The sequence below is a fragment of a genome, unplaced genomic scaffold (assembly GCF_019419815.1).
Source record: "Pyrus x bretschneideri cultivar Hongxiangsu unplaced genomic scaffold, Pyrus_bretschneideri_v1 Contig4, whole genome shotgun sequence".
Lineage (NCBI taxonomy): Eukaryota > Viridiplantae > Streptophyta > Magnoliopsida > Rosales > Rosaceae > Pyrus > Pyrus x bretschneideri.
The window spans coordinates 4,076,475-4,208,901 of record NW_025999723.1 but is presented as its reverse complement, the minus strand read 5'-3'; the positions used below and the strand labels follow the sequence as shown (position 1 = coordinate 4,208,901).

Genomic DNA, 132,427 nt, shown 5'->3' with positions numbered 1-132,427 from the left:
ATATTCCGTCAACTTTGACGGAATATACTGACGGTGTCAGGTAACTCCGTTAGGATTTAATAGAATATTCTACTATTTTAACGGAATATTCCCTAACGCCGTTAGGGATTCCATCAATGTGCCAGGCACGTGCCTACGTGTGGCCGGCACATGTGACGTCCAAAAATTATTCTAAAAATATAGGGGTGTTCGTGTTGTCGAGCAGATCATTTTGGTATATTCAAACACCCCATTTAAGCAACGGATGAGAAGTTATTCCCCGGGTTTATGTATGTGCTTTAAAATTAACGAAAAATTAGTTATTTCGTATATAGGTGAAACGTACCCCGAGGACGAGCGTGGGCAAGCGAGATTAGGGGGGCTACGATCCTGCTACTTATCAGTGAGTGGGCATTTGCTTTCTATATATATATACACATCGTGGTTTCCAGAACATTTTTAAAATGATTTATGCTTTAAGTGCCATGTCGAAAATGAGTTACATTTTAAATATTGCATTATTATAAATCGTGAATTATATTGTTTGATGATGTGGAGGCTTAGGTAAGCTTCATGTGAGTATATTGTGATGGTATTGGTTGCATTACACATTGTTATGCATAGATGCATTTAGAGCTCATCATTGCTGCACCTCGGTGTTAGTGTTCCCGCCTGAGGTTGAGGCACAGTCCTTCACGTGATGTTCACCTCCCGCACTACACGCTCACCTTAGATCTAAGTTTGGTGCCAGCCCTGTCGTACAGACCACAATAGGTGGTTCCAACTCGTAGGTGACTCGCGATTATTCACACAGCCTTCACGTGATCGTAGCACTTGAACATACATATTTACACCCAACCTTGTCGTACAGACCATAATAGGTGGTTCCAACTCGTGTGTTAGCATATACTGATGAGCTATGGGTCCAGTCGTACAGGTCACATTAGGTGACTCCGACTGGCATGCTACTTTATATTGATTTCACCTAGCTTACATCTTTTAGTGCGAAAATGTTATGACATGGCATACTTCGTTTTTTTTTTCAGGCCCTATGCATTGGTATTTGTATGTATATATGTAGTATTATTTTCTGGAAACTATACGAGTTTTACAGTGAGGGGTTATTATGTTCAGAAAAGATAAATGTGTTTTCAAACATTTTGTTTTTGCCCACTCACCCTTCTGTATTGCGCCCCTCTAGGTCCTAGGTAGCTATACATCTTGGTGGCTCACAAGGACTTCTCGGCGGTTCTGATGATCTACTAAATAAGCGTAGGAATCTTCTCCTTGTTTTGTATAATTAGCACTTAGTTGTTTCACTGCACTGTGGATTGCCTCTCTGAATACTTGTATTTGGTACTTGATCACTTTCACGGACTTATTTATTATCACTAGTTAAATTAGCTTAGGTTGGTTTTTATTTATTCACATTTACCTATTACCATCATCACTTCTGTTGCGCACTTGGCTACGTCACCCTCACATGACGACCAGCACGTCTAGACTTCGGTCGAGGTGTGTCATTTATGATCATAACCGTTCATGTTATAAATTACTCTATAACGATCACCTCCGCAAAAAATAATTAAAACTAAGATCGTTTAGTAATCTAATTGTATAAAAACAAAAGAACGAAATTGGTAAAAACATTACGAATTGTTTATATATTTGCTACAATAGATCGACTAAAAGATCTTACTGTTATTTTATTTTTTGTAGAGATGATCTTTACAACGTGATTCATAATATGAAGGGTTCTGATCAGAAGCACAAATCTCTATGATTCGAACTAGAAGAGTTTTGAGTAAGAGTTCCTACTCATTCTTAAGTAGCCAAGCATTGTACTTAATAAAATAGAAAATTTCGAACCCTAATAAAATGGAAAATTCCACGGCAATCACTAAATACATATCCACATTGTCTTTTGTCTTAACATATCACTTTTACGTGCAATATATATTAAGGCTCTAAAATGCGCTAAGCGCTAGCTGGACAGGAGTACAAGCTTAGCGCTTAGGGAGACCAATGGGGGCCTAGGATATTTTTTTTCAATTTTTACTAAATTTAATATATAACATATAAATAAATGACTTATACTTAAAAAATATACATAATTGTATTCTAATATATTAAATTGCAAAATAAATTGATATATAAATTATAAAGTACTAGAGCATATTGAAAACATTGGGAACAAACATATAATGAGTGTTCATTCAAGTATCCAACAAGTTTCTTAAAACTTAAAGTAAAATTCAAAATGAAAGTTATCTTTTTTTTTTTTTATGTGAGAGTCGCGATCTAAGTTGGTACCTAAGTAAGTCTAGACATCCTTTATTACTTTTTAAATGTCTGAGAATTAATCGTGGCACCTAACGCCTAAGCAAGCCCTTAAGAACAATAGAATTTGATAATTTCGCGGCGTTTGATAATTTCGTTTTTTAGTTTTTTGAAAACTGAAATCTTGTATGGTAACTATCTTCAATTTTCAAAAAAAAAAAAAAAAAAAAATTGAAAACTAAAAACCACTTCCTTGAGTTTTTACTTTTGGTTTTCAGTTTTCATTTTTCTAGAAAACTGAAAGTAGCTACTAAATAAGAATTCTGTTTTTAAAAAATAAAAAAAAATTAAAACCTAAAACAAAATAATTATGAAACGACTTTTATAAGTAATACATTCCGTCCCACTCTCTATTACATAAACATGGGTACGTTACATGCCTTCATAATTTAAATTGCATGTAAATTAATTCATCATTTAGCTAGCAAGAAAGCTAGCTAATAAAAAGGGACGTTTTATTCTTTAAGATTACTTGTTCTTGTGGGATTGACGCTCATGGCGGGGTGGTGATGCCTGCAAATGAAAACAAAGGAGAAAGATTTATTAAGCACATAAAATAATTAATGTAGTTTAAATTAATTATCTAATATGGATCAGATAGAGATTAGATGTGGAGAGAACTCACTCCCACACTTAAAGTTGCGAGGGACACTTCTTCCACAACCTTCAATCTGCTTAATTGTACGTCCAACGGGGATCAAATTGGCCACCTTGGGGGTGACATAAGGGCAGACACACTCAACATGAGCAGCCCTAACAATTTGGCAGCAGAGCGCAGAAGGATTGCGTCCTGGAGCTATAGCGCTCCTGCATTCATCACGGAGACGGCCCACCTCCTGCTTACACTGGCTCGGCGACGTGTCCGCCTTTGCCATCGGAGCCACCTCCCAAACACCACACCATAACAAGCATATGATCACGGCCAATGAGCCTGCTGCCCTCATGATTTACCCTGATATTTTTCCTTTATTGTTTGAGTTCCTTCTTTGTTGCTCTTGTGCATTTTAGCAGTGGAGACTACCCCTTTTTATAGATGGGGTCATAAAGAGTTCTTTCAATTATCCAATAAGTTGCTTACAACTTATTGAAAAAATAAAATGTAAAATGGAAGTTATCTATTTCCTGCTTATGTAAAAGTTGCGATCTAGACAGGCTAAGTAGGTGCCTAGGTAAGTCTAGGCACCCTTTATTATTTTTTAAACGTCAAAGAATTAATCGTGGCAGTGGCCATTCACCTCTCACCTAGGCTGTCCTTGGCAGGAATTGACAAGTGCCTACTAGGTGTTCGACGAAATTGCCCAATAAAACTTTTTGGGTTGATATTATGACACCGTAATGATCGTTTTTAAATCTCAAATGTTAAAATTAATTGTTATATTGTCGATATTTGAATATTTAATCATTGTATCGGCGATATTTTATATTAATCAAAACTTAATTTCGAATCATTTTAGCTAACCATTATTCCATAAATCTTTTGGCCGGCAATGAGTGTACTGTGTACGCAAGACTATGATCTGTTCAATTGTTGTATTCATGTGGAAGAGAAAATGTGCGAGATGACTTCTTGTTCCTCTCTTAGTCGCACATTCAGCAATGTGGAAAAAGGAAATTATTAATGTAACATGCTGTAGAAAAAAATGACAGGTAATAAGCTCCAAATTAAAATTGACGCGTCGTACACAAAATTGACGTGCAATGCGCTAAAGCATTGAAGGCTTTGAACACTATATATGTTTGTGAATATTTAATCACTGTAAGTCGATATTTTAGCTAGCTAGTTTTCCAAAAATCTTTCGGCCGGCTGCTAGTAATGGCACAAGTCAATGAGAACTTAATGGAGTGTATTGAATTGTTGTATTAGATGACTTGATGTTCCTTTTTTAGTGGTGGAGAAATTCTTCAGTGGTTTAGAACATGGTCTAGTATACTAAATCGTGTCATTGACGCACTGAAAAATCTTTTTCAATCGGACATCATTACTTAGGTAAATCAGAAAATATAGGAGAAAAAACAAGCAATGTGGAAAAAGAGAATTAGTAATGTGACGTGTTGTAGACAAAATTAATGGGTCATAGACTCCATATTAAAATTGACTCGTTGTAGACAAAATTGACGTTTAATGGGCTAAAAAATTGAAGGCTTTTTAATATTCACATGGGTTCTTCCAGAGAGTCAAACTGGTGAGACTTGACTTGCCATTGACTTCGGATGGCCACCCTAAAGAAATTATTTATTAAAAAATGGCTTAAATGTCAATTTAGTTTCTATATTTTCAATTTGATCAAATTGATCATTGGGTTTATATTCATTAATCAATTCAAGACGTTAAAATTGACATGTGCCAAGTATGTGAGAAGACAAAAACATGATTTCACGTACATCAACTAAACATATACGATGTTTATCTTTAGAAATTGACGCTTTAATCAATTCACTTGTATACTATGCGATTTAGGTCATGTCAATTTTAAGTATCTTGTAACGGATTGTCTTAAATTGGTTAACTGATGTAAACACAGATACCAATTTGAACATATTGAAAACACAGTGACTAAATTGATCATTAGACTAAAACACAAGGACCAAATTGACATTGAAACCTTAAAAAATAATCAAACTATGAATACACTTATTTTGTAGCTCTACAATTTTTTAGGAGAAATCACGAGGGTATAAGGGTTACAAGCGTAAATTTCAAGGAACAACAATTTTTGGAATTCACTAGAGATAGGGACACAATCGAAAATGTTATTTGATTAATGATTGCAAGATGATTAAGAGCTAGCCAATAGCTTAAATAACATGATCACAACACCCTAAGATAACTCAAAGGTCGTAAGAAATTAATTAACAATTACCCAATTAAATAGGGATAAAATAGTAATATGGAACAATTAGAAATACAAACGTGGAAGAGAAAAATCCCACCACATTTGATGCAAATCAGTTTTTCTCAATGATAATGTTAGGGAGACAAAATTTACATATTAAATTATGTGTTACCAATACGAATAAGCACGTTTATTAACGCCTAAGTAACGAATCAATCATCATCTTCCATATTTTTTAGTTTTCAAAATTTTGTCTACAAATTTAGTCTGCGCATTAGCCTTTTCTCAAACTGCAAACTCAGATATCCTGCGGATGAGGAATAGGTGGAGGCCATTCCGTCTGACCATTGGGTCTCCGCCATTCGGTTAGGGGCTGATAGGGATTGGGTAGGAATTCAAAGGACGTCTAATTTTGGCTTTTACGGTTTTGGTGGTTGCTAGATCGTGAAAGGGAGCATGGACGGAGGGAGGTAAGGCCCAGTGGGGGCACATGCCCCCTCTCATCCTATTTTGTTTGCATTACAAATTATTCAATTAATCATATTAAAATAATGAAAATCCCCTTTTAGTTTTTAAATGCCCCTCCTTCCTTCTTGTATATTTTGCTCATGCACTAATGTCTAAACCTTATTGAGTTGCATGCATTTGATTAGTTAGTACAAATGAGCATTGGATTGTCAATACAACAATTAAAGACAAAACTAAACAATAGAGTAATAAAATTAGGCATTTTGTAACTAATTTTTTCAGCAATTGTAAAAGAACTAGCTTTATTTGTCTGAAAAATGAGCTCAAGTTTTTTAAGGTGCCCCTCTTAGTTAAAATTCTGGCTTCGTCTCTGAAAGGAGGTGCATCGAGAGAGATGTTTCTGATTTATTAGCTGCGTCGTCATCGCTGTCGAACGACAACGATGCTGTGGTAGCCATTGTTCAGGTGAGGAAGATAGAGATAGAGTTGGCGATGAGAAGTTCAGACTGAGGGTGTGATTTTCGTCTTTCGATTACTCAGGGCAAGGGTTGTCTTTTAATCATAGCCATCTGACCCGATTCTCATCGGAGGGCTGAAAAAAAAAAAAAAAAAAAAAAAAAACTGATTTACCATGAAACCACAAGGTATTTTTGTAAACAAATCAGGAAAAAAAGAAAACCCGAAAAAAAAACTGATTCGTCATCCTTTTTCTCCGTCAACCGCAGCCTTGGCACACGCTAGTTTCCCACGCAGTCATTAACTGCACACCGGCAGTTTGTTTGTAGTTGTGCAGAAATCAAGGAGAAGAGAACCAGGGCGAGGCCGAGGGAGAAACGGAGAGACAGATCAACAAAGAGTCTTCCTTGGTACAACTTCTTAATTTTCAATCTTAATCTTTTATTCTCAATTCTCAATCTCAAAAGTACGGCTGTGTGAAAAATGGAGGGGAATTAAATGGCACCGCTTGTAATATAAATGTGAACGTGTTCACCTCGTTGTAGAATTTTGCAATGTTATTCAAACCCTAATAAGATGGAAAATTTCAAACCCCAATAAAATGGAAAATTTCACGGTAATCACTAATGACAAAAATCCACAATGTCTTTTGTATTAAGACATCAATTTTACGTGAAATATATATTAAGGCTCTAAAATGCGTTAGGCGTTAATCGGACGGTGAGTAGGAGCTCTTTACGTATACTTATTCTTGTGGGATTGATGCTCATGGCAGGGCTGTGATGCCTGCAAAAGAAAAAAAGGAAAAATATTTATTAAGGGCATAAAATAATTAATGTGATTTATAAATTAATTGGCTAATATGGATCAGATAGAGATTAGATGTGGAGAACTCACTCCCACACTTAAAAGTTGCGAGGGACACTTCTTCCACAACCTTCAATCTGCCTAATTGTACGTCGGACAGGGATAAAATTGGCCACCTTGGGGGTGACATAAGGGCACACACACTCAACATGAGCAGCCCTAACAATTTGGCAGCAGAGTGCAGAAGGATTACGTCCTGGAAGTTTCGCGCTCCTGCATTCATCACGAACATGGCCCACCTCCTGCTTACACTGGCTCGGCGACGTGTCTGCCTTCGCCATCGGAACCACCTCCCAGACACCACACCATAACAAGCATATGATCACGGCCAGTGAGCCTGTTGCCCTCATGATTTTCCCTGATATTTTTCCTTTTTTGTTTGAGTTCCTTCTTTGTTGCTCTTGTTGCATTTTAGCAGTAGAGACTACCTTAACACAACTCTTTTATTTTATTATTGAGAAGTTTACAAAATGTAGTATATTATCCATGGATAATGCTAGGAAAACCAAATTCTTTAAATAGAAACCTAGATTTTAATCCTTAAATAAAATGAAGTTTAGAAAAATGTACGTATACCATGAGCTAGCACAATGTATAGAACAAATATAGTCTTACTTTTCAAAGAATCTTCCACCTATGTTCCACTTTGTAAAGAGGATAATGCTCATCACCTGACATGGAAAACTTATTTGCCTCCTACTTACGATTAACGTATCTTTATTGTATGAACATCATAATCAAGACCATTCATTCTATTTATAATCAAGTAAAGATCATACATGTACAAAATATTCAATTTAAAGATCTTTTAGTCATTCATATGATAAAGAAAATTAACTTTCTTCCATGAGGGGAACAAAAAGAATATCCTTTTAAAGAATCCGCTAATTAGCATTCTTAACTGCCATTTTAATTTGCAGAAAAATAAACTTTTCTTGCATTTTCAAAGAGATGGTATACTTACGTCCCCTCGTAGAAGAATGAACTCATTCCCTTACTTGCAAATAACATATCTTCACCACTGAAATTTTATAATTAAAATTATTCAATTTTTTAGTTAAATTGAAAAAATGTCTAGACCCCCACCTAGATGCTTAAGCACTAGAAGTTCCTACCCGCCTAATCTCCGCTAGACGCTTGAGCTCAAGCTGTGACATTTCATCTGGAATCCTAAACGCCACCCCCAGTACCTCCTTTTCCCTCAAGAATTTGTAGAGCTACAAAATAGAAGTGTATTCTTAGTTTGATTGTTTTGTAAAATTAATCAATAATTTTCTTTAGGGCGGCAGCTCAAGTCAATGGCAAGTCTCTCCACGTTAACTTCATCACAGAAGGACCCATGACATGCATGAATATTAAAATAAAAGCCTTCAGTTTTGTCTTGTACAAGATTAAAAATTAATTTTAGCCTCTAGACTCTATTTAATGTCAGCATATTAAATATTTCTTTCTTTTATTTATAATTTTAGGGTGTTCATAAATTAAAGGCCAAATCGGATAAATGATCACTGTGGTCATAAGGTATTCGGAAAATAGCCCCTGTGCTAAAAAAACTCAGATTTAAACCCCTGTGATGTACTCCGTTAGCCAATTTAGTCCAAAAATGATTTTTCCGTTAACTATCTGTTAATACATGGGTAAAATTGTACTTTGATTTAGCCTTCTGGGATTTAACCTACTGGGATTTCTGTGTTTCTATCAAGACTTCACCTTTTTAGAGAGAGGATCGAGAAAATGGCGAATGGGGTAGAGAGAGAAAGTGGGTTGGTGCTATTTAGCGACGATGAGCTGAGAGAGATGAGCGGGGTGAATAGAGGGTCGGACCATATAGAGGTCACATGCGGCTGCACCAGCCACAGATACGGTGATGCAGTCGGGAGGTTTAGGGTTTTCGTCAATGGTGACCTGGAAGTCACCTGCGAGTGCACCCCTGGCTGTCAGGAAGGTCTTTCTCTCTACCGTTTTGATCTCTCTCACTTTGTTGCTTTTTGGGAAAAAGGGTTTTTATTTTTAATGCATGTTGTTTGCGTTTTGAGCTTCTTTGAGTTCATCGTGGACTGGGTTTTGACGTTGATGGCTGCAGTCTGTCAGTCCCTTTCCGGTCTGCCTAATCTATTGGGTTTGTATTTGATGACGACGAGCGTTTGCTTTTGCTTTTGCAAGCTGTTCACTGTATTTTTGTTGGGCATACAGTTGAGGTGTATGTTGTTTTGTCTCACTAAATGTCTTTTCCTTGCTGAGTGTACAGTAGTTATATGTTTACCTACTCTTCATATGGTGGAGTCCAGATGGTTTCTGGCTTGTTTGTGGAGTAAAGAGCTTTTCTTTAAGTTGGTGTATTGAGAATGAAACCTACATTGCCAGTTTTGTGGCTAAACAGCACCAACCCACTTTCTCTCTCTACCCCATTCGCCATTTTCTCGATTTTCTCTCTAAGACCATCTCCAATGGTGATCTAAAACCTAAAAATATTTAGCCCATAAAATTTAGGTTTTAGCCCAGAAACAACTTTTCTGCTCCAACCCTTCTAGCGTAAAATTTTAGCCCGAGATTATCAAAGAATGAATTATGGCTAATTTTTTTAAATTAACTTTTAAAAAAAAATTATGTAGACTATCCTAAATTAATTATATGAACATTTTAACATAAAAATATTTAAATTCCGATAAATTTTGAAAAATCACTAAATCAATATATGAAAATCATGATAAACCACATAAACTTAATACAAACGACATTAATAAACCACATAAACTTAATACAAATGACAATTAATAAACCACATAAACTTAAAAAAAAAAAAAAAAAAAAAGACAATTAATAAACCATATAAACTTAATAATGATATCCACTATCTTGACTTGGTGATGGACTTGGGTGATAGTCTTGAGATGAATCGTCATCTTGAAATATACTCTTTGTGGCATCCCTTCGTAAAATGTTCTTTTGCTTACCACGTAAGTATTTCTTCTTCTCTGGAGTGTATTTGTCAAGGTCCTCCATCATCAAATTAATTTTGAACCTTTCTTGCTCCTTATCCCCTTGTTCCTTCATGGCCAAACGCATTTTGGTCAATTCTTCTTGCCGAGAGATATGGTTTTCATTCATTCTTACCATTTTGCTAGCAAATTGTGCACGTATTGGATCTTGGGACTTCCCTTTTCTCTTTTCTTCCTTTTGCTTATCTCGACCCAGGGGCCTTGCAAAAGAAGTTGGGGTCATTTGTTGGACACCTTCATTGTCGGCAAAATTCACACCTTCGTTGACATCATTTGGGGGTGGGGATTCACTATGAAATAATCTTCCCCATTGTTGGTCCACATCGGTTCCCCATCTCGGACAATCTTTGAGGATGTTCCAAGCATGATATGCAACTTAAAAGCTTGATTTTTTTATGTAGTTCTTGTCTTGTAAATTGACATTGCTTTGTCACCCTATGCAACGAATACATAAAAACAATTAGTTGCAAAATACTATTATGTATATGACAAATAAAATATCAACAAAGAAACTCATAATTTTTTAGGCGCCCCTTCCACTAGGCATGTCAACCATGGCTCTCTCCAAGCTTCCCTTTCAAAAAGTGCACTCTTTGTTGATAATCTTCCACCGATCATAAACACCACCAACTTCCCTTTGGCCGCCATTGGAGTTTTCATGGAACTTATAAACGATTTTACCCCACAAAACCTTTCTATTTTGATTTGTGCCGACGGCACCATCTTCGCTAATAGAAATCCATGCCAAACATAAAGCAATATCTTCGTCAAAGGTCCAATTACGACCTCTAACATGCTCTTTTGCCATCTTGAAAATTTTGGAAATGAAAAGAAATGGTAGAAAGAAAAATTGGAAGAATTGTAGGAGAAAAGTGAGTTTTGTGTGGATGTTTGAACAAATACATAGGTATTTATAGAGTTTTTGGTTGAATTTTAAGTTAAATAATTTTTTTAAAATTATTTTAACCATTGGATTTAAATTTGGACCGTTAGATCTTTTTTTTTTTACCGTTAGATTTGATTATATTCGATCTAAGCTGTTGGATTCAATAAATATATAAATATAAAACAAAAAAATAATAACTTGAACCTGGACCGTTGGATGAAGAAAAGTAGTTGTTGGGCTACTTATGGATCTGACACCGGGGGAATAACCCTACGTGGGTATGTTTTTCTGGTGGGAAAGGTCTAGCGCGTGGGCACGTAGGCGAGTCAAGAATTGGGCAGTGGGCTTCGCAGCCCGGTTTCAATCTCATTTGTTGGGGTCCACTTTGCTTTGTGGCCTAAATTTGGGCTGGTATTTAGGTTAGTTTTGGGTTTTAGGTTTTGAGGTTAGTTTTAGGTTTTAGATTTTAGGTTAGTTTTAGGTCATGGGTTGGAGTGGGTCTTGGGGGGATAAAAAGGGAAATTTTAGGTTATAAGCCATTGTTGGAGTTGGTCCAAAAAGGTAAAGTCTTGATAGAAACCCAGAAATCCCAGGAGGTTAAACCAAAGTACAATTTTACCTATGTATTAACAGATAGTTAACGGAAAAATCACTTTTAGACTAGATTTCCTAACGGAGTACACCACAAGGGTTTAAATCCAAGTTTTTTTTAGCACAGAAGCTATTTTCCGAATACCTTATAACCACAGGGATCATTTATCCAATTTGGCCTAAATTAAATTTTATGAAAATATTATAAATTTTAATTATCATTATGGTAAGTATCTTATATAAAAAAATATTTTCGTAAAGATTTGGTACACATGTTTTTGCTTATTTTCATATGTGCCATTAATTCATTATAATATATTTAGGTACGAACATTTCGATGCACTAGGTTAGTATAATATGTTTATGTACGAACATTTCAGTACTCTAGTTTATTATAATATATTTAGGTACCGACATTTTTGTCACATCTCGGCCTGGGGTCCATCACATCTCGGGCTCGCTCCACTACCGTAGCACGATATTGTTTGTTTTAGGCCCCGACCACGCCATCACGGTTTTGTTTCTGGGAACTCACACGAGAACTTCCCAGTGGGTCACCCATCACGGGAGTGCTCTCGCGCGCTACTCGCTTAACTTCGGAGTTCCCATGAAACCCGAAGCCAGTGAGCTCCCAAAAAACCTCGTGCTAGGTAGGGATGGGAATATATATATATATATATATAAGGATCACTCCCATGGACGATGTGGGATCTTACAATTTTGGTACACTAGTTTAATATCATATATTTAGGTACAGAATTTTTCGGTACACTTATGTTTTTGTATATTTTCTTATGTGCTACTAATTCACTACAATATATTTAGGTACGGACATTTCGGTACACTAATTTAGTAAAATATATTATGATACGAACGCTTAGGTACACTAATTACAGGAAGTAAAATAAATATAATGAACTAAAATGTGTATAATAATAATTTTAATGTAATGTAATGACATTAAGATATCTATTAAATATTAAAAAAATATATAAATTTGAATTAAGTACACATTAAAGGACTAAAATTAATATCCAATCTAACACCAGGTTTTTATTGAATTTTAATCTTCATCAAGGATTAAAGTTCAAAAACCCCTTTTTTAAAACAAATTTGTAAATCAAATGATATGGTTGTAAAAATTTGGTTTACAATCATCTACAACCACATCATTTAATTTACAAATTTGTTTTAAATTTCAATTGTTGAAATTAATCGATGTGTTGTCTTTGAGTGTTACATATGTTATTAATGTTTAAGGATAATGCTAGAAAAACCAAAATTTTAAACCAAATTTACAAACCAAATAATGTGTCACCAATAAAAAAACAAACACGTTAATCGACAATTAATAATCCGATCATCTACAACCACATCATTTGGTTTGAAATTTAGTTTGAAATTTTGATTTTCCTAGCATTATCCATATCGTCGATATTTTATATTAATCAATTCAACAATTTGAAACTTAATTTATATCCATTTTAGTTAGGCAGTTTTCAAAAAATCTTTGGGCCTGCAGGTTGTGAGGGCACAAGCCAATGATAAAATCATATTGGAGTGTCTTCACTTGTATTCATGTGGAAGAGAAAATGTGGTGAGATGACTTGGTGTTCCTCTTTTAGTCGTGGAAAACTTTTTTAGTATACCGAGAATATAATTCGATACATCAAAGGTAATAATATAATTAGTTAAAAAATTTTAAAAAAAAATCAATCAATTGAATTATTCGACTATCGGGTTATGTTTTATGCACATTGAAATTTTTCTCTTAGTCGTGCACTGTTGGTTGAGTAAAATCGAATAAAATAAATAAAAAAATTTAAAAAAACCAGCAATGTGGAAAAAGAAAATTAGTAATGTGACATGCTGTGAACAAAATCGATGGGTAATACTAATAGGCTCCGAATTAAAATTGACGCGTCGTATACAAAACTGAAGGCTTTAATTTTAATATTCATGCACGTCATGGGTCCTTCTGTGATGAAGTTGACGTGGAGAGACTTGCCATTGACTTGAGCTGCCGGCCTAAAGAAAATTAGTGATTAATTTTACAAAACAATCAAACTAAGAATACATTTCTATTTTGTAGCTTTACAAATTCTTGAGGGAAAAGGAGGTACCGGGGGTGGGGTTTAGGAATCCAGATGAAATGTCACAGCTTGAGCTCAAGCGTCTAGGCGGAGATTAGGCGGGTAGGAATTTTTAGTGCTTAAGCATCTAGGGGGGGTCTAGACATTTTTTTCAATTTAACTAAAAAATTGAATAATTTTGATTATAAAATTTCAATGGTGAAGATACGTTATCTGCAAGTAAGGGAATGAGTTCATTCTTCTATGAGGGAATGTAAGTATATACTATCTCTTTGGAAATGCAAGAAAAGTTTATTTTTCTGCAAATTAAAATGGTAGTTAAGAATGCTAATTAGCGGATTCTTTAAAAGGATATTGTTTGTGTTCCCCTCATGGAAGAAACGTTCATTTTCTTTATCATATGAATGATTAAAAGATCTTTAAATTGAATATTTTGTACACGTATGATCTTTACCTGATAATAAAAAATAAATCGTCTCGATTATGATGTTCATACAATAAAGATACGTTAATCGTATGTAGGAGACAAATAAGTTTTCCATGTCAGGTGAGGCATTATCCTCTTTACAAAGTGGAACATATGTGGAAGATTCTTAAAAAAGTAAGACCCTATATTTGTTCTATACATTGTGCTAGCTCATGGTATACGTTGATTTTGCACGAGGCATGCATGTGTGTGGCTTGCTCAATCACACCCATATATATACATAGAAAAATCAACTATTTCCCTAGTTCTAACGGTATTCTTTTAAATATTAAAAAAAAACAAAAAAAGAGAGAGATTAGTTGGTGACTTCACCAAGGCAGTCCACTTTTTTGGAAGTCGAGATGACTTACAAAGTCATTTCAGCTTCCTCTGGTCACCATGATTGATTCACCAGTGTCAGAAATTGAACACAAGACGTGTCGTGTGGCATACGGGTTTGAAATTCTTCTCCAACCATTTAACCACTCTGTGATAATTCTAATCCTAATAGTATCAATAGTGTATGTAGAGGCTGTTGGATAAATATCAACAATTAATGATAATTTTATGTATGCTAATAAATAATAAATGCGAATAAATAAATAACAGAGTATTAACAATGCGAAATAATATTGAACTGACAAATTAAAGATCAAGGCTTGTGTACCGCAATGTCCTTGAAACATATATTTCGTCCCTACTCAGTGCTTGTAGCTCTACGGATATCTAACTCACCAAGATTCACCAAGATTCAACGATCTAAGTTAGAATTTCAACACCGAAAAACTGACTTCTGGCAAATTTCTATGTTGTTCTCTTAGTAATAAGGTTTAGGATTGTAGAAGAATAATTTGATATTTTCTGTGTTCTAAATGTCATGCAGATGAATGTATATATAATAGGTTTATACATGTTCACAACAGATATGAGAATGTGGTGCGTCTGTTGAAGGTCATCTTTCACAGAGGGGTGCTTTGCTCTGCGTTCTTTCATCTCAATAGACTTCATCTAAAAGGATGAGTCTGTTGATAAAAAATTAATTAATTAATTAAAGAATTTAATTTTGATAATTAATTATATATTAATTATCAATTAATTAATACATCTCAAAACCCAACCTCAAGGTTGAACCCAATTTCATTCTCCATGGTCCATTACTTTAATTACTATCTATAAGGGACAAAGCCTTATAAAGTGAAGAAACCTTTTGGTAATGATCAATGTCAAACAATGAAATTTCTACTCAAAATTTTCAATAATACCCTGCATTTGATTTGAAATTTCATTCAAACTCCAACATAAACAAAGCTACAGAGGGGCATGGAGGATCGGCCACCCTCCCCTCCTCGGAAATGAAGCCCAGAAGTGATGGTCTTGAAGTCCTTCCCTACTGCTGCGCCTCTGGATTGTTTTTAATGAAATTGAAAAGAATGTAAAGGGAAGACGGTGGGAAGCTTACAGGTGGAGTTGGAGCGTTCTGGAATTTTTGGAGGGAAGGGTTGGTTCGGGAAGGTAGGCTTGAATTATACAGAATTTACATGGGTGCCATCGCTTTTGTTAGGTGAGATTGGTGAGTAAGTGGGTGGCATTTTGGGAATTTGAGAATGTTTTGGGCATAACGGTGGAATGAAGTGGGCAATATTAAAGGGTGGCTTAGTGATGCGTTGGCCAGTTGGCTTCCGTGTTTGGTTAAGAGCAACTCTATGTAACTTATTGTTTTGAGGATAGGCAATCCAATCCTCTCTCTCTTTTCCTTAAAACATTCTAACCCACTCAGACATTTGGACACAAGGCGAGCCTGATGGAGAAGTCAGGCAATAATCATCTAGTTCAGTACCTTGCTTATGTGACGAAGGCTGATGATAACGTCAGACACGATTTAAATTATTAAAAAATTATAGAAATTATACAAAAATTATAAAAAAAAAAACTAATTAAAAATATAAAAGATTATAATTTTTTCTATAAATTTGTAATCATGTTCTTTCACTTTATAGTACATTTTAATATTTTCGAATACTTTCAACTAATCCTTTATTATTATCCGAAATTAAAAATAAAGTTATCTTTTATTATTTTATAAAATAAAAAATACTAATATTTTAATACGAATTGCTTGAACTATTCAATTAGGATGGAGATACACTTGAGCAGTTATTGTTCATTGCAAGCAGTTACAATTCATTTAAGTAGATTGAGTTACCTATTACTTAGGTGCTCTAACACGTTGCGCCGGTGATTAGTTTTTAGGTTTTGCGTTTAGCAAACGTATGTCGTTTGTGCTTTTGGATTTGTTGTATTGGGCTGGTCAGACCTTGTAGAGTTGTAGGCATGAGCTAATGTTTTTTCATTAGCCTCAAACAAATTTGAATTGGAAAGATGCAACTGATGTTGAATTAGGTTAGAGAATAAAATGGAAATTGGTACTTTCAAAATTTCATTTTGCTTTATAAATTTTCTGTAATTAGAAAGAAAAATACATTTATGAAAAGTATAAAATGAGATTTTTGTTGTGCTAATACAGTTTCCAATAAAATAAGCGTTTAATTATTTTTAATGGTGAACTGCCAATTTAGTCTCTGAATTTTCATCTAAGTGAAAATTAGGTCTTTAAACTATTTTTCAAAAAAATCATTCCTTAAACGATAAAAATCTGCCAGTTACATCCCTAATATTAGATTCAAAGCTACTATATTCAATTTTCTGTCAATTTAAGTCATGTTACTTGCATGTGATACACATTGGAGGGTAGATTGGTAATTTTTCATAAAGAAATAGTGTATGAAGTTAACTTTGGATGGTAAATTAAACATTAGATTCGCAACCTATATGAAATGTTAAGGGCTTATAAGCAAACAAAAATGACGGTATTACACTCTAAAGTATGTCAAGTGACTTAAATTGACGAAAAATTGCTTTGAATATAATAATAGGGATGAAATTAGCAATTTTTATGAATTTAGGGACTAATTTTACTGAAAAAATAATTTAGGGACCTAATTTTGACTGAGGTGATAATTCAAGAACTAAATCAGCACTTCACCCTATTTTTAATTCTATTATTTTGCCTTATATTTTGATTTATATATGCGATTAATGCAATTGAAATAGACTTTATATATAATTTTGTGAACAAAAATATTCAGCTGGCGGTTTGGCCATTATTTCAAAAATCTCTATCCATGACTGAGAAATCGTTCTACGGTGTTCTTGGTCAACAGTACCCCTTTTCACCCCTCTCCACGACAATTCATGATTTCGCCACTGAATGCATATATATATATACACACACACACGTACTATGTGTATATATGTATATATATAACTACACTTTTGGATTTGGAGGAGGAAGCAGCCATTTGGAACCCTGAATATATCCAAGGCTAATGAAAGGCTTGACTTGTTCGTCTGTCAGCTCTTTGCTCAAATTTCTTTTATTATATGTACTTGAACCTGGACCCATGCACTTGTACTCTCCGTAGGACACAGTGCTGCAATTTCAAATTATATTATTAACTCTCGAAACTAATTATATGAAAATGCTTAATCCTGTACTAATTAACATAATTTGCTTACTTGTCACGTTCGGGGTGGTTATCATTGCTCCAACCGGCAGGGTTAACCACCTCAGTCATGCTGGTGTAAGCATACACCACCTGGGGTCTGACTCTCCAAGCCCTGCCCAAATATGTGCCACTGCCTATCCCAGTTACGTTGCAATGAACAAATGAGTATCCAGTGTCCTCCGAAGCTGAGTCCCTTGCTTGTGCTGTTATCACTGTTATTCCTGTATCTCCCAGCACATGCAACTCAGTGTTCTGCACCCCTCATTTATATGTTATATTATTAGTCACCGACCATCAAGAGTTCAAAACCAATATGACTTGTATAGACAAACAAAAAGATTAACTATATATATCTTCTTGTTAATCCACCCAAATTATGTTTGAGAGGGGGAAGGGGAACAATCTGGAATGATCCACTGTTGGTGAGATTCACACAACCCACTTCACCAATGTTGTTCTTATATATGACCTAAATTTATACATAATTTTTTTTACGAAGAAAAAGATAATTGTATGAGTCAACCATATTTAGCTTTTTTTTTCTCACAACATGTACGTAAAATACACCATTATGGTGAGACTCGTCCATGTAAGGTTAAAATCACCGGCTTTATTTGGGAATTATAATGTTAGATAGGGATGCATTACCAAATAGAGAGACTTTCCACTTCCCCAAATGAAATCCACAGTGCCTTCAATGTAGCAGTCCTTGAACAAATGATTGCCCCTGTCATCACAAAGGGTGTCCTGAAATCCAACCAGCTTGCAATTGTACAAGGCTGAATTGTTGCCCGACACCCTCAATGCCACTGCCTGCGCTCCCACTCTTTTCCCATCTGGCCTTGGCGAAGAGTTCTACACAAACCAATCCACCAAGAGAACGTTAATGAAAAATAATTGTATGATGATAATATCACGTGATATGACATAGTTAGTACTTACTTTAATAAGAAGGTTAATGGCAATAAAGTAGTCAGATTCTGCAATCACTGTAGCACTGTTTACAGTTCCATACTTTTGGGCCGTACCATCAAATGTCAAATTTGGCATGTTTGTTGGAGAACCATATAATGTGACAAATGGTTTATTTCGTGGAATCGTAATTTTTTCGTTGTACTCTCCTCCGCCAATGTGCACAATGACACGTTTGGTGTTCCCGGCCGGAATGCTATTAATAGCGTCAGTAATGGTCTTAAAGTCTCCTTTTCCATCTTGCATGACCTTGATGACTGTTTGACCAGCCTCGGCCGTCACAATGGCAGGGTCAAGCGTGCTCTGCCGTTCTGTGTATGGCTTCACATTGTTATTGAACCATGTGTTGATTTGGGAATGGTCGGATGGTATCGGTGCATTGTCGTCCGCTGTGGCAACGGTGGCGGTGAGGAGAATTGTCATAATTAGAGCTGCATGGACGCCCATGCATGTGTTTTTTCCGGCCATTTTATTTTTTGGGGTGCTATTGATTAAAATGGTGAGTAGAAGGTTTTGATTTTATAGTCCACAAAGCATTAGGTGCTTTAAGGTAAAGTGCATGATTAGAGGGGTTATTAACCCAAAATATGTGAGACTTGGAGAGCTTTTCGGATAGTTTGGATGTCGTCTATGTTTGGGATTTCATATCCACCCTTTGTGTTAACTAAACAAAAAAAACCACTATCTATGGAAGATACAGCTTAATTTGAGAAAGAACATGGATAATTATGGTTTTATGATTGATATATTTATCGCAACACTCTTAAAACTCGAACGCCATCTAATATCTCTTTTAGAATTCTTTTTTCTCACACTTAATTCTCTAGAAGTATACTTCATCTCTCACTATTTCTCATTCCGTCAAAGGAACATTAGAATAGCGCTATAAATGTCGTTTATATTATAGAAGACTAAAATAAATTAATTAAGATAACTGCTATTGTCACTCCAAAAATCTAATCATGCACTCTTTATAAGAGTATTTTTTTTCTAAATATAAAAAGTTATGTTTTTTTCTAAATATAAAAAGTTTAGAGTGCACAATTAAATATTTAGTCCTAATGGTGGTGTGCTGAAAACGGAGAGATGGAGGAAATTGGTGGGTCTTTAATTAAGAAAGCCCCATAGACTTTAATAATTTTTGGAAAACCAGTGGGAGGTTGGGACTCCTGCCACCGGCTGATAGAGCGGCAAACAACCAAGTTAGGGCCTTCATACTTACCGTTCCACAGAAGCTCATTCCTTCCCCTCCAATTAAAACATAGGAGCATAAGGAAGCACTCGAAATCACAATTGGACGAGCTACTTGAGGCGAAGGAGACCCAATCCATACGGACACGTCAATCTAGTGCCGTATCCCGTATCCAATGCAGTATTGGTTGCACGTATCAAATTAACACAATAATTATTAGATTAAACAGAAAAAGATGTTTAAAAAAAAATTATTTTGAAAAAAAACTCTCTATCCATACAAAAACTGAAGAGTTCAAGAGAGCAATATTTGTGATTCATATATTAGGCGTATTGTTGGGATATATTAACTGTTGTATATTTTAAAATCCAAAACGATATTATTGTGAAGATAAATACAAAACACTTGAGTCGCCTAAAATTTATCAAACACAAGGTATATAATCCTACTTAAATTATGTGTTTTTTTATAACAAACGATATTATCTACACTAAAAGAGGGGATGAGCTTTGCCTCACAACGGACTAACAATATTGTGGTTCGGCAAAAATCGAACCTAAGATATTTCACTTACAAGTGAAAAGAAAAATCACTAGACCGTAGTGCTAAGTAGCTTAAACTATGTGTTACTAGAAGTCAATCAAAACTAGCTAGCCCAAGGTCACATTGAAATCTTTCCAGGAACCCTCACAGTTCACATGGTTAGTCCATTTCAAACTCGATGTCTGGTTCGAATTCGATAAGCTCTCGAACTTCTTCCAATCATGAATGACCGCCGTCAGATCAGCCACCTTGGCGCTTATAGTTCGGCAGCAATTGGCATGAACCGTCGTGACAGCTTTGAAGTCCTTGCTGACTTCACAGAAGCCACTGAAATAAAGCGTGTCTAAAAATTTCACACTGAGGCCTAATTCTATGAAAACACCTTCATGCATCATGCTGTCTAAAACATCCTGCTCTTTCACTCCGGTGGAGTTATTCTTCCTGTTGTACCACTTTTCAAATAACGAAATTGTTCGGTTGTTGGATCTGACCATGTAAAAGCCTGTGTTGATCGGGTTGGATTCAGACCATTGATCCCCATTGAACTTATCAGCACTGATTTGAAGATCCATGCTCTCATTGAAGCTATTTAGCCTTGGAAATGGATTCCTTAGCCACATCACATCTATGTCCTGGAATTGGAAATTGGATATATATATATATATATATATATATATATATATATATATATGTATTTAAGCTAATTATAAGTCCAATTTAGAACTATTAACACAAAAATAAGGTATCATTTAAATTACAACATAATACTAATTGAATTTTTACAAGGATATGGCATGTTATGATGTCAAACAATTCACAATACGATGATGATCAAATTAATTATGTTGAGAAAGCTTACCGTGAATACGAAACTGTAGCCCCGCTTGAGCAAATCTTTGAGGAAGAGAGTTCTCCTCCACATCATCTTAATAAATTCCTGTGACATGTAGAGTTTCTCAGCCTCAAAATTGGCGTGATCATCTGCTTCGAGTTTGTAGCAGTGAAGGTGGAGAAACCTACAACGTTCGAAAGATGTTTGGTCGACCGCAACAAGAAGTAGGTGAGAAATCAAGCCTCTTGTGTCTTCTCCAAGCCAGAAACCATCTAAAAACAAATCAAGCATTGGCTTATCTCCTTCTACATAGGCCTTATTTACAATTGCAATTATCACAGTCTTGTTTGCCATGGAAACCTCGGATAAAGCTGATTCAAGCGCATCTGTATAATTTCTTGTGTTGCTCTTCAAATTTAATATGAACAGATTAATCACCACAAAATTATAGATTAAGCAAAATAAAAACAACAAAACAAAAGTAGAAAAAGATGGTTGATATTACCTGGGTAGAGGAATTACAGTATTGGCTAGACTGGAAGACAAACAGTGGTATCGATCCATATGAGGTCTGGTTGAATATAAAAACCAGTACCAAACCAGCAAGGAGCAGGCATAATATTGTAGCATGTCTACTTTCCATGTCTCAGAACCTTTGACTAGCTAATTAAGGTGTGATTAGGGGCTTCTTGTATTATATGATGGCTTAATTTCTAAACAGTATCACGGAATATTGTAGTCTTCCATCCATAAAACTGAAGAATTTCACGAAACCACCGAGTCACGCATTTTGTTTTAAATTCTGAATACGATATCTCTGAATTTGAAAACGGTTTAGCTATTAATTATACGAATATATATATATATATCAACACATAAAAAGATAAAAAGAAGGGCATTACCTAACTTCTGGTTTTTGGTCCTGGAAGTTGGGCCTTTTGCCCAACTAATCTTATCCCAACTTTAACACTACCAAACATAGTGTAAAATTCTCTGCATGCCAACTTTCTCAAAGGTCAAACACCTAGTGTTAGAGTTCAAATCTTCTGCACCCGTTTTGTGTGTGATATCTTTGTGGCATCTATCGTTGATTGACATGTCTTAAAAAACTTACCACTGTTTAACTTTGTTGTCATAAACTTACACACGTATCAACAAATAATAGAGGCCAAAAGAAATCACACACAAAATGGTGCACAAGATTTGATCCCATACTGCTTCACATGGGCATGATGTGGATTGGACCTCTTGATGCTCAATTAATTAAAAGTCTAGTGTGATTTACAGAACTCTTTTTACCTTCCAAATATTCTTTTTATTTCGAGCATCGGATAGAATAAATTAAAAAAAAAATGAGATGGTAGAAATTAACATGGAGTGAAAATGGGTGTGTGGATGACGTCACCCAATTAAAATTGAGTATATAAAGTCAAAGGCCATTATAAATTTTTAAAATCCCAATTCATAAATAGTAGAGAAAAAAATATTTATCAAACATAGGTAAAATAATAAACTAACCAAATTAAAATAGAAACAAAAAAAAAATCTATGTTTCTCTAACTCCTAGAGTTCTAAACTATTACCACACTTGGAAGAAATATAAAGAATAGAAAAGTAAAAACAAATTATATAACTAGGAACTTAGCAGTTAGCATAACCAACCATAAAATGAGATAGTTCATATCAATATTCATCTCCATGTTTATATATAAAATCATTACTTGATAAATCTGATATGATCTAATGACATTGAGTCTATACTTTATTGGAGGACGTTATGAGTTCAAAGGAATACAAAACAAAAATTGTTACTTAAAAATACAACAATCATTTAATTATAATTAAATGGCTTAGTGACAAACAATATTATCCTTAGTGGGTTTATCAAGTATTGCATAAATAATTTTAAAACAAAGTTATTTAGAAATTAAAATAGTATTTTTTTTATTATTATTCTAAACGTTTTCATTGTCCCTAAAACCAAAAAAAAGAGATCGAGTATTTCATCAAATAAAAAATAAAAATTATTTTCCCCTTCGATTGCCACTTCCAGATCCAAATGTACGTTGAAATCGCCGTCGATACAGAAACCGGAACTGTACATTGCTGCAAGGTCCAGACAGATCAAGGGAGAGACTGAGTAATTACTATGCCTAAAGATCAGAGAGGTGTAATTAGATCACGTTCTGAACCGGCTTTGAACCCTAATCGACTCAGAGACAAATCTTTGGCTCCTGCTACGTCACTTGCTGCCAATCCCGATGATACTGATACATTCTATGATCAGGGTAAGTTTCAGTTCCACAAACATTATTCAACGTTCATGCATGCATGCATAATCCCACATTAAACGTTCATCGTCGAATGGTTAACGAAAGTTTACATGTCATGGCATTTTTGTTTTCGATCATGGGAAGGGAAATTTGGACTCAGAGAACTTCCAACATTAATTGTGGAACAGAAATACAACCATATCAACATGTCGCGGCATTTGCTTTCATGAATTTGCGTTAGTATCATTTGAATGGATCGAGTAGTTCATGTTAGAGAGTTTCTAAATTTGGTTTAAGCTATATATGTTTGGCGTTAGTATCATTTGTCTTTTTCCATCCACGTTTGAAATCCATGTACAACAATAATAAAGCCTTATCCCACTAAGTCTTAGAACGCCACTACCTATGTGTTTGGCGATACTTTTTATTGAGTGAATCGGAATGAACAATTAGGAACAAACTTCTTCCAAACACCACGATAGCTAGCCGTGGCTACTGAGTGAAAAAAGCCATGGTTTGGTGACCCATGCCATGAAACCGTGGCTGCTGCCGCTTTATGTAGTAGTATCTCTAGTTCATTTCTGTTCAACAATTTTGGTTCTAATTTAATTCCATAACTCCAGGTTGCATTCTTTCTGATGTGTTTACAATTAATCTTTCGAATTTATGTTTTCTCCACAACAATTGTGCAGCGGAATCAGCTGATACAAGTTGCAAAGATTCAGATGTTAGATGCTATGGTGATGAAGATGCATCTTGGATATCATGGTTCTGCAATCAGAAAGGGAATGAATTCTTCTGTGAAGTCGACGATGATTACATCCTCGATGATTTCAACCGTTCAGGTTTAAGAAACCACGTACCATTCTATGATTATGCACTGGATTTAATGTTGGACATTGAGTCTTCCAATGGTAAGAATCAGATAAGTCCATCAGCCAAAATTGCTTTGATGAAGATTTCAGCTTTCATTGCAATACGAAGTTATTAAATTCTTATGTAAATTTCAATGGGATCAACAGATGGCTTAACTGATGAGGAACAGAACAATCTGATCGAATCCGCGACGGAGATGCTCTACGGTTTAATTCATGCCAGATACATAGCAACTAACAAGGGATTGTCTGCAATGGTAAGGTGTTTACAATGTACATATTAATATTGCTTTATTTTCTTTCAAAATATTAGATGTCACACCCCGAAACTCCGGTCGTGTTTCAAACTGTGGCATTATATTTGAGGCTTCCTAATTTAACAGTGTGCAATTCAGTTGGAGAAGTACAGGAACTATGATTTTGGCAGATGTCCAAGAGTGAACTGCAGTAAACAACGTTGTCTGCCTGTTGGTGAGTCAGACATCCCAAGATTAAGCACTGTAAAAATCTATTGTCCCAAGTGTGAAGACATTTATTCCCCACAATCCAGACACCAAGAAGGTATCCTTATGTATCGCTTCGTAATTGACATGACGAGTGCCTTCTATACATCTATGAATGTCTCATAATTATACAATGTCTTTTAAGTGGCTCAGATTCACCCGTTAAATTTCATGGGATACATGGTGACTAGAATTTTTTACAACTACAATTATGTTTTGAGTTCAGTTTTTCAATGTTTGCCTTGACAACAATCTCAGAAATTGATGGAGCATACTTTGGAACCACATTTCCTCATCTTTTCTTCTTGACCTACGGGCATCTTAAGCCGCAGAAGGCGATTCAGAACAATGTTCCAAGAATATACGGCTTCAAAGTCCGCAACGAACAATGAATCTTGCCCTTCTTGGTGAAGAAAATATAAAGGGGTCCAAGCAAGCAGTGTTGTTGCCTTGTAAGAAAAGAAACAGCGGCAGTTCCCTGTAAGGCCCATTTCGTTGTACTTACTGAGTTTTGTTCATTGAAGTTTTTGTTTTACTTGCCCTTAGGTTGTGGATCAATGACTCCTGCAATTCTGTGTGTAAAAGTTCTTGTTCTTTAGTTTTAACTAGACAGACAAGGTCACGGTATTCCAAACTAATCACGCGTTATCATGTTAAAAAGGTAAAATACATAACTGAACATGGTTGGCTTGGATACCGTCACCGTGACGTCGCAGTTGTGCAAGTTTCTCTCCATCAATCAAGGGTAGCAAGAAAGCTCGAATTTTTTTTTTTGGTAAAGGAGAAAGCTCAAATTTTGCTGAAAGGAAACCAGAGGCTAAAGATTTACCGGAAAAAGGTGAAAATAAAATTTTACAGGAAACCAACAGAAAGTGATGTGGGGGTTGAACCCGGTCTATAAATATATGCTAATACTGGCCGATGACATTGCAGTACAGATACCTGGTGCCAGAGTTTCTAGGGCTAATAGCTGTTACAAAAACTACAGATTAGCTTGGTATCACTTTCAACATTCAGTTTCCGTAGACAAAGCGGTAATCAAAAGAATGCTTTCACAAGGATCACCATGCTTCAGCCAGTGTGTCATACGGCGGATGCTCTGAATGCTTTCAGTGATAGCGTCTGCTTCGGATTGCAACCTGCTAATTTCAGAACCTTTGGCAGCGTCCTCTGACATCAGCACCACGAGTTGATCCTGCAAGTCCTTAATCTGCTTAGCAACCCCACAGATTATTTCATTATGTTTCTTTCTGTCTTGAGTTTGCTCCGCGATCTTGATTTGAACTTCCTTTGACTTATCCTGAAGGTGCCCCAACTGAACTTTAATTTCTAGCAAAGAGTTCAGTCGATCGCGTACTGCCTTGACATCAAATCCAAACGTTTCCAAATCACCTAGTTCTTCAAAGATGCTATCAAAGAAGTCACCAGGATCCTCAATGTTCAACTTGGAGGTCTTCTCTACCAAAGAGGCAAAGGTTAACATCTTTGCAACCGCTAATGATTCACGACTTAGCTCTCCACACTTAACTAAAGGGTAAAAATGTGGTTTTTGCGGATATCTTTTAAATGCATCCATAGATTCAACTTTCTCCCAAATTTCCGGATAAGATTTCACAAATGGCAAATCTGGACTGTCTTGTTGCTCAATGTTAACAGTGACACCAGTTTCAACTTGTGTTCCTGTAACCTCATTTTGTTGGTTGGCAGTCTCAGCAGGGTTACCTAAAACAAGCTTGATGTAAGTCAAATAACTAGAGTCAAAGGAAACTATTGAAAATGTTCACATTTGCTTACTTGAGCTCTCTATAGGTTTTACAGCAGCCAACTTAAGTTCTCTTGTCGAGCAATCTACTGGAGAATCAACAGTTTCCACCTGTCTCACTGCATCTTGAGAACTTGAAATTTTAGACAACACAAGATAAAAATAAATAGGATAAATAAGTACTACCAAATGAGGGCAAAAGGAAAACCATAAATAAGTACTGTTATTTTGCTCCGCATCCACCTCACCTGTGACAACAGTTTCAACTTGTCTTCCGTTAACCTCGTTTTGTTGGTTGGGTGTCCCCGCAGGGTTACCTAGAACACAATCTTGAAATTAGTCAAACTTGCTACAGGCAAAGGAATCCATGGATTCAATTTTTTTTCCATGAACCAAATGTGTATTGTCATGTTGCTCCACCTCACCTGTGACACCAGTTTCAACCTGTCTTCCATTATCCTCATTTTGTTGGTTGGCAGTCCCAGCAGGGTTAGCTAGGACACAAACTTGACGTTAGTCAAACTAAGTACAGGCAAAGGAATACATTAAAGAAAGTATTGCTTGATTGCGTGGACATATATCGTGTATATGACTGTTTATGAGGGCGATCGATATTTTTACAATGCAATTTCAGTGGTCTGCCCCTCCTATCATGTCCTACTCTAGGTCATGGGATATCAATTTGAGATTTTTGTGGTTTACCTTTTCTTTTAGAATGAGTTAATGCTTGATCATCCAGTCCTCCAACCTTCGCTTTCTCAATCTTCTGCAAGAGCAATGAACGCATTTTAATCAGGACCATTAGGAAACAATGCAGATGAAAACATTTGATCCCAATTATCCTTGAATGGACCTAAAAGAAGGCAAGCCGCTTGGACTGCTTACTCAAGCAAAGAGGCCTCCGAGAATATGAACCTAACCTTAATCTCAGAACATTTCCATCAGGCATTATCATGCCATGCAAACCAAAGAGGCAACAGATGCCTAGTTTTTGTTGTTTTCCCTTTAAATATCATGCAGACATTTCCCCAGTAATGAGCACTAGTTAACCTTGCTCTTGGAATCACTTGAGTTGGTGAGTGTTGTCAGAATAGTTTAAGTAGTGCTGATAAAACTCACCAACTCAAGTACGATGACCAATACTGAGTGAACCAACACGCTTCTCTGTGATTACAGGGTTTCTTGAGTAAAATGCATAGAATATAGCAAGTTAATGAGGTTTAGAACGGGAAGACTCTGGAATCATGATTTTGTTTACCACAATGGAACACTCAGCAATAGGAGAATAAATAATTTAATACCAACAACATTTTTCTGAGAGTTCACTTACCACGACATCAGTTACTGGGGATTCTTTGTTTTGAGTTTTAGCGGGCGTTCTCCTTGCATTTGATTTTTCAAACGATAAGGAGTCTTCTGAGTGTCCACCTTTTAACTTCTTGGAAGGACTTGCAATTGTTTCATCATCTTTAGGTTGCTGAGACTTTTTCGATTTCTTTTTCGTCATTACATAAGGTAATTTATCCATGCAAGGACTCAAGTGCTTCGATTGATTTTTCAATGAAATCCTAGAACAAGGTGTTTTCTTTCGAAGTGGTGTAGCTACCTCAGAGTTTCCAAAACTCTTGCATGATTGTAATTCGTAATCACTTCTGGAACTCTGACATGAATGTTTTGTTGGTACTTGAGAATCCCTTCTAAAGTGAGATTCCTGGAAATAACTGCCAAAATTTTAGTCACACAAGACACAGAATGTTTCAAACATGTTTACCATCATACCCATAAGAAACATGTAAGGACCCCCCACCCTTCCCTTTATAAAACAAGAGGAAAATGCACATACCCGAAATTCATTACTCCATCTTTCATCATGCCAAACTAAGTGAGTCCTCAATTCTGAAACGCTGAATTCCATCTCCTGCCTTGTGCAGCTTAAGGTGACCGCGTACTTGTTTCCTTCAAGAACTTTCGTAATCTCTCCGACCCACCAACCCATGTCATGGAATGCATCCACTTTATCCAACAAGCTAAAATCTCTTTCATCTGACAGTGGAGGCTGAGGTCGAATCTGATGGCGACATACTACAGTTTTAACATCCCGGTTATTTGATATCTTATATTGAAGCAAGAAAGAGTCGATCCCCAGCTGCCCAAGATAAATTGCTGGAAACCAAGCATAAAAAGGTATTACTTTGCTGGGATTCACTTCAACTGCTGTCCCAGGAATGAAATTTGGTCCCGTCATTGTCTATGAACCAATAGTGAAAAATATCAGTTTTCTGTCAATGACTATCATATATAGTATATACAAAATGTCTATCCTCTCCCAAAATTAGAATAAAGTCAGATTATTGCAAAAGAGATCAACATACGAGTTGAAAGGTTTGAATTGGCAAAAATTACGTACAGGACTGGATAAATCAAAACTTTAAACTCTAAAAAACCAAAAATGAAAGAAAGATCATAGAGATAAATAATTACATTAAAAAGAAAACTGCAGCAGATTTAAATGCTGCGGCTATCGCATCCTTGGCCATGTATAGCACGGACTTATTATTAAAAGGGATCACACGCTTATAATCATTCAAGTTTTAATGTGCGTATTATTTTCTTCAAAAATAAATTGTTAGCAAGCTCGGAACCCCGGATCTTTCTATAAGTAAGTGACACTAATAAGCAGATTACTAATTTTTTCTGTTTATTGTAAAACTTCATAAGAATCAAAGATTCCAAGGTAACAGATTCGATTCACAATAAAATCGTATAACTTAGCAAGCCCAAATGCTCCTTGAAATACAATTTTAGTTAAGCCACAGATACTATGAACTTGGGGATTAAAACGAGCATTCAAGGTGGAGAAAACTTATTTAAGAAACACAAAATTATCAGAGTAATCCCAGAAGAAATTACAAATCACAAACAGTATCAACTACTGGTCTGCATCACACATTATCAAATCCGCAAAAACAACACCACCACGAACAAAGCCTTATCCCACTAATTGGGTCGGCTATACGAGCCCCAGAACGTCACTGCGCTCGTCTTCCATTAGCTCCGAGTACTCCATGCCTTTTCTTAGAGTCTATTATCAAATCCGCAAGAAATAAAAATAACAACTTTGGTTGGTAAATCATCAACAGAGTGGTCAAGAGAACCGATGAACTCATGAGAAGTATACAATACTACAACATTTGGATTATTAAAACATGAACAGCCAATTTAGCAAGCTCCTCTTAAAAAATTGCAATAAAAGAAGAAAAAAAGGGAATTTTAAAGCAAAACAACAAAAGGCAGAGCCAAATATGTACAATAAACAACATGCATGTTCTTAATCATGAAAACCCCTGGTAAAAATCTTCAAAAAAATTCATAAATAAACACACAAAAAACCATGCAAGCAAAAACCCTGAAAAATCATGTATCAGAAAACGAAACCCACATGCATTACCAAAAAAACAGAACCAGTACCTCCTTCTTAGCTCCGACCCAAACGCCGTCTGTCAAATCCCAGTGCGACCGCAAATCGGACCGCCGCAGCACAAGCAGATCAGGCGGGTCCAGAAACCCCACCGTGTACTCATCCTCCTCGAGCTTGATCACAACCCCGGGCCACCACGCGTCGAGGTGAAAGGCGTCGACTTTGTCACCGGGCTCGAAGGGCCTGTCGTCAATGCTGGACGGAGGCACGGGCCGGATGAGACCCACCTCGACGAGCTCCGTCAGGGGCTTGTCCGGGTCGTTGTCGGAGAGCAGAGTCTCGTACTGGATCAGAGCCTTGGTGGCGGAGGAGGAGCTTCTGCTGCTGCAGCCGGAAAGGCTCTTCCTTTTCTTCCTCGTGGCCGGAATCGGGGGGTCCGGGTCGATGATTTTGGCGGGGAACCATGCACCCTTGTAGCCATCTTCATTGCTGCAAACCTCCACCTTTGAATCCTTGCTCAAATGGGTTGATGGTTGACTTCTCTTGACCACCATTTTCTTTTGTTTTCTGTCACTTTCCCGAGAAAATAATCACTGTGTGGGAGAGAGTGGTAGGGTATCAATCAGTCAAGGGTCGTATATTTTTTATTTTGTTGCGCGTGGGGGGAGGGAAAAAGTTGTCATCCTTTCGTCGTAAAATACTATCTGCTCGCTGAAACGACGGGTCGTATATGTTTGAAGACCAAATTTCACATTTGCAAACCCCCAAAATTTTGTTTGAGTTCGGTTTTTGCCCTCGTGGTTCGAATTATGTCTATTTTGTTTTTTTTTTTTTTTTTGAAAAAATTATAGCAATAGTTCTTTAATTTTAATCCAATTTGATCAATGGTCCCTTAATTTTAACTTAATTATAGCAGTAATTCTTTCAACATAACTCATTTTGACAGAGTTGACGAAAACGACCAAAGCTTCATATTTTGAGGAGTTAAGGGACTAAGGACCATATTGAGTCAAAATTGAAAGACCATTGCTACAATTTCGTCTTCTATTTTAGTGGTTGTAACTTGTAATTGTTGTCAATTTTTGTGAGACCCTCACATGAAGGGGTATTTTGAGTTTGTGAGGAGAGAAAAAGTTTTGATCTTTTTGTCATTTTTGTTGTGGATTTTTTCATCACTATCTGAACCGAATGAGTGAATGTTAGCTCTGTAATGATTAGTCTTAACTTCTAAGGTCCAAATTTCATTCTTAGGTCTCGTGGTTTTGTTGAGTTTCGTTTTTAACCATTATAAATTAAATGGTGTAAATTTTGTCTTTGTAGTTTAGTAGTCAATGCAATGCTACTTACCAAAAAAAAATGAACACAAATAGAATAAAATAAAAGCAAAGTTTTATGTCCCAATCTCCAACTAACCCAACTCCATCCAAACCACTCGATCATCCAATCATGGAAGATTCTACACAATTTCATCATGCATATATAATTCAAAAATTGGACATGTTATCTTGAATTTTGAATTTAACTTCCATCTCACTCTCTTATAAAAACGTGTCACCTTTGTCTCTTACTCTTTGTTCATTGCGTGGGATTTTATAATTGAGATTCTAAATGAAAAATATCTTTTTTCTACGAAAAATGGGATAAACGAATACTAAATTCATCTAAATATGTAGAAAGATTCCAATTTGGTTATGTAAAATTGATGATACTATTTTAGTTAATTTGACTAACTTTGTATCTGCTTTATGAAAATTATTTATTTTGAAAAGTGGAAGACATAAAAAGAAAAATATTGCAGAAGACTCTAGTATAAGCAATTGTTTCAATCATCTTTTATAATAAGTTGGTATTAAACTCGTCATCCACATAAGTCAAATATAAAACTACACTTACAAACTGAAAAAAAAAAAAAAAAAACATTAAATTTTAATATTCAATTCCCATCTTTTAAATTAAAATGGAGAAAAGACAAATTGCAAAATATACATGAAAAATGCAACCTAACTTTTTTTTATTTTTATTAAGTAATTTTGTAAAGAAAGATTATGTGAGACTAGCTCTTCGTCAACCGTCGTGGACGAGATACCAACCCTTTTTTGAAAGAAAAAAGACAGTTGTACCTAGAAACCCCTCGATCCCTCTCTACCGAAAGTTACCTTCCCCGATATACATATATTTTTAGGGATATGCTATCCACACACCTCATTTTACTTCTCACATACCCTTTGATAATTTTTGTCTGTTGATCTTTTTCAATTCATCCGATCCAACGCCCGAAAATTCAAAAGGTGTGTGAGAAGTAAAATAGGATGTGTGGATATCACACCCCTATTTCTAATATCATTTTGGTTATTGAGAGTATAATATATCATAAAACCAAATTAAGAACATAATATTAGTTTCGAATCTTTTTCCTCCTCTCAATAATAATAATTAAAAAAAAAACATAATATTAGTTGGCATTTGGCAAATTGTGATTGGTGTAATTGAAAATTACAAGCTAACTCAAATTTGTCAAGTTCCTCTTCCCCTGTTCTCTTCTCTTTCTCTTCCCATCGACTTTCTCGCCACCTTCCTCCCAAAGTCCCTACCGACTCCACAACCATTCCACCAAGTCAATAAAATCCCTCTCTCCCTCATCTTTCTCTCTCACCATTCTCCCTGCGATACAACAATCCTCCCCATTCAATCCAATTCAATTTCCACCATGTTGTTGTTGGTAGACTGTTCCAGCTGCCACACGCCGCTGCAACTGCCGCCCGGCGCTCGGACGATCCGCTGCGCCCTGTGCCACGCCGTCACTCGAATCGACGACTCCCGCGCTCTTCCTCCTCCCCCTTATTCCTCCTCCTCCTCCTCATCTTACCACCACGCACCTCCTCCATCCCCTTCTCCCTACAACCAGGCGCCGCCGGTGCCTCCGCCGTCGGCGCACGGGCGGAAGCGGGCCGTGATATGCGCCGTGTCGTATAAGCGGACCCGGCACGAGCTCAAGGGCTGCATTAACGACGCCAAGTGTATGAAGTACTTGCTGGTCAACAAGTTCAATTTTCCCGAGTACTCCATTCTCATGCTCACCGGTAATCTCTTGAGCTTCCCATTTCTTCGATTCTTCAAGATTAAAACTTTTTTGATGTTGCGTATGAGTTGAATTATATGGGTATTTATCTGTCCAATTTTAGTTAAATTTCAGCTTATGGTTCAGCAAAGACTAGTTCTTGTGTTCTTATCTTCCATAGATTAGAGTTGCAAATCATTGAATTATTCTAAATTTGCTTTAAAGCATCGATCTTTTTTGTCAAGTGGGTATTTTTTCTACAGTATGAACAGTTGTGCAATTACCATTTATGTGGTTAGGTACGATTAAGCTTGAGCGGATGTGCTCCCCTTAAGCACCCAAGCTCGAATTCCCGTCCACATTTTAGATTAGTTTGAGTTTAATATCGCTCGTATAAAAACAATAACAATTGAGAATTCAAAATCATTACTTGGTGTTTCGTATCTAAATCGTGTATCTGTGAAATGGTAGTAAAAACTTGCTTTGATAATGCACTATGGTTTCTTTAGAATGTAATTGATACAATGCTCCTAAAACCGTAATGTAGAAACTTCTGACCTTAATCTAAATCTCTATGTGGAGTGTTTCTTGCAGAAGAAGAAGTTGATCCTTATAGGCGCCCGACCAAGCAAAATATGAGAATGGCGATGTATTGGCTTATGCAAGGTTGTCAAGCAGGGGATTCTTTGGTGTTTCATTATTCTGGTCATGGATCACAACAGAGGAACTACACTGGGGATGAGGTGGATGGATTTGATGAAACGCTTTGTCCTTTGGATTTCGAGACTCAAGGGATGATTGTTGATGATGAGATCAATGCGACAATTGTCAGACCTCTACCTGCTGGGGCAAGGCTTCATGCAATTGTAGACGCTTGTCATAGCGGTACTGTGCTAGATTTACCATATCTCTGTAGGATGGACAGGTAACTACTGCTCGATCTTCTGTTATGTTTATGTGCATAATGTTACTCCTGCAATCTGTTTTGGCTTATCATCGCTCTATGTATTATTTGTTTATTCGTTCTGGTGTGTGGATCTAGAAACGGGAACTATGTATGGGAGGATCATCGCCCTAGATCAGGTGTTTGGAAGGGAACAAACGGTGGAGAGGCCATTTCCTTTAGTGGTTGTGATGATGATCAAACCTCGGCCGATACCTCAGTAAAGTCTTGGACAAAATCTTAAACTGTTATTTATGCTAGATTAGCAATGTCTCGTTTTCTAACATAAGGCTGTTAAAAGAAACAAAGCTAATGCTTCACGTGTGCAGGCTTTGTCCAAGATTACTTCGACTGGTGCCATGACTTATGCTTTCATCCAAGCCATCGAGCGTGGACATGGAACCACGTATGGGAACATGTTGAATGCAATGCGATCTACCATCCGTAACACAGATAACGGTGTTGGAGGTGGTATTGTGACGTCTCTTATCTCCATGCTTTTGACAGGAGGGAGTCTTGGCGGGCTAAGACAGGTATGATTATCGCACAGAATCTGATGTTTGTTGGCAGTATTTTGATTCGAAATGACATGCCAAATTGTGTGAGCAGTTAAATGATCCCAAATTAGATGTTTGATAAACTTGATGTTATGTCAACTAAGCTGGTTTCGGTTAGCATCTTTAACTCTCCTTTGAACCGTCTTTGCTGCAGGAACCACAGCTAACTGCCAATCAAGCATTTGATGTGTATAAAAAGCCTTTCTTCTTGTAGCTATTGGTGCAGGATCTCCAATTTATTGCGCATAATCATTTATTAATCGTGCCCAAGCCTACTATTCGTGTGTACAATTATCGGAGAAACCCAATTTTGTATCGGCTTGTGTTCAACGTTTTGTTTACCAATCCTATGTTCTCCTTGTTCTTGGATGATGATCGATGGGTGTTAGGATTCCAAACAAAACCCTAACCGATAAAATCTGTATCTGAAACTTCCTTGCACTGGAACATGTAAAAGCTGCACCAAGTAAACAATGTAAGCAGGCTCCCCGACGGATAGTTCAAACCTCATTAGTCTTTTTCCCTGTCAAGATTTGAAACCCTATGTTAAGCTGAGGCATCTCAAATAATTCGACATGTCAATAGTTTTGAATCAACGTATGCTCGAACGGAACGGAATAGAATCAAAGAACAAGATGCAAAAGTATTGTAGCAAAAAGCATCTTAAAAAGATTGGAAATTTGAAGAACGTGATACTTCGAGGCATAAGAAATGTTTTCATTGGTTTCCAATATTTTGCTTGAACTTTCCTTGGTGATTCGCTTTGCTGCAGGAACCACAGCTAACAGGAAGTAAAAAGTTTTAAGCTGAAGAAGAAATTCTTCCTCTGATTTCGTCATCGGTTTTCGCTCTCCTGTTTTGTATACGAAAATGCACAATTTCCACAACACCAGAAAATCAAAGGCTTAATTTACAAGGAAAATGTAGTGCATAAATTTTGTTACATCATCATTAGAAACCGGAAATGTAACAAAAATATAATAATAACCAACAAAATAATAAATCATCGAGAAGCTCTTCTTGATTCTACATGTTCTGTTATCCTCATCTGCTGCCTTTGGGCACTGCTCCGAGCGGCTTTCCTATCAACAGGCTGCATTGCCTCTTGTACCTTGCGTTGTCCTTCATCGCCATCTTCTCGTACAACTGCAAAATTACATTTGTATTAATTAGAAGAAAACCGAATTGTTGGTGATTGAAAATGATCGCATAGCGAGAGAAATCACAAACCTTTTTCTCGTTTCGAGGGAGTTGGCACCACATTCGACCCAGTTGCTTACTCCTTTCACCAAACGAAGAGGACTGCGCAGAACCCCAAGCGGCCATCACAAAAAAAGCATATGAAGTACATGGCCTTATAGGGCAACTATGCCTTCTAAGCACTCTCTCAAACACGTCACACTTTTTCTTCTTTGGCCTCTCCTTCCCACAACGCCTAATCAAACTCCTACCCGAGGACAATGGTATCCGAGGAAAATGGGTCACTGGCCGCGATATCACCCCACTTCTCAGCCTGGTCACAATGTGACTCTCTCCACTCTTTCTTGTCTCACAAGACTGAGTTACTTCATTGCCATGATCTTGCACTTCTTGAACATCGTTTGGTGTCTTGTACGAAGAAAAACTTGAACTCGCACCAGAATGGTTTTCGGGGAAACATGCATTTGCATCGAGAGAGTTGAGGATGCTGCAATTCTCGTGATCAGGAGTTTGTTTTTCCTGGACACTGAACTGTACTGAGAACTTCAGATTTCCGGTGTCGCCTCTGACTTTGATGGTGTCTCCGGTGAGAAAACCGGACAGTTGGAGAGGTGTGGAAGGCATCAGAGTGTTTGGTGATTGAAAAGATTGGTCGGAGTTCATGTCTGCCATTGAAGAACCAAATCCAAGGTTGTAGGAAATGAGAGAAGAAGACGAAGATGGAAGTGAATTAATGGTTGTAGATTTTATTGATGGAGTGTCTAAGTTTTGTTGCGTGGATGTGAAATGTTGCGCCTTTTGGCAATTTTGGCACCTTCTTGCGTTGCATGATTGATGCAAATGATGTCGTTTCGTCCCATGGCATTTCGGTTTGTCGTCTTGGATGTGCGAAATTAATCGTGGTTTTATGTTCATCTATTGTTTGTTTATTCTCCATTAAATTTCAATTTTTATTTAAAAGTTGGGGTACTTATGATATATTTACAATAAGGGACGAGTGTAAATTAATTACCAACTCATCATCTATGAGATTTGAATTTAAGATTTCTCACATAAATAAAGAGAAACATCACTAGACCGTATTACTAATATCAACAATCAAGTCTTATCTCACTAAATAGGGATCGACTTAATAAGCGATTTGATGTGAAAAACATAATGCCGACTATCGACTTTCTGACACACTCTCCTCCTCTTTTATCCGCGCTAGGGACCAATAACGTAAAATAAACATACACAAGTGGAGTTTATCTTTCACTAGACTAAAATTTATACCACTAGACGAATTAATAAGTGATAAAAAAAAAAATTACGGTACTTGCTTGTTTGTGAGTATTCCCCTTGCCAAGAAGTTGCCGAATCTAAATGGAGTTGTTTATTGCATACCCAGGTTCAGTGAGCTTCCATCTGTATCTAAGTGCAAATGTTCCTCCTCGTTTGATAAATTTAAATGTGTAAAGTTCGAATTTTTCCATATAATTTAGATTAATTTAATGTATTAATGTCTATTTTAATAAATAAATAAACATTATTCATACTACACATTTTGTTATTGGCTTTTTTTTTTGTTTATATATAAGTAATGCTAGGGAAATTAAATTTGGGGGTAAAATTTGTAAACTAAATAATGTATCATTAATAGGATTGAGCACGTTTATCAACGTTTAAGTAATAAACTAATTCGAGATATAAAAAAAAAAGTAATAAACTAATCATCAATTTTCATGTCATTTAATTTCTAAAATTTAGTCTCATAAAATTACCCTTACATAATACATACATACGTTAGTTGATTCTTGATTAACTTGTGATGCATAATCACAGTTTAGAATTTTTTTTCATGATAAGTGAGTTGGTAGATGCGGATTTGGAAGTACCTTCTTCGGCGGAGGTGGAGATGGGAAATCCAGTCTTAAAAATAATGATTACAAATGCGTTTATGAGAAGATAAAAAAAAGTCACCAAAAAGAGTGGCTGGTGACATTCGAGCTCAGATTGCTCATCGTTTTTGGAATTTGGAGAAATGAGAACATAACTTGGGTTTTGAAAACACTGAAGTTTGATTTTTTTTTTTCACAAATATCATCTGAACTTGAAGTATGTGTGCAAATACCATCTATACTTTCAATTTTGTATTTTTACCACCTAAACTTTGTTAGAATCTACCACCAACCGTTATTTTCCATTCATTTTGTTGTTAAAGCATATAACTTGTGGGGGCATTTTCGTCAATCAACTTTCTAAATTTCCTCAAATCATTTTACATGAAAGAATATGATAAACTAGCATCCGGAGGAAGGGTCTTTGTTGTAGCAGGATACGAAGGGTTTCCTGGAGAGAAAGGAAAACAACTATGTTTGATGAAGCACAAGTTTTGGTATTTATTACATGCCTAATTCCCATAACTTATTTGTTATAGTTGATGAAGCACAAGTTTACCATGGATGATTTATGTTGTTTCTAAACTTTATGGAATTACAAAAAGCATGAATCTATCATTATGACGAAAATACGTTTTTACATGTCACGAAAAATACCGGATAGTCATCATTTTCCCCACCACACCAAATATTTTACCCCCAAGAAAAGCAGCAACCAGAATTTTGGTTCACAAGTTGTCCCCTAATCTGCACAGTTGGAGGCTTGATGTTGTTCATCAGTTGGCTTGCCATCCCGCAGATAAAATGTTTTTAGGACTATGCAATCATAACTATAGCATACTCAACTAATTTATGCAAAAATCTAGTAATTTTTTTATAAATTTGGGGGTTTGACTTATGCGTCCACTTTTGGTGCCATATTAACTTGGATAGTTTTATTTGAGAGCTATTTTATTCTAACCATCCCTATGAAGTCAATTGATGAAAATACCCCCACAAGTGACATGCTTTGATGGCAAAATGGATGGAAAATAACCGTAGATAGTAGATTCTAACAACTAAGAGAATTCAGGTAGTAAAAAACTACAATTGAAAGTTTATATGGTATTAACGCACATGCTTTTAAGTTCATATGGTACTTGCGCAAAATTTCCTTTATTTTTTCTGGCGAAGAAGAATTGAGTGAGAGAGAGTTGTGATGGAGAGTGATGTAAACGGCGGAGAAGAAGACAGTGAATCCGGAAACGGAGAAAAGGATGGTGGATGACATTCTTTGCCAGCAAAAGAAGAAATTAATTAATTAATTAATAAATTAAACAAAATTAAACATAAATAAAACATATGTAGTACAAGCGTACTCACACAGGAGAAACACAAATGTAGTACTAGTACTAGTCTACTACCCAGATACAAATTTTATTTTATTTTTTATTTTTGAACAAATGAAAGTATTTACATTAAGGAAGAGAGAAGAGGTTCAGTCTCAATTAGCAATAATATGGTCCAGATTCATCTTTAACAAGAATCGACATAAAATCTATCACTTGTAAGAGTTAAAATTGAGAGAAACGGATCTAGCTGATGCCCGTTTCCTTTAACTTTTGGACCCACTCCAACCCGTTAATTTTGTGAACCCGTTCCACCCTATTTTGTCTTCACAAATTTTCAAATCCAACCCGTATCCGCCACAAACCACATGAACCCGGCCGCCCCGCGAGCCTAAGCCCTGTTTGCCCAGCCCTAGTACACTCGTACTGGTACTACATAGGGGTGGTTCGGTATGGGATACCATACCGAAACTAGTATCCCGAATCCCAAACCGAAATTTTTCGGGACGGTAATTTGAAGACCAATCCCAAACCAAATTTTCGGGAATCCCAAATTTCGGGAATCCCGAAATATTTTCGGGATTTTGGGACAATTCGGGAATCCCAAATTGAAATATGAAATTATGAATTGTTCTTCAAATATATAATTCAAGAACACATTTATGAACTAGGAATTTCATTTCATTCACACTACCATTTAATTGAACACTGGCATGCTTGACTCTTTTTATCATAGTCAAAATTCAAATTAATTAAACTCTTTTTGCAATCTGTTGAGAGACAAAAGAATCAAGCCTTTTGAAATCATCAGCCATGGCAGTAGCAATAATAAAATCCACATGAATATCAAACAGAACATGAAAAATATGCAAGGTGTAGGGCATTCTAGGTTGCTGAGCATGAATTAGAAACTACTAGCATCAATTATAAAAGAATAATATATATATGTATAAATATATATAATAATTAATATTATATATTTTCGGTTTGGTATGGGATTCCCGAAATATCGAGAAGTCAATCCCGAATCCCATACCGAAATTTTGGGATTGGTTCGGGATAGCATCCCGAAAATTTCGGAAATTTCGGTTTGGGAAATTTTTGGTTTGGGATCGGGATTTTTTCGGTTCGGTTCGGGATTTTCGGGATTTTTTTCCACCCCTAGTACTACATTGGTTACCTAATTTGACGACATCACGTCGACACAATGACATATAAATACCCCTATAAATAATGACGAAGCAGAAGATAGGCCCAATAAAGTTGCCCTCCGGAAATAAATATTACTGTTCAGTCTTATCCCCTGTTAAAATTCTTAATCTTTATCAAGAGTTTTCAACTTTTTGGACATGTTAGCACCGGTTGCAGTTGCAGCGGCAGTAACAACAGCGCTAGCCACGCCTAGTTCGCTAACCTGCGCACTGGGTCCGTCATGGCAAGGTCATTACCCTCTTCCCCGCTCCATCTCTTCCTCTGTGTGCAGATGGGTTTCCACTAAGTTTAACGGTTAATCTAAATTTACAGGGCTCCATGGAAGTCTGGGACCAGCTCGAAGATTGCAATGGCCAAAGAAACAGGTTTGCCTATTTCGATTTTAATCATTTGAACTGTCTATCTTTTAAAACATCGTTCGGGATAATTCTTACATAAATTAGACAAATCCAAAATTATTAAGATATTTATTTGTATTGTAGCGAAGAAAATGGACAATACATTGATGAATACGATTCTATATAAATCCTAAACCCTTAATCCAACGGTCAAATTTTTTAAGTTGGCTTACTTTTAATAGACATAATCTTTAAAAAAAGAGCTAAAACATAAACGTAGAAAAAATTGTGTAGAAAAAGTTGTATCGCGAATCCGCCACTATATTGTTTATTATTTGTATTTAATTTGGAATTTTAATGCTGTCAAAGCAGAGACAATGCAGAAGGAAAGTCTACGCCATTGATATTAGGGCACAATTTGAGCTGAAGCCTCCTCCGTATCCACTGGTAAGTAGGATTTTTCTTCGCATATGAAATTAGAATCAAAAGCTCATTTCAGTAGCTAATTACTGTTTTACCGTTGCCTTTTGATCCATTTTCCATGAAGTTTCAGCATTTCATGAAAATTCAGGTGCTTGTATAAGAAACTATACATTGAGTGAGCTATATGTTGAGAATTCTACCTAGTTTTGCTGGAAATGAACCATAAAATTCGGGTGCTTGTTCGCTTTGTATGAAAATGCCGAGCCAATGTTTAAAACTCGACACTTTGTTTGATTGTCAATTTGAGCAGGATGCATTGGAGCCACATATGAGCAAGGAGACGTTAGAATACCACTGGGGGAAGCACCATAGAGGTTATGTGGATAACCTAAACAAGATGATAGCGGGAACTGAACTAGATGAATTGTCGTTGGAGGATATCATACTTGCTACATACAACAGGGGGGATCTGCTCCCCCCTTTCAACCAGGCAGCGCAGGTATGCTGGCCGTGAGATGATTTTTTATCACGATTTTGATTTGTTTGAGTTGATAATATTCTGGGGTGCGTGGGGAAGTGTATCTCAATCTGAAATTATACATTTGTGTTGAAATTAAGCTCATGTTCGACATTGGTGAATTTACGGCTACTTAATGTTAAAGTAAATACTGATTACATCCACCTGATGTGTCTTTGAAATTTTTTTCAAGCGTATAATGTTTACTTTTGTATCAATACCATTATGTTAATTACCTACTCCTTTTTTACCTGTTTGCAGACCTGGAACCATGACTTCTTCTGGGAATCCATGAAACCAGGTGGCGGGGGAAAACCTTCCGGGGAACTTCTAGAACTAATTAATAGAGACTTTGGTTCTTTTGAGAGATTGATTGACGACTTAAGGTCAGCGGCAAGTACACAGTTTGGCTCTGGCTGGGCTTGGCTTGCATGTTAGTAGTTGCCTACCCACAACACTTCATATTATTTGCTTGAAGATTGATATTCCTCTGATGCCGAATTTTGCATGCCAGATAAAGCGAATAGACTTGATGTTGGAAACGCAGTAAATCCTAAGCCATCTGATGAAGACAAGAAGCTTGTAGTGGTGAAGAGTCCTAATGCCGTTAACCCCCTTATTTGGGATTATTCCGTGAGTATTATGACTGGCCCAGTTCTTCCTGTATCATTTTTCATGTAAAGATAGTATAAACGAAATCATACCAATCACATTAAGCTTTTTCTTTCTCATGTGTAATGAGTTTTCTTATCGATTTTATGCAGCCGCTCCTTACTATCGATGTTTGGGAGGTATTTAACATCTACCATGTTTCTTCCTATTTGAAAATAGTTATATTGATCAGTTCTTTTGGGAAAAGCCATTACTAACGGATTTGAATTTGCTTTTGTTTCAACAGCATGCTTACTACCTCGATTTTCAGGTGAGTCTCTGTTTATTGAACATTTGAACTTACATCTTATGATTCGGGCCTATGCATTCTGTCTAATACCAATGCATCTAACAACCACATCTTTGATTCTTCCCTCAGAACCGGCGAGCAGATTACATATCAGTCTTCCTGGAGAAACTCGTATCATGGGAAGCAGTCAGTTCTAGGCTTGAAATAGCAAAGGCTCGAGCTACTGAAAGAGAGGAAGAAGAAGAGAGGAAGAAAAGAGAGGAGGAGGAGAAGACATCAGACGGCGAAGTTCCAGAGATTTATGTGGACAACAAGAGCGATGACTCAGAGACCGAATGAGTTCAGTTTATTTGCAGTTAAGACAATCCGGAAGCAATTTTGGCTCGTTGCCTTCTATGTTGCACCGAATGTGATAGAGGTCATTTGAGTTTAGGCGGTGCCATGTACTAAATTTTGCGGTATCCATAAGTAATGAGCAGATAGAACTTAGGCATATGACATGTATATTTCTCTGTGGTTTCCAACAATATATAGAGCTGTTCATGTACATTTTCTTCTCTCTATAAACTAACTACATCTTGTATCCACCTTGACGTATAAGAGAGTATCCGGAGGAGAGATTTTGTCAATGCTTGGTGGTCCGAAGATCTCCCATAATCGAAGTGTCTCCTGTCCGACGGCTGATACCGCAGTTAACCCATCGGGGCTCTGCACCGAAAATCAATCAAAAGAAACCAAGTTAGATGCTTTTGAAGATATATATGTTACTTCAACATTCAAATTTAAGTAAAACTAAACCCCCCAGAAAGCAATGTAAATTCGTACATTGAAATTCAAATTCCGGGTCGGTGTTGTTCTGTTGGCCAACACACAATGACAATAATCCAACGTGAAACAAAGTCTAATTTTTATTACAGAAATTAAATTGCTTTTTGGGAAACCTAAATGACCTCGAATGGCTAAAACATGTTGTACATCAAGTCAAAGTTGTAAATTTGAACCGGGCAGTCGTTCTTTTTCTGGAAAGGTATCATGAGCCCAAATTTGAGCTCTAACGCCAAATTTGAAAATTTCCATTGCGTCCCTTAGTTTTCTTTTGCTTGATTTTGTCTTTAATTCATTCAGCCATTTGTTCTACATGAGGTAATGATATTGTTTTGGGGGCGAGTGGGGAGCACCAATCCGATTGGAGTTCCTGCATTTTTTGATAATTTGTGTTGCTTGCGAATTGGTAATGCAGAAAATAAACACACTCCTTTTACTTGGCAATGAATAACAAGCTGAAGATGAAGAAGGAAGAAGATACAAAAGAAAATACCTTAAATTACAGAAACGACATCTCCCGCCAAATAGATTTATATAAGGGAGGAAATCCAGCCGTTGCTTCTGTTGACAAGAATGGGGCCCACCTGGCTTTAATGGGGTCTCCGACTTTCTGGCGTAGGCGTGTCAATCACCCCTGTAAGGTGTGTTAATCATCACACTTGTTATTGTCCACATGCAGATCATAACAAGCTTTATCGGAACTTCTAACAATTAATTTAATAAAAGTATGAATATGAGAGAAAAACGTAATTTTAGGTATGTAAGTGAGACGAAAAAAAATTTCGGTACGAAAGTGAATTTCATAATACTTGATGAAAGTAAAGTGAAAGTAATGCACCCACATTTTTAGGACTAATTCTTCTTCCATGGTACGTATATTGAGTGGTCTGAAAAATCAACGGTTAGAACTTGTATGTAAAGATTTAATAGATCTTTGCAACAATTAGATCTTGCATAAAATATGAACCACTGAGTGGTACGTACTAGTACAACCGAACCCGTTTCTTACCGTCCACTTATATCTCGTGACTTGCTCGAAATTTCACTTTTGTCTCTAAATTTTTTTCTTGCATTTCCGTTGTTATAGTTTCGTTTTGTTTTCACTTTAGTTCCATTTGCAACTGAGTTAATTTTTTCATTCATTTTTGTGCACATCTTCTCATTAGAAACTACATTATTTCAAGGACAAAAATAAAAGAAAAAGCGCATAACTTTAGCCAAATTAAAAAGCTCACACCTTTTTTTATGAGAGAGTCCTAATTTCCCCAATTTTGGCCTGGCATGAGGAAGAAGTGCCGGTCAACTTAGCCAGGAAGCCTGCCTAGCCAAACTGGAGTTTCCTCACTCAGAACACAGATTGGAATTCGTCTCTCTAGGTAGAGCAGGCAAGTCATCCTTGGCTACCAAACAAGGCTCTTACTCTCATGTGAGACCTCTCTCCCTCTTCTTACTTCCCACGCCATGGTCGACTGTTAACTAACCGTTCGTAGGCTCAAATCTCGTGGAGATTTCGTAAACCTGCTAAAATGCTGAGATGGGGATATAAAGATTAGATTTTGAACTCGCTATTTATAACCTATAAAAAGAACAAAAATAATTTCAGTGCCAAAATTTATTTTTGTTATATCCTTTATGTGTGTGTTTGCACAATTTGGCTGACACCAAGGAATATATTCTTCGGAGAAAAAGGGAGGAACATGGAGGTCAATCTGCCAGCCAACTCGATCCTGTAAGAAAAGCAATTTGTTCTTGCCTAAATGAGGCTCATTGCCGGTTGCCATTTTATTAAGGCCAAGGGAGTGTTATGGTGCTTTTGGCTTTTGGCGTTTTGACAGCAAAAAGCATCTTTGAGGTGCTTTTGGGATTGAGATATGATTCCACGTATTAGGCAATTTGAAATCCCACATGTTGAGAAAAATTCAATGCCTTGGCCACTAACCAAGATTTGTTCTTGTTGACAGGCTGTTTAGGCCTCATCACTTCATCCATTTGGTTAAAGGGTTTTTGCTTTGATGGATATATATATATAATTGCTTTTAGGGTTTGTGTATAAACACTTTCTATATTTGGAAGTGCTTTCAGAATAATTAAAAACGATTTTGATGAAAGTTTTTTAGTTCGAAAAACAGCTCTTGTAAGACGCATGTACGCTGTGGAATCCACGCCCTGCAACTACGTTAGCAATTATCTGGGACTATTGGGGCAACCGCGCGTGTGCTGGAAGTACCTGAAGAGCTGCACATAAGTTTTCACGTGGATGGACCTCATTTCCCACTCAAACCCCAACTGGTTTCACCGTGGTAATGCTATATTGTTGGAAAAATTTTTAGGGCCTCGGGCAATCCCTCTACTACAGGAACTGGCTCTCTGCCCCATTGAAGGCCACCAAGTCTTTAAACTTAATGACATATGGTGGTGGTAGGGATAATTTTTAGGACACCATTGACGATGCTTGTTACTTGTCCATTTTGTACATCAACAATATTTACATGTTGGTTAACTATAATAATTATTGATAACGTTGCATTGCTCTTCACTTCCCCTGAATGATTTTTCAGGTTAGAATCTTTCAATTTTTTTAAATGATTTGTTTTGAAAAAAAAAAAAAAGCAACATTAAATTATCAAGACAATTTTAGTGCATGAGCTCGACTTGAAAACCTAATGTTTTGAATCATAAAATAAAATGAAAACTAACGAAAAGTAAAAAAAATAAATAAATAAAAAAAAAATAATAATAAAAACTTTAGTTTTAATGAAAAAATGACAAATAAAGGTATAGTAAATAGTACCGGAAAAAGTTAAAAATGTGATTTTTTGTTAAAAATGAATAGTACCGAGAATGTTTCGTTAAAGCTCCCTAAAATTAATTGAGAGAGGAGGGGGATATGAATTCAAAACCTCGGCCTCTTCTAGTAATCTCAATATTTACCTTAACTTTCATGACTCTCGTTGCCACCACCAGTTTTGCAATCTCATAGTCATAGGTCATAATCATCATTCCAAATAAGAGAAATGCTAGGAGGATATTTTTAAAAGTGAGATTTTCTATGGATTTTCTATCATTTTACAGTTTAACGTCAACTTCCATGCTAATATTATAAACATTTAAAATTTGAAAATGGTAACGATTATTAATAAATTAGCCATTAAAAGGTCCACACTAACCATAAAATTCTATTAAAATTCATGATAAAAGTTTTAAAAGGTTCATAAAATCTACATAGAAGCCACTTATAACTACACTTTAATGGTATTTCCCTTCATTGGTAAGTCAGAGGTCTTAGGTTCAATTTTCGCTAAAGGCGAATTTGAATAACATTATTGCTTGCCCATTGTGAGTCTTAGCTTGCTCTCCCACTCCTTTAGTGTGGATAATATCGTTTGTTCAAAAATAAAATAAAATCTATGTAAATTCACTTAAAATCCACATTTTTATGAAAGTCAATTAAGCTCTACAAGCGGCCCTTTACCACCATGGTGGAAATAAGTTGAGCTCTTGAGTGACGGCGTGAGTTCGAATTCCGTTTGTAGCTAATCTAACAAAATCTATCTTTTGACACACACACACTCAAAAAAAAAAACTTTCTGAAATTCATGTATTGATAACTTTTTCCTCTCTTCCCATACCTCATATAATTTGTATGTATTGTTTTAGGTCATGTCCAATTTCTGGGGTAGCTGTTCTTAAAACGTGCCAATCGTCGCAATGACGCCGTTTAGAACACCTACAGTAAAACGAAATAGAAGAAGCAAACTGCAGCCGTAGGATTTTCTTTCAACCACGTGGTTCAATCTCGGACGTTCATGATCAGCCGTAAAAGCCGGAATCTAACGAACTAATCAAACTATCAAAGACAAGCGGATAAACACGTCAAAACCCCAAAATACCCCCACAAATTTCCTAAAATTTCAAATTTGAGCCGCATTCTTCCTCAGTCCCAAACCCCCAAGCAGGCCGACCGCCCGATCCCAAATATATAATATCCCCAAAACCAAAAACCTCAAAAAGCAGACGCACGCGCGCGCTCGGAATCACACTGAATCCGACAATCACCGGGGGAGAGAGCTATGGAGGAGCAACATGAGCACGAGGTTTACGGCGCCGAGATCCCCAATGACGACGGCGAAGACGTCGACATGTCGTCCAGGGCCGACGGGGCCGACGACGAAGACTACAACGACGACCCTAACTCCAAGGTACTCCCTCAATCGATTAGACATCGAAAATCTGGTGGCCTAGCTTCTTGTTTGACCATGTTGGGCTGATTCGGGTCGGGTTCTGGTTTCAATGTGGTGTAGGAGCTGGAGGACATGAAGAAGCGGCTGAAAGAGATAGAGGAGGAAGCCGGCGCTCTCCGCGACATGCAGGCCAAGGTCGAGAAGGAGATGGGCGCTGTACAAGGTATCCAATTTTACTTTTCGTTTTTGTAATTTAATTTCTTTTGGGTGTTTTGGGCATTATATTTTTTATCTAGGGTTAGTCTGCATTGGGTTTTTTGGTGGGTTCGAATTGGAACTTAATGATGACTGTGTGGGTGATGCTGCTAGGTCATAATCCGCTATGTTGTCCCTTTGTGATGTGTGCTGGGGATATGCTGATTCACAAGAGCTTAAACGAATGGAAATATTTAATTGTTTTGAATTTTGATGCGTCTAACTGTCCCACGTAGTTAGTTATCGCTGATTGAAAGGATAGTGTACCCTAACTGGAAGGTTATTGATTTTGTACAATTGGGTTTTTGTAGTTTTGTTCTGAGTACATGTTCGCATGGTGAGACCCATGTTGTTAGTTGTTGCCGGTTGAATCAATGGGGTTCCTGAATTGGGAGGTTATTGGTTTTCTACAATTGGGTTTTGGTAATTTTGTTCTGGGTACATCCACACGTGCCGTTTTGAATGGTTTACTAGGATTGTTTGTCATTGTCCTTTTATGTAAGCCAGCTTAAAGAACAGGAAAGTTTTAATGATACGCGTTAACCGACCATGGTTGTCCGTTGTTAAATGTATAAACTTCCTGATTCCGATGGTTATTCATTTTAATTTATTGGGTTTGTAGATTTTGTTCTGCATTTGTGTATGCGTGTCGTTCTGAATGGTTTTACTAGTAGTTATTGCCCTGTTATGTAAGCTAGATTAATCCTTCTGTGTAACTATGTGCCCTTAATATGATAAATAACTGAACTCTCTTAGCTTCTGTCTAATTTAACATCTTTGGTCTTTCTCTGTTGGTCACACAGTAGGCTGACATAATGAACTGCTCATGTTTGTAATTGATGAGACATGATATCCCCTATCTAATTTTACTCTAAGGTTTAATGCTTCAAGTAATGATATCTATCAGTACAGCTAATAGTTTTTGTTTTATGTGTTTTGATTGTGAATGAAGATCCCTCGAGTGGTTCTGCGTCTCAGGCTGAGAAGGAGGAGGTGGATTCTAGATCCATCTATGTTGGTAATGTGAGGCTCAAAAACCCTCTCTTTTTCATTAAGTTTGGACTTTATTATATAGTGCATATGTGTTTTCATGATCTGCTTTCTGTCTCTATCTATTTCCATCCTGTCAAATTTATTTTGGAGGGACTCAAATCTTTCAGAATTTAAAGATATCGTAGTTTAGGATATGACTGAGTTTATCCTGGGAGAGACTTTAATTTTTACTTTTGGCGTTCCCTAGGACAGGGTGCCATCCGCGGAGTTTGTTTGCTGTCCTTTTCTTGCACTTGCTAGGTGACTGTATGTTTATATAGACTTTTTATTTTCCTTTTTTTTTTTTCCGGTAGGCTACACATTATTGAAGGTTTCTGAGTGTGATTAAGTTTTTATTTGAGATTTAAATTTCAAGTAGCCACCTACTGTCCACAATCTAACTAGTTTGGATAATTTCTGGTACAGATATAGTTGTGTCAGTTGACTTAAACTGAAACAAGTACTTAGTATTAGTTAATGTATAGTTCAATGTACTTATACAATGCAGTCTCAAATTTTAGTATGCTTTCCTAAGTCTTTGACTAAGTTCATCTGCACTGGGGAAAAATTTCTTTCTAAATTGTTACCTTGCGATATTTGCTATCCTCTCTGTAAGCATTAAGACCAAGAGTGAGAACCTATTGTTTGATTTCACCTTCAGGTTGATTATGCATGTACTCCTGAGGAAGTCCAGCAGCATTTTCAGTCTTGTGGAACTGTTAACAGAGTTACAATTTTGACCGACAAGTTTGGTCAACCAAAAGGATTTGCTTATGTTGAGTTTGTTGAAGTTGAGGCTGTTCAGAATGCTCTACTGTTAAATGAATCAGAATTGCATGGCCGTCAATTGAAGGTACTTCATATTTTGTTTCTTTTCTTATTTTATGTAGATAGGTCGCTCTACTTGAATATTGATTTTTTAGCGATCAATTGGGTAACAGTGATAGGTTTTGGTATATTAACAGGTCTCCGCTAAGCGGACAAACGTTCCTGGACTGAAACAGTATCGAGGAAGGCGTCCCAACCCTTTTTTTCGATCTCGGAGGCCTTTCATACCTGCTGCACCCTTCTATCCTGCGTTTGGTTATGGGTTAGTACAATGATCTCCTTTTCTACTTGTTTGCCTTGTAAGGAAGTCAAAAGAGGCATAGAATTTTGGAAAATTATATGTTGTCTCCATTAATGGCCAGCCTATATTTGTAACCATTTAGTTCGTTTGAGTGTAGATTTTAGGTTGTTGATAGGATACAAGTAATACATGTGAAAGAATGTATACTACCAAATGCGTGCGGCTGTTTAATTTATGATACTTACAGCTACATCATAACATGTGCTGCTACATTTTGGTCGTATGATATGACTTAAAGGTACTATTGTTCTTTGTATGCCTCACGCACTTTCCAAAAGAAAAAACAAATTAAAAAAGAGGAAAAAAGCCGAAAATACTGAAATGTCAAAACTGGAAATTAGAATGACCTTAAGCGGCTAGGCCATTTCTCCTAGGCTGCTCTATGTCCTTTTAACAAGTTGTCAGTATTGCAGCTTGTTCAAGTTTATTGAAAATTTGTTTCAGTTATTTCATTAGCTGCACAGCTCGAAAGTTGTAGCTTTGTTATGCTTTCTCTCGCTCACTCAGAAGCTTTGCATGAAACTCCTCATATTATGACATGCCGTTGATTTGAATTTTCTTGTCTGCAGGAGGGTTCCAAGGTTCAGGCGGCCCATGAGGTATCGACCATACTAATGATGAGATACATCACTAGCAGGTGGCCACATTGTGCGAAAGGCCATGTATGACGAAGTTAAATTGCTAGGTGGCTACACTGTGTGAGGGTCATTTATGTTTTATTACAGTCGTATCTATAGTTTTGGGAACAGGAGAAAAGAAGTTGAACAAACCATTTGCATGGCAGAGGCCGACTTGATTCTTTCTCGAATTTGTAGTGCACGAAAAGAGTTTAGTTTATGTGTGGGGGGGGATGAGAGAAGGCAGATGTGCAAATGCTGTATCAGAGAGGATTCCTTTTTACACATTTCTGTGCTTAGATTTGTAGTTTCAAGACCAGCGTCGATGTTTCATAACATTGAAGGATCCCCTATTCCAAGAACTGTTTCTGCATTCGATTTTATGATTTGAATAGTGAAATAGAACTATGAACTGTCTTCCTTTTGGGTCAAAATATAAGTTTGTATTGTTCTAGTGAATCGATTCGAGGGCTGTTCAACTCGGGCTGACCACGAGAATGTCTAACTTAACCAGTTAAGTTATATGTCTCGTGCAGGTTCAAAGTTGGGGAGGGAGTTCACACTCGTGCATAGGGGGTAGTATGGTAGCTCTAGCTCGGGTCAATTTGGGCTCAAAAACTAGGGAAAGAGATCATCTTCAGATTTCTCGTACCGAACTCCACCAATCAATTAATTCGAGTTCTTGAAAATTTGATTCAACGGTTAAAATTATTATAATTTTTAAAGAAACTTCCTGTTTGTAACTGTTGAATCAAATTTCAAGAACCTGAATTAATTGATTTGTGGGATTTTGTGGAAAATATCCGGAGATCATCTGTTTACAAAAATTAGGATCTCAAATTTGAAGAATTGTTTAATTTTACTTGATGAAACTGAGATTCTACTCAATATCAACAATATGTGAGCTCAAAAAATGGGATAAGGATCCTCTCCGGATCAAGTTATGTTGGCCGTTTGATTCAAAGCCTGCGATCAAAAATCTTTCTTCTCCTTCCTCTTTCCTTGGGAAATTGAAGACGAAAAAGAGCTCCTGGGTCTCACACAATGGGAATTCTTCGACGTCTCCGACGCCGACTCAGAGGAGAACCACCACCACTGCTCCGGCTCCGAACAAACAGATAAAGACAACCTTATTGTGGCCGATCCGATCCCCGCCCACTGTCATCGTCGGTGGCAGGGAGAGGAAGACGGGCATGCTGGTCGCAAGGGCGAGGGTTACAAAGTCCCCGCTGATTGTTAGTAGAAATGATCCTTACCCGATGATTAGGAGGATCTAGAGTGAATTGATCCGGAGAGAATCCTTACCCGAAAATTGGACAATGGACATACTATTCATACGATCTTTTTATACCATAACTCTATATTAGCTATAGATAGCCACATCATTTGAATAATTTGTAAAATAAAAAATAATGAAAGAGAAAGACTCTTCGTATACCACAATCATTATTTAATTAACTAGTTTTTCTTAATTATTAATTTATTAAATAATAAATTAAATTTAAAAATCTAATTAATTCATATTAAATGTAACTTAAGATGGTATGAAAATATGATTCAAAAACATGGTATGAATAACATTACTCAAAACATAATGATTTCTTCTTTCTTTCTTTCATTTTTTTTTTCTTCTGAGAAGTACACACAATGGTTTTTTGGAGCTCGTTTTGATGTGATTTTAAAATGATTGAAAGCGCTTTTAGAGAAAATATTTTTAGGTTTCAAAAACACTTAAAGTGGTTTCTACAAGAAATACCAGTTAGGTGTTTTTTCCAGGATGCACTTTAAATACTTTTTCCAAGATTTACTTGCATCTTTACTAATAATTGGTTCTAAAATTATTTTTACTAAAAGTGCTTTAAGTTATTTCAAAAGTATATTCAAACGACATCTCTTAATTGTTTAGGGAAGACAAGGGCCCCAATGGGCTAAGTAGTCACTTTTGGATTGAGCTCTGTATTGGTTTACCGCACCCAGCCCATATTATTCGTTGCTTTAGTTGTTACGAACTGTTACAGAAGAAGCTAGAAAAATGGGGGACGACTCAGTCGTTAAAAATCGAGTACAATCAAAACAGCAGAAAATTGCTCCCCAAATCTGAGTGCTAAGCGTTTGGAAGTGTTGATATTTAATGGCGTCCGGCACAGAGAGTGATGACACAGCCGATACCCCACCGCCGTAAGCAAACTCACCTTCTTCCTTTTCCCTTTCACTTCAATTCATCGCCAAAATTTCTGCCTTTTCTCTTTGATTCCTGCACTTTCTCGGCTGCCGAACACATCTTAGGTCATTTCCTAAATTTTACCCGTTTGATTGCAACAGAGAAGGAACTCGCTCAATTGATTGATTTGTGCTTGTAATTGCAGGACAAGCAGTATTTACAAGGACCCAGATGACGGGCGGCAGCGATTCTTGCTCGAATTGGAGTTCGTCCAGTGCCTCGCAAATCCCACTTACATTCACTGTATGTATACATCTCTTAGTATTTGGATTTGGATTTTTTCCCTAGAAATGTTTAGTGGGTCTTTCCCTTTGAGTCGGAGCAGCTTATATTTTGTATATGCAATGCAGATTTGGCTCAGAATCGTTACTTTGAGGATGAGGCTTTCATTGGGTACTTGAAGTATCTTCAGTATTGGCAGCGTCCTGAGTATACGAGATTTATAATGTGAGCGAAAACCCGTCTCGTGTGATAGCTTTGTGGTCACTTTGAGCCGATTGAATAGTCTAAGCATTCTTTTCTGAGGTTTTGTTTTTTTGACCCTCGAAGCATTTTCTTGTAATTGTTCAGGTATCCTCATTGCCTGTTTTTTCTTGAGCAACTTCAAAATGCGAACTTTCGCGCTGCAATGGCACATCCCGGAAACAAGGTCAGTTTCTGATGCATTTTCTTTCTCGAATATTAATGGTTTGGAACTATATGTTGGAGCCAGCAGAATGTTCATCTGGTTTTTTGTGATTTCTAGGAATTAGCACATAGGCAGCAATTCTATTTCTGGAAGAACTATAGGAACAACCGTCTGAAACATATTTTGCCGAGACCCCTTCCTGAACCTGTTCCCGCACTTCCTCCACCTGCTCCACCTCAGCAAGTTGTGCCTCCCGTTCCACCCGTTCCAGCTACAACTGTTTCTGTTACAGCTACTGCTCCAGCCCCTTCTCCTATGCAGTATTCTATGCCCCCCGGGTCTGCTCCAAAAGTTGAACCAAGGAATACTGGGGTTGATCGAAGAAAGAGGAAGTATGTTAATTAACTTTATTTATTTTATGCCAAGTGTATTTTGGAAGCACAAGTTTTCCGCAATTTTTAACCAAAAAGACCAAACTAGATCAGTTTCCTGATTTATGCGTGTGGTTATTACTATAGGAAAGACGGTTAACTTGACAATATCATACATAATAACAGCAATGGAAAATAAATCAGGCGAGGTGAGTTTTAATTTCTTGGTCTTCAGACTTTTGAGAATAGCATTATGACAATCTATGGTATCCACCGCTTCTGCATTTTTCTCTTGTTTCTTTGATAGTGATTAGCTAATTCACGAAATATTTTTGCTCTATGAAATTATTGGTTAGCAGATTAAGTTGGTATTACTTTATTGTGGCTTTCGGGGTTTCCGGGGATCCTCACTACATGTTCGGTGGTCCCCTTTCTACATTCAATCATTTATTGAGCCTGGTGTGGAATCACCATCATTAAACATTCATTGTTAGTCTGGCTGCTGGTCTAGCGATCCCTCCGGGGTCCGATCAGATCAACCAGCTATCGGTTTACGGCAAGACTCTTTCTCAAAGGTTTTTTCATGCTAACCCCAGAGAGTCAAGTCACTTGTTCACGAAATCTTTGTGCTCTATGAAATTATTGGTTAGCAGTAGTGTTCAGTGACTTGTGTATTTCAATCTGCACATTCCATCAGATTATATAATTTTCACTGCCAGCGGAAAAATGGGGAGGAGAACGGAAAAGAATCAAAGAAGTTTTCTTTTTCTTTTCTTTCATACTTCTGTTTTGTCTTTTTTCTTCGGGAGGGGATGGGTGTTAGAATACCACAGGGGAGTGGGAATAGTTCCTGGGGCAACTTCGAATTCCAACCAGGTCTTGTGAATGTCACTCACTCCCAACTGTTCATGGTTTTTGTTGTAGTCTTTGTCCCCCCTCCCACCTATATATGGCAATGATGATATGTGCTCTTGTTAAACTACACCTCTCAGGATGAGAACAGCTACTCTGCAGTTGTTCGTTGAGCAGATCTAATTAAAATCTGAGCCATCTGGTGGGAGTGAGTTAAAAGATTTTTATTTCATTGATGTCAAAGTTGTACTAGTTTGATGTTTTCAAGTAGATGGAGCTACTCTATTGCATCCTGGTAATCTTGCCAGGTATCATGCATATTTTTGGGCTGGCTTTTTTCTCATTTTCTGTTTCGGTTGGGAAGGATTGGTGTAGGGCACCTTAATTCTACCATCATAAGTTTCATTTAAATTAAAGTATATTCACAACTATTCTGTCACTGTATTTAAGTGCAATGGTATGTTTACCCTATTGGCTGACCATTTGAGATTATGGATGGTCTGCGGTTTTCTTTACCCAGTGGCCGAATCTGGCACTTTTAATATTTACAGTATTATGAAATCATGGGAAGAATGGCCTTTGGCTGGGACATATAAGTTATGACAGTTAATTTTTTTGTCCATTATATTTCAGGCATTTAGTATGCGTTTTGAAAGTTGTCTTTGATTGTAGGAAAATGGTCAAGAACTGAAGGTGCAGGACCATACATCTTTCGGGGAGATTCTGACATTATGATGGTAGAATCTTGCGCACTTATTATGAACACGCGCGGGAGTTTGATGAGATCGTGACATTATATCACAAAGCTTTGAGAAGATCATTCGGTATTTTCTTTTTTAGCTTGGAATACGGTTTTGTTTATGCACTCTAGTAGTTTCGATTGAGTTGAAGATCCGATGAGGTGCCTTGCTAAGGGCCTAACTCAAAACTGTCCTTCGATCAGGTTGTCTATCTTTACTAGTAGTGTAAAATGTACTTTGCTTTGGTTGAGTTGAATGATTTTTCTTCGAATTCGAACTCAAGGATGATATAAAAGTGTGTGGCTAATTACAAGGAAATCTGTTTTCATGAGTCTATACAGGTGCTCTTGGTTTTTGGATAGTGCGATTCACATGCATTTTTATCTTCCACACACTATTGTTAATTTTTTGTCATTGGTCTTCAATTCATTCGATCTGACAGCCGAAAGTTGAGAGGTGCGCGTGAAGTAAAAATAAGTGTGGATAGCCGATAAAAAAAAAGGGTGTGGATAGCACTTATTGGCAACAAACTTGATTAGTAACTAAGGCAAACAACCAAAGCATATTTTGTTTCTGTTGCAGCCTCCAAGCCGACGCACCAAATGCCGTAACATTCTAAAAATAGATGTCCCTTGAAGGGACTTGTAAATAAGTTAGTTACGAGGGTTAACCATTATACCAGAGATCTTGAGTTTGATTTCTCCTCTTTAATACCGAGTGTCCAAAACGATAGACGTTCTCTAGGTGCTAGCCAAGCAAACAAAGTATCAAGAAGAAGAAATCGTATGTTTCATGAATCTTATTGACGGTGCCAATTTTGTAAAGAGAATCATCAAATCTTGAACCTCTCTGGTCTCCACTTATTTACCAAGTGGTTTTGCGTTGAATTTTTACAGTCTCACGTTGTAACGTTAGAGCATATTATCTTCATGTTTAGGTCACTAAGTACGTTCTCATTTCAAATTCTGTCTCGCTGAGACCAAGCTCTCGTGATCGACACCTCATTAAAGCAAGCTTATTCCAGTACTACATAACAAAATCAAGATCAAGCATGCTTAGTCTACTAAATAATCCAGTGTTGGGAAAATTAATTATTCAGAAGCATTGCATATCACCTCTTAAATTGGAAGCAAATAAAAATGATAAAATCAAGCATCTCTGTCCACGTCATAACCAATACGCGGCGAAACGTCGGTCCAATTTAGTAACCTTGCGTGGGATTTGGATCCCATTCTAATCCAAATTGTAAAGATTAGGGAACTTCACATCTTAATCATTTATCATGTATCGTGCGCTTAGAAATTATTTGACTTTTTTATTTAAAATAAAAGATAAATAGTACCTGACGAAAATTGATCACACCATATAAAATGAACTACTAGGAATCTCCACAAAGGGGGAAAATTTTTAGGTGTACCGGGTACACCAAAAAAATTTGGTGTACCCTCACTCATTAGAATTTTTTTGGTGTACAAAAAGTGAGGGTGCACCAAATTTTTTTGGTGCACCCTCACCATTATGAGTGAGGGTACACCAAATTTTTTTGGTGTACCGGGTACACCGAAAAATTACTCTACAAAGGGGATCTAGAAAAGATCCTCTTCCCCTGGCGCGTGGACGCCGCAGTTGGTTTCCACCTGGCAAAATTTCATTGGCTGTCGCCCATCTCCCTCCCAATCAACTCTGAGTTGTCGTGACGGGGAATTAACGGATTGGGATGCCAAATGCGCAGGTGACAACTGACAAATATATATTCAAAATAAAATTGTAATTAAAAAATAAAAAATAAATCTAATTATTTAATTAATTAATTTTGTTGATGCCATGCACTTAAATTTCACGTCAAGATCTTGCAACCCTTAAAATCTGCTAAATTAAGCTGGCTGCGCTTGACTGCTCACTCTACTGACCATTATGCCCTTGCACCTCACGACTCGAGAAAGAACTGATTCAAGTGGCGATTTCGTAAATTCATAACTGTTAATACTAGCTAATTGCTTGACCGAGCTCTTTAAGCTTATCCCTATAATCCTGATTAGTGCATCCATCTAAGCACACAAACAGCACAAATCTGTCCCTCTCTCTACTTTCTCTCTCTAAAATCAGTGGCAGCCTTCGTTTTCCACCACCCCTCTCCCTATATAAGCTCACCAGCCACTTCACCCTTTGCCCAACTCTGTGTCTCCGTTTTTGACTGCCTCACTTACCCCATTTCACCATTGTTACCACAGCCCATAAGTTACTTCTTATAAATTTGGAGTTTTTATGGTGCTTTGAGTATTCCCATAGCATCATTTTTTTCTTGTTTCGAGTTTGATCAGCAGCCATGAACGCCCTCGCCGCAACGAGCCGCAATTTCAAAAACGCTGCGCGTATTCTCGGGCTCGATGCTAAGATTGAGAGGAGTCTCTTGATCCCCTTCAGAGAGATCAAGGTTGTTCATCGGCTATTTTTTGTGTCTTTTTTTTTTTTTTTTGTTTAAATCTCAAATTTTGATTAAGTTGTGTTTGTTTCTCGAGAAAGTTTTGAACCTTTTTTCTTTCCTCTGTGTGTTGTGTTGGATTAAGGTGGAGTGCACGATTCCCAAGGACGATGGAAGCCTGGTGTCGTACGTTGGATTCAGAGTGCAGCATGATAATGCACGTGGACCAATGAAGGGAGGGATCAGATATCATCCTGAGGTGATGATGATGTCTTGATTTGGTTTTTGTTTTCGTTTTGTTAGTCTTATGTTTTTGTTCTTTTTCATGATCTGGTTGTTGAAATATCATTCAGGAGGGAAGAGTAATGGTTAAAGATATTAGCTTTTCGAACCCAAGTGTCGAGGGAGGGGATGGAGTAACGTGTTAGGATTATGATATGTTCAGGGTTTGATTCCCTTCAGTAACGGAAAAAAAAGATATGAACTTTGATTCTGAACTTTTAGGAACTAATCGAAAGTGTAAGATGCATGCATTTGCGTAACCTGTGATTGTGTTTTTGGCTTCTAATTGGTTTGGCTAAACCGTTCATATGTAATCACACAAGAAAACATCGGCATAGATTAGCTAAATGTATGTCTTTCTGTTGGTGGATTCTGTATCGAATTTGTTGTTGGTTTGTTTCTTAAAGGTTGATCCGGATGAAGTGAATGCCCTGGCTCAACTCATGACCTGGAAGACTGCCGTGGCCGACATTCCATATGGTGGAGCCAAGGGTGGAATCGGATGCACCCCCGGGGACTTAAGTTTGAGCGAGTTGGAGCGTCTGACTCGCGTCTTCGCTCAGAAAATCCACGATCTCATTGGAACTCATACTGATGTTCCCGCACCCGATATGGGCACCAATGCTCAGACCATGGCATGGATGTTGGATGAGTACTCCAAATTTCATGGTCACTCACCAGCTGTTGTCACTGGAAAGCCCATCGTAAGTATTCGACACTCAGAAAATTAAGCCAAAAATCGGTTTCCTACAGTTGGATCAAATATTTGTCGCTGGAACTGTCTAAGTTTTCTCTTGTATTTGGGTTTTTAGGATCTTGGGGGATCACTAGGTAGGGAGGCTGCAACTGGACGCGGTGTCGTTTTTGGAACAGAAGCTTTACTTGCAGAATATGGGAAGTCATGCAAAGGCTTGACTTTTGTTATTCAGGTATGTATGCACATTTGATGTTGTCGTGTCTGTTAACAAGTGAAGTTTCGGTAAGCATGTAAAAATTTTGAGTTTTGGGTGAACTTTTGTAGGGTTTCGGAAACGTAGGATCCTGGGCAGCGAGGCTTATACACGAGAGAGGTGGTAAGGTCATTGCTGTGAGTGACATTACTGGTGCAGTTAAGAACCCTAATGGACTCGATATTGATGAGTTGGTTAAGCACAAGGAAAGCACTGGGAGTTTGTTAAATTTCAACGGTGGAGATAACATGGACCCTAATGAGGTACTGATACACGAATGCGATGTTCTCATCCCTTCTGCTTTAGGTGGAGTACTGAACAGGTTTGAGCTTTTTTTCCGACAAAATCGCTGCTTTCATTGTTTCTTGTACAATGTTGCATAGATTGGAGGCATAATCACTGTCATAGATTAATCTGTTCTAATCGTCTTATTGTAAAGGGAAAATGCTTCATCCGTGAGGGCGAAATTCATCGTCGAGGCAGCAAATCATCCTACCGATCCAGAAGCTGATGAGGTACTCTTACATATTAATTCTTCCGCGATTTTAAATACGAAAAAAGATGGTTGCAATTCTGAGATGATCTTTTATTGGTGCAGATTTTATTGAAGAAAGGAGTTATAATACTCCCAGACATATATGCAAATGCTGGTGGTGTGACTGTTAGCTACTTTGAGTGGGTTCAGGTGACCGATAGGAGAAACTTTAGCTCGATTTTTCTGAGTAGCATTCGACGATTAGAGACATAATTTTAACATACTGAAATTCGGTTGATTTTGTCGCAGAACATTCAAGGGTTTATGTGGGATGAAGAGAAGGTGAATAACGAGCTTCAAAGGTACATGACTCAGGCGTTTCATAACATCAAGAGCATGTGCAAGACCTATGATTGTAATCTCAGAATGGGTGCCTTCACATTGGGTGTAAACCGGGTTGCACGCGCCACCAACTTACGGGGTTATGAAGCATAAAGAGCTTCTTCTGTTGGCCCGTTGCATTTTTTTCCCCATAGTCATAGCTGAAGAAGGCAGATTTGAAGCCATTCTTAGTTTACCTCCAAAATTCTCGGTTCTCTTTTTCCGCAGTTGACTGTTTGCTTTCTTTTAGCAGAATCTGTATTTGATTAGAGGGATTGATTTATTAAGGAAATCAAAATCTGTTTTTCTTGCTCCAAACGTGTCTTAAATGATAAAATTGGTAGTTGCTGTTCTTATACTCCTATCAGTATTGCTTATGCTAAATAGTTCCATGTGAGAAGACTCTCATAGGTGTGACTTGCGTGCCTTTTTCTTCCCACGCACCCCTTTGTTTATATTTGGATTTCGATTGAATAAATCAAAGGAGACTCGAGGGACAAAAATGAGAAAATGGGTGTGCGGAAATCACGGAAATCATTTCCCATTCCCGAGAAGTGATTTCTTTGGCACTGTCATTTCTGGCAAAGTTCTCCAAAGTGTTGGTTAAAGCAGATGCAGTAAAACTGCCTGCCCATAACTTCACCGATGAAAACAGGGGGAAGATAAGCTTTCAAATTCCCAAGCATAGGCCTTCCTCCCCACTTTCTGAAATTCTATCTACAAACTTGAAGGGAAGAAATCTAGAAGCTGAAGAACCAAATTACGAAAAACAACGCAAAATAATCTGTCTCAGATAAGGCTATGGCTTCCATTGCCATTCTGCTTCACTGCAAACAGTTTGCAGCTCACATCAAGTCACAAAACAACCCCAACCGAAACCGGCAGCTCGCTCCTTGGGGACGAAAGAAGCAACCCGTATTGTTGCTCTGAATGCGGAAGCAAATGGTTTAAACGTATCTGCACAAGAGAAATCTTCTTTACGCGTTTAAAAACACGAGGTGGAGGATGCTGCTGACTCCAAATCAAAGGATGGTCTCGGGGCGCAGAGTCGTCAGTCGTGAAATTCAGCGATGAGAGGTGGAAGAATGGGACATGGGATCTGAATATGTTTTCCAAAAACGGCAAGATGGATTGGGATGGCATCATTCTAGCAGGTCTGCAATTTAATCCAAAAATGTTTACAAATTCGTTTACAACATCGTTGATTTTATGTGTGCTGGCATTGCAGAAGCAAAAAGGAGGAAGTTTCTTGAGCTTCACCCGGAAGCATCAACGAACGAAGACCCGGTAGTGTTCAGGAGCTCCATCATACCATGGTGGGCATGGATGATGAGATCTTATCTCCCGGAGGCCGAGTTGATCAACGGTTGGTTCCAATCACCCATCACTTCACATACACACACTTTCTTAGAACTACGTATCTCTTGCTGCGCGCATTGCATGGTTACTTGAACTTATACACCAGATTCAATTTTTCGCCTTGTCTCTTTAAGGTCGAGCGGCAATGGTGGGGTTCTTCATGGCATATGTTGTAGACGCTTCGACAGGGCTCGGCGTTGTAGGACAAACTGGAAACTTGATATGCAAGGCAGGAGTTTTTGTGACAGTCATTGCTATTGTACTCATTAGGCGAACCCAAGATCTCGAAAACCTTAAGAAGCTTGCGGATGAAGCTACCTTCTACGACAAGCAATGGCAAGCTTCGTGGCAAGATCGAATCGATCAAAGTGGGAAGAAGATTTAAATCTCCCTTCCAAAAGAAAGTTTGTATGATTATAACACAATCTAATCATTTTGCTTTTATGTTGAGGGTGGGATTTGTCCTACGTGACATTTATCGACACCATGATATAGCATTTTGGCACGCTTTATTTTTTAATTGGGCATATACTTTATTCGATATAAAAGAAATATCATAAGAGTAACACGACGAAGTACCAAAATGGTTCATCCAATTTCAGAAATAAAAATGTTATCTTAAAAAGAAGCATAGCCTGAAACCTTAACAAAGATAAAACAAAAAATAATACAAAATATACAGGACCTTTCAGTAAACATTGCAAATCAGGCCAAGTTAGGTTCAAATTTAGTGGAACCGGACCGTACCTCTTCAAAAATAAAACGAGACGGGACATTTAAAAAATGAAACGGGACCTAACCTGGCTCATTTGAAACGGGTCGGCTCCAACAGGTCTACGGGTCCATTTCCTGATCCAACCTGAAAAACTTGATGCAAAACCCAAATCAGAACCAATTCAAGTAAAACTCGACAGATCTCTTTGTAAGCTCTCGTGAAAGATCTCAAAAGATGGTGGTCAAGTCGAGGGCCATGTCTTCACATGTTTGAACCCACTCCTGCCCTGTTTTCTGTATAAAAATATATAGACTCATCTTGATTCTGCCCCGACCTGCAAGTCCAGGGTCCGTTTGCCCACCCCTTATTACATTGCACTAGGACTCTAATTAATAAAAAGGATTGAGATATTTTACGATCTCACATTCCGTAGTCTACAGATTAAGAAATTTGGGTCGTAAGATTTAAATTGAACAATTCAGATTTCTCGATCCGTGTAAGGTGAGCCAATAAAATAAATTAATGTAGACCGTAAAATTTAAATTGAACGGTCCAAAATTTATCGTTTCATGAACTCTGAAGTGTGAGATCCATATTGCATCTCAATCTAATAAATAGGAGGGAAATGATCTGATGACACGAGAAATTTTTCAATATGATCGGAATACGAGATGATATATCTCATATCATTATACAAATAGCGGCATATGTGTGTTAAAAACTTAATAACTTTAAAAATATAATTTTCCACTAATTATATAAAAACATATGATTTACCATCCATGTTCCGAATGAAAAATTTCTGCGATGACACCAATAAAACCCGCCATGACGATCCGGATAAACCATTTTCCCGACTTTATGACTTCTTTTTCGAAAATAGCAAATCGAATCGACACCATTTCCACTATAAAATAGTAACTGTAAACGCTCCAAACCAAATCGAATCCTCCTCCCCCTTCCCTCCTCCACCGCCGCGTCTGCGTCCTCGCAGATGCTAAACCCCCTAAACCCAACCTCTCCTCTCCGCCACGGCAATGTCTTCCTCTCTCCCCAAACCCCCTTCTTCCTCTCCCCCCTCTCCGCCTCCCCTAGACAGCTCCGATGCTGAGCGACGCCTCCGCGAGGCCGAGGACCGCCTCCGCGATGCCATCGAGGAGCTCCAGCGCCGCCAGCGCTCCGCCGCTGCCACTGGATCTCAGCACCACCCGCCTTGCGACCACGCCGCCGACGAGTCCTGCGTCGCCCACGCCATTGGTAATCTCTGCCAGAGCTTTCTCTTGTCGTATGGCGTTCGAGTCGGAATTGGCATCCTTCTTCGCGCTTTTAAGCTCGCGCGCCGGCAGTCCTACTCTTCTCTCCTCGATCTTAAGGTATGGACTGGTATAATCAGTAAAAAGATTGTGTTTTCGAATGATGATCTGAAGAATTGGAGAAATTATACGATTGAAATGATAAATTGCTCAATTAGTGATAGTGAATTTGAATTTCTCTTGCAAATTTGAGAGAGGAATAGGATACTTGTGAAGAATCGAAATTGGAAGCTTTTTTTATGCCTCTAGGGTTTTATCGTGCACAATCGAAGCTTTCAACAAAATGTTGTTATCCAGCAGCTGTTGAACTTTTCTAGATTGTTAAAATGGGCAATGAATTGAATTTTTTTTCGATTTTATTGCTTTGCAGCAACTTGTCTCGGAAAAAGATCTCATTGTAAGAGAAGAAGCGTGCCGGATCGGTTTATTTTTTGGTGGCTTTAGTGGTTCATATCATGCTCTTAGATGTTTGTTGAGAAAATTGAGAAAGAAAGAGACACCAATGAATGCGTGAGTTTTCTTCTGTGTCTGTGTGTATGTATGTGTTTGTGTATATGATTTGAAATGTTTTGAAGCAGTTATTCCATATATATGACTTTGTTTCGGGGGATGATGGAGCAGAATTTTAGCAGGTTCAGTTGCTGGTTTGTCTATTTTAGCATTGAATGACTCAAACCGAAGGCGCACACTTTCTCTGTACTTGCTGGCCAGGCTAGGCCAGGTAAATGAATGCATATTGTAATTGTATATTTATAGCTGTTCTTCAACAGTATGTGAAATGATTGAGTTTTTGTCGGTGGTTCCAACCTTTTGACCTTTCTTTTCTTTCATCAGTGTGCTTATAATTCTGCGAAGTCGAAGAATAAGTTTCACTTTTGGGGAAGCCATTGGAAGCATGGAGATTCATTACTTTTCTCTCTTGCATGTGCGCAGGTAGCACCTCTCTTTGTTGATTTGTTTTGCTAGTAATTTGTCACCTTTCCCAAAAAATTTTAAATCTTTCTTGTTTTCTTTCTACTTCTCCCTCCTTATTGTCCAAAATTCTAATTATTTGAAAATTATTTTTCAGGTTATGTATGCCTTTGTAATGCGGCCTGAGAGCTTGCCAAAATCTTATCAAGAATTTATTCAGAAGACTGGGCCAGTTGCCCAACCTGTATACAAGGCTGTAAGGGATGGCTGTAGAGGCCACCCTGTGGATATTGCCTCTCTATCTGATTATTTGTTTGAGAGAACAAAATCCAACTCTATACAGTTGGAAGAGTATCCATCCATACTTCCTTGTACAGTTATTCATCCAGACACGAATTCTTGTTTAGCTCATAATGCACGGGCAACATCAGCTACATTTAGGAAAACATTTCCGCTTTACTTTTCTTTGACGTTTGTACCATTTGTTGTTCTCCGCCTACAGAAGGTAAATTCTTCAAACTCAGCCTTTTCTTTTTCATTTTTCACTAGGATAATCCTTCTTTAGCAATGATTGTCTGAAGTGCTGCATTTACCCATTAGTTTCGCTGACCACGATAGTGGATTTATTGCCATCCATGCACATTTGCCCTCAAAAGGCAAATTGATGTTCCATTCTATAAGCTACTTTGCAACTATCTTAAGCTAAGTTCTAACTTTTTAGGAATAGGAGTCTTTTTTGTCATGATATTGTTATATTCATTAGGAGCTGAAAATATATGCTATTTTCTAAAATTCGAAGGAAAATCTTGAGACAAATTTTTAATTTTTCTTTCATTTAGTTCATGGAGGCCCCTTCTCGCACATTTTTAATTGCTCTTAAAGATGCTGTTCGCTCAACATCATTTTTGTCCGCATTTGTTGGAATCTTTCAGGTACTTTACTCCTCTGCTTCAGTATTTCCTACTTGTATAATACGTTGGCTACATTCTTAATGTTTCATTCTTTGTGTTAGGGTGTCATATGTTTGCATAGAAAAGTTGCTTCAAAAGACCACAAGCTTGTATATTGGTTTGCAGGTGCAATATCTGCTCTTTCAGTTTTACTGGAGAAAAAGCCTAGACGTGGTGAACTGGCTCTTTATGTTCTTCCACGAGCTGGAGATTCTTTGTGGTATATCTTAGTAAACCGCCACCTTCTTCCAGATATTAAGAACGCAGAGGTACTGTTTTTCTACCATGCCACTTATCCCTAAACTGTGATCATTGAGAACGAAATCTATTTCAGCATTCTATACTTGAATCCTTTTTTCGTTCGAGTTGGATCTGATTGAACAGTTGGCAATTTTATACTATTTAAAAAGTGCATTAATTTACGTTTTTGAATTGTTGCAGGTGTTCATGTTCAGTTTGTGCATGGGAGGAATCATGTACTACTTGGAACATGAGCCAGACACAATGGCTCCACTCCTCAGGGGTCTGATCCGTCGGTTCCTTGCTAGCAGAATAAGCAACCCTGTGTCCTCGTCTAGTAGGAATCCTTCCTACACATACTTGCAAAATCTTGAAGCCATGAAGAAACCGAAGCCCTTAGAGAGTCGCGGTGCTGAATCACCTTCCGAAAAATATAATCTCGAATCAATACCAGGGCTCTGAAGATTGAGGCGCGTGCAGAACTCCCGACACCCGATTTTTTCCGTGGAGTTTCACTGAACTTTATATATCGAGACTGAACGTTTCGTTCGCTAATAAAAGAAAGATGATTTTTTGTTTAAAATTGAAGTTGTGCATTGATGTACTTGAATCTTGAAGAAAAAGAGTGATAATGGAAGGCAGTTGCCAATTTTTATTTAGCAGCAGATACATTTCGAAGTTGTTTCCAATTTCTAACCTTCGAGAGATTTTTTAATGTGCTCCCAACACGGGCGGTACGCTATATCATATTATACAAGTAGATGGATTTTTTTTTTTCAAGTCTCTTTTTATATAATGACATATGACGTATATGCATGTGTTCCTGACAGTGAGAAAATCTCTCCGTTTCCCCTTGTGTACATAATTCAATGGTCATCTTGAAATAATGTATATTACAATTAGGGTTATATTTGTATATGAGAAATGCTAAGGAGAGGATGATGATCTTGTCCGGATCCTGCTTGTGAGGATCCCTCTGTGGAGTTCTTCATAAGGATAATATTAAGAAGATCAAAATTTTAAACTAAATTTGCAAATCAAATGATGTGTCATCAATAAAAAACAAGTATTGACAAAAAAATAAAAATAAAAAACAACAATTAATAATCGAATCATCTACAACCATATTGTTTGGTTTAAAAAATTTAGTCTACCTTCCTCTTTAACTCTCCGTTACCTCATGTTTTTTGCACAATATTTATATCGTCACAAGAACTGTCCCAAAAATACTTAGTGGTGAAGAGTTCATAAAAAGTTCCACTTTTCAAAGAATTTTCTTGGTATTTCTCATTTGTATACATGCAATCACTCTAATTTTGCAATGAGGAGTGTCAGCGATATTCTCTTGTCATGTCAATTCCAGCCGGATTGATTGTTAAGTTTAATTAATTATAATTATTACTTTCAAGTCACTCTGTATGGTAAAATGTTTATTTTGTTACACAAAAAGTTAGCGGGAAGAAGCTACCTACCCGCAACAGTGCCAATAAAACAAATCAAAGGAAAGAGGTGGGGTGAACACTCGAGCGAAAGCTCAACGCACCTTCCGGAAAAAGCGATAAATCGCAGTGAAGACAAGTGGAAGGAATGCGGAAGGAAGGTGGAAGAAACAGTGAGATTCGCAAGTCCACCTTTGTATGCTATCTATGTTTATTCTCTTACATAAATGAATTCAAGGGGAATCAATTCTTACAAGGAGCCTAACATAATCTGCACCAGTTGATGGATTCGAGGCTGTCTGAGGCTTCTAAAACAGGAGACATCCAGCTCTTGCACCAGTTGATGGCAGAGCATCCACTTCTGCTCCATAACCTTGCCCTAACTTCCATCGAGAACCCGCTACATGTCGCTTCGCTTGCCGGACACGTAGAATTTGTTCAGGAGATCGTGAAGTTGAGACCAGCTTTTGTGCATGAAATGAACCACGATGGGTTCAGCCCCATGCACATCGCGGCAGCCAACGGGTATTTGGAGGTTGTAAGGGAGCTGCTGAGAGTTGACCCGAGACTCTGCCGGATGAAAGGAAGAGACCAATGGACTCCTCTTCATTATGCTGCTGCTAGAGGGAGAGGTGATGTCGTCGGAGAGATGGTTTTGGCTTGCCCGGAAAGTCTCGAAGACGTTACTCTGCATGAGGAGACTTCGTTGCACCTTGCTGTTAATAACTGCCAGTTTGAAGCAGTTAAAATTTTGGTTGAGTTGGTCATCGAACTGAGGAGGGACAACGTTTTGAATATGAAGGACAAATATGGCAACTCAGTTCTTCACGTAGCAACCTGGAAGAAACAACACCAGGTTAGTACACTATGATCAACTAGTTTTCATTTGAATTTTTATGTTTTTTTTTTTGTTTTACAAGTCGATATTTTAGACTACTCTACTTAACGAATAGGGTGATTATGGGTACAAGAGGGCGGAGCAGTGTGTCCGTCTCTTAACACTCAATTTCGAATTCCTATACCTGAGTAGTATAAAATATTGTTTTGCCAAAAAACAAAATATGGATTAAAAAGCTCATAATCTTCACAGGTGGTGGAATGGATAGTTGGCAATAGAACAACTCCAAGTGCATTGGAAGTAAACATTGTAAACCAGAGTGGTCTAACACCTCTTGATCTGCTACTAATCTTCCCGAGTGAAGCTGGCGATAGGGAAATTGAAGAGATCCTTCGTGGTGCCGGAGCTTCGAGAGCAAAAGACATACACCATACTTCCTCTAATTGTCCCATGGAAACAAATACCCTTCAGTTGCAGCAGCCAAAAGACCCAATGCAATACTTCAAGTTCAAAAAGGGCAGAAAATCTGACGACGATCCATACGCCACGGTGCTGCTAGTTGTCGCTGTACTAGTGGCCACCACCACCTTTCAAGCCGGAATCAGCCCTCCGAACGGCGGTTTGCACTACACCACTGGATCAAATAAGAATGGGATTGACTGTGGGAGCAATGGTTTAGTAGTTGTCTATATGTTTTTCAACACGATTGGATTTTCGGTTTCGCTTTTCATGATCGACTTCCTCACGCGCAATTTCCCTCTGCTGTTTCAGCTTCGATTTTGTATGGTGATGATGTACGGCACGTACACCGTAGCAGTTATCAGCACTGCACCGAAAAGCATGCTGCTCTGCATCACTTCGTCAACTCCATTATTTGTAGTGATTTTACAGTTGTGCTGTTGTATTAATTTTAAGGTGCCTTGGCAAAACCTAATAGGCTCTTAGGCTCTCTTACGAAGTTAGTTATTTTCAGGCATGTTATTGCTAGCTAGACAGCTTGTTTATAGGTCATTTGCTTGCCCCACAAATAAATTGTGCCTCTTATCAAAAGATTGTTCTATAGAGGGGTTAAATCTATATTAGGTCCTTTTCTATCCTTTGAAGACAAAAACTTTATATTTTTCTTGCGTTGAATGCTAAAACAATGACCACAAACTAATCAGAAACGATCCAAGCCAGTTTGCAATCTTTGTTATAAAAAAAAAAAAAAAAAAAGAAAAAGAAGAAGAAGAAGAAGTAATAACAGAAAGTAAACCGCTAGAAATAATAATACAAGCTGAAGGTAAACTGCTTGTAAATACTCGTAAAGTGTTAACCAAAATGACAATAAATTACAGGAAAAGGTAATAACTTGAAAGTAAATGATAAATATAAGCGATTGGGCGTAATTTCAACCTATTCGGGCAAGTTTGGATGCCAGGCGAGCAAAATCTTGCAAGTACAAGACATGTTTTGAGAAGTAAACTTTAATGCAAGAAATCAATACTACAAAGGAAGTAGCAGAGCTATAAATACAGAAGAATGTTTGAACTACAAAGGGAGTATGTGAAGAGTAGGTTGCAAAGCTTTTTAGAAGTCTTTTTTGTATGTTGAGTTGAGACTTGAGAGTCCTTTTTTTCAACCTTTCTGCTGCCTTTTATAGAACAGCCCTTTTCTTCTAGAGTAAGCCCTTCCTCCTCAGTTCATTCTCTCTGGTGCAAGTAGCTGATATGATCTATTGTCAAAGGATGAGTTCCCACTTGGATACTTGAGCTTTTGATCCCCTTAAAACATATCCTTGTTGGTGCATTCATCATAGAAGCTCCAGCTTCGTACTATCATAAACACCATACATTTCTATGTATTACGAAATTTTCCTTTCTTCTTTTGCTTTTTCTGATCGAAAAATTAAGTTTGAACACAACAGGCTTTGTGGTTCAAAAATCTAATGGATTCTTTGAGAGAAGAGTGGGATTGTTAACTTTGGGTTAACAGAAAGTTAACGAAAATATTAATTTTGGGCTTCAATCTTAACGAACTTCACCAGAATGGTTTAAATCCGATTTTTTTACCACGGGGGTAATCTTTTGATTATCCTATCACCACAGGGTCCATTAATCCAATTTAATCACTAAATTATATTGCATCAACTGAACGAATCCATTTTTAGGAAAACTATTGAAAAATGTTTGAAAACTTTGAGTTATGACGAAAATGACAAAAAGGTGTTGTAAGTGAATAGTACCAGGATTGATTTTTTAGAGTAAAACTGTGGTTTTTCATTAAAGTAAATAGTATCGGGAGTTTTTTCATTAAAGTTCCCTATATTTTTTGTATTGACGAAGATAGATATAACCGTTAATCGATGGAGAATCCGTTATCCGGTGGTTATGGATAATTACCGATAATTAATTTGCGATTATGGATAAAGTTAGTTTTCATGGTTATTGGGATGAATATAGCATTTCCTGCCCCAAACCAAACCGTTGCCACCCCTAGCACTACCACATGTATGTTTGATCCTTATATTTGTATATGAGAAAAGTGAAGGAGATTTTCTCAAAATGGGACTCTCCTTAAACAATCTCTACTACCTCATTTTTTGGTACAATACTTTATAATGTTGGCACGAAAATTGTGCCAAAAACATTTGATGGCAGAAAATTCATAGATAGTTCCACTTATGAAAGAGTCTTCGTAACATTTCTCATTTGTATATATGATGGGTGATGCTAGGAAGACTAAATTTGGATACAAGACTAGCAAACTAAATGATGAGTCACCAATAAAATGAGCATGTTTATCAACGATTAAGTAATAAACTAATCATTAACTTTCATGTCCCTTAATTTTTAAAATTTTATCTCCAAATTTTAGTCTTCTAACATTACCTTGAATGAAATCACTCTAATTTTGAGATTAGGAGCGTCAGTAAGATTCTCTCGCCATTGCAATTCTAGCAGTATTGATTGGCAATTAACATGAATTGATTGAGTACCATTAACTTTAATTGCTTAGTGCAAAGGGTTTGTGTCACATCTCAATCCGGACCCTCATCACATCCCGAGCTCGACTCCACTGTAGCACGATATTATTTGCTTTGAACCCCTACCACATCCTCGCGGTTTTGTTTCTGGGAACTTAGACAAAAACTTCCTAGTGGGTCACCCATCATAAGAATGCTCTCGCGTGTTACTCGCTTAACTTTGGAGTTCCCATGAAACCCGAAGTCAGTGAGCTCCCAAAAGGCCTCATGCTAGGTAGAGATGAGAATATACATATAAAGATCACTATCCTGGACGATATGAAATCTTACAATGCCTATTTTAGTATTCGAAGAATATCGGGATCGGGGCCGTCAGTTTATCAGTTTATCTTAAAAGTAGATAGTATAAAAGCTCTTTCTCTCTCTTGTATTAACTAACTTTTGTAAGAATTCAGATAGCAAATACAGAGCTCTATAGCTTTCTTCTTGGCAAAGCTTCTTCGTTACGACTTCTGCATCTATTTCATGATTTCATTCTACAGTGTTAATACTGTATACTATGTTTATTTTATTACACAAATCGAAAGAAATTAACGAGCAGAAGTAACCCAATAGCAACAGTGCCGATAAAAGCAAACCAAAAGAAAAGGTGGTGTAACATCCGAGCCAAAGTTATACATCCCTTCCGGGAGAAGCGAAAAATCGCAGTGAGGATAAGTGAAAGCCGATCCGAACTGTAAAGTCAATGATGGATGAAGTCGATCCGAATTGAGGAACTTGGAGGGAAACAGGTGTAAAGGTGGAAGAAAATAGGGGGAAAAGATGGAAAAGGTGGAAGGAAACACGGGAAAAAAGTGGAAAGGCGGAAGGAAGGAGGAATCGGAGAAAGAGGAAAAAGGGGGCTCAAGCCAAAGAAAGCAGACTTAGGCCTAGGTTGGTACTGAGGTGATTCTGAAAAAAGCGGGTATTAAATCCACCTCTGTATACTATATATGTTTATTCTATTACATAAATGAATTCAAGGGAAATCAATTCTTACAAGAAGCTTAACATAATCTGCCAGGATGGATTCGAGGCTGTCTGAGGCTTCTAAAACAGGAGATATCCAGCTCTTGCACCAGTTGATGGCAGAGAATCCACTTCTGCTCCATAACCTTGCCCTAACTTCCAGCGAGAACCCGCTACATGTCGCTTCACTTGCCGGACATGTCGAATTTGTTCAGGAGATCCTGAAGTTGAAACCAGCTTTTGTGCATGAAATGAACCAGGATGGGTTCAGCCCCATGCACATCGCGGCAGCCAACGGGTATTTGGAGGTTGTAAGGGAGCTGCTGATAGCTGACCCGAGACTCTGTCGGATGAAAGGAAGAGACCAATGGACTCCTCTTCATTATGCTGCTGCCAGAGGGAGGGGTGATGTTGTCAAAGAGATGGTTTTGGCTTGCCCGGAAAGTCTCGAAGACGTGACTCTATATGATGAGACTTCGTTGCACCTTGGTGTTAATAACTGCCAGTTTGAAGCAGTTAAAACTTTGGTTGAATCGGTCATGGAACTGAGGAAGGACAACGTTTTGAATATGAAGGACAAAAATGGCAATTCAGTTCTTCACGTAGCAACCTGGAAGGAACAACACCAGGTTAGTACACTATGATCAACTAGGTTTCATTTGATTTTTTTTGTTTGTTTTAGAAGTCGATATTCTTAACTACTCTAGTTAACGGATAGGGTGATTCAAACTTGGGTACAAGAGGACAGAAATACTGTCTTGACCAACTAACCTAATTTGCGTTTGTGACATTCCCTTCAAATTTGAAACAGAATGTATTCAAACCTATAAATGTTGACTTTATTATTGACATTTTAGCCAAAATGGTATCTGAAATTGATATAACTCTTTACTTGGGTTCATGAGATTTGAAATCAATAGAAGTGGTCTTTAAATTTGTCCACCATCAACCTTTTTTTTGTTTACAGTAAGGGAGAGGGATGAGCCAAAGTGACAAAAATACCCTCTATTTAATAAACAATGGGCTAAAATGATTTGACAAAAAGTAAGGGTATTTTTGTCATTTTCTTTCTTATTTAACAGTGATTTTTCACGAAATAATCAAAATGATTGATGGTGGACAAACTCAGGGACCAGTTCTTAGATTCTAAATCTCAAGGACTAAAGTGAGAACTTATGTCAATATCAGAGACTATTTTAACTAAAAAGTCATTATCTTACTAATGACACCAATTTTATTAATCTAGAAAGAGGTGACTCACCAATTTGATCAGATCAAACCTAAAATGAAAAACAATGTAGTTTGGTCATGGCACAAAAGAAATTGTGAGGTAAATCAAATAGGTGGAGTAGTGTGTCTGTATCTTAACACTTAATTTCGAATTCCTATACCTATATATTTGAGTAATTTAGAATATTGTTTTGCCAACAAAATATATCGATTAAAAAGCTCATAATCTTCACAGGTAGTGGAATGGTTAGTTGGCAATGGAAAAACTCCAAGTGCATTGGAAGTAAACATTGTAAACCAGAGTGGTCTAACACCTCTTGATCTGCTACTAATCTTCCCGAGTGAAGCCGGCGATAGGGAAATTGAAGAGATCCTTCGTGGTGCCGGAGCTTCGAGAGCACAAGACATACAATATACTCCCTCTCATGGTCCCATGGAAACAAATACCCTTCAGCTGCAGCAGCCAAACAACCCGATGGAATACTTCAAGTTCAAAATGGGCAGAGACTCTCCCAGCGATGCACGCACGGCGCTGCTAGTTGTCGCTGTACTAGTGGCCACCGCCACCTTTCAAGCCGGACTCAGCCCTCCGGGCGGCGTTTGGCAGGACAGCACGGGATCAAACAAGAATGGGACTGGCAGTGGCAGCAATGAACCAGCACACTCAGCAGGGGAGTCCATCATGGGTTCTGACGACAATATTTTTTTTATCTGCTTTGTGACTTTCAACTCGATGGGATTTTTTGTTTCACTTTACATGATCTGTGTCCTCACCACCAATTTCCCTATGCAGTTGGAGCTTATAATGTGTATTCTCGCGATGTACGGCACGTACAACACTGCAGTTATCAGCATTGCACCTGCGAACCCGATGGTGTGCGTCTCTCTGTTAATTTATGGTTTGCAAACTTTGCTTTCACTTGTTGTCCTACTTTGGCGGCTTTTCAGGATCAGGCTTAGAGAACTGCATTAAGTGGTTCATTTATATTTGTACATAATAAGTCTATTTCCGGGATCAAATCATCGTTGCCGCATTCATCATAGAAGCTTCAGCTTCGTATCCTAGTCAGTCGTTTTTGTATCTTAGGCCACCGTTTGGGAGGTTGCGGTGCTTTAGAAAAAGGAAAAAGATAAAAAAAAAAAAAACAAATCTGATTTATGATGGTGTGTTTTTTAGGTGTGTTTTTTGTACTACTTCTATTTCGTTTATGATGGTGTGTTTTTTGTTTATTTGACGGAGATTTATGATGATGTTTGTTTTATATGTCGACATCTTTGCCGGCTGCAATCGATACCGTCGTTTGATACTGCAAATTAAAACCCCGTGGATGCGCAAATTCGAGCCAACCTTACATGTTGTAGGAAGAAGGGAGCAATGTTGTTGGTAGCACAAAAGTTCATAATCTTCTAGTTGGAGTAATCTAATTAAGGCTTTAATATTGGTGCAGAAAGTTTTACCAAATGATCATCTTTCAGACATATATCACAATGGCGATCTTTGATCACAATGACTTGTACTGCTCGATCAAACGAGAAGCATGGAGGCGCGACGTAGGAGCCACGGTGCAGCCCAAACTTTGCAGATAAGAAATCTGGTAATTCACAACATGAGAAACGAATTACCGGGTCTCAACCATCCTAGATACCAATGTGCGCACAAGAAAAGGTGTAAGGTAATCAAATGCTGAGTCTTGCGTACCTGTTTCGGTGTTGGTTCGGATGAACCCATTGAGTTCTCAATCCGTAACTTCTGGAAATGCTCCTGAAAGCATAAATATATGTATGGATTAAAACCAACGACAAATGAACATAATTTACGGACAGTGCTTGAAGAAGATACAGACATAACCGCCTCGGCATTTCATTAACGAAAGTTCTAGATTTTGATGTATCAAATGTCCCACGTTGAGACCGCGTTAAGGAAAATGGTTCTAGAATTTGGCTCAGAACTTGAATCATAAGTTCAGACAACGAAAAGTAATAGTTTGCCACCGAAAACAATCAAAGTATGGCAAAGTGAACCGTCTTAAACCTAACCTGTTTCTCCCTCATCAAATGAGCACGTTGATCTGCAGGTATTTTCTGCCATCTCAAAACCTGTTACAAAGAAATATAACATTGATGTCGAGCTGGCTAGCATATTATACCAATTATGTGCACAAACCTATTGAAATGAAGTAGATGTAGTTGCATATTACGACAGATGTTAACGAAAACAACAGAAGGCTTGCCTGTTAGAGATGCTAAATCCAGCGATCCTTTTGTTTTTGGTTTCAGAAATTTACAGAGCACAAATCAGAAAGTACCAAGAATACTTACATATTGGGCATAATGAAATGCATCTTCATCTTTCAAGCAAGATTTGAGTGAGCGCAAACTGTCCTGAGAGTTACATAGAGTCGATCAGTAATATAAAAACATAGATGCATCACACCCAAATACAAGTATTCAAACACCGACAACTTCATGTGGTGAGGCATGTTAAAATATAGGGTAGAACAATTATTGAATAGGAAGTTAAAGGACTAAATTTATGACCTTGTGTTTGTAGTTCTTGGCTCGTATGCGTTCATCTATTACAAAACCGACCTGTAACAGGTACAACAGAAAATATAAGCAGTAGTCAGAACATTAATCATCGCCATTCACATTGCCTCCAATCCAAAGTTAAAAGTCTAAAGGCAAAACAGTATGATTCTTATCTCTCAAACAAAAATGAAACTAAACCCCGGCCTCAGACATGCATAATCCTAAGTATATTGTTAAGCTTTCATATCTCAAGAGTCAAGACTGTCACAACTCACAACTACACATCATAAATGAAATAAGTTCTACTGCCTTAACTGAGTACTCCAATTCACCTTGTCAAGTAATCTCTTAGGATCTTGAAATGCTTGCTTCTTAGCCCAGTCATTAAATAAATGAGAGATAATCGATCTCTCATCCACACTGAATCTATTGCACAGTGACACAAGCATAAAGTTAGTCATGAATATAACCAACCAAAAATGCTAATTATAATAGTATACCCATCACAATTGGAAGCTAAACCTTTTTAAGAAACCATTTCCATGGTTTTCCTCCCCAAATTCCATCGATTCTGCAGAAGCATCGTCAAATTTACTGTGATGGAGATCATTTTGCACCATAACAACTTCAGAAGGTAGGAGGTTTGGTTTGGGATCATCTGTCAATGGAATAGATTCTTTTGAAGTATCATGATGCTTTGATTGTAAGCCTTCTGTACTTATGTCAGCCTACAAAACAAAAATTTCATTCATCCACACTAGATTTAATATGATTCAAAACACTTCAGATTCTTCATTATTTGTAAGTTTGGCTAAACAGCAGAACAACTGAGGATAATGAACAGTAAAACACACCTGGACTTCTCGTAGATGATTTGGAATTTCTTTCAGAAATCGCGAAGGTTGAAGCATCTGAAGGAGTCACCTTCTCAGTCAGAGCGACAATAACAAATAAGGAGGACAGGAATTCAAGCTAAAACGAACCTGCCAACTGGAATCCATCGTAACATAAAGAATGAAAAGCTTTTTTCGAGCACGAGTCATTGCAACATATAAGAGGCGCCTTTCCTCCTATGATTAGAGTGGGATTATTGAGTTATTGACCAAAAGAAAAAAGAATGGGATTATTGAGTAAAACACTTCAAAGTTCTGTATATAACTGACAAATGTTGAACAATTTACCACACACCTCAATGGAGGTCCCATTCTCTTTTGCAATGCCATTGAATTCATGCAACAATGGAATCTCAGATTCATTTACCTGTGTTATTGGCATGAGCGTTAAAGCAAGCTAAGATGACTTTGAAGAGGTTAATACCATCATGAATATAGTGGAACAGAATACTAATTTCAAGCCATCAGTTAGGTATAGCATCGGCATGTTTAATCCGTAAATCTAATGACGAAACACATCAACTCTGCACATAAATAAATAAATATAGTAACAACTAGAAAACTATTACAGCCACTGTTAAGGAAAATACCTTAATTATGAAAACTATATCCCACTCTAAACCTTTTGACTGCAAGAGAGTGAAAAAGAAAGAAAGTAAGCCAAGAATGTTTTGTAGAACTCCGAACGAAGACAAATAAGGAAATCATCGCAAGTATAAGAATTAGGAAGGTTTGCATAAGAAGAATATCAAAACGATCTAGAACCTGATGAATGGTAGTCAAAGTGACAGAACTTTGGTTGTCATGTCTTCTGGAGCGAAAATTTTCACTCTCCCGCTCAGATATGTAGTCGATGAAAGCTTTGAGTAAATTAACACAGCCTTTTTCTTCTGCTATGACTTCTCTCTCCCCTTCTCCCGCAACAAAATGAGTTGATAAGAAATCAGATACATCGTCCAGTAGGTACTGAAGAACCTGCAATGAGAATAATCACATCGCAACAAGATTTAAGTGACAGCAATGATTAACTAAATAAAATAGAGCAATTATTCATTTAAAACCTTGTTGACTGAAAAAAGGGTTTTTCAAATAGTGGGTCTTTTAAGCTTATTGTATAAATGACAATCATCATAACTTACAGATCTCATGTCATTGTCTTCATTCAGCAGTTTTCCTCCATCTACATCCACGACCGCACGTTGCCCAAGAAGGTACTTCTAAAAATTGAAAGTCAAACGAGAAATTAAATAAGAAACATTGAATATAAGCATGAAACAAAGAAAATGTTATGGAATGGTGATCCTCATCCTCAAAGATGATTAAAGGCAATTTGATTAAAAAATGCCATATCAACATTCAACAGTGGAGAAATGGAAGACAAACCTGTGGTACCATATTCGCAACCGAGGTTATGACAGCTGAAATCGATTGTTCCTGTGTGCATTGATAAGTGAGACTACCATATAGATTCAAAACTACATAAAGACAGATTCCATGGAACAAACTATATCCCTTTGGAAACAAAGATCTAACAAAGAATATAACATTTTGGATTAACATTGATGAATCAAGAATAATGCATGGGAGCAAAAAATACTCTTCCTTCTAATAACAAGAAGGCATAAAGTATATAACTGTCCAATAAAACTAAAAAAATCACCAAGGAAACAGAATCTCACTTGAGCTATATCCTTTTTATCTGTTGAGATTCGCAAACTACTACTAGTACATCATGCCAATAAGCAGTAAGAGGTGCTACACTTTACCAAATATATTTACCCTGAGAACAAGTTTTGAAATCATCTCTAAAGTTAACAGCACCTTGCGTCCCTGGGTAAGCTGAGTCCTATTACCAAGTAAAGAGACCGATCAATACATATCCAACAGATTTTAAACACTTGTAATACCAAATAAGAATGAAACATGAGTATATTTTGAGTTAACCATGCAAAAATGTATGTTAAAACATCTTTGTTATACAGACCTCTTCAAGGTACCAGAAATTTTTGCACTAAAGATGTCACAAGCAGCTGATATGAAGCTGCATTTTCTATGAGTCAAAATTTTGTCGATATAATCAATCACCTGAAGAGAGAGAGGGAGTGATTTCCAGAGATGTGAGCCTAAAGGTTGAGTGTGTAAAAAAGAAGATTAGATGGATAGCAAGAACATACAACTGTAATGCTGAAAAGAACATTAAATATGATGCTCATTCATCGTTGTCATCGAACGTATACCTTCTTCTTTTCCTCTTTCTCAAAAGGAAGTAAAGCCTTGAAGACTTGCCTATATGAACCATCATCACAACCAGGCAAAGTCGTTTTAATCATAGCAATAATGGCTCTAACTACCTGCCATAAGAAAAGTGCTACATCAACAAGCATTATCAGAGTGTACTAAAACCTTATGTAGCAAAATCTTAGATAGAATAGCTGGCCAAAAGGCAATGAAAAAGCAAGTACAAAAAACAATGAAAAGGACCAGTGATGCCAAAATTCAGGTGGAAAAGGTGAAAAGCTTAAGTCTATTACAGTTCTTGTGTGCATGCTTTCTAACTTGAGTTCTACATAGCAAAAACCACGTTATGCAAAACAATATTAGCAAAATTAGATGGATAAATCTGAGAAGATAGTTTTTCATAATCTGGACAAATGCTAACTACCTTCTTCCTATAAATGGCCACTCCATGAACATTAAATGGTATTTTCCTTTCACGCAAGGCTGTCTGGAAGACTTTTCCTGATACCTGTAGTATAGAATACAAATGAAAATATGTCAAAAATGTCTTATATGATTCACCTCATTCACATTAGTACTAGGGAAAGTAAGCTTGACCTGCCTCCGGTAAAGGATTGCTATGCTTCCATAGGAGCACCCTGCTTCTGACCGTTTAGATGCAGTCTCTAGGATCTTGTCTACAACAAAGGCGCATTGTGCATCCTCATTGTGACTTTCCTTGATAATTACCTACATTTTGCCAGTAAAACCATTTTGAAGTGTCACTAACTGAAAAAGGACATCAAATGTACTTGTTGGAGCAAGGAAAGATTCAGTACCTTAGACCCAGAAGAATTGTCGGTGTCAACATTCTTTAATTGGCATCGCTTCTTATTGTTTTTTATAACAGAAGATGCAGCTTCCACAATATAGCGTGTGGACCGATAGTTTTTATTAAGCCTAATCTGAACCATAAAGTTATGTCAAATCTCACAGACCCCATAAGATAAACTGTAGTTATACAATATATTTGCTCTGTATATAATAAAAAAGACACTGTGAATGACGTAAGATAACATAGCAGTCAAGTGCGAATCGTACCTCTTTGTAATTTGAAAAATCTTTACGAAAAGACTCAAAACCAGAAATGTCTGCCCCATTGAAACTGAAAATGGACTGCAGCAGGATATACATTATTTAATGCAGAACAGCTAAGGGCTTGATTAGAATGAGCTGAGAGAGAGAGAGAGAGAGAGAGAGAGAGAGAGAGAGAGAGAGAGAGAGCAATAAAATTGAACTTCCATTAATAAATCAACAACATACCTGATCATCATCACCAACAATGGTTATATGGTTATGAGATGAGAGAATCCGCAAAAGACTATATTGCATAGCACTTGTGTCTTGAAACTCATCTATTACAATAGCTTTCCATAATTCCTGGCACTCCTTCAACACTAGTTAACAGACACCATGTATCAACATTTAGCTTTCCTTGTTAAATGAGATGAATCAACTAAATATACTTAGATGATACAGACCTTCAGGAAAATCACTTAGCAGCTTCACAGAGCAGCTAATTAAGTCATGGTAGTCCAAAGCATTGCACGAGTTTAAGATATCATTGTAATTCCTAAGAATTTCGCCCTGATTCAGATTGAGAGCTAAAACTCGTAAGCAATAGTATCTGAGAACTGAAAAGATATCTAAAATATCTAGTTATGAGCTTACTCCTGTCACATCACCCATTCTTCGGCATTCAGCAGGAGTCTTTCCAGAAGCTTTTGCCTGAAACATAAATAAATTTATTGCCTAATGCCACATATTCTAAGACTGAAGAACCCTTATATTGGTCATTATAGCTTGACTGTAGCTAATATTTTTTTTAATTCACTATAATCTGAACATTAAATTTGGTATTCAAGACTAACCTGTGTCACAAACTTCAGCCATTTCTTTGATGCATCCTTAAAATGATGTGGAGATGTTACACCGTTAGATTCTTCCCCATCTATAGCAACATTAAGGTTTGTTTTACTCTTTTCATCTTCTGATAACCGCACAGCTTCAATGATTGCTCTTCTCTGTTGCCCATGTCCATATATCAAAAATTCTGGTGTGCGTTCGAGTCTAAAACATAAGCCAACATATCAGACTCAGCTATACCACCATATGTATGCTGTTCAAAATCAAGGGAGGTGAATCTATAGCTTACTTCTCAGCATGTGATCGGCAAAGTTGCAACGAAAATGAATGAAATGTGCTGATTGTAAGTAGTTTTGCCGTTGGTTTCCCAGTCACGGCTCCAATTCGATCTCTCATCTCAGAAGCTGCTGCTGTAGTGAAAGTCATTGCTAGAATGTTCAACGCGCTAATGCCCTAGGAACACAAAAGAAAACAAATAAGACTTCGATCATAAAGATAAACAGACATTAAAGAAAAAGTTGGAGGGAAAGTGGCAAGACCTCATTGAGCAGCATTAGAACGCGCCCAACCATCGTTGAAGTCTTTCCACTTCCAGGGCCGGCAACAATCATCAAAGGTACTGAAATATCGCTGCAAGCTGCCTCGCGCTGCCTTTCATTGAGAGATAGCAAATACTTCGAATACTCATCCGGCATGTTAGGCAATCCATGGTTAACAGAATCTGTTTGGTTTTCACTACCCAAAGGCGGCGCTGATGCGGCACTAACATCACTACCACAACTCCCAATATCATCACGCTGAATGTCCACACTCGGTTTCTGCTCGATTAAAGCGTCAATTTCCTGCAAAATACTCTCATCGAAATCATCATCGCCAAGAATTCCACGTGCAGAGAAAGAACTGAATGAAGTTGGAAAATGCGGTTGTCCGATTGGAGTTGTGAAAGAATCCGATTTTGACACACTTGATTCAATCCGGCTAATGCTTAAGCTCCCGGAACACGAAGCACTGCCATATTCACCACGCGCTGAATTGTACCGGCTTGCGGAAATCGGAGGCGGTGTGTTCATCGGTAGCTCGGAAAGAGGAGTTCTTTGAACTCTATTGAGCTGAGCTGGCGTTTGGATTCCATTTCCGCCACAAATTCTGGAATTTTGAAAACACAATTGAATTGACTTAAATTGAAGCAAGAAAACAGCCGAGTACCAAAAAAATAATGAGAAGATGAAATCTTTGATTCCTGAACGACTTACTTGGTATGAGGGAGGTGATGATCAGATGAAACGGCGTCGTTGCGGGGGCGTTTGCGATCAATGAGGGCCTTGGCGGCTCTGAAATTCCGAGAGATGCGGTTTCTTTGTTCCACCGTGAGCCCTCCGCCGTACGTCTGAACGTTTTCTTTGGACATTGCTTTGAAGATTCCGACGGAGGATTTGGCCTGACGGCCTGACCAGGCAACCCTAGAAAGAAGAGGGAGCGAAGAAGACCAAATGTGCCCGTTTTTTCTTCGGTTTTTTTCCCTCCTAATCGCGCTGTTCGAAATCCTTGGGCCTGAGCCTAGTGGGCCCAATTGTCAGGCCCATTATCTCCGGTCTTCTAGTTCTACTTATAGTTACCCAAGTTAACAACGTACCGGTTCGCTTTTAGCGCGAGAGAGAAATGGAGGCCCTGATTGCCTCGTACGGAGACTCGTCGTCGGACTCAGGCTCCGAGTCGCCGGCTCCACCTCCGCCACCACCTTCAGAGCTCAAAAACTCTAAAGAACCGACCACTGCGCTGCCTCCACCTCCTCTGTCACTTCTCGACAGCCCCAATTCCTTCGGTAACCTCTGATTCCCATCAATTTTCTATCTTTTAGCTTTCTGTTGTGATGGCTTTTTCCGAGTTGCCCACCAAATGTTTGGTGTTTTGCCTCTGAAGGATTTCTGGACTTCTCCCCAAGCGCCCAGCCGAGCAGAGTTCGGAACTTTGCTCACGTCGAAGGGAACTACGCAGTACATGTATATATCCCAGGTAATCAAAATTCTCGAATTTTTCAGCTCTATTAGCAAATGCCATCGCTTTGCACTTAGTTTTTGCTTGTTTAATTGTGTGGTTCCAGTTCATATACCACCAGCACCGAGGAAAGAGATGGCCTTGTTTTTGAACAAGCTAGCTTCTCTGGTGCCTGGTCTCCATGCCGTTGACGTTGACGTCCCGCTTGACGTTCTGCGTAAGGATGAGCGTAAGCTTGAACAGGTTGCTTTAAGCAGAGAGTTCCATATAAGTCTCGGAAGAACTGTTCCGATTCGGGTGCACCAGATTGATTCCTTGGTGACAATGCTGCGGCAGAAGCTTCAGATTCAGAGGCGGTATGGTTACATTTACATTCTCTTGTCTGCATTGTGTGAATTTAGTTCTGTTATTTAACATAATTCTGTAAGCCTGCAAATTTTTCGTCCATTTTCGGTTTAACACATTTTGTTATTGTGAAACAGGTATTGGATTGATTTTAGCAAGTGGGAGGTTTTTGTTAACGATGATCAGACCCGGACCTTTGTGTCGATCGAAGTCATTGCTGCTGGGTTAGCTGAGGTATGATTGCTAGCTTTCTCTCTTGGTGCAATTCTAAATGTTTTCAGTTGTTATATGGGCTTAAGATTTGGTAAGTACTTGCCGAGAGTCATGGGATTTTGAGATATCGATATCTTGCTTGCTTATTAGCTTAGATTGTTTGGTCTTCTGTGCACTTGTAACATGAAAAGCACAAACGAAAACTAATGCATGATATGCTCATGGTTTTAACATGTGTTGTCCTGGCATAAATCATGTTCCTAAGCCTATGAAACTTAGGGCACGTTTGCCTGGCCGGACAAGATTGGAATTGGTATTTCAGACTAGTTAGGTTAGGATTGAACCGGATAGGTTAGGTTTTTTGTCTAATGATTGGTGTAGACTGTCTCAACTAGACATCCCAACGATGGGATTTAAAACGTGAAACAGATCCGCGACATCCCAACGATGACCCACACACCCAGCAACTCTGCTCGTGACTTGCAACACCACTCGTACCCTCCACGCCCCTTGTGGCCCATCATACCACCCTGATATCCTGGAGGAGTGAAACGTGGTTACTAGAAGCATTCCTGTTTTCGTATTACTGCACGGTTGAATCAGCTTTCATTGTCTACAAGTCTGAAATATTTCAACTTCCATTGATTTCAGATAACAAAGCAGATTCAAGCTGTCAATGAGGTGTATAAGCTTCACAATCTTCCTGAATTTTACAAGGTTAGCTTTTTCGTGCTTTTCTAACTTGAAATTACTTACTGAATATATGACAATATATTGGAGCAAATGATTGTGTCTGAATACTACTCATTGCTCAAAAAACTAAATCACTTCATGGGGTGTTGGTGATCACAGGATCCGCGCCCTCACATATCGGTAGCTTGGGCATTGGGTGACATCAGCAATTCCCTGAAGAAAGTGGTTGAAGAAGAAAGACGAAGATCTACCTTCGGAGGATCGTTACAGAAATGTATTTTTACCAGTAAATTCAATGGTATCGAATGTAGGATTGGTAATAAAACACACAAAATATGTAAATTTTCTGAAGAATAATGTAGCCATTTAACTATAATGTGAAATTTCGAGAATATATCGCTTAGCATTGGATGAGAAGACATTTCTTCGTTGGTGTCGAACTTCATGTCGAAGGTATTGACACCAGTGTAAACGCCATCATCCATGTTGATGATAATTACTTCCCAGCTACTAAGGGTGTCGGAACAACCTTGCACGCAGCCTCCTGTGCATTACTTAGTATTGTCTCAGTTTCTCCAAACTTGAATGCTCCTGTAAACCCACTCTTGACCTTTCCGTCATCTACGATTACCGGAAAGCTGGCTTGGATGTTGCCGTTGACCTACCAAACTTAAAATACCGACGAAATGTTGGAGTACTTTCAGTGTACTACTCGTTTTTGTAAGCGAGACTAGTCCTTCATTCCCGTTAACTCTTTGCCATCTCCACTTCGAACTTGGCGTAATGGCTCCCGGCCTCTTCTCTGGTGAAATTGACCCCGGAACTGGCGTGCCATCAAGAGAAACATAGGACATTATCACACCAGTTCCAAGACAATATTTGCATCGCTTATGCTCCTGCTGTTTCACATTGTTTATTTCAATTACCATCAATGCTGAGATCACTCCGACTGCTCCTCCAGAGAACGATGCCACTATGGGATCAACTTGACTGCAGTTTGAAAGTATAGGAGATCAAAAAATGAAACTGGTAACAACATAGTATCAACATTATTTAGCTTCGTTTCAAGAAAGATGACATCCTAGGTTTTTCTAATGCGTAAAAATTGAGGATCCTCGTAAAATTTGACTATATTGATTCCCAAAGTATTTGATTCCTACATTGCAGACGGAAAACAATAACAATTGAATTTAAAGATTCATAACACGATAGATGGTACAAAATTTCAAAATGATAATTACTAGAGAACAGGAGGGTTAGTAGCCTGAGATATGAGCCATACCTCAACTGCAACGGCAGATGCATATTTACTATAAAGTCTTCATATGATGTCCCTCCTATTCCCAGCTTCAACTCCAACTGAAAGATGTAAAGGTAATTGTAGGCAAAGAGTTACAAACATAACCGAATCCATGTTTTACAAGCAACAACTACACTTATTTGATATGTTTCCTCATTTTTTACTTGCAAATTCCGAACCATATTGTCGGACCAGTAAAAGAAAATAATGTTTATCATAACTGTTAAAACTAATCACAACAAGTTAATGCATAAAGAACTTACTGAGGGTGTTATGAGGCCACCGAAAAGGATAAACCCTGCAACAATTGAATAACAAACAGCATAATACTGCTTAAGGTTGTCTGAACTCTGCAAGCAATGCATTCACCTTGTGATTAATACTTTGCACAAACACTAGTTTTCACAACTTTTTATGAACCGACAAAAGGCTACAACAAAATATGGCTAAAACAAGTCAGGGATATGAAAATACACATATTTACAGGAGCAGCAGCTTACCAGGGGAGGCAAAAATGGAATGAATGATGGAAAACTAGGAAGTTCGTTTTCTTGATCTTCATTTACCGCTCCAAGCTCTGCGCGTTTAATTCGCTGTTGTATCCTCAGCCTGCGAATCTACGCATATCAAAGCTCATTCTTAAAGAACACATTTCTAATGGCAATTGGAGAGTAATTTAAAACATGCTAAACTGAGAACGTGGTAGCAACTAGCAGTTGCTCTCACCTCCTCAATATGCAAGAAAATTTTGTTGCGCCGACTCCGAATATTATCTTGAATTTCCTGCAGCTCCATTGTGGCAAAGTTCTGCACTGTTTCAAGCTCCTCTATGATACAAAATCTGCACCATTAAGCATGTAAAAACTAAAAATTACAGGCTACAAAGCAATTTCCATATCATTGTGGGGTTAATTAACATCAACAGCAGATAAATCACATGGCGTCTTCACATAAAGTTACAAACTTTCAAAGACCAGTAAGCTGTCTGCAGTCTCATAAATTTCACAGTGCAAAGTAACAATCCAAAGCTTTGAACTTTCAATTTCCACTTTCTGTTAATTTCCTAGAGAGAGAGAGAGAGGGGGAGTACCCGGCGGGGTTTGTATCGGAGGTGGGATTGGGATCAGAATCGACAGATGGAGCGAAAGAGGAGTTGGGCTCCGAAGCCATCGCCATAGATCGCCATCTGGAGCTGCTTGTTGATATGCAGAGTTTGCTGATGATTCATACGACAAGCAATTGAAAATCCCATCATTATACCCCACATCATTTACACAAATTCAGAGGGCTCATCCACTGTAATTTGCAGATATAGAAATGTTAAGATTAAAGGAAATGCAAACTACCCTTCACCCAAATTGGAGGAGCACCGGTGGCATTAGCAAGTTAGCAACGGGAATTGACATACCAATATCTTCACAGTTTCTGCACAAGCACAAATCAAAAGAATCCGGCGGTGCAGTTATGTACCTCTCCTTGGAAAATGCCACCTCTTGGGATTTCAAAATGTGTGGCCGTGGCTAGCCGTCTGACCAAAGCTGCCGCAACGCGGCGTAGTGTCCGATTGATTGCTTCAAAACAGAGCTTCGTATCCATGTGTTTATCAGCACAGAGTACCCAAAACCCCTGAAAATTATTTTTTATTCAGATAATAAAATTTCCCAAATTTCGAATTTTAAATCCGAACCAAAAATAGGGTTTGAAATTTGATTACCTAAAAATTGGGGGGTTGGGGTGGAGAGGGACTCGGGCCAAGACGGAGCTGTGTGTCTTTGATAAGGATTGCCAAATTACAGAGTGTGTCGGGAAGATGTACAAGGCTTTTGCAGTTTGTCAGATCCAAACACAGAAGCCCCGTAAGCCGTTCAATCCAGGGGGAAAGCTCTTTGATAGATGTTCCATCTAAGAGAAGATCTCTTAATCCTTCCATATTTTCTTCAATGCTTGGAAACACCTCAAATTTTGTACAACCGGAAAGAGAGAGACGGCCAAGGGACTTGAGTTGACAAAGGCTGCTTGGAAGACTCTTAAGTTCCTTGCAACTGTTTAGCTTCAAATGATTCAATCCTCTGAGATTATTAATTGACGAGGGCAGTTCTTTAATTTTTGACCTGGATAAATCAAGAACTTTTAACCCCTCAATCACTTCCGAAATCTCTGGAAACTTCTCAAGACTCGAGCAACCATAAAGATTAATGGTTTTGAGAGATTTCATACGAATGCTGCTTGGAAGACTCTTAAGTTTCTTGCAACCTAGTAGATTCAAATGACTCAACCCGGTAAGATTATTAATTGACATGGGCAGTTCTTTAATTTTTGACCCGGTTAAATCAAGCTCTTCTAACCCCTCAATACCTTCTGAAATCAATGGAAACATCTCAAGATTGGAGCAGCCATAAAGATTAAAGGTTTTCAAACATTTCATATGAATGCAGCTTGGAAGACTCTTAAGTTCCTTGCAATTTGAAAGGTTCAAATGACTCAACCCCGTGAGATTATTAATTGAAAAGGGCAGTTCTTTAATTTTTGACGAGGATAAATTAAGCTCTTCTAACTCATCCATACCTTCTGAAATCTCTGGAAACATCTCAAGACTGGAGCAGCCAGAAAGATCAAAGGTTTTGAGAGATTTCATACGAATTTTGCTGGGTAGAATCTTAAGTTCCTTGCACCCATTCAGATCCAATAAAACAAGGTTTGTAAGAGTCGAAATAGACAGGTGAACCTCAACTAAGCTTATACAACTTTGAACAATTAGCCTCTCAAGATTTGGCACATTTGTGAAGTCAGGGGTTTCCTTAAGGCATTGACAATAACTTAAATTGATGAATTTCAACTTTTCCTGCTTCTGTTAAAACATTCAGCAAAACATGCATTAGCTAATAAGACATCTCACTCAAAGCCCAAACATTTAAAAGAAACAAATACATGTAAATGATTGTACATACCTGGGTTCCTTCCCAAAGTCGGTCAATGAGACTATATTGCATGTCAAGTCCAACAAGATTTTCGAATTGAAAGTTGGATGGCAAAGACTTGAGAGGGAATCCAGACCAGGAAAGACACCTCAACTCACTAGAAAGAAACTTTAAGGGCCCGGTCAGGTGTTGTATGCCGTGAGCACTGATCTTGAGAAGTCTTAGTTTAGTCATCCTATCAAAAGCTTCTACAATTAAGCATCCCTCATCTGAGTTCCACAAATCTAGGATTATGCTTTCAACTGTTTCTGTACCCTGTGCAAATCAAAGGGAAGGAAAAAGCAGAGAACCTAGTTTAGATTATGAAGTTAATGCTTGTTTCTTAAGGAGTTGTTTGATAATAATTTTGTTTTCAGTTTTCACTTTTGTTTTGATTATTTTTTTTAGAAATCTAAAAATTGAAAACACATAACTTGTTTGTAATTGTTTTCAATTTTCAATTATTTAAAAAATTAAAATTAAAAATTAAAAATGGAAACAAAAAGTGGTTATCAAACGAGCTTAAGAAATTGATTGCTTTCTACTAAACATTTCATAAGGAAAAAAAATTATCACCGTATTTTTAGTTATCACATGATGAACATCTTCATAACTCCACAACCTACTTCGTCTTCCAGGCTCTTTGGTAGATTCTTGGTGGACGATTTTCCGACCCATTTCCTCTAGTAAATCATGCATCTCCAGTACCCCATTCCTTGTGACAGTTAAGAGAGCTCGATCGATTAGAACTCTTATTCCAATATCAGGATAGAAACCACAGCTGTGCAGAATTTCGATTGCATAGTCTTCTCTCATTCCTTTAAAGAAACATGCAATATCAAGAAAGATATCCTTCTCCGTGTCATCTAGTCCATCGAAGCTTGTTTTAAGCACATCATGAATTCCCCTTTGCGGGATTTTCTTTATTTTTTCCAACTCATTTTCCCACTGGCATACATTTTTGTTATCAAGAAAAGCTCCCAAGACTTTGAGTGCTAAAGGCAGACCTTGAGCATATTTTACGGCACGACTCGAGAGATCATCATAATCTCTGTTGGGTTGGTTTTTTCTACAGGCGTACCGCCTAAAGAGTTCCAGAGCTCCATAATCACTTAAAATCTTGGGCTTATATATCTCATCAGCTATGCTTAGTAATTGCGAATCTCTAGTTGTTATGATAATTCTACTTCCACCACCAAAGGAATGTTGCTCTCCAAGTAAAGCTTCAATTTGTTCTAATGTGTCCACATCATCCAGAACAATAAGAACTTTTCTCTGACCTAGGCTATTTAACATCACCTGGAAACCTTTCTTCGAAATGTCGGAACTCCCCACCTTGTTGTTCGAGATACTAGATAGAAGTTCTGTCTGCATATGTAGTTTGCCGTGCTTCATGAAACCTTCCTTGATATTTTCAAGAAAGCAACAAGCTTCAAATCGACAAGAGATATCATCATAAACAGCTCTAGCGATGGTTGTTTTGCCTAAACCACCCATACCCCATATTCCAACAACGCGAACATTATTCGTTTCACCTCCGGGAGGATATAATAATAAATGCATTTCATCCATGCGAGAATCCATTCCAACCAAGCCATTCTCTTTCCTTGATGATGATGAGATGTCGATCAATTTCCTATAAACATCTTCTACAATTTTCTCGATAAGCACTGCATCAGTCCTGTCAAATTTTACAAACAATATAATAACAACACCAAATGATAATTAATGGGTCTTTTTCATCTGTTAGTTTTCAAAAAATAGAAATTAAAATTAAAAATTAAAAATTTATCAAATTACCCCTAAACGTTACAAAAATCCCAAAAATTAATAGGAAACTAAAACAAATTAGAATTTACTCATATTTTCGCGAAACCCAGCCGGATAAACTGGTGGCAGTTGTAAGAGCGGATCTCCAGCTCCGAACCCCTTCCATTTCGGCGTTAGAATCACGATCGTGCTCAGCAAAAGCTTCCGCGAAACGTTGACGAACATCAGACGGCTCAACGTCATGGAAAATGGGGAGGACAATCTGGTTATTGGTATCCTTGCATTCCAGGATTTGCACGAGTTCTTTCAAGCACCAAGTGGAAGAAGCATAGTCTTGAGAGAAAACTACAATCGAAAGCCTTGACTCTCGAATCGCTGTCAGGAGCTCAGAAAGGTGGTCGCCTTTTCTGAGCTTCTCGGCATCAATGAAGGCGTTGATTGGTTTCTTAACCAGAGCGTTGTAGAGATGGCTGACGAAGCCCCTGCGAGTGTCTTCCCCTCTGAAATTGATGAACACATCGTATTTCCAACCAAGGCAAGCAGAAGAAGAAGAAGAAGAAGAAGCCATTAATCGATCGCACCTGGTCAGCGATGATCGAGCAGCTAAGACTAAGAGAATTGTAAGTACAGAAATACTCAACAGATCTACAAATTGGATCACCGGAAATTAGTAAGAGTCAATGCAAAAGGGTAAAGGGAAATTGTGCTTTATGTGTTTTCACATCTTCTTCAGGAAATTTCGGTGTGAAAGGAATCCACATACTTTTGATTTTTTAACCCAAGAAAATGCGAAGAAAGGGCTCAAAGTAGTAAATTTAATCTACAGTTGCCTACCCAACAACTTCTTGATTTAATATATTTAATTGAGAAAAGTAGTTAGGATGGTATCTACTTTTCTTCTCTCTCCATCAGTCAATCTTCCAGCGTGCAATTTAATCATGATTAAAGCTAAGCTTAATCTTAGGTCGTATTATTTAGGTATAATTGGATTCTTAATTCTTTTGTGATATAGTAATTGGAATATTAAAAAAAAATATGATTTAAACATTTGTGATGAAGTCTGTTACGATTGAGAATCAAAATTGGAAATTTCGTTAACTCCGTTAATTGTTAGCACATGATACTCACAAATGAAACTGAAAAAATAAAGTTAGCTCATATGTAATCTTCAAGTGCTAATATTTAAATGAGAGTTCCGTTTTAACTTAATATGTGTGGCTCACGTGCTAATAATTAACGGAATATTAACAAATTTTTTAATTTTATGCATAAATTCTAATAGACTTCACCACATGAGCTTAAATTATAATTTAGATATCTTCTAACTATCTTATCACCACAAAAATTATTAATCAAATTAAACTTATTATTTATTTATAAATGCGTAACTAAATCACAAAGTGTTGAATGAAAAGCAGCACTCCAAATGATGAAAAGCAGGGCACCGGCAGCTATCTCCGTTTCTTTTGTTGTAATTCAATATCGATGGAAATCCAACAGGATCTTTTTCAAATTTTTGTGAGGATTTTGAGAGGGTCGTGAATCGTATTTATTCATTATATATTGTGCGATTATTTTTCATCGAATATTGTTTATGTTTAATTTAAAATAAAATAATTTAAAATAATTTTTTATTGCAAGATGTACGATGAACGGATATGATTCATAGATTTCCAAAATCTTCATAAAAAAAAAAATACAAAATGGATCCTAATTCAATAGAAATAAGCTAATTTTGAATCAAATGACATTACTTTATTTTGTAAGTAAATTAATTTTGAATTGAACAACATTCATTTATTATGTGAGTAATTCATTTTGTATGTGTCATCATATATTAGGCACATTTTATTATAGGTGATTTTATGAAAAATCAATAAAAAGTTACAATATTAACAATAGATCAACAATATTTATATTAATTATAAATAGATCAATCATGATACTTAAATGCATCTAAAATAAATAAAAATTACACAATTTGTCATTACAGCTGACATCTATTTCAACTAACATTCACCTCCACATAGTTTTTATATTTGGAATAAATCATACGAATCGGAGACATGATTGTTCCCTGATAACATGAATAAATGAGTAATGTTATTCATATCATATTTTTATACCACATTTTTATACAACCTTAGATGACATCTGATGTGAACAGCCATTTGCAAAACCCAAGGAAGAGAAGGAGAAAGACTCTTCGTATACCATAATCATCATTTAATTAACTAGTTTTTTTTAATTATTAGTTTATTGAATAATGAACTAAATTTAAAAATCTGATTAATTCAAATGATATGACTGTCCACATCAAATGACATCTAAAGTGATATGAAAATGTGGTACAAAAACATGGTATGTATAGCATTATTATATAAATTGAGTAAACACCAAAAGTAGCAGCAAGGGAAGGAGATGTGAAGTAGATGAAGAGGTGTACGACATGTGAATGTCCAACAACAAAGACTTCGGGGCTTGTTGTCGAATATCTGCAGCGCATCATTTCTGATATATCAAATCGAGCCAATTCCCGCAAACTCCAATCCCACCACCACCTTTCCAGCCGGACTCAGCCCTCCGGGCGGCATTTGGCAGGACAGCACTGGATCAAACAAGAATGGGACTGGCAGTGGGAGCAATGAACGACCACACTCAGCAGGGAAGTCCATCATGGGTTCTAACCACACTTTGTTTCTCTACTTTGTGGCTTCCAACACGATTGGATTTTTTGTTTCACTGTACATGATCAATGTCCTCACCAGCAATTTCCCTTTGCAGTTGGAGCTTCAAATTTGTATTGTCGCGATGTACAGCACGTACAACACTGCAGTTTTCAGCATTGCACCGGAGAACGTGCGGTACTTAGTCTTTCTGTTCTCTGTAGTTTATAATGGTGTTTGTTCTATAAGTCGGCATCTTTGCCAACCGCAATCGATACTGTCGTTTGATACTGCAAATGAAAACCTGGTGGGTGCGCAAAATTTCGAGCCAATCCTACTATCTTACAGACTGTAGGAAGAAAGGAACAATGTTGTTGGTAGCACAAAAGTTCATAATCTTATAGTTGGAGTAATCTAATTAAGGCCTTAATATTCATGCAGAAAGGTTTACAAAATGATCGTCTTTCGACATGTATCAGAATGGCGATCTTTAATCATAATGACTTGTACTGCTCGATCAAACGAGACGCATGGAGGCGCGACGTAGGAGCCACGGTGCAGCCCAAGCTTTGCAGATAAGAAATCTGGTAATTTACAGCATGACAAACAAATTACTGGGTCTCCTGACCATCCTAGATACCAATGTGTGCACAAGGAAAGGAGTAAGGTAATCAAATGCTTGAGTCTTGTGTACCTGTGTTGGTGTTGGTTCGGATGAACCCATTGAGTTCTCGATCCTTAACTTCTGGAAATGCTCCTGAAAGCATAAATATATGTAATGGATTTAAACCCATGACAAATTGACATAATTTACGGGCAACGATTGAAAAAAATACAGATATAAATGCCTCAGTATTCCATTGACGAAAGTTCTAGATTTGATGTATCAAACGTCCCACGTTGAGACTGCGTCAAGGCAAATGGTTCTCGAACACAAAGCAATAGTTTGCTACCGAAAACAACCAAAGTATGACAAGGGGAACCGTCTTAAACGTAACCTGTTTTTCCCTCATCAAATGAGCACGTTGATCTGCAGGTATTTTCTGCCATCTCAAAACCTGTTACAAGGAAATATAACGTTGATGTCGAGCTGGCTAGCATATTATACCAATTATGTGCACAAACCTATTGAAATAAAGTACCTGTAGTTGCATATTACGACAGATGTTAACGGAACCAAAAGAAGGCTCGCCTATTCAAGATCCTAAATCCCATGATTCTTTTGTTTTTAGTTTCAGAAAATTTCAGAGCACAAACTGGAAAGTACCAAGATACTTACATATTGGGCATAATGAAATGCGTCTTCATCTTTCAAGCAAGATTTGAGTGAGCGCAAACCGTCCTGAGAGTTACATAGAGTCAATCAGTGATATAAAAGCGTAGATGCATCACACCCAAACACAAGTATTCAAACACCGACAACTTCTTCATGTGGTGAGGCATGTTAAAAAATATGGGTAGAACAATTATTGAATTGGAAGTTAAAGGACTAAATTTATGACCTTATGTTTGAAGTTCTTGGCTCGTATGCATTCATCTATTACAAAACCGACCTGTAACAGAACAACAGAAAATATAAGTAGTAGTCAGAACATTAAGCATCGCCATTCACATTGCCTCCAATCCAAAGTAAAAAGTCTAAAGGCAAAATAGTATGATTCTTATCTCTCAAACAAAAACAAAACAATACCCCGGTCTCAGACAGGCATAATCCTAAAGATATTGTTAAGCTTTGATATCTCAAGAGTCGAGACTGCATCACAACTCACAACTACACGTCATAAATGAAATAATTTCTACTGCCTTAACTGAGTACTGCTTTGACTATATATAAATCCAATTCACCTTGTCAAGTAATCTCTTAGGATCTTGAAGTGCTTGCTTCTTAGAACAGTCATTAAATAAATGTGAGATAATCGATCTCTCATCCACACTGAATCTATTGCACAGTGACAGAAGAATAAAGTTAGTCATGAATATAACCAACCAAAAATGCTAACTATAATAGTATACCCATCACAATTGGAAGCAAAACCTTTTTAAGAAACCATTTACATGGTTTTCCTCCCCAAATTCCATCAATTCTGCAGAGGCATCGTCAAATTTACTATGATGGAGATAATTTTGCACCATAACAACTTCAGAAGGAAGGAGGCTTGGTTTGGGATTGTCTGTCGATGGAGTAGTCTCTTTTGAAGTGTCATGGTGCTTTGATTGCAAGCGTTCTGTACTTACGTCAGCCTACAAAACAAAAATTTCATTCATCCACGCTACACTTAATATGATTCGAAACACTTTAGATTCTTCATTATTTGTAGTTTGACTAAACAGCAGAACAACTGAGGATAATGAACAGTAAAACACACCTGGACATCTCGTAGATGATTTGGAATTTCTTTCAGAAATCGCGAAGGTTGAAGCATCTGAAGGAGTCACCTTCTCAGTCAGAGCAATAATAACAAATAAGGATAGGAATTCAAGCTAAAACGAACCTGCCAACTGGAATCCGTTGTTACATAAAGAATGAAAAGCTTTTTTCGAGCACGAGTCATTGCAACATATAAAAGGCGTCTTTCCTCCTATGATTAGAGTGGGATTATTGAGTTATTGACCAAAAGAAAAAAGAATGGGATTATTGAGTAAAACACTTCAAAGCCCTGCATATAAAGGAGAAATGTTGAACAATTTACCACACACCTCAATGGAGGTCCAATTCTCTTTTGCAATGCCATTGAATTCATGCAACAACGGAATCTCAGATTCATTTACCTGTGTTATTGGCATGAGCGTTAAAGCAAGCTAAGATGACTTTGAAGAGGTTAATATCATCATGAATATAGTGGAACAGAATACTAAATTCAAGCCATCAGTTAGGTATAGCATCGGCATGTTTAACCTGTAAATCTAATGACGAAACACATCAACTCTGCACATAAATAAATAAATATAGTAACAACTAGAAAACTATTACAGCCACTGTTAAGGCAAATACCTTAATTATGAAAACTATATCCCACTCTAAACCTTTTGAATGCAAGAGAGTGAAAAAGAAAGAAAGTAAGAATGTTTTGTAGAACTCTGAAGGAAGACAAATAGGGAAATCATCGCTTTGGTTTGCATAAGCAGAATATCAAAAAGATCTAGAACCTGATGAATGGTAGTCAAAGTGACAGAACTTTGGTTGTCATGTCTTCGGGAGCGAAAAGTTTCACTCTCCCGCTCAGATATGTAGTCGATGAAAGCTTTGAGTAAATTAACACAGCCTTTTTCTTCTGCCATGACTTCTCTCTCCCCTTCTCCCGCAACAAAATGAGTTGATAAGAAATCAGATATGTCGTCCAGTAGGTACTGAAGAACCTGCAATGAGAATAATCACATCGCAACAAGATTTAAGTGACAGCAATTGATTAACTAAATAAAATAGAGCAATTATTCATTTAAAACCTTGTTGACTGAAAAAAGGGTTTCTCAAATAGTGGGTCTTTTAAGCTTATTGTATAAATGACAATCATCATAACTTACAGATCTCATGTCATTGTCTTCATTCAGCAGTTTTCCTCCATCTACATCCATGACGGCACGTTGCCCAAGAAGGTACTTCTAAAAATTGAAAGTCAAACGAGAAATTAAATAAGAAACATTGAATATAAGCATGAAACAAAGATAATGTTATGGAATGGTGATCCTCATCCACAAATATGATTAAAGGCAATTTGATTAAAAAATGCCATATCAACATTCAACAGTGGAGAAATGGAAGACAAACCTGTGGTACCATATACGCAACTGAGGTTATGACAGCTGAAATCGATTGTTCCTGTGTGCATTGATAAGTGAGACTACCATATAGATTCAAAACTACATAAAGACAGATTCCATGGAACAAACTATATCTCTTTGGAAACAAAGATCTAACAAAGAATATAACATTTTGGATTAACATTGATGAATCAAGAATAATGCATGGGAGCAAAAAATACTCTTCCTTCTAATAACAAGAAGGCATAAAGTATATAACTGTCCAATAAAACTAAAAAAATCACCAAGGAAACAGAATCTCACTTGAAGCTATATCCTTTTTATCTGTTGTGATTCGCAAACTACTACTAGTACATCATGCCAATAAGCAGTAAGAGGTGCTACACTATACCAAATATATTTACGCTGAGAACAAGTTTTGAAATCATCTCTAATGTTAACAGCACCTTGCGTCCTTGGGTAAGCTGAGTCCTATTATCAAGTAAAGAGACCAATCAATACATATCCAACAGATTTTAAAAACTTGTAATACCAAATAAGAATGAAACATGAATATATTTTTAGTTAACCATGCAAAAATGTAAGTTAAAACATCTTTGTTATACAGACCTCTTCAAGGTACCAGAAATTTTTGCACTAAAGATGTCACAAGCAGCTGATATGAAGCTGCATTTTCTATGAGTCAAAATTTTGTCGATATAATCGATCACCTGAAGAGAGAGAGAGAGAGTGTGATTTCCAGAGATGTGAGCCTAAAGGTTGAGCGTGTAAAAAGGAAGATTAGATGGATAGCAAGAACATACAACTGTAATGCTGAAAAGAACATTAAATATGATGCTCATTCATCATTGTCATCGAACGTATACCTTCTTCTTTTCCTCTTTCTCAAAAGGAAGTAAAGCCTTCAAGACTTGCCTATATGATCCATCATCACAACCAGGCAAAGTCGTTTTAATCATAGCAATAATGGCTCTAACTACCTGCCATAAGAAAAGTGCTACATCAACAAACATTATCAGAGTGTACTAAAACCATATGTAGCAAAATCTTAGATAGAATAGCTGGCCAAAAGGCAATGAAAAAGCAAGTACAAAAAACAATTAAAAGGACCAGTGATGCCAAAATTCAGGTGGAAAAGGCGAAAAGCTTAAGTCTATTACAGTTCTTGTGTGCATTCTTTCTAACTTGAGTTCTACATAGCAAAAACCACCTTATGCAAAACAATATTAGCAAAATTAGATGGATAAATCTGAGAAGATAGGTTTTCATAATGTGGACAAATGCTAACTACCTTCTTCCTATAAACGGCCACTCCATGAACATTAAATGGTATTTTCCTTTCACGCAAGGCTGTCTGGAACTGGAAGACTTTTCCTGATAGTATAAAATACAAAAGAAAATATGTCAAAAATGTCTTATATGATTCACCTCATTCACATTAGTACTAGGGAAAGTAAGCTTGACCTGCCTCTGGTAAAGGATTGCTATGCTTCCATAGGAGCCCCAGCTCAACAACAAGGGCACATTGTGCATCCTCATTGTGACTTTCCTTGATAATTACCTACATTTTGCCACTAAAACCATTTTGAAGTGTCACTAACTAAAAGGACTGAAAAATGACATCAAATGTACTTGTTGGAGCAAGGAAAGATTCAGTACCTTAGACCCAGAAGAATTGTCGGTGTCAACATTCTTTAATTGGCATCGCTTCTTATTGTTTTTTATAACAGAAGATGCAGCTTCCACAATATAGCGTGTGGACTGATAGTTTTTATTAAGCCTAATCTGAACCATAAAGTTATGTCAAATCTCACAGACTCCATAAGATAAACTGTAGTTATACAATACATTTGCTCTATATATAATAAAAAAGACACTGTGAATGACATAAGATAACATAGCAGTCAAGTGCGAATCGTACCTCTTTGTAATTTGAAAAATCTTTACGAAAAGACTCAAAACCAGAAATGTCTGCCCCATTGAAACTGAAAATGGACTGCAGCAGGATATACATTATTTAATGCAGAACAGCTAAGGGCTTGATTAGAATGAGCTGAGAGAGAGAGAGAGAGAGAGAGAGAGAGAGAAAGAGAGAGAGCAATAAAATTGAACTTCCATTAATAAATCAACAACATACCTGATCATCATCACCAACAATAGACTATATTGCATAGCACTTGTGTCTTGAAAAATGATCGATAAACGAACACAATTATGTTTTTTGTACATTGTGCTCAACAATAGACTATATGGTTATGAGATGAGAGAATCCGCAAAAGACTATATTGCATAGCACTTGTGTCTTGAAACTCATCTATTACTATAGCTTTCCATAACTCCTGGCACTCCTTCAACACTAGTTAACAGACACCATGTATCAACATTTAGCTTTCCTTGTTAAATGAGATGAATCAACTAAATATACTTAGATGATACAGACCTTCAGGAAAATCACTTAGCAGCTTCACAGAGTAGCTAATTAAGGCGTGGTAGTCCAAAGCATTGCACGATTTTAAGATATCATTGTAATTCCTAAGAATTTCGCCCTGATTCAGATTGAGAGCTAAAACTCGTAAGCAATAGTATCCGAGAACTGAAAAGATATCTGAAATATCTAGTTATGAGCTTACTCCTGTCACATCACCCATTCTTCGGCATTCAGCAGGAGTCTTTCCAGAAGCTTTTGCCTGAAACATAAATAAATTTATTGCCTAATGCCAAATATTCTAAGACAGAAGAACCCTTATATTGGTCATTATAGCTTGACTGTAGCTAATTTTTTTTTTAATCCACTATAATCTGAACATTAAATTTGGTATTCAAGACTAACCTGTGTCACAAACTTCCGCCATTTCTTTGATGCATCCTTAAAATGATGTGGAGATGTTACACCGTTAGATTCTTCCCCATCTATAGCAACATTAAGGTTCGTTTTACTCTTTTCGTCTTCTGATAACCGCACAGCTTCAATGATTGCTCTTCTCTGTTGCCCATGTCCATATATCAAAAATTCTGGTGTGCGTTCGAGTCTAAAACATAAGCCAACATATCAGACTCAGCTATACCACCATATGTATGCCGTTCAAAATCAAGGGAGGTGAATGTATAGCTTACTTCTCAGCATGTGATCGGCAAAGTTGCAACGAAAATGAATGAAATGTGCTGATTGTAAGTAGTTTTGCCGTTGGTTTCCTAGTCACGGCTCCAATTCGATCTCTCATCTCGGAAGCTGCTGCTGTAGTGAAAGTCATTGCTAGAATGTTCGACACGCTAATGCCCTAAGAACACAAAAGAAAACAAATAAGACTTCGATCATAAACAGGAAATGTAGATAAACAGACATTAAAGAAAAAGTTGGAGGGAAAGTGGCAAGACCTCATTGAGCAGCATTAGAACGCGCCCAACCATCGTTGAAGTCTTTCCACTTCCAGGGCCGGCAACAATCATCAAAGGTACAGAAATATCGCTGCAAGCTGCCTCGCGCTGCCTTTCATTAAGAGATAGCAAATACTTCGAATACTCATCCGGCATGTTAGGCAATCCATGGTTAACAGAATCTGTTTGGTTTTCACTACTCAAAGGCGGCGCTGATGCGGCACTAACATCACTACCACAACTCCCAATATCATCACGCTGAATGTCCACACTCGGTTTCTGCTCGATTAAAGCGTCAATTTCCTGCAAAATACTCTCATCGAAATCATCATCGCCAAGAATTCCACGTGCAGAGAAAGAACTGAATGAAGTCGGAAAATGCGGTTGTCCGATTGGAGTTGTGAAAGAATCCAATTTTGACACGCTTGATTCAATCCGGCTAATGCTTAAGCTCCCGGAACACGAAGCACTGCCATATTCACCACGCGCTGAATTGTACCGGCTTGCGGAAATCGGAGGCGGTGTGTTCATCGGTAGCTCGGCAAGAGGAGTTCTTTGAACTCTATTGAGCTGAGCTGGCGTTTGGATTCCATTTCCGCCACAAATTCTGGAATTTTAAAAACACAATTGAATTGACTTAAATTGAAGCAAGAAAACAGCCGAGTACCAAAAAATAATAAGAAGATGAAATCTTTGATTCCTGAACGACTTACTTGGTATGAGGGAGGTGGTGATCAGGTGAAACGGCGTCGTTGCGGGGGCGTTTGCGATCAATGAGGGCCTTGGCGGCTCTGAAATTTCGAGAGATGCGGTTTCTTTGTTCCGCCGTGAGCCCTCCGCCGTACGTCTGAACGTTTTCTTTGGACATTGCTTTGAAGATTCCGACGGAGGATTTGGCCTGACGGCCTGACCAGGCAACCCTAGAAAGAAGAGGGAGCGAAGAAGACCAAATGTGTCCGTTTTTTCTTCGGTTTTTTCCCCTCCTAATCGTGCTGTTCGAAATCCTTGGGCCTGGGCCTAGTGGGCCCAATTGTCAGGCCCATTATCTCCGGTCTTCTAGTTCTGCTTCTAGTTACCCAAGTTAACAACGTACCGGTTCGCTTTTAGCGCGAGAGAGAAATGGAGGCCCTGATTGCCTCGTACGGAGACTCGTCGTCGGACTCAGGCTCCGAGTCGCCGGCTCCACCTCCGCCACCACCTTCAGAGCTCAAAAACTCTCAAGAACCGACCACTGCGCTGCCTCCACCTCCTCTGTCACTTCTCGACAGCCCCAATTCCTTCGGTAACCTCTGATTCCCATCAATTTTCTATCTTTTAGCTTTCTGTTGTGATGGCTTTTTCCGAGTTGACCACCAAGTGTTTGGTGTTTTGCCTCTGAAGGATTTCTGGACTTCTCCCCAAGCGCCCAGCCGAGCAGAGTTCGGAACTTTGCTCACGTCGAAGGGAACTACGCAGTACATGTATACATCCCAGGTAATCAAAATTCTCGAATTTTTCAGCTCTATTAGCAAATGCCCTCGCTTTGCACTTAGTTTTTGCTTGTTTAATTGTGTGGTTCCAGTTCATATACCACCAGCACCGAGGAAAGAGATGGCCTTGTTTTTGAACAAGCTAGCTTCTCTGGTGCCTGGTCTCCATGCCGTTGACGTTGACGTCCCGCTTGACGTTCTGCGTAAGGACGAGCGTAAGCTTGAACAGGTTGCTTTAGGCAGAGAGTTCCATATAAGTCTCGGAAGAACTGTTCCGATTCGGGTGCACCAGATTGATTCCTTGGTGACAATGCTGCGGCAGAAGCTTCAGATTCAGAGGCGGTATGGTTACATTTACATTCTCTTGTCTGCATTGCGTGAATTTAGTTCTGTTATTTAACATAATTCTGTAAGCCTGCAAATTTTTCGTCCATTTTCGGTTTAACACATTTTGTTATTGTGAAACAGGTATTGGATTGATTTTAGCAAGTGGGAGGTTTTTGTTAACGATGATCAGACCCGGACCTTTGTGTCGATCGAAGTCATTGCTGCTGGGTTAGCTGAGGTATGATTGCTAGCTTTCTCTCTTGGTGCAATTCTAAATTTTTTCAGTTCTTATATGGGCTTAAGATTTAGTAAGTACTTGTGGAAAGTCATGGGATTTTGAAATATTGATATCTTGCTTGCTTATTAGCTTAGATGTTTGGTCTTCGATGCACTTGTAACATGAAAAACACAATCGAAAACTAATGCATGATATGCTCATGGTTTTAACATGTGTTGTCCTGGCGTAAATCATGTTCCTAATCCTGTCATGTGAGTATAAGCCTATGAAACTCAGGGCACGTTTGGCAGGCCGGACAAGATTGGAATTGGCATTTCATACTAGTTAGGTTGGGATTGAACTGGATAGGTTAGGTTTTTTGTCTAATGATTGGTGTAGACTGTCTCAACTAGACTAGGAACGATGGGATTTAAAACGTGAAACAGATCCGCGACATCCCAACGATGACCCACCCACCCAACAACTCTGCTCGTGACTTGCAACACCACTCGTACCCTCCACGCCCCTTGCGGCCCATCATACCACCCTGATATCCTGGAGGAGTGAAACGTGGTTACTAGAAGCATTCCTGTTTTCGTATTAATGCACGGTTGAATCAGCTTTCATTGTCTACAAGTCTGAAATATTTCAACTTCCATTGATTTCAGATAACAAAGCAGATTCAAGCTGTGAATGAGGTGTACAAGCTTCACAATCTTCCTGAATTTTACAAGGTTAGCTTTTTCGTGCTTTTCAAACTTGAAATTACTTACTGAATATAAGACAATATATTGGAGCAAATGATTGTGTCTGAATACTAATCATTGCTCAAAAAACTAAATCACTTAATGGGGTGTTGGTGATCACAGGATCCGCGCCCTCACATATCGGTAGCTTGGGCATTGGGTGACATCAGCAATTCCGTGAAGAAAGTGGTTGAAGAAGAAAGACGAAGGTCTACCGTCGGAGGATCGTTACAGAAATGTATTTTTACCAATAAATTCAATGGTATCGAATGTAGGATTGGTAATAAAACACACAAAATATGTAAATTTTCTGAAGAATAATGTACCCATTTAAACTATATTGTGAAATTCCGAGAATATAGTGCTGAGCATTGGATGAGAAGATATTTCTTCGTTGGTGTCGAACTTCATGTCGAAGGTATTGATACCAGTGTAAACGCCATCATCCATGTTGATGGTAATTACTTCCCAGCAACTAAGGGTGTCGGAACAACCTTGTGCGCAGCCTCCTGTGCATTACTCAGTATTGTCTCAGTTTCTCCAAACTTGAATGCTGCTGTAAACCCTCTCTTGACCTTTCCATCATCTGCGATTACAGGAAAGCCGGCTTGGATGTTGCCGTTGACCTACCAAACTTAAAATACCGACGAAATGTTGGGACTACTTCAGTGTACTACTCGTTTTTGTATGCGAGAGCTCCACCTCTATCGTTGTAACAGCATCTGATGCGGACTAGTCCTTCATTCCCGTTACTCTTTGCCATCTCCACTTCGAACTTGGCGTAATGGCTCCCAGCCTTCTCTCCGGTGAAATTGAGAAACCCCGGAGCTGGCGTACCATCAAGATTTCCGTCGTGTGTGGCGAAAGTATTTGCTGTTGTGGTTTGGTTTCACCACTATAAATCTTGGCAGAGTTGGCATTTTCATTCTATTGTCTGTATATATCTTGATATTACAAGTATTTGTGTGTGCAATATGCAGGTTATGTTCATGTTATGTTTATGTTTATATATATAAGTGGCAACACACATATATGTGTGTTACCACTTTTGCCAACGTTTTCTCCAAAATTTTGATTTTGGTGGTGTTCTAACTTTTGTGAATGCTAATAACAATTCCCTCGTTAACTGTTGGGACGAGCAACAAAGCAGTTTTGATTCAAAGGCGATCCCTCGGAAGAAGTCGATTCTTCAATTTTTCAAAACAAATTTGAAGGAAAGGAAATATTTGAATCGCATTCAGATGTCTGGTCAAATTCTTGAACAGTTGATATACACAGAAGTTCCTTGTTCATGTCACGACTTATGAAAGGATGTACGTATTGCATTTGCATCAAAAGAGAGAGAGAGAGAGAAGATTGTAAGTGGTAAGGGAACGACTAACGATGGCGTTGCGCTTCTAATCAAAGGGGTCGATCCGAGGGTCGTGTTCACTTGCCATCGCCATTCCCGTGCAAAGGCATGTCGGGCACATTACCTGCCACATTTGCAGATGCAATGTTAGATATTTTCCATTTGGAAGTCACCTCTCAAAAATTTGCTACTAAATTATCTTAAACTCCATTTCCAGTCAATTATTTTTCTTCCGAAATGTCTTTCACGTGCTCGACAAACACAACAGTCACCAAACATGTGAATCAGCTATTCCTCAATGTATATGATGAAACAAGTGCATCTAAGCGGCAGGCAAGAAGAGGAATTTAGTATGCAGTAAACATTCAATTCAACGGCCATAATTATATGTCTAACCTTTCCCGCTCCTGAGCAATTTGAACATCTTTCAGTTTTTGGCAGTGAAAGGGGCTGGTTTCCGCCATCAACTGTTGAAACTGGTTCGGTAAGAACAAGGGTTCCAGTGCTGGAGCAACGAGCACAAGCAAGATATCCTGCATAAGTATCAAATACACTTGGTAGTTGACATACGAAACCAATCCAAACATCTTTCCATCGTATATATTTAAAGCTACAGTACATATGACTAAAAGTGAGAAACATAGGACATTATCACACCAGTTCCAAGACAATATTTGCATCGCTTATGCTCCTGCTGTTTCACATTGTTTATTTCAACTACCATCAATGCTGAGATCACTCCGACTGCTCCTCCAGAGAACGACGCCACTACGGGATCAACTTGACTGCAGTTTGAAAGTATATGAGATCAATAAACCAAACTGGTAACAATATAGTATTACCATTATTAGGCTTCATGTCAAGATAGTGCCATACCTCAACTGCAATGGCAGATGCATATTTACTATAAAATCTTTATACGATGTGCCTCCTATTCCCAACTTCAACTCCAACTGAAGATGTAAGGGTAATTGTAGGAAAGAGTTACAAACTGAATCCATGTTTTATAACCAACAACTGCACTTATTCGATATGTTTCCTCATTTTTCACTTGCAAATTCAGAACTGTATTGTCAGACCGGTAAATGAAAACAATGTTTGTGAATAACTGTTATAACTAATCACAACAAGTTAATGCATAAAGAACTTACGGAGGGAGCTATGAGGCCACCAAAAAGGATAAACCCCGCAATAATTGAATAACAAAAAGCATAATACAGCTTAAGGTTGTCTGAACTCTGCAAGCAATGCATTCACCCTGTGATTAATACTTTGCACAAACTCTACTTTTCACAGATTTTTTATGAATCAACAAAAGGCTACAACAAAATACAGGTAAAAATATCGGGGGTACGAAACGGCCAAGTTTACTGAAACATTTATTAACCATGGAAATACATTTCTTCACCGGGGCGGGGGCAGCAGCTTACCAGGGGAGGCAAAAAGGGAATGAATGATGGAAAACTAGGAAGTTCGTTTTCTTGATCTTCATTTACCGCTCCAAGCTCTGCGCGTTTAATCCGCTGTTGTATCCTCAGCCTGCGAACCTACGCATATCGAAGCTCATTCTTAAAGAACACATTTCTAATGGAAATTGGAGAGTAATTTAAAACATGCTCAACTGAGAAAGTGGTAGCAACAAGCAATTGCTCTCACCTCCTCCATATGCAAGAAAATTTTGTTGCGCCGACTCCGAATATTATCTTGAATTTCCTGCAGCTCCATTGTGGCAAAGTCCTGCACTGTTTCAGGCCCCTCTATGATACAAAATCTGCACAATTAACCACGTAAAAACTAAAAATTACAGGCAACAAAGCAATTTCCGTATAATTTTTGGGTTAATTAACATCAACAGCAGATAAATCACATGGGTTTTTCACATAAAGTTACAAACTTTCAAAGACCAGTAAGCTGTCTGCAATCTCATAAATTTCACAGTGCAAAGTAACAATCCAAAGCTTGGAACTTTAAATTTCCATTTTCTGTTAATTTCCTAGATAGAGAGGGGGGAGTACCCGGCGGGGCTTGTATCGGCGGAGGGATTGGGATCAGAATCGACAGACGGAGCGAAAGAGGAGGTGTCGGGCTCCGAAGCCATGGCCAGGGATCGCCATCTGGAGCTGCTTGTTGATATGGGGCTTCTTTGGTAACTGAATTTGGAGCAGCCGGCGCTATGCAGTTCGTACGGACTGCACCGATTTACGGGGAAAGAAACGGCCAAGAGTCTGCTGGAGCAGAGCATCTCTCTCTCTCAAACCAGAAGGCAGAGCTTTCTGTTTCTCTTCAGGTTTCTTTCGCTGGTAAATTCCATAGAAGCAGAGAAGAAGGCTCTCTGAGAAATGGAGATGGTGCAGGTGGAGACAAAACAAACGTAAATCTTGAAGCACCGAACATGTGCAGAACACTTGTCAACTACCGAACTCTGGGATTTTTTTTTTTTTTTTTCTTTTTTGGTCAACAACCGAACTCTAGGATTAGGAGAGCAAGAGGGCGAGAGAGAGAGAGAGTGTGACCGACCGGCAAAAAAAAAAAAAATGGAGGGAAGTGGCTGATTCTTCTCTTATTTTTTTTCCCTTGTTTTTCAGATTTAAAATTTTATTATAGGAGGATAAACGTCGGAAGCATAAGGTTAGGCCATCTCTAATCGAATTAGATCTAAAATATCATGTTTAGCTCTATAATTCTGTAAGAAATTATATTTTAATAAACAATGCAGGTCATATTTTATATTATCCCTAACCAAGGGAGCCAAAGAGTCATGGGTAAAAGATAGTCTTTTGACAAAAAACGCATCTCCAATCGAGATGGCCAAAGGGCCATAAACAAAACATAATCCCCTCAATAATTTATTATTTTAATTGAATTAATATGATTAATTACATTAAACTACCGTATTAAAATAAGGTTTTTGACATATTTTGAGTGCCACTTGCTACAATAACGAAAAAAAAGTGGTATTGTTGCACCTACCATAAAGTCAAGCTTGACATTCTGCCGCTGGAGGGCTGACTGGCTGATTGGAAATGGCCAGTCCGTTGGCTTGATTTGGGGGTTTTGGCCAGATGGGGCCACAAGCCCTTTAGCCTAGCTTTCGTTTGAAGACGGTTTTCGTGTCATTCTGAGCTATTTTTAGCCCTATGGCCCTTTGGTTGGGTCGGTTGGAGATGGCCTTAGGTGCGATGATTGTCTTTGAGATATCAAGGTTCTGTGTGATCGAATACTTTGTCCTCCTCCAGAGCCGCCATTGCTGAGAGGGTTACTTGCCTCATGCAAACATTATGAATTGCAAGTGATGAATTGTTCTGATGATGAGGTTTATTTTTTAACTCATTATGTTTCGAGTTTGAACATTTTTCCCTCTCTTTAATGTATATATTAGTGTAAAATATTGTTCATAATAAAAAAAAATATAAAAATGATACATTCTCATTCATATATAAGATGATCAAGTGTGGAATTAATACTTTTAATGAGTGACTCAGTTAACCATTTTCATTTCTTACACGTTCAAAATTAGACAAATTCTTTGCACGCCCACACACACACACATACTAAGGAGACTTTGAAACAACATACATACATACATACATACATACATACTAAGGAGACTTTGAAACTACTACATTACAAGAGGGGGAATTTCGAACTCGGAACACATGAATAGAACCCAAACGCTTCTCCACTAGGATATTAGACTAGTGCCGGTCCTGAATTTTTTGGTGCCTGGAGCGAATAATGTGCCCTTTTCCAATACATACATACATATATATTAAGGAGACTTTGAAACTACTACATTACAAGAGGGGGAATTTCGAACTCGGAACGCATGAATAGAACTCAAACGCTTCTCCACTAGGATATTAGACTAGTGCCGGTCCTGAATTTTTTGGTGCTTGGAGCGAATAATGTGCCCTTTTCCAATACAACAACATAAATTAAAAAGAAATATTTAAAGTGGGCTGGAACCCAGTCGAAGCTGGGGGGCTAGGCCCTCACGCCCATATTATATTACTCTGAAAACAAAAAAACATACAACAGGAGAACATAGTACTGAAACCTCGACAATCAAAAGCAAAATCAAATACAACCACTCCAAGCAGTCAACATAGCCATCACATATTGAATCCAAAAGGGTGACAACCCATTCGCTGCATATAATGTACAGAAGATAAATTCTGAAGTGATATGCTTCCAAGTATGATATTAGGCAGAAAAGAGCGGCGGCTTCAACCACTTTTTCAGCTATATCCGGCTGGGTGAGAGCAGCTAAAGACATGATTGTTCCCTAATAACATGAATACATGGAGTAAACACCAAAGGTAGCAGCAAGGGAAGGAGATTTGAAGTAGATGAAGAGGTGTAAAGAGTCTAAAGACCTGCGAATGTCCAACAACAAAGACTTCGCAGCTGCTTGTCGAATATATGCAGCGTATCATTTCTGACATCAAATCTAGCCAATTCCTGCCAACTCCAATCCCAAAAATCCTACAGTAAAGCATAAATCTTATTCTTTTCTGACAAAAGATGTGACCGACTCCAATGTGTTTGACACACATTTCCTACCCATACATCGAAACCTTCATCTGCAAGACGAATTCCAGCGATTCTTCTGGAGAATTTAAGAACCATGGATCACCTGGTTAAGATCAAGAAAAGCCAGTAACCAAGTTCAATTGAGTTTGAAGCACATTAGAGCCTAATTTAAAATGTATCCGATGGATGTTCATCAATTTACACAATAGTTAGTTTCAAGAAAGGAAATTTCAACAGAACCTGAAAACTTCAGATCAGGGGGCACCAAATAGTGAGCTATACATTCAAAATTTGAAATAATCAACTTAGTGGGACCAATATATTGAAAAAATTGGAAGGAGCTATGAAAGTAAGACTTTTCACTAATCAGGCGTCCAGAGAAACAGTATTTTACTCACGAATCAGTTACGGGGAACACTCCCCATCAGAGCAATCTCATTAGTCCTTCACAACTCAAATCCAGGAAGTACCCATCTTTCGTCTGAATCTGGAAAATAAGCAGCACTCAATTTCTCCAGACGATCCAATCTCATACATCTTCCCTGCAAAAGCATGTGTGCCAGACTTCAAGATCAAAATTTTCCAACAAAAGAAACTTAAAGATCAAACTCGTTAGCGGAATAAATGGTGCACAAAGGGAGTTAAAATCTTGACATATGTATATTTTTGGCAGATTTTATGTGGGCATGCAACTAAAACTGGCATCACCATCAATGGTGCACAAAGATTGGTGGAAAACTTTAACAGTTTGAGTTGTAACTTCTCCATTGTACTTGTTAAGGCAAGACGGATATCACCTATGCAATTTTCTGTAGAACTTAAAAGGTTGCATAGCAGCTCTTGTTCGTTGTATTGAATTGATAAGTTTGATTGTCCTTTTCGTTGTAGGACTCTATCACTTAGGATTGTTTTGTTTTTCAATAAGTTCCTATTATGTAGGAAGACTAGTTCTACGTAGACTATTTCCTCGTGCACGTTACCACTTTCCGTTAGTGTGGATAGTGGGCTGTTTTTTAGGGTTTCGTTAACTATGTAAGGCTATATAATAGCCAACGTTTCTATTCAATAATTAAGTTATTCTCCCAGTTTGCTTGAGTCAGTTGCAGTATTGCTCTTGGTATTTTTGTTCTGGTTCCCAACAAACTGGTATCAGAGCCCCTCACTGGGGCCTGAGGACCGGAAAGCTGCAGCTTTTGAGTGACTTCAAACACAAGAGAGAAAGAGAGGAAAAATGACTTCTGAAGGAAGCTTCGTGCAGCCTTCCATTCCACGTTTTGGTGGTCATTATGACCATTGGAGCATGCTCATGGAAAATTTCCTTCGCAGCAAGGAGTATTGGAGTTTGATTGAAACTGGTTATGAAGAACCAGCAAAAGGGGCGCAACCTATATCAGAAGCACGACAGAAAAAGCTTGATGCAGTGAAACTCAAGGATCTCAAAGCCAAAAACTATCTTTTCCAGGCAATTGATAGGAGCATCCTAGAGACGATGTTGGAAAAGGACACCTCCAAAAAGATCTGGGATTCCATGAAGACGAAATATGAAAGGAATGCACGAGTGAAGCGCTCAACTCTTCAAGCCCTACGGAGAGACTTTGAGACACTTGAGATGAAGGTTAGTGAAACGATCACTAACTATTTTGCTAGAGTGATGACAGTTGCAAACAAGATGAGAGTGTATGGGGAGCCTATGACTGACGTCACGATCTGTGAAAAAATCATGCGGTCTCTCACGAACATTTAATTATATAGTTTGTTCGATTGAGGAATCTAGGGACTTGGATGCAATTACCATTGATGAGCTTCAAAGCTCGCTCACTGTACATGAGCAAAAGTTTCACAGAAGTAGCAGTGTGGAGCAAGCTCTGAAGGCAACAACTGATGCCAAAACTGAGGGAGGTTTCAACAATCATAGAGGACAAGGGCGTGGAAGAAGTAACTATAGAGGACGAGGACGTGGAAGAGGAGGCCAAGAGGCGTTCAACAAGGATACGGTGGAATGCTACAAGTGTCATAATCTTGGGCACTTCCAGTATGAATGTCCTAAATGGGATAAGGAGGCTAATTATGCAGAAGTGAATGAAGAAGATATGTTGTTGATGTCATATGTTGAGGTACATGAACGGACTGATGCTTGGTTTCTTGACTCCGGATGTTCCAACCATGTGTGGCGATCGGGATATCTTCACAAACCTAGATGAAAGCTTTGTTCATTCAGTTAAATTGGGGAACAACAGTAGGATGAATGTGGTTGGCAAGGGAAGTGTCTCGCTGTTTTTAAATGGAATCAATCATGTTGTCAATGAGGTGTACTATGTTCCAAAACTCAAAAACAATCTCTTGAGCATAGGACAACTTCAAGAAAGGGGCTTGGCTATATTAATTAAAGAAGGAGCCTGCAAAATATATCATCCGACTAAGGGTCTGATTATTCAGACTAAGATGAGTAAGAACAGGATGTTTATACTGCTAGCTCAGACTCCAGTCTCTACAAGTGCCCCACCAGAAAGGTGTCTTCACACAAGCTCGCAGGATCCCTTTTATCTTTGGCATCAAAGATATGGTCACCTAAGCTACAAGGGATTGAGAACGTTGCAACAGAAGAGGATGGTTTGTGGACTTCCTCAGCTTCAAACCTCAAATATCACATGCACAGACTGCATTCAAGGTAAACAGCATCGTAATAACATGCCAACAAGAAGTACGTGGAGAGCAAGTCAGCCTTTGGAGCTCATTCATGCAGACATCTGTGGGCCCATCTCTCCCATATCAAATAGTGGAAGGAGGTATATTTTATGTTTTATTGATGATTTTAGTCGTAAAACATGGGTGTACTTGTTGACAGCAAAGAGTGAGGCACTGCATTGCTTCCAGTTTTTCAAAAGAATGGTGGAAAAGGAGAAAGGGCTAAGTGTCAAGTGTCTACGGACAGATAGAGGGGGTGAATTCACCTCAACTGAATTCACTAATTTTTGCAAAGAAAATGGAATCAAGAGGCAGTTAACCACTGCCTACACGCCGCAACAAAACGGAGTGGCTAAAAGGAAAAAATCGAACTGTCATGAATATGGTTCGTTCTATGTTGTCTGATAAGAAGCTCCCAAAAACGTTCTGGCCAGAGGCGGTGAACTGGACTATCTATGTTCTGAATAGATGTCCCACATTATCAGTGAAGGATATCACTCCACAAGAGGCTTGGAGTGGAGTAAAACCCTCAGTCGAGCATTTCCATGTCTTTGGAAGCTTAGCACATGTTCACGTTCCAGATGTCAAGCGAGGTAAATTAGATGATAAAAGTTTTCCTTGTGTTTTATTGGGAGTTAGTGAGGAGTCCAAGGGATATAGATTGTTTGATCCTATAGCCAAGAAAATTGTTGTGAGCAGGGATGTTTTTTTTAAGGAAGAAAAACAGTGGGATTGGGATGTGAGTTATGAGGGACAGATCATGTTAGATTTAGAATGGGGAGAAAATGAAGAAAACAGTGAAGGAGAAGAAAGGGTGAGTGAAAATGAAGATGAAAATGGCAGTGGGGCTAGAGAAGAAAGAAATGTGGGTGAGAGCAGTGAAGACACACAGGGTTAGGAGGAGATGTGGAGGATAGGAAGAGCACCAGTGGTTATGTGTTCTTGCTAAGTTCGGGTGCTGTGACATGGAGTTCAAAGAAGCAGCCTATTGTTACATTGTCTACTACAGAAGCAGAATTTGTAGCAGCTGCAGTGTGTGCATGTCAAGCAATATGGATGAAGAGGGTGCTGAAGGAGCTTGAGTACAACAATGAGGCATGTACTCTAATTAGATGTGATAACAGTTCAACCATTAAGCTGTCAAAGAATCCGGTGATGCATGGTCGCAGTAAACATATTGACGTGAGATATCACTTTTTGAGGAATCTCACAAAGGAGGGTTCGATTGCTTTGATTCACTGTGGGAACGAGGATCAGGTGGCAGACATAATGACCAAGCCGTTAAAGGTTGATGCTTTCCAGAAACTTCGAAATATGCTGGGGGTTTGTGAGATTGTTAGTATAAACTAACTATTTGATGACAGTAAGTTTAAGGGAGGGATTAATAAGTTTGATTGTCCTTTTCGTTGTAGGACTCTTATCACTTAGGATTGTTTTGTTTTTCAATAAGTTCCTATTATGTAGGAAGACTTGTTCTACGTAGACTATTTCCTCGTGCATGTTACCACTTTCCGTTAGTGTGGATAGTGGGCTGTTTTTTAGGGTTTCGTTAACTATGTAAGGCTATATAATAGCCAACGTTTCTATTCAATAATTAAGTTATTCTCCCAGTTTGCTTGAGTCAGTTGCAGTATTGCATTTTTGTTCTGGTTCCCAACATGAATACCATGGTTTTACTGATGAATGCAGATTTTGCTGAATGATTCATACCAAAAAAATAGTCATTTAAACAAATTCAGAGCGTTCACCCACTGTAATTTGCAGATATACAAACGTTAAGATAAAAGGAAATGCAAAGTACCCTTCACCCAAATTGGAGGAGCACCGGTGGCATTCGCAAGTTAGCAACGGGAATTGACATACGAATATCTTCAGAGTTTCTGCACAAGCACAAATCAGAAGAATCCGGCGGTGGAGTTATGCACCTCTCCTTGGAAAATGCCACCTCTTGGGATTTCAAAATATGCGGCCGTGGCTAGCCGTCTGACCACGCCAATTCCACCAAAGCTGCCGCAACGCGGCGTAGTGTCCGATTGATTGCTTCAAACAGAGTACCCAAAACCCCTGAAAAGTATTTCTTTATTCAGATAATAAAATTTCCCAAATTTCGAATTTTAATTCCGAATCAAAAATAGGGTTTGAATTTTGATTACCTAGAAATTGGGGGTTGGGGTGGAGAGGGACAAGGGCCAAGACAGAGCTATGTATATATGATAAGGTGTGCCAAATTACAGCGTGTCGGGAAGATGTACAATGCTTTTGCAGTTTCTCAGACTTAAATACCGAAGCCCCATAAGCCGTTCAATCCAGGGGGAAAGCTCTTTAATAAATGTTCCATCCAAGAAAAGACTTCTTAATCCTTCCATATTTTCTTCAATGCTTGGAAACAACTCAAATTTTGTACAACCGGAAAGAAAGAGAGAGGCAAGGGACTTGAGCTGACAAATGCTGCTTGGAAGACTCTTAAGTTCCTTACAATTTTCTAGATTCAAATGAATCAATCCCGTGAGATTATTAATTGACGAGGACAGTTCTTTAATTTTTGACCCGGATAAATCAAGAATTTGTAACCCCTCAATCACTTCTGAAATCTCTGGAAACAACTCAAGACTCCAGTAACCACAAAGATTAAGGGTTTTGAGAGATTTCATACGAATGCTGCTTGGAAGACTCTTAAGTTCCTTGCAATCTTGTAGATTCAAATGACTCAACCTCGTAAGATTATTAATTGACGGGGACAGTTCTTTAATTTTTGAGTGTGGTAAATCAAGCCTTTCTAACCCCTCAATCCCTTCTGAAATCGATGGAAACATCTCAAGACTGCAGCAACCATTAAGATCAAAGGTTTTCAGACATTTCATATGAATGCAGCTTGGAAGACTCTTAAGTTCCTTGCAATCATCTAGGCTGAAATGACTCAACCCTGTGAGATTATTAATTGACAGGGGCAGTTCTTTAATTTTTGAACAGGATAAATGAAGGATTTCTAACTCATCCATACCTTCTGAAATCTCTGGAAACATCTCAAGACTAAAGCAGCCAGAAATACTAAAGGTTTTGAGAGATCTCATACGAATTTTGCTAGGTAGAATCTTAAGTTCATGGCATCCATTCAAATTCAATAAAACAAGCTTTGTAAGAGTCGAAATAGACGGGTGAACCTCAACTAAACTTACACAACTTTGAAGAATTAGCCTCTCAAGATTTGGCACATTTGTGAAGTCAGGGGTTTCCTTAAGGTATCGACAACAACTTAAATTGATGAATTTCAACTTTTCCTGCTTCTGTTAAAACATTCAGGAAAACATGCATTACTTAATAAGACATCTCACTCAAAGCCCAAACATTTAAAAGAAACAAATACATGTAAATTATTGTACATACCTGGGTTCCTTCCCAAAGTCGGTCAATGAGACTATTTCGCATGTCAAGTTCAACAAGATTTTCGAATTGAAAGTTGGATGGCAAAGACTTGAGAGGGAAACCAAGCCAGGAGAGATACCTCAGGTTGAGCAACTTTAAGGACCCAAACAGGTGTTGTTTGAAGTACTCATCTGTAAAAACGAAGCCTGGACTGATCTTGAGAAGTCTTAGTTGAGTCATTCTAACAAAAGCTTCAGCATTTAAGCATGGCCAGTCTGAGTACGAGAAATCCACAATTATGCTTTCAATTGTTTTTGTAGCCTGTGCAAATCAAAATAAAGGAAAATATAGAGAACCTTAGTTTTGATTATGAAATTAATGCTTATTTCTTAAGAAGCCGTCTGATAATCATTTCATTTTTTGTTTAATTGTTTTCAATTTTCATTATTAAAACAATGAAAACTAAAAATTGAAAACAAAAATGGTTATCAAATGAGCCTAAGAAATTGATTTGATCAAAAGTTGAACCTTTCTACTAACAATTGCATAAGAAAAAGATTTCTCACCGTATTTTTAGTTAGCACCTGACGAACATCTTCATAACTTCACAACCTACTTCGTCTCCCAGGATCTTTGAAAGACCCAAGATCTTTGAAAGAATCTTGGCGGACAATTTCCCGACCCATTTCCTCTAATGAATCATGCATCTCCAGTTCCCCCTTCCATGAGATAGTTATGAGAGCTCGATCAATTAGAACTCTTATTCCTGTACGAGGATGTAAACCACAGCCGTCCAGAATTTCAATTGCTCGGTCTTTCTTCATCCCTTTAAGGAAACATGCAATATCTAGAAAGATATTCTTCTCTATGACATCTAGTCCATCGAAGCTTGTTTTAAGCACATCATGAATTCCCCTTTGCGGGATTTTCCTTATTTTTTCTAACTCATCTTCCCACACGCGTATAGTTTTTTTACGAAGAAAAGCTCCCAAAACTTTGAGTGCCAAAGGCAGACCTTGAGCATATTTTACGACACCATTAGAGAGATCATCATAATCTCTGGTGGGTTGGTTTTTTCCGAAGGCGTGCTGCCTAAAGAGTTTTAGAGCTCCAGAATCACTCAGAATCTTGGGATTATATATCACATCAGCTATGCTTAGTAATTGTGAATCTCTAGTTGTTATAATAATTCTGCTTCCACCACCAAAGGAATGTGGCTCTTCAAGTAAAGCTTCAATTTGTTCTAATTTATCCACATCATCAACAACAATAAGAACTTTTCTCCGACCAAGGCTTTTTAACCATAGAAGTTGTGCCTGCATATGTAGTTTGCCATGCTTCATGAAATCTTCCTTGAAATTTTCAAGAAAGCAACAAGCTTCAAATTGACCAGCGATTTTATTATAAACAGCTCTAACGATGGTTGTTTTGCCTAAACCGCCCATACCCCATATTCCAACAACTCGAACATTATTCGTTTCACCTCCGGGAGGATATAATAATGAAAGCATTTCATGCATGTGAGAATCCATGTCAACCAAGCCATTATCTTCGCTTGATGTTGATGAGATGTCGATCAATTTCCTATAAACATCTTCTACAATTTCCTCAATAAGCACCACATCATTCCTGTCAAATTAAAAAAAACAATATAATAACACCACCAAATAATAATTAATGGGTCTTTTTCATCTGTTAGTTTTCAAAAAAATAGAAATTAAAACAAAAAACTAAATATTTATCAAATTACCCCTAAACGTTACAAAAATCCCAAAAATTAATAGGAAACTAAAACAAATTAGAATTTACTCATATTTTCGCGAATCCCAGCCGGATAAACTGGTGGCAGTTTTAAGAGCGGATCTCCAGCCCTGAACCTCTTCCATTTCAGCGTTAGAATCACGATCGTGCTGAGCAAAAGCTTCCTCGAATTTTCTCTTGAGTCTACGAACGTCAGACGGATCAACTTCATAGAAAATGGGGAGTACAATCTGGTTATTGTTATCCTTGCATTCCAAGATTTGCACGAGTTCTTTCAAGCACCAAGTGGAAGAAGCATAGTCTTGAGAGAAAACTACAATCGAAATCCTTGACTCTCGAATCGCTGTCAGGAGCTCGGAAAGGTCGTCGCCTTTTCTGAGCTTTTCGGCATCCATGAAGGCGTTGATTGGTTTCTTAACCAGAGCGTTGTAGAGATGGCTGACGAAGCCCTTGCGAGTGTCATCCCCTCTGAAATTGATGAACACTTCGTATTTCCAACCAAGGCCAGACGAAGAAGAAGCAGCAGCCATTAATCGATCGCACCTGGTCAGCGATGATCGAGCATCTAAGACTAAGAGAATTGTAAGTACAGAGATACTCAAATAGATCTACAAATTGGATCACCGGAAATTGGTCTGATCGATACCAAGTCAATGAGTCAATGCAAAAGGACAAAAGGGATAAGGGAAATTATGCTTTGTGTGTTTTCACATCTTCTTCGGGGAAATTTCGGTGTGAAAGGAATCTCGTGCTTTTGATTTTTTAATCCAAGAAAATGCGAAGAAAGCGGTTAAGGTAGTAAATTGAATCTACACACTACACTTGCCTACCCAACAACGTCTTAATTTAAGATATGTAATTGAGAAAAATAGTTTAGAGGAAGGATGGTATGTCCATTTATTCTCTCTCGATCTTCCAGCATGCGATTTAATCATGATTAAAGCTTAAACTTAATCTTAGGTCGTATTATTTAGGTCTAATCGGATTATAAGTTCTCGTTGTGATATTGTAATTGGAAGATAAAAAAAAATTATAATTTAATTGTCTGTGGTGAAGTCTGTTAGGAATTAAACCTAAAATTAAAAATTTCGTTAACTTCATTAATTGTTAGCACATGAAGCTCACAAATGAAACTAAAAATATAAAGTTAGTCTCACATGTAATCTTTACGTGCTAACAATTACTTGAGAGTTTCATTTTAGCCTAATATGTGTGGCTCACATGCTAATAATTAACGGAGTGTTGACGAAATTTTCAATTTTGAGCATAAATCCTAATAGACTTCACTACATAAACTTAAATCTTAATTTAACTATCTTCTAATTATCTTATTACGACATGAATTATTAATCAAATTAAACTTATTATTTATTTTACAAATACGTAACTAAATCACACAGTGTTGAATGGAAGGCAGCACCCCAAATGATGAAAAGCGGGAGCACCGAAAGCCAGAGGAGGATTCTTTACCCTCCTAATCTCTCTACCCTTTCATGGCTTCCTATTTGAATGGTCACAATTATATCACGTCAGCATCTTATGTTGATTTTTTTTATACAGATAATAAAACAAAAAACAAGTGAAAAAAGGGAATGGGAATAAGAGGTAGAGAATCCACATTCCCGAAAGCCATCTCCGTTTCTTTGTTGAGTGGACAGCTGTCTCTTTGTCTTCTTTTGGCAGATAGCTCCTACTGGCCGGCCTATTTTCCACAGCTGGTTATAGGACTCAACTGCCATATAAGAAGTGTTATGTTGTAATTCAATATCGATGGAAATCCAACAGGATCTTTTTCGAACTTTTGTGATGATTTTAGGTATTCGTTTATCATATATTATGTGATCAGTTTTTATCAAATATTATTTATGTTCAATTTTAAATTAAAAAATGCAAAATAATTTTTTACCGCATAATATACGATGAACAGATACAATTCACAGATCTCCGAAATCCTCACAAAGAGGATCCATAAAGGATATGGATTCAATGGAAATAGGGAACTTGAACGAAAAACTTCTGGTATTGTTCACTTTAACAAAAAATCATATTTTTACACTAAAAAGTCAATCATGGTACTATTCATTTTATCCTTTATTTTGTCTTTATCGTTAAAACTTAAAATTTTCAAGTAATTTTTATTAGTTTTCCTATGGAAATAAGCTAATTTTGAATCAAATAACATTACTTTATTTTGTGAGTAAATGAATTTAAATCAAACAACATTCATTTATTACGTAACTAATTAATTTTGTATGTATTATCATGTATATTAGGCACATTTTATTACACGTGATTTTGTAAAAAAATTTAAAAGGTTACAATATTAACAATATATCAACACTGTTTATGTTAATTATAAATAGATCAACCATATATTGTGATACTTAAATTCATTTAAAATCAACAAAAATTACAAAATTTGCCACTACATCTGGCACCCTCGTCAACTAACACACTCTTTCTCATAAAATTTATAATTGGAATAAGTCATACAAATCAAATATTGCAATGTAGTGTCTATTTTCTTATTCTCTTTTTTACATTTGGATTCAGACACTGCATTGTAGTGTCCATTTACTGGTTTAGTTTTTTCCATCACTCACATGCCTCCCGCATGTTCCTTTGTACATTTGGACTCAGACACTGCAATGCAGCGTCTGTTTCCTGGTTCTAGTTTTTCCTTTTGGATTCAGACACTGCATTGCAGTGTATGTTTCCTAGTTCTATTTTTTTCATCACCCACATGTCTCCTACACTTCACACTTCATGCAACTCCTGATTTTTACATTTAAATCTATATTAGGTTATTTTCTATGCCTTGAAGACAAGAACTTTATATTTTTCTTGCATTGAATGCCAAAACAATGATCACAAACTGATCAGAAACGATCCAAGCCAGTTTGCAATCTTTGTTATTAAAAATAAAAATAAAAAGGTAAAAACAGAAAGTAAAGAGCTAGAAATAATAGTAAAAACTGAAGGTAAACTGCTTGTAAATACTCGTAAAGTGTTAACCAAAATGACAATAAATTGCAAGAAAAGGTAATAACTTGAAAGTAATTGATAAATACAAGCAATCAGGCATAGTTTCAACCTATTCAGGCAAGTTTGGATGCCAGGCGAGCAAAGTTTTGCAAGTACAAGACATGTTTTGAGAAGTAAACTTTAATGCAGGAAATCAATAATACAAAGAAAGTAGCTGAGCCATAAATACAGAGGAATGTTTGAACTACAAAGGGAGTATGTGAAGAGTAGGTTGCAAAGCTTTTTAGAAGTCTTTTTTGTATGTTGAGTTGGGTGTCCTTTTTTCAACCTTTTTGCTGCCTTTTATAGAACCGCCGTTTTCTTCTAGAGTAAGCATTTCCTCCTCAGTTCATTCTCTATGGTGCAAGTAGCTGATACGATCTGTTGTCAAAGAATGAGTTCCTACTTGAATACTTGAGCTTTGGATACCCTTCAAACATATCATCGTTGGCGTATTCATCATAGAAACTCCAGCTTCGTACTATCATAAACACCATACATTTGCTATGTATTACGAAATTTTCCTTTCATCTTTTGCTTTTTCTGATAAAAAAATTAAGGTTGAACTCAGCAGGCTTTGTGGTTCGAAAATCTAATGGATTCCTTGAGACAAAGGTGGGATTGTTAACTTTGGGTTAACAGAGAGTTGACAAAAATGTTAATTTTGGGTTTGAATCCTAACAAATTTCACCACAAGGGTTTAAATCCGATTTTTTTTCACCACGGGGGTAATCTTCTGTTTATCCTATCATCACGGGAACCATTAATCCAATTTAGCCACTAAATTATATTGCATCAAATGAACGAATATATATTTTTGTATTGACAAGGATAGATATAACCGTTAACAGATGGAGAATCCGTTATCTGGTGGGTATGGTTATGGATAATTACAATGATTAATTTGTAGTTATGGATATGATTAATTTTCATGGTAATTGGGATGGATATAACATTTTTGTCTCGAAACCGAACCGTTGCCATCCCTATCACTACCACATGTTTGTTTGATACTTTTTCAAAGTGAGACTCTCCATAAACACTTTCTGTTATCTCATGTTTTTGGTACAATACTTTATAATGTTTGCACGAAAATTATGCTAAAAACATTTGATGGCAAAGAATTCATTGATAGGTTCACTTATGAAAGAGTCTCCATAACATTTCTCATTTGTATATATAATGGGTAATGCTAGGGAGACTAAATTTGAATACAAAACTAGTAAACTAAATGATGTGTGACAAATAAAATGAGTACGTTTATCAATGTTTAAGTAATAAACTAATCATCAACCTTCACATTCCTTTGTTTCTAAAAGTTTATCTCCAAATCTAGTCTCTTAACATTACCATGAATGAAATCTCTCTAATTTTGAGATTAGGAGTGTCAGCAAGATTCTCTCGCCATCGCAATTCCAGCAGGATTGATTGGCAGCTGCCATTAACTTTAATTGATTATATCATTACACTTCTCTTTGGGCTTTTGCCCTTTTTATTTATTATTTATTTAACAAAAAAAAAAAAAAAAGTTAACCTCGGTATACTATGTTTATTTTATTACACAAATAAAAAGAAATTAACAAGAAGAAGCAACCCACTAGCAAGGAAAAGGTGGTGTGAACATCAGAGCCACAGTCAATGATGGATGAAGCCGATCCGAATTGAGGAACTTGGAGGGAAACAGGGGCAAAGGTGGAAGAAAATAGGGGGAAAAGATGGAAAGGGTGGAAGATGGAAGGAAAGACGGGGAAAAAGTGGAAAGTAGGTGGAAGGAAGGAGGAATCGGAGAAAGAGGAAAAAACCAAAGAAAGCAGATTTAGAGCTGGGAGCTGTTTTTGTGTTTGGTAAACATTCAGCTTCAGTTTTTTTTCACAGTTTTGGGTGAAAAAAAGCCAAAAACAAGAAGCTGCGAAACCCAGCTTTGAAAAACCGGCTGTTTTTCACATCTGTTTTACATAAAAGCTTACCAAACACTATAATACTGCTTTTTTTTTTTTTCAAAAGCACTTTAACAAAAAAGTTTACCAAACACTCTGCTGCTTTATTTCACAGCTACTTATTCTCACAGCACAGCAGAAACAGTTTTTTTTTCAAAGCACAGCAATACCAAACCAACCCTTACTATTCAACTCCACCACTGTATACTATATATATATATATATATATATATATATATATATGTGTGTGTGTGTGTGTCTATTCTATTAGATAAATGAATTCAAGGGAAATCAATTCTTACAAGAAGCTTAACATAATCTGCCAGGATGGATTCGAGACTGTCTGAGGCTTCTAAAACAGGAGATATCCAACTCTTGCACCAGTTGATGGCAGAGAATCCACTCCTGCTCCATAACCTTGCCCTAACTTCCATCGAGAACCCGTTACATGATAAACAAGTAGAAATATAGTTAAAGTACAAATGTGATTGTAATCCTAATTGTATTGTATTCCTAACTTGTAGGGATAATATCTTGTTGTGCAAGGAATGTAATTGTATATATTCTTATTCACATATCAATGAAATATACTTTTTAGCCCATATATCTTCTTCTACATGGTATACAGAGCAGGTTTCAAAACCCTAGTTTTTCTTTAAATTTTTTTTTCGGCAACCTTCTTTCTGCCATTCCTGTTCTTCCATCATGGGAGACTCTGGTAGCAGTACCCCCTTTTACCTTCACCATTTTGATCACCCTAACCTTGTTCTTGTCTCCAAAAAATTAAATGGAGATAATTATACAACCTGGAAGTGCGGTATGGAGATTTCCTTGAGCGCCAAGAACAAACTTGGTTTTATTAATGGCGATATTGAGGAGCCATCCTCCTCCGAGGATCCTGATATGCACGCTGCTTGGCGCCGCTGCAACAACATGATTCTTTCTTGGCTTCTTCATTCTTTGGAGCTGGATCTTGCCAAGTCCGTCCTCTTTTCCACCACTGCCAAAGTCGTATGAGACAACCTTTGCGAACGATTCTCCCAAAGCAACGCGCCCCCATCTTCCAACTCAACCGTGAACTCGCCACCATCTCCCAAGGTACTTCCTCCGTCTCCGCCTATTTCATTCGCCTCAAAGGCCTTTGGGACAAACTTGCCTCGTACAACGAACATTGCACCTGTTCTTGTGGCACAAAGAATAACCGGCAGCAACTTATGCAATTCCTCATGGGGCTTAATGAGTCTTTCGCTACTATTCAGGATCAAATCCTTTTGATGAACCCTATTGCCACTGTTCGCCAAGCTTGTTCCTTGGTTTCTCATGCTGAAAAATAGTGCTCGTTGGGCTCCTCCGTTCTGCAGACCAACCTGCAGCTATGACGGTTCGTGGATCTTCCCATGCTTCCTTCAACCATCCTCATTTCCACTGCATCTATTACAATTATGACTTTCACAACCTCGAAAATTGCCACAAACTTCACAGTTATCTTGTTGGTCATCATCTCCATGGACAACCGTGGAGGCCACCCCGTCGCTCCTCCACGTCCACTGCATCTGCTGGTTCTTCACGCAGCAATGACGCTGCCAATCCTGCCCGTAACACTAACAATGTTAGTCCTCAGCCCAACAACAGCCCTCAAGCCTGTAATTCTGCAGTACTTCATTCAGCTCATCACGTGCAAGGCCAACCCACTTTGCATGATGTGCAGGTTGCGATGCCACACCTCTCAGCTGAACAACATTCTCGTGTCCTTGTTACCCTAAAGGACACCACAGACTCTTCTTCGGCTCTTCAGGCCTATGCCATTTTCAGTGATGACTTCCAAAGTTTTGTTACTCGTAGTTCCTTAACAGCTGAGCTACAGATCATATTACTTATTTCGCTTCATGTTTGGTTAATACTTCTGCTTTGCATTTGCCACCTGTTTCTTTGCCTAGTGGTGCTACCGCTCCAATTACTTTAACTGGCACTCTTCGTTTAAATTCCTCGGTTAAATTGAAAGATGTTTTATGTGTCCCTAATTTTAAAGTGGACCTTTTATCGGTTGGTAAGCTTACAGATGGATTATCGTGTTCCATAACATTCCTTCATTCTTGGTGTGTTTTGTAGGACTTGGTTTCAAAGGTGATGATTGATGTGGGTAAGCGACATGGCAATCTATATTACCTCGTGGCCCTTGCCTCCTCTATCCCCACCCCTCAACCTCTATGCAACATCATCACCATCTCGTCCTCTTTATGGCATAGGCGCCTTAGTCACCCTTCCTCTACTCGTTTGCAAGCTTTAGCTTCTAGTTTTCTTAATTGTTCTTTTGATTCTAGTCATGTTTGTGATGTTTGTCCTTTGGTGAAACAAACTCGTCAACCTTTTGGTTTAAGTTCAATTGCAACGACTTTTCCTTTTGCTTTAATTCATTTTGATATTTGGGGCCTGAGTCGTCAATTTTCCCTTTCTGAAGCTCATTATTTTTTAACCATTGTGGATGATTTTTCTCGCTTTACGTGGGTTTTTCTCATGAAACATAAATCAGATACTCAACAATTAATCAAGCATTTTTTTTGCTTATGTCAATACCCAATTCCATACTAAAATCCAATGCATCATACTGATAATGGATGAGAAGTTTTTTCTCTTCATAATTTTTTCTCAGACAATAGGGTCCTTTTTCAAACATCTTGTGCTTATACCCCTCAACAAAATTGTGTTGTTGAACGAAAACATAGGCACCTTGTTCAAACAGCTTGCGCCTTTCGATTCCATTCTCATCTTCCTCTAAAATTTTGAGGTGAATGTGTTCTTACAGCTACGTATCTAATAAATTGTCTCCATACCTGTCTTCTCCATAATAAATCTCCTTTTGAGGTGCTTCATAACAAAACTCCAACCTATGATCACTTCCGCGTCTTTGGTTGTCTAGCCTATGCCACCACTGTCATTCCCACCACTAAATTTTCCTCTCGGGCACATCGTTGCATCTTCCTTGGTTACCCTCATGAACAGAAAGCATACAAATTATACGACCTAGACACTTATCGCACTTTGACCAGTAGGGATGTAATCTTCCATGAAGATTCCTTCCCTTTTGCCGTTAACCCCACCTATACCCCATCCCCCATCCCTACACTGCATTTTCCCTCTCATCTGGACATGTGAAACCCCGCCCTAAACTAATTGTAATTTCATTTAACAGGAATTATGAAATTACCTTTTTGTCCCCTATCCACTACCCAATCCGGTTCTCTTTTTGGATTTCCTCCAAATTCTTCCTTTTCCTTTGCTCACCACATGGTAGCTCCCTCCACCTTCACCATTATTTTCTTCTTCTTCTTCTTCTTCTCTCTTCTCCCCTGAGCACTCTCTGTCAACTCTCACTTTTTGATATCTCTCATTATCCCCGAGCTACACACACCCACACACCCAAAAATCGAGACAACGACACGACAACAGCACCATCTCCGGCGTCGACTCTCTCTCCATCATCCTCCGTGAAGCACATAGAGCACATCAAACTTTTTTGGTGAGCCCCGTGGTTTTCGAGCCAAAATCCAGCTAACTCCGGCCACCTCACGACGTGATATTGGTACGAATCTCTTCCTTTAGGGTTGAGAATCGGTGTTGAAAGGAGCTCGGGAAGCTCCAGCCTTCCTTTTTGTCGAAACCAAGTCAATATGACCCAAACCCAGTAACCCTTGAGCCCAAACCCAACTCAGCCCAAAACCCAAGTGGAATCAGGACTTTAGGCTGGGCTGCTGAGCCCAAAACTTTTTCGAAGCCCAAGCCCAAACCCTAGTTAAACCAAACCCCAAACCCTTTGAACCCCAGGTCTTTGGGCCGTGCAAGCTTGGGTTTTCGGCCCAAGGAACCCAAGCCCATGATGGCCTTGTTTTTTAACAAGCTAGCTTCTCTGGTGCCTGGTCTCCATGTCGTTGACGTTGACGTCCCGCTTGACATTCTGCGTAAGGACGAGCATAAACTTGAACAAGTTGCTTTAGGTAGAGAGTTCCATATAAGTCTCGGAAGAACTGTTCCGATTCGGGTGCACTAGATTGATTCCTTGGTGACAATGCTGCGGCAGAAGCTTCAGATTCATAAGCGGTATGGTTTCATCTTACATTTACATTCTCTTGTCTGCATTGCGTGAATTTAGTTCTGTTATTTAACGTAATTCTGTAAGCCTATAAATTTATTGTCCATTTTCGGTTTAACTCATTTTGTTATTGTGAAACAGGTATTGGATTGATTTTAGCAAGTGGGAGGTTTTTTTTAACGATGATTAGACCCCGGACCTTTGTGTCAATCGAAGTCATTGCTGCTGGGTTAGCTGAGGTATGATTGCTAGCTTTCTCTCTTGGTGCAATTCTAAATGTTTTCAGTTGTTATATGGGCTTAAGATTTAGTAAGTACTTGCCGAAAGTCATGGGATTTTGAAATATCAATATCTTGTTTGCTTATTAGCTTAGATTGTTTGGTCTTCGATGCACTTGTAGCATGAAAAACACAAACAAAAACTAATGCATAATATGCTCATGGTTTTAACATGTGTTGTCCTGGTGTAAATCATGTTCCTAATCCTGTCATGTGAGTATAAGCCTATGAAACTTAGGGCACGTTTGGCGGGCCGGACAAGATTGGAATTGGTATTTCAGACTAGTTAGGTTAGGGTTGAACTTGATAGATTAGGTGTTTTGTCTAATGATTGGTGTAGACTGTCTCAACTAGACTAGGAACGATGGGATTTAAAACGTGAAACAGATCTGCGACATCCCAACGATGACCCGCCCACCCAAATTGCTTATGAAAATAAAAATATTGACTAGATTTGAACTTGTATAATCTACATCTTCACCACACATTGTTGCTCCGCTCGTGTTCTAAAGTTGACAATAGCTAGAAGGTCACAGCAAAGAAGCAGAGGAGGCTAACTATTACAGAAAATTTGTTTATTCAAAAGCATTAATAAAAACACACATTGAAATTAATTCGCGCCAAAAATAAATAATACAGTGAAGGATTTACAGTGGTGGCAGCCACACTACAACAATAGGGCATCTGACCCTATGCATTTTTATATTGGCTTTTATGTTACCGGTTACGACCGTTTAGGAGAGAAAACATTTTCTATTATGAATAAAAATATCATTGCGTAACAAAATAGGAGATCAATAGTTGAGTGATAGTTTGTAAAGAGAAGGATGTTTTTACTTTTATTAATAATGAGTCTATATATGCGATGTTTTCATAGCATAAAACCTCGCCGACAATAATTGTAACTTGTTTGTGTTGATAAATTATGAATAACATTAATATTGTCTAATATCTAAAGAATTTGGATGTCTATATTTTTTTAGAACCTTTTACCTTTATAAATTTCGTGCCTCTCTTGACAATTCCTAGCTTCGCTGCTGCTTCATTCAACTCCAAGTCCTAGTGGTTCTTGTCATTGATATCAATATCCTACTGTAAACGGTGACTTCAATATAAGCTACACTCATTATAACAAAAAGTGTGTATAGAGAACATATATGTATGAAAAAAATGGCAGTCGTTGTGTTTGTGTTGCTGAACGGATGATACTGAAATACTTAAACCCAAGTCAAGCTCCTTCAGTTCACAAAAATGAAAGTTTATAATACTATAATGTTTGCATATAGACTTGAGAAATGACATACCGCCAGCCTGGAAGGTGTAGTGAAAGAGAGAGGAAAAGAGGAAAGAAACGAATACGAAAGGACAAAGACTATCAAATAGACTATAACAATGACTTCTTAGCGGTGGTTACAATTATTCAACTATCGATAATGCATTATTTTAGGTTGAAATGTGGAAGCATTTGAGAAGTAGCATGACAACAACTACTATACAATAAACTAAAGTGATAAGAGAAAAGATCCAAATGTGAAAGGATAATAAAGAACAGTTATTCAAGATCAACATTTTACAAGATTTGAACTTAGGACCACAATCTACTAGATCGTTGTATTAACTATTTTTTTGTATTAACTAAAGTGGTGTTCTAATATAATTCTTAGGAATTTCAAGGAGGCATGTGGGGGTGAATCATTTTTTTTCTAAATTCGGTGGTACGAAGGAGAATTTTATTGATAACAGAAAAAGAAATTATATATCAAGGTAGACCATATAATAGACCCAAATTGATAAGGCTCCACTGCTAAGAACTATTGCAAAATGCGCATTAGGATTAAACTTCTAGCATAAAGTAATTACCCTGTGAACTAACCTTGCACGCCAAGCCTCCACACTCAGTCCGATATGTTGCAGCTGGTTTAGATACATGTCCCCTGCGTGTTAAAGAATCACAAGAGCAAGCTTACAAAACGGCAGTTTTGAGTTATAGTTATTGCAAAAGGAAAATACAGGTTGGTGCCAGCAATTACCAATGTAATTACTGTGGCAACCGCTAGAACTAATATGAAATGAAACTGATTCCCAGTGAACTGCAAGTTTGGCCATGGCATGCCAGCACGTGAAGAACTTACGTGTATTGGACTTATATGAATGAAACTGATTATGGGTCAAAGAGATGCTCAGATTAGAGTTAATGCACCATGAAACTGGTGTTATTTGGAAATCGCACGAGCATTCACTATCCGACGGTAATTCTCTCGTCTTCTCTTGATAAATTTGGACGTGACATATTTAAGATGACACTTCCAAACACATTTCTTATGCCTAATTTTTAATACCACCATATCATATCATAGTAAATCCAAATAACTATCGAATGACATTTAGGCATCTGGAATATCAAATGCATTACTTTACATTGAAAAATTATTTATTCAACAGCATTAATAACACACGCATTGAATCTACACTTGCCTACCCAACAGCTTCTTTTTAAACTAGAAATATATTCCGATCTCCCTATTCACATGAAGAGTGAGTTAGAGTGACTGGAAATGTCTCTGATTACGTGTACGCATACCACATATGTGCCATATCCAACGGTATTGCGGACATAAAGCAAGCGATTAATGGTTGTTTGGCTTCTAATCTGATGTCATGGTAGTGAAGGTACTACTCTGAAATCTTTGATGTATATGTTTTTAACTACCAACTACTAGAACTTCACAAATTGCCTAAATACAAGTCGAAGTAATAACAAGAATATTTCTAATGGAACACCCTTCACAATCCATGGAGAGCTAGTTCACTAATAGACCGAGGGATAAGTAATTTGACTCATTCATATATCCAGATCATGAATGCATGTTTGGAATCCATATTATGTAAGGAGACATTGCTCTTGCTATTATGAAATTTAAAATAAAAAAAATTGACTAGATTAGAACTTGCATAATCTACGTTTTATTCATGGCATGCGATTATTAATGATTAAAGCTAAGCTTAATGCTATAGGAGACCTGGTTTGGTATTGAGGTGATTCTGAAAAAACTGGTATAAAAAAAAGTTGGGAGTTATTTTTGTGTTTAGTAAACTTTCAGCTTCAGCTTTTTTTCACAGTTTTGGGTGAAAAAAAAATAAAAAATAAGAAGCTGCAAAACCTAGCTTTGAAAAACCGGTTTTTTTTCACATTTGTTTTACATAAAAGTTTATCAAACACTATAATACTACTTTTTTTTTTCTCAAAAGCACTTTTGTAAAAAAGTTTACCAAACACTCTACTACTTTATTTCACAGCTGCTTATTCTCACAGCACAGTAGAAGCAGTTTTTTTTCAAAACACAGCAATACCAAACCAGCCCGTAAAATAGTGGAAAGCAAATCCATGGCACTTATGGAGAAGATGAAGAAAAGAAACTTAGGTCGTATTTATATACAAACGTGTTACTAAATCACAGAAATGACAAGGAGAGAGTTTGTGATTGTTGACAACCAGTGACATATGAAATTGAGAACACATGCAAGAGTTACAGACTAGTACATGAATCATAGCTTGAGCCAACAACTCAGCTCTCTTTTTCCCGGATGGATGGGTTGAAAGATAACCTCTGATTGCATAGTCACTACCAATAACCTTGCTCAACTTCTCGTACACAGTTGGACACACTCTGAGATCATATCCATCAGAAGCCCAATTCCATCCTGTGTAAGAGAGAGAGCATGAGAACACGAACGTGAAAAATGAAAGAATTGTATTCAGCATCTTGTCAAGCTATCAAATTGGTACACAAGCATTATGATGATCTTGTCAAGTGTCAATTGGTACACAAGCATTATGATGTAATAATCATGTTAAAATAAAATATAAAAAGAAAAACTGCACATCCAAGCTTTAATCGAAAGAATTCTCACTTAGTAGTCCAAAGCAAATTCTCACTTATGTAAAATGTAGGTTAATTAATTGAATCAAATAACATGTCTCTATTTTCGTACAAATTAACTACCTATATATAAATTTATTTATATTAGCACGATATTTATTTTTGTAAGTAAATTATTTTATCTGCAAATAATTACAAAATATAAGTAAATTAGTTTTGAATCAAATAATTCCATATTTTGTAGGTAAATTATTTTGTATGCATGTTTTCATATATATTAGGCTTTATTTTTTAATTATATGTGTGTGTAAAATAATTTCCTAAATTATATGTCAAATATAAATTTCGTGACTTAATTAACATGTATTGTTAAATATATTATGCATGTTTTGTTGTTATAATATATTAGGCAATGAATGTTAACATTATTGTTTTTTCCTCTTTTTGTAAAATTATTAATTCTCCTCTATAATTTGCATGGATTTAATTATGTACATCAATCATCCAAATAGAGGTATTTTAGGCATCCAAAAAAATTTTAATGTATAAAATCACACATAATTAATGAATTTGCTGATGTGGAATCTAGTCAATGAGTTTTATTCAAGCAAAAAACTTATATCAGGTTTCAAGGTCTGTAGTTATATTTTCAATTTTTATAATACTTAGTTCAAAAGATGTTCTGCTCTTTAAAACCCTGAACCGAGTCTGCATATGTGCCTTTTAAAATTGGGAGTTTTACAAATACTTCTGGTACTATTCACTTTTAACGAAAAACCATATTTTTACCTTTCCTGATACTATTCATTTACACATTTATTTGTCATTTTTCATTAAAATTAAAGTTTTTTTTTAACTTTTCATTAGTTTTCCTTTTAAAATTTGAGCACGAAAGTATGTGGTCTTGCTATGTCCCTTCAATAACATTAATGACAAACATTTTATACAATTTTGGTCAGGCACAAGCAAGGTTTTCGTGCTCTTTCATTTAATATAAGTGTTGTTATTCTCACTTTAGTGTCTTGTCTCCTCACCCATTTTTTAATGAAATTTTTAATCACAAGTTTACTCATTTGTAAAATGACCAATAAAAACCTTAAAAGATAGCATTCTGTTCCCAAATGATTTATCTACCCTTAAACCCCAACTCAACGATAAAATCCCAGTGCGACTTAGCTTGAAATCGTTCTAGTTCCACACTATATTCTACATTTTCTGCAAATTAATTCTCATAAAATTTTTGAAGACGAAGACAAACAGGCAATCATAGTGTGCTTCTTCTCTGCTTTCATCGGCCACTCTCCGGTTCAAATTTAATGTTTTTGTTTTGCTTGGATGTTCAACAATGGATATCAGCCTGAATTGATTGTAATGTGGACTTGCTGCATATGTATAAGATGCTGATATTTCTATGCACAAGTGTGGAACAAGAACTGGGGAAGGGTAGTCTTCTGTAAAGGGTATCGAGTTCGATCAGTATAAAAAAAAAATGGTGCAAAGTCTGTCACTGAGCACTCTAAAACTATTTCTCCACTGGTGCAATAATTTTAGAGACAAGCTCAAGATGGAGAGATAGTGCTAATTAATGAGGATATTTTAGGAATAAAAGTTGGTGAGAAAATAACATCTTAATTTGGTAACTTTTTATTGTGAATGAGATTATAATGTGGATGGATAAATAAAACAATGAGGCAGGTCTAGAAACTTTCTTTAATATATTCAAATGAAAAGTAATTTCTTTGTGCCCTTCGATTTAATATATTTAAATGAAGAATAGTTTAAAGGAAGAGATGGCATCTCCTTTTCTTCTCTCTAAAGTAGTGGAAAGTAATTTGACATTAGCTAAAAAAATAAAGCTAAGCTTAATGCTATGGGAGGTAAAGTAGTGGAGAGAAATGTTGGCTCTCCATTAGCAGCTGTGTTTGCCAAAATCATACCAATGGATCCTGCATCTTTCATCACCTGTCCTTCTTGCACTCTGAGCCAAATACCACTGTCACAAATCACATTCTTCCCGGCAACAACGCTGCAATCCAAAGTTCCTTCCAAATACAAGGAGCTGGGATCGGAGCAAGTTGAAACGACTGGTTTCCTACTGGCTTTCAGCCCTCGGACAGCTATCCCTCGCTCCTCTGTAGTGGTCGGCCTATAAATTTAGTATCATTTAATATTTTTAATGAGTCACTCATTTAACTATTTTCATTTCTTATGCGTTCAAAATCAGACAAATTCTTTGCACACTCTTTTACTTTTTTTTTTAAAGAAAATTTTCTATTATTAAAAGAAGAGTTCGAAACTATTACATTAGTAGACAGAGAGTTTCGAACTCAAGACGCATGAGTAGAAACCTAACACCATTCCACTAGGACATTGGACAGGGCTGGTCCTGAGTTTTTTTGTGTCCGGGGCGAATGCTCAAAATATACATTTTTCCAATACAGCAACATATATTAAAAAGAAATATTAAAAGAGGGCTAGAACCCAGTCAAAGCTGGGGGGCTAGGCCCTCACACCCATATTATATTACTTGAAGAATAAACATACAACGAGGGGACATAGTACGCAAACCCCAATGATAAAAAACAAAATCATATACAACCACTCCAAGCAATCAACATGGCCATCACATATTGAATCAAAAAGGTTGACGCCCCATTCGCTGCATATATAGTAAAGATAACAAGATTACTACTAATATAATCTCATAACATCAAGTAAAAAGAGTCATCTGAAAAGATGAACATATGCATCAATTTTATTACACAAGCTATTCATGCGCTATACTTTGAAGAAGGTAGGGAATACCTGATCAACATATATGTTAACCACTCTAAGCAAATTTAGAAGTGATATGCTCCAAGTATGATATTGGACAGAAAAGCGCGGCAGCTTCAACCAGTTCTGCTATATCCGGCTGGGTGAGAGCAGCCAAAGACATGATCGTTCCCTGATAACATGAATAAATTGAGAAAACACCAAAAGTAGCAGCACGGGTAGGAGATGTGAAGTAGATGAAGAGGTGTAAAACCTGTGAATTCCAATAACAAAGACTTCGGAGCTTGTTGTCGAATATCTGCAGCGGATCATTTCTGATAGATCAAACCGAGCCAATTCCCGTGAACTCCAATCCCAAAAATCCTACAATAAAGCATAAACCTTATTCTCTTCTGATAAAGATGTGTGTCCATGATTCCAACGTGTTTGATGCACATTCCCTACCCATACATCAAAACCTTGATCTGCAAGGATGAATCCCAGAGATCCTTCTGGAGAATTTAAGAACCATGCGTCACCTGTTAAGATCAAGAAAAGCCAGTAACCAATTTCAATTGAGTTTGAAGCACATTAGAGCCTAATTTAAAATGTATCCCATTGATGTTCATCAATTTACCCAATAGTTAGTTTCAAGAAAGGAAATTCCAGCTGAACCTGAAAACTTCAGATCAGGGGGCACCAAATATTGAGCTATACATTCAAAGTTTGAAATAATCAACTTAGTAGGACCAATATGTTGAAAAAATTGGAAGG

At 37.6% G+C, this 132,427-nt stretch overlaps 22 protein-coding genes, 1 long non-coding RNA gene, 1 other non-coding gene and 3 pseudogenes across 42 annotated transcripts in view; 13 read left to right on the top strand and 14 right to left on the bottom strand.

Moving 5' to 3' along the window:
* Positions 1-2,627: 2,627 nt before the first annotated feature.
* Positions 2,628-3,305, bottom strand: LOC103953702. Its single transcript, XM_009365478.3, has 2 exons — positions 2,945-3,305; positions 2,628-2,832 (listed from the first exon to the last, which is right to left on the bottom strand). The coding sequence occupies exons 1-2, from the start codon at positions 3,261-3,263 to the stop codon at positions 2,813-2,815; spliced, it is 339 nt and encodes a 112-aa protein (XP_009363753.1). The 5' UTR covers positions 3,264-3,305; the 3' UTR covers positions 2,628-2,812.
* Positions 3,306-16,976: 13,671 nt separating this feature from the next.
* Positions 16,977-18,988, bottom strand: LOC125468990 (putative pectinesterase 63). The gene is made up of 4 exons (XM_048565864.1): positions 18,488-18,988; positions 18,194-18,400; positions 17,556-17,797; positions 16,977-17,470 (listed from the first exon to the last, which is right to left on the bottom strand). Exons 1-4 carry the CDS (start codon positions 18,983-18,985, stop codon positions 17,305-17,307), a joined length of 1,113 nt encoding a protein of 370 aa, XP_048421821.1. The 5' UTR covers positions 18,986-18,988; the 3' UTR covers positions 16,977-17,304.
* A 1,119-nt stretch (positions 18,989-20,107) lies between these two features.
* On the bottom strand, positions 20,108-21,900 carry LOC103953813 (uncharacterized protein At1g28695). The gene is made up of 3 exons (XM_009365612.2): positions 21,590-21,900; positions 21,112-21,492; positions 20,108-20,884 (listed from the first exon to the last, which is right to left on the bottom strand). Exons 1-3 carry the CDS (start codon positions 21,725-21,727, stop codon positions 20,360-20,362), a joined length of 1,044 nt encoding a protein of 347 aa, XP_009363887.1. The 5' UTR covers positions 21,728-21,900; the 3' UTR covers positions 20,108-20,359.
* A 1,333-nt stretch (positions 21,901-23,233) lies between these two features.
* Positions 23,234-25,127, top strand: LOC103953812 (putative casein kinase II subunit beta-4). Its single transcript, XM_048564857.1, has 5 exons — positions 23,234-23,372; positions 24,050-24,271; positions 24,380-24,489; positions 24,628-24,793; positions 24,994-25,127. The coding sequence occupies exons 1-5, from the start codon at positions 23,234-23,236 to the stop codon at positions 25,125-25,127; spliced, it is 771 nt and encodes a 256-aa protein (XP_048420814.1).
* A 402-nt stretch (positions 25,128-25,529) lies between these two features.
* On the bottom strand, positions 25,530-30,918 carry LOC103953701 (DUF724 domain-containing protein 7). Of its 4 annotated transcripts, none has more exons than XM_009365474.3 (8): positions 29,966-30,914; positions 28,341-28,745; positions 27,828-28,208; positions 27,200-27,263; positions 26,923-26,991; positions 26,746-26,814; positions 26,530-26,622; positions 25,530-26,457 (listed from the first exon to the last, which is right to left on the bottom strand). In XM_009365474.3, exons 1-8 carry the CDS (start codon positions 30,467-30,469, stop codon positions 25,742-25,744), a joined length of 2,301 nt encoding a protein of 766 aa, XP_009363749.1. In that variant the 5' UTR covers positions 30,470-30,914; the 3' UTR covers positions 25,530-25,741. The 4 variants fall into 4 exon arrangements, with proteins under 4 accessions (XP_009363749.1, XP_009363751.1, XP_048421718.1 ...); XM_009365476.3 differs by having other exon boundaries at positions 26,530-26,616; positions 29,966-30,913; XM_048565761.1 differs by having other exon boundaries at positions 26,530-26,814; positions 27,200-27,260; positions 29,966-30,918.
* Positions 30,919-32,451: 1,533 nt separating this feature from the next.
* LOC103953700 (metacaspase-1) lies at positions 32,452-34,823 on the top strand. The gene is made up of 5 exons (XM_009365473.3): positions 32,452-32,995; positions 33,568-33,898; positions 34,016-34,136; positions 34,246-34,449; positions 34,628-34,823. The coding sequence occupies exons 1-5, from the start codon at positions 32,623-32,625 to the stop codon at positions 34,685-34,687; spliced, it is 1,089 nt and encodes a 362-aa protein (XP_009363748.1). The 5' UTR covers positions 32,452-32,622; the 3' UTR covers positions 34,688-34,823.
* On the bottom strand, positions 34,664-36,500 carry LOC125468671. The gene is made up of 2 exons (XM_048564852.1): positions 35,704-36,500; positions 34,664-35,619 (listed from the first exon to the last, which is right to left on the bottom strand). The coding sequence occupies exons 1-2, from the start codon at positions 36,343-36,345 to the stop codon at positions 35,518-35,520; spliced, it is 744 nt and encodes a 247-aa protein (XP_048420809.1). The 5' UTR covers positions 36,346-36,500; the 3' UTR covers positions 34,664-35,517.
* A 3,636-nt stretch (positions 36,501-40,136) lies between these two features.
* On the top strand, positions 40,137-42,819 carry LOC103953698 (superoxide dismutase [Fe], chloroplastic). 2 transcript variants are annotated; one of them, XM_009365469.3, is made up of 9 exons: positions 40,137-40,321; positions 40,406-40,458; positions 40,804-40,878; positions 41,165-41,353; positions 41,633-41,804; positions 41,886-42,004; positions 42,136-42,162; positions 42,270-42,293; positions 42,402-42,819. In XM_009365469.3, the coding sequence occupies exons 1-9, from the start codon at positions 40,231-40,233 to the stop codon at positions 42,609-42,611; spliced, it is 960 nt and encodes a 319-aa protein (XP_009363744.1). In that variant the 5' UTR covers positions 40,137-40,230; the 3' UTR covers positions 42,612-42,819. The 2 variants fall into 2 exon arrangements, with proteins under 2 accessions (XP_009363744.1, XP_009363743.1); XM_009365468.3 differs by having other exon boundaries at positions 40,801-40,878.
* On the bottom strand, positions 42,745-44,655 carry LOC125468716. Of its 2 annotated transcripts, none has more exons than XR_007251077.1 (4): positions 44,335-44,655; positions 43,940-43,984; positions 43,591-43,731; positions 42,745-43,467 (listed from the first exon to the last, which is right to left on the bottom strand). It is a non-coding gene; the product is annotated as an uncharacterized LOC125468716 (long non-coding RNA). The 2 variants fall into 2 exon arrangements; XR_007251076.1 differs by having other exon boundaries at positions 42,745-42,980.
* A 2,377-nt stretch (positions 44,656-47,032) lies between these two features.
* Positions 47,033-50,728, top strand: LOC103953697 (polyadenylate-binding protein 1). Its single transcript, XM_009365467.3, has 6 exons — positions 47,033-47,296; positions 47,399-47,501; positions 48,486-48,556; positions 49,227-49,418; positions 49,531-49,655; positions 50,264-50,728. The coding sequence occupies exons 1-6, from the start codon at positions 47,168-47,170 to the stop codon at positions 50,307-50,309; spliced, it is 666 nt and encodes a 221-aa protein (XP_009363742.1). The 5' UTR covers positions 47,033-47,167; the 3' UTR covers positions 50,310-50,728.
* Positions 50,729-52,330: 1,602 nt separating this feature from the next.
* Positions 52,331-55,457, top strand: LOC103953695 (mediator of RNA polymerase II transcription subunit 31). Of its 2 annotated transcripts, XM_009365466.3 has the most exons (7): positions 52,331-52,489; positions 52,678-52,775; positions 52,883-52,979; positions 53,103-53,181; positions 53,278-53,552; positions 53,679-53,740; positions 55,056-55,457. In XM_009365466.3, the coding sequence occupies exons 1-6, from the start codon at positions 52,443-52,445 to the stop codon at positions 53,689-53,691; spliced, it is 609 nt and encodes a 202-aa protein (XP_009363741.1). In that variant the 5' UTR covers positions 52,331-52,442; the 3' UTR covers positions 53,692-53,740; positions 55,056-55,457. The 2 variants fall into 2 exon arrangements, with proteins under 2 accessions (XP_009363741.1, XP_009363740.1); XM_009365465.3 differs by lacking the exon at positions 53,679-53,740.
* Positions 55,458-57,163: 1,706 nt separating this feature from the next.
* LOC103953694 (glutamate dehydrogenase 2-like) lies at positions 57,164-59,989 on the top strand. Its single transcript, XM_009365464.3, has 8 exons — positions 57,164-57,557; positions 57,691-57,804; positions 58,235-58,531; positions 58,640-58,756; positions 58,849-59,099; positions 59,217-59,292; positions 59,376-59,462; positions 59,562-59,989. The coding sequence occupies exons 1-8, from the start codon at positions 57,450-57,452 to the stop codon at positions 59,745-59,747; spliced, it is 1,236 nt and encodes a 411-aa protein (XP_009363739.1). The 5' UTR covers positions 57,164-57,449; the 3' UTR covers positions 59,748-59,989.
* Positions 59,990-60,143: 154 nt separating this feature from the next.
* LOC103953810 lies at positions 60,144-61,377 on the top strand (annotated as a pseudogene).
* A 1,270-nt stretch (positions 61,378-62,647) lies between these two features.
* Positions 62,648-65,787, top strand: LOC103953693. 2 transcript variants are annotated; one of them, XM_009365463.3, is made up of 8 exons: positions 62,648-63,080; positions 63,391-63,530; positions 63,642-63,741; positions 63,855-63,953; positions 64,090-64,437; positions 64,772-64,864; positions 64,945-65,151; positions 65,324-65,787. In XM_009365463.3, the coding sequence occupies exons 1-8, from the start codon at positions 62,745-62,747 to the stop codon at positions 65,582-65,584; spliced, it is 1,584 nt and encodes a 527-aa protein (XP_009363738.1). In that variant the 5' UTR covers positions 62,648-62,744; the 3' UTR covers positions 65,585-65,787. The 2 variants fall into 2 exon arrangements, with proteins under 2 accessions (XP_009363738.1, XP_048421622.1); XM_048565665.1 differs by lacking the exon at positions 63,391-63,530.
* A 1,005-nt stretch (positions 65,788-66,792) lies between these two features.
* Positions 66,793-68,461, top strand: LOC103953691 (ankyrin repeat-containing protein BDA1-like). 2 transcript variants are annotated; one of them, XM_048565150.1, is made up of 3 exons: positions 66,793-67,417; positions 67,652-68,072; positions 68,171-68,461. In XM_048565150.1, exons 1-3 carry the CDS (start codon positions 66,845-66,847, stop codon positions 68,305-68,307), a joined length of 1,131 nt encoding a protein of 376 aa, XP_048421107.1. In that variant the 5' UTR covers positions 66,793-66,844; the 3' UTR covers positions 68,308-68,461. The 2 variants fall into 2 exon arrangements, with proteins under 2 accessions (XP_048421107.1, XP_009363736.1); XM_009365461.3 differs by having other exon boundaries at positions 66,795-67,417; positions 67,652-68,461.
* A 2,531-nt stretch (positions 68,462-70,992) lies between these two features.
* Positions 70,993-73,832, top strand: LOC103953692 (ankyrin repeat-containing protein BDA1). Its single transcript, XM_009365462.3, has 2 exons — positions 70,993-72,001; positions 72,838-73,832. The coding sequence occupies exons 1-2, from the start codon at positions 71,429-71,431 to the stop codon at positions 73,573-73,575; spliced, it is 1,311 nt and encodes a 436-aa protein (XP_009363737.1). The 5' UTR covers positions 70,993-71,428; the 3' UTR covers positions 73,576-73,832.
* Positions 73,833-74,002: 170 nt separating this feature from the next.
* On the bottom strand, positions 74,003-81,855 carry LOC103953809 (ATP-dependent DNA helicase SRS2-like protein At4g25120). Its single transcript, XM_048565136.1, has 28 exons — positions 81,421-81,855; positions 80,707-81,313; positions 80,457-80,620; positions 80,173-80,371; positions 79,973-80,029; positions 79,783-79,888; positions 79,565-79,698; positions 79,343-79,417; positions 79,081-79,206; positions 78,860-78,991; positions 78,687-78,770; positions 78,262-78,375; positions 78,009-78,109; positions 77,804-77,870; positions 77,408-77,458; positions 77,164-77,241; positions 76,790-76,999; positions 76,615-76,653; positions 76,320-76,391; positions 76,115-76,201; positions 75,986-76,042; positions 75,654-75,859; positions 75,464-75,557; positions 75,141-75,191; positions 74,922-74,984; positions 74,640-74,699; positions 74,302-74,364; positions 74,003-74,194 (listed from the first exon to the last, which is right to left on the bottom strand). Exons 1-28 carry the CDS (start codon positions 81,573-81,575, stop codon positions 74,105-74,107), a joined length of 3,342 nt encoding a protein of 1,113 aa, XP_048421093.1. The 5' UTR covers positions 81,576-81,855; the 3' UTR covers positions 74,003-74,104.
* LOC103953680 (U6 snRNA phosphodiesterase 1-like) lies at positions 81,827-83,807 on the top strand. The gene is made up of 6 exons (XM_009365448.3): positions 81,827-81,989; positions 82,088-82,180; positions 82,269-82,518; positions 82,645-82,741; positions 83,372-83,437; positions 83,573-83,807. The coding sequence occupies exons 1-6, from the start codon at positions 81,827-81,829 to the stop codon at positions 83,768-83,770; spliced, it is 867 nt and encodes a 288-aa protein (XP_009363723.1). The 3' UTR covers positions 83,771-83,807.
* On the bottom strand, positions 83,678-86,325 carry LOC103953681 (protein ORANGE-GREEN, chloroplastic). 4 transcript variants are annotated; one of them, XM_048565159.1, is made up of 7 exons: positions 86,184-86,325; positions 85,804-86,009; positions 85,440-85,554; positions 85,214-85,330; positions 84,977-85,063; positions 84,696-84,772; positions 83,678-84,403 (listed from the first exon to the last, which is right to left on the bottom strand). In XM_048565159.1, the coding sequence occupies exons 2-7, from the start codon at positions 85,887-85,889 to the stop codon at positions 84,031-84,033; spliced, it is 855 nt and encodes a 284-aa protein (XP_048421116.1). In that variant the 5' UTR covers positions 85,890-86,009; positions 86,184-86,325; the 3' UTR covers positions 83,678-84,030. The 4 variants fall into 4 exon arrangements, with proteins under 4 accessions (XP_048421116.1, XP_048421117.1, XP_048421115.1 ...); XM_048565160.1 differs by having other exon boundaries at positions 85,804-85,929; XM_048565158.1 differs by having other exon boundaries at positions 86,122-86,264.
* On the bottom strand, positions 86,204-90,228 carry LOC103953682 (disease resistance protein RPV1). Of its 3 annotated transcripts, XM_048565137.1 has the most exons (6): positions 89,530-90,227; positions 88,247-89,351; positions 87,662-87,946; positions 87,279-87,561; positions 86,428-86,966; positions 86,204-86,339 (listed from the first exon to the last, which is right to left on the bottom strand). In XM_048565137.1, exons 1-5 carry the CDS (start codon positions 90,006-90,008, stop codon positions 86,428-86,430), a joined length of 2,691 nt encoding a protein of 896 aa, XP_048421094.1. In that variant the 5' UTR covers positions 90,009-90,227; the 3' UTR covers positions 86,204-86,339. The 3 variants fall into 3 exon arrangements, with proteins under 3 accessions (XP_048421094.1, XP_018504538.1, XP_048421095.1); XM_018649022.2 differs by having other exon boundaries at positions 86,428-87,561; XM_048565138.1 differs by lacking the exon at positions 86,204-86,339 and having other exon boundaries at positions 86,635-86,824; positions 89,530-90,228.
* Positions 90,229-92,480: 2,252 nt separating this feature from the next.
* On the bottom strand, positions 92,481-100,256 carry LOC103953808 (ATP-dependent DNA helicase SRS2-like protein At4g25120). The gene is given in 30 exon segments (XM_048565161.1): positions 92,481-92,690; positions 92,801-92,863; positions 93,105-93,164; positions 93,386-93,448; positions 93,609-93,659; positions 93,952-94,045; positions 94,142-94,347; positions 94,473-94,529; positions 94,599-94,685; positions 94,804-94,875; positions 95,099-95,137; positions 95,254-95,463; positions 95,629-95,706; positions 95,873-95,923; positions 96,270-96,336; positions 96,475-96,575; positions 96,732-96,845; positions 97,157-97,245; positions 97,329-97,366; positions 97,368-97,426; positions 97,525-97,650; positions 97,787-97,861; positions 98,003-98,026; positions 98,112-98,221; positions 98,306-98,411; positions 98,496-98,552; positions 98,696-98,894; positions 98,980-99,143; positions 99,241-99,847; positions 99,954-100,256. Coding segments are annotated over 30 exon segments (3,312 nt in total). The 5' UTR covers positions 100,109-100,256; the 3' UTR covers positions 92,481-92,600.
* A 57-nt stretch (positions 100,257-100,313) lies between these two features.
* LOC103953683 (U6 snRNA phosphodiesterase 1-like) lies at positions 100,314-102,381 on the top strand. Its single transcript, XM_009365451.3, has 6 exons — positions 100,314-100,522; positions 100,621-100,713; positions 100,802-101,051; positions 101,178-101,274; positions 101,922-101,987; positions 102,123-102,381. Exons 1-6 carry the CDS (start codon positions 100,360-100,362, stop codon positions 102,318-102,320), a joined length of 867 nt encoding a protein of 288 aa, XP_009363726.2. The 5' UTR covers positions 100,314-100,359; the 3' UTR covers positions 102,321-102,381.
* Positions 102,382-103,213: 832 nt separating this feature from the next.
* LOC103953684 lies at positions 103,214-105,851 on the bottom strand. Its single transcript, XR_007251189.1, has 8 exons — positions 105,366-105,851; positions 105,007-105,121; positions 104,781-104,897; positions 104,502-104,588; positions 104,227-104,303; positions 104,008-104,135; positions 103,747-103,883; positions 103,214-103,474 (listed from the first exon to the last, which is right to left on the bottom strand). It is a non-coding gene; the product is annotated as a protein ORANGE, chloroplastic (transcript).
* A 1,445-nt stretch (positions 105,852-107,296) lies between these two features.
* LOC108867685 lies at positions 107,297-116,239 on the bottom strand (annotated as a pseudogene).
* An 8,002-nt stretch (positions 116,240-124,241) lies between these two features.
* On the top strand, positions 124,242-125,416 carry LOC125468765 (annotated as a pseudogene).
* Positions 125,417-130,593: 5,177 nt separating this feature from the next.
* The window catches only part of LOC103953686 (disease resistance protein RPV1-like), an 8,375-nt gene continuing 6,541 nt past the window's right edge, over positions 130,594-132,427 (bottom strand). Inside the window, exons 8-12 of one of the 6 annotated variants that reach the window (XM_048565154.1) lie at positions 132,291-132,427; positions 132,119-132,192; positions 131,928-132,037; positions 131,705-131,846; positions 130,594-131,045 (exon numbers count right to left, since the gene is read on the bottom strand). The exon at positions 132,291-132,427 is cut by the window's right edge and continues 203 nt beyond it. The gene's annotated coding sequence lies outside the window, so the exon portion shown is untranslated. Of the gene's footprint in view, positions 131,046-131,347; positions 131,559-131,704; positions 131,847-131,927; positions 132,038-132,118; positions 132,193-132,290 lie in introns of those variants that run through there. The other 5 variants (XM_048565151.1, XM_048565152.1, XM_048565153.1 and 2 more) reach the window with 5 other exon arrangements.
* LOC125468691 (triacylglycerol lipase 1-like) overlaps positions 131,730-132,427 on the bottom strand; it is a 2,144-nt gene continuing 1,446 nt past the window's right edge. The window contains exons 4-6 of the mRNA XM_048564897.1: positions 132,329-132,335; positions 132,056-132,192; positions 131,730-131,846 (exon numbers count right to left, since the gene is read on the bottom strand). Of these exons, the coding sequence (XP_048420854.1) occupies positions 131,730-131,846; positions 132,056-132,192; positions 132,329-132,335 (261 nt within the window). The remainder of the gene's footprint in view (positions 131,847-132,055; positions 132,193-132,328; positions 132,336-132,427) is intronic.

What these genes read in the sequence shown, in the direction of transcription:
- LOC103953813 (XM_009365612.2), bottom strand. Translation starts at nt 21,727, where the DNA reads ATGGAAAGTAGACATGCTACAATATTATGCCTGCTCCTTGCTGGTTTG. An exon ending in ACTGTAATTCCTCTACCCAG is followed by an intron (nt 21,493 to 21,589) that starts GTAATATCAACC and finishes TTAAATTTGAAG; the next exon opens with AGCAACACAAGAAATTATAC. An exon ending in GCTACAGTTTCGTATTCACG is followed by an intron (nt 20,885 to 21,111) that starts GTAAGCTTTCTC and finishes TTCCAATTCCAG; the next exon opens with GACATAGATGTGATGTGGCT.
- LOC103953691 (XM_009365461.3), top strand. Translation starts at nt 66,845, where the DNA reads ATGGATTCGAGGCTGTCTGAGGCTTCTAAAACAGGAGACATCCAGCTC. An exon ending in CCTGGAAGAAACAACACCAG is followed by an intron (nt 67,418 to 67,651) that starts GTTAGTACACTA and finishes TAATCTTCACAG; the next exon opens with GTGGTGGAATGGATAGTTGG.
- LOC103953692 (XM_009365462.3), top strand. Translation starts at nt 71,429, where the DNA reads ATGGATTCGAGGCTGTCTGAGGCTTCTAAAACAGGAGATATCCAGCTC. An exon ending in CCTGGAAGGAACAACACCAG is followed by an intron (nt 72,002 to 72,837) that starts GTTAGTACACTA and finishes TAATCTTCACAG; the next exon opens with GTAGTGGAATGGTTAGTTGG.
- LOC103953683 (XM_009365451.3), top strand. Translation starts at nt 100,360, where the DNA reads ATGGAGGCCCTGATTGCCTCGTACGGAGACTCGTCGTCGGACTCAGGC. An exon ending in AAGCTTCAGATTCAGAGGCG is followed by an intron (nt 101,052 to 101,177) that starts GTATGGTTACAT and finishes ATTGTGAAACAG; the next exon opens with GTATTGGATTGATTTTAGCA. An exon ending in ATCTTCCTGAATTTTACAAG is followed by an intron (nt 101,988 to 102,122) that starts GTTAGCTTTTTC and finishes TGGTGATCACAG; the next exon opens with GATCCGCGCCCTCACATATC.
- LOC103953697 (XM_009365467.3), top strand. Translation starts at nt 47,168, where the DNA reads ATGGAGGAGCAACATGAGCACGAGGTTTACGGCGCCGAGATCCCCAAT. An exon ending in GGAGATGGGCGCTGTACAAG is followed by an intron (nt 47,502 to 48,485) that starts GTATCCAATTTT and finishes TTGTGAATGAAG; the next exon opens with ATCCCTCGAGTGGTTCTGCG. An exon ending in TGCATGGCCGTCAATTGAAG is followed by an intron (nt 49,419 to 49,530) that starts GTACTTCATATT and finishes GTATATTAACAG; the next exon opens with GTCTCCGCTAAGCGGACAAA.
- LOC103953698 (XM_009365468.3), top strand. Translation starts at nt 40,231, where the DNA reads ATGTTAGCACCGGTTGCAGTTGCAGCGGCAGTAACAACAGCGCTAGCC. An exon ending in TGCAATGGCCAAAGAAACAG is followed by an intron (nt 40,459 to 40,800) that starts GTTTGCCTATTT and finishes ATGCTGTCAAAG; the next exon opens with CAGAGACAATGCAGAAGGAA. An exon ending in TGGCTGGGCTTGGCTTGCAT is followed by an intron (nt 41,805 to 41,885) that starts GTTAGTAGTTGC and finishes TTTGCATGCCAG; the next exon opens with ATAAAGCGAATAGACTTGAT.
- LOC103953680 (XM_009365448.3), top strand. Translation starts at nt 81,827, where the DNA reads ATGGAGGCCCTGATTGCCTCGTACGGAGACTCGTCGTCGGACTCAGGC. An exon ending in CGACAGCCCCAATTCCTTCG is followed by an intron (nt 81,990 to 82,087) that starts GTAACCTCTGAT and finishes TTGCCTCTGAAG; the next exon opens with GATTTCTGGACTTCTCCCCA. An exon ending in TTGCTGCTGGGTTAGCTGAG is followed by an intron (nt 82,742 to 83,371) that starts GTATGATTGCTA and finishes CATTGATTTCAG; the next exon opens with ATAACAAAGCAGATTCAAGC.
- LOC103953702 (XM_009365478.3), bottom strand. Translation starts at nt 3,263, where the DNA reads ATGAGGGCAGCAGGCTCATTGGCCGTGATCATATGCTTGTTATGGTGT. An exon ending in TCGCAACTTTAAGTGTGGGA is followed by an intron (nt 2,833 to 2,944) that starts GTGAGTTCTCTC and finishes TTTCATTTGCAG; the next exon opens with GCATCACCACCCCGCCATGA.
- LOC103953694 (XM_009365464.3), top strand. Translation starts at nt 57,450, where the DNA reads ATGAACGCCCTCGCCGCAACGAGCCGCAATTTCAAAAACGCTGCGCGT. An exon ending in GGATCAGATATCATCCTGAG is followed by an intron (nt 57,805 to 58,234) that starts GTGATGATGATG and finishes TGTTTCTTAAAG; the next exon opens with GTTGATCCGGATGAAGTGAA. An exon ending in CCGATCCAGAAGCTGATGAG is followed by an intron (nt 59,293 to 59,375) that starts GTACTCTTACAT and finishes TTATTGGTGCAG; the next exon opens with ATTTTATTGAAGAAAGGAGT.
- LOC103953700 (XM_009365473.3), top strand. Translation starts at nt 32,623, where the DNA reads ATGTTGTTGTTGGTAGACTGTTCCAGCTGCCACACGCCGCTGCAACTG. An exon ending in CTCCATTCTCATGCTCACCG is followed by an intron (nt 32,996 to 33,567) that starts GTAATCTCTTGA and finishes TGTTTCTTGCAG; the next exon opens with AAGAAGAAGTTGATCCTTAT. An exon ending in GTCTTGGCGGGCTAAGACAG is followed by an intron (nt 34,450 to 34,627) that starts GTATGATTATCG and finishes TCTTTGCTGCAG; the next exon opens with GAACCACAGCTAACTGCCAA.
- LOC125468671 (XM_048564852.1), bottom strand. Translation starts at nt 36,345, where the DNA reads ATGGCAGACATGAACTCCGACCAATCTTTTCAATCACCAAACACTCTG. An exon ending in TCCCTCGAAACGAGAAAAAG is followed by an intron (nt 35,620 to 35,703) that starts GTTTGTGATTTC and finishes GTAATTTTGCAG; the next exon opens with TTGTACGAGAAGATGGCGAT.
- LOC103953812 (XM_048564857.1), top strand. Translation starts at nt 23,234, where the DNA reads ATGCCTAAAGATCAGAGAGGTGTAATTAGATCACGTTCTGAACCGGCT. An exon ending in TGATACATTCTATGATCAGG is followed by an intron (nt 23,373 to 24,049) that starts GTAAGTTTCAGT and finishes ACAATTGTGCAG; the next exon opens with CGGAATCAGCTGATACAAGT. An exon ending in GGACATTGAGTCTTCCAATG is followed by an intron (nt 24,272 to 24,379) that starts GTAAGAATCAGA and finishes TGGGATCAACAG; the next exon opens with ATGGCTTAACTGATGAGGAA.
- LOC103953809 (XM_048565136.1), bottom strand. Translation starts at nt 81,575, where the DNA reads ATGTCCAAAGAAAACGTTCAGACGTACGGCGGAGGGCTCACGGTGGAA. An exon ending in TTGCGAATATGGTACCACAG is followed by an intron (nt 77,242 to 77,407) that starts GTTTGTCTTCCA and finishes TTCAATTTTTAG; the next exon opens with AAGTACCTTCTTGGGCAACG. An exon ending in GGAAATGGTTTCTTAAAAAG is followed by an intron (nt 75,558 to 75,653) that starts GTTTAGCTTCCA and finishes ACTGTGCAATAG; the next exon opens with ATTCAGTGTGGATGAGAGAT.
- LOC103953695 (XM_009365465.3), top strand. Translation starts at nt 52,443, where the DNA reads ATGGCGTCCGGCACAGAGAGTGATGACACAGCCGATACCCCACCGCC. An exon ending in ACAGCCGATACCCCACCGCC is followed by an intron (nt 52,490 to 52,677) that starts GTAAGCAAACTC and finishes TTGTAATTGCAG; the next exon opens with GACAAGCAGTATTTACAAGG. An exon ending in GAGTATACGAGATTTATAAT is followed by an intron (nt 52,980 to 53,102) that starts GTGAGCGAAAAC and finishes GTAATTGTTCAG; the next exon opens with GTATCCTCATTGCCTGTTTT.
- LOC103953682 (XM_018649022.2), bottom strand. Translation starts at nt 90,008, where the DNA reads ATGGCTTCTTCTTCTTCTTCTTCTTCTGCTTGCCTTGGTTGGAAATAC. An exon ending in ATGTGATAACTAAAAATACG is followed by an intron (nt 87,947 to 88,246) that starts GTGATAATTTTT and finishes TGATTTGCACAG; the next exon opens with GGTACAGAAACAGTTGAAAG. An exon ending in GACTTTGGGAAGGAACCCAG is followed by an intron (nt 87,562 to 87,661) that starts GTATGTACAATC and finishes ATGTTTTAACAG; the next exon opens with AAGCAGGAAAAGTTGAAATT.
- LOC125468990 (XM_048565864.1), bottom strand. Translation starts at nt 18,985, where the DNA reads ATGGCCGGAAAAAACACATGCATGGGCGTCCATGCAGCTCTAATTATG. An exon ending in GTGGAAAGTCTCTCTATTTG is followed by an intron (nt 17,798 to 18,193) that starts GTAATGCATCCC and finishes TGAGGGGTGCAG; the next exon opens with AACACTGAGTTGCATGTGCT. An exon ending in AACCACCCCGAACGTGACAA is followed by an intron (nt 17,471 to 17,555) that starts GTAAGCAAATTA and finishes TTGAAATTGCAG; the next exon opens with CACTGTGTCCTACGGAGAGT.
- LOC103953693 (XM_009365463.3), top strand. Translation starts at nt 62,745, where the DNA reads ATGTCTTCCTCTCTCCCCAAACCCCCTTCTTCCTCTCCCCCCTCTCCG. An exon ending in TCTCTCTTGCATGTGCGCAG is followed by an intron (nt 63,954 to 64,089) that starts GTAGCACCTCTC and finishes ATTATTTTTCAG; the next exon opens with GTTATGTATGCCTTTGTAAT. An exon ending in CAGATATTAAGAACGCAGAG is followed by an intron (nt 65,152 to 65,323) that starts GTACTGTTTTTC and finishes GAATTGTTGCAG; the next exon opens with GTGTTCATGTTCAGTTTGTG.
- LOC103953681 (XM_048565159.1), bottom strand. Translation starts at nt 85,889, where the DNA reads ATGGCGATGGCTTCGGAGCCCAACTCCTCTTTCGCTCCATCTGTCGAT. An exon ending in TTCCATTTTTGCCTCCCCTG is followed by an intron (nt 85,064 to 85,213) that starts GTAAGCTGCTGC and finishes CATTGCTTGCAG; the next exon opens with AGTTCAGACAACCTTAAGCA. An exon ending in CATCTGCCGTTGCAGTTGAG is followed by an intron (nt 84,404 to 84,695) that starts GTATGGCTCATA and finishes TTCAAACTGCAG; the next exon opens with TCAAGTTGATCCCATAGTGG.
- LOC103953701 (XM_048565760.1), bottom strand. Translation starts at nt 30,469, where the DNA reads ATGGTGGTCAAGAGAAGTCAACCATCAACCCATTTGAGCAAGGATTCA. An exon ending in CCCCAGTAACTGATGTCGTG is followed by an intron (nt 27,264 to 27,827) that starts GTAAGTGAACTC and finishes TTGCTCTTGCAG; the next exon opens with AAGATTGAGAAAGCGAAGGT. An exon ending in GGTTGAAACTGGTGTCACAG is followed by an intron (nt 26,815 to 26,922) that starts GTGAGGTGGAGC and finishes ATTGTGTTCTAG; the next exon opens with GTAACCCTGCGGGGACACCC.